Raw genomic sequence first — 144,179 nt, forward strand, 5'->3', positions numbered from 1 at the left:
TCCTGAACGATAGAAAGTTGAAAATTTAAAAGGACTGAGCCATATCTCTGCCTTTGGAGAACTCTTTTTTTTTTTCCACTAAGCAAGTCAACCGGCCACTCACACCATTGATTTCTAGGTGGTGTTAAAACCCTGGCTATTAATTCAGATCTAGAGGAGCCAAGAAGGAGCGATCCCGACAAGGCAATGGCATGTGAGTAAAAGCAGCACTGTGATTTCCCTACGTAGACTGTGTGGCAGTTTCATGGGAACCCCTGGGCTGTGAAATCTCTACTCCCACCTTCCAAGGTCCCGAGCCGCCAGCGGTGGCCAATGACGGCTAAGTGCCAGCCTTCTTGGCCTTGGAAGTTGTGACGATCACTAAAGAGGCTCTTTATTCTTTTAAAAGAGACATGAGCTTTTGTGCTTCATAACCCCTAACAAACATGCCAAGCAGCTTAAGAAATTCTGCTGAATCAGAAGCAATAGAGGCTGCCAATTCACACATGCCAAAGGTTTCTTAGCACCACTCAAAGTTTGCTTTGACTACCAAAGCCTATGATGGTAGGTCTGACTTTCCAGCAAGTCTGGAATGAAGGATCTGGCAGAACGTTTTATGTTATTTTTTCCTTGACAAATTTCTCTCTCCATTTTCCTGACTCTCCTGATACCCAGTATGTCATGCCCCATCATGTTAGGCCAAGCAACATCCCACAGTGCGGTGGAAAACAATTTGGAGAAAACGAGGGGGTTAGGTGTCTTTGTAGAGTGTGCTTTAGAGCCTCAAATAAATAGCTCCTGGGTACACAGTTTATATGGTCAAGGGTGCTAATGCCCGAGACTTTTGGAGTGATCACTCCATAGGGCTATTAATGTAGCAGTGAAGCAGGGCATTAAGTCAAATTGATGTGATATTGATGACATACAGGCCGGAAGCTAGAACTATGGAAAAAACAAGCGGAGGTTAGAAAGAATCACGGGTCTGTCTATCTCTCTAGCTATGGAAGAGTGGCAGAACCAGTGGGAAGTCCTTAATATAAATATGTTTGCAAAGGGCTATGTTCCCATGGATTTTAATATGTAATCTTTTGCTAATTATAAATACAATTTCATGAAGTAGAGTTCTTGAAATAAATGTAGTAATAATCCCAGTGTTTGGAAATTGTTCCTTGTTCAGCGTTTTGTCTCATCACCCCTCCCCCCCCAACCTGCCCAGCTGCATTATCCACCTGCCCTGCCCTGCTCTGTGCCTGCATTTCTCTGCTAGGCCTCTGACCGATAGGGTACTTAGTACCAAGAGTGGCCTCAAGAAACAGACCTTGTGGAGAGAATTCTGAAACAGGGTGTGTTCACATATTTTATAAACCCATGACTGACCTTCTTGCTAGATAGAAACTGAACCGTGGTAATGGGTGGCATCTAGTGGTCTAACGATTCCTCAAATTATCACTGATAATGGTGTGAACTGGTGAGCTGGTGGAAAGCAAAATTTTGAGTGATCAAATAGAGGTTACATCTGATAGCTATGCAACAAGGATGATTACAAAGATTAGAGCGTGTGTTAACTGCATCTGATTGTTAGAGAGCTTTTAAAAAAGGAAGATAATAAGCTTAGAGCCTTGAACTCCCAACTCAAAGCAGAAGTGAAGAACCGGAAAACTTTTATAATGGTAGCAATATGGCTATGCGTGGGCTCAGCAACATGGAATTCCCATCACAAGGCTGTCCTGACTATGGTCATTACGTAGCACAGAGGCCAACGGTGAGAACCTGATATCATTATTTCTAGGGAAAATAACTAGCCACCTGGAGAAGCCAGAGGTATGTCCTTATGGAATAGATATGTGTTCTAGATTCAAATTTGCTTTCCATGTTTGCAATGCTTTGTCAAGACCGCCATTCTTATTTGGAGCAAGGCTTTTCTTTTTGTGTTGTTGTTGGAATTTTTTTTCAATTCTAGCGTAATTAACGTACAGTGTTAAATTCATTTCAGGTGTACAATATAGTGACTGAATAATTCTATACATTACTCAGTGCCCATCACGACAGGTGCATTCCTTAATCCCCTTCACCTGTTTCACCTATCCCCCCTCACCGCCTGCCCTCTGGTAACCATCAGTTTGTTCTCCATAGTTAAGAGTCTGTTTCTTGGTTTGCCTCTTTTTTTTTCTTTGTTCATTTGTTTGGTTTCTTAAATTCCACCTATGAGTGAAATCATATGGTATTTGTCTTTTCCTGACTTATTTCGCTTAGCATGATATCTCTAGATCCATCCATGTGTTTGCAAATGGCAAGATTTTATTTTTTTGTGGCTGAGTAACATTCCATTGTATAGATATACCGCATCTTCTTTATCCATTATCGATGGACACTTGGGCTGCTTCCATATTTTGGCTATTGTAAATAATGTTGCAATAAACGTAGGGGGGCGTGTATCTTTTCGAATTAGTGTTTTTGTATCCTTGGGGAAAGACTCAGCAGTGGAATTACTGAATCATATGGTAATTCTATTTTTAATTTTTTGGGGAATCTCCATACTGTTTTCCACGGTGACCGCACCAATTTGCATTCCCATCAATGGTGCATGAGGGATTCCTTTTTGGAGCAGGGGTTTTCAAAAGTATTTTTGGTAGAGTCTCTCTCCATCAAGGAATAGTCTCTTACATTCTTTTATAGCCTGAAGTAGAAAGCTTTAATCTGTATCTGAGCATTGAATTTATAAGAATTAATTAGAGTGCAAGCATCATACTATAAAAAGGATCTTGGTACCTCTTCAATTGGATTCAGATCATTAAATAAGAGAGGGGGTGCCTGGGTGGCTCAGTTGGTTAAGTGTCTGATTCTTAGTTTCAGCTCAGGTCATGATCTCAGGGTCCTGGCATCGAGTCCCACTTTGAGCTCCGCGCTTGGTGCGAAGTCTACTTGAGACTTTCTCTCCCTCTCCCTCTGTCCTTCCCCTGCTATCTCTCTCTCTCAAATAAATAAAGAAATCTGTATGAAAAATAAAAAATAAAAAAAAAAATAAGAGAGAGAACAACTCAAGGCTAAAATATTAGAAACCACTGTTGAGTAAAAACCAATCAGAAAGTAAGACAAGTAAATACGAAATTATACAAATGAAGATAGAAAAATCATTAAAAAAATTGTTTCTTTCATTTTACCAGACAGGATGCTAAAACATACATCTGCTTTGTTTAATTCTGGAAATTCTTTAAGTATACCAGACACCACAAACAATTCTCTGAAGGTCTTGGGCTAAATGAGGAGAGGAGAAGATAAAGATGGGATTAAGTTGGGCAAAAGAAGGGGGAGACCTCTTGGCAGGCCTGTGATGTGCCCGAAACCATCTGGATTTCAAGGCTTTTTTCATCTTTTAGGTGCTCCAGGCATGGTGCTTGGGATCTTTCAACGCCAGCTGTACCAGACACTATTTGTCCGGCCCAGATGCTCCCCTCCCCAATCCCTCTCATTGGCCCTGTGCTCCTGTCCCCCGGTCTCTGTATTTTGTGCTGCTAAAGGCTCCATTGTCTGTCAGAGGACTGACCTTGGGCACATGAGCTGCTCTATCAGTAAGGCAAGTGCCTCGGAATATTCCCATCCTCTGACTGCCAGCCAATGACTGACTGATGTGAGGGGACACAAGCCTGGCTCCCTTGCCTCCAAAGTCAGAACAAACCCTGCTGTGTGATTTATGTTCCAGAGCTCCCCACAGGATCACGCTGAGGCTGGGACTTCATCTGAAATCACACCCCTGCTTGGCTTCTTCCTCTTCCGAGTCTTGTCCCCGCCCACTTCTCCCAACTCGCTGAAGCACTTCCGTAATTAATCGCCTGCACACGAATCCTCATCTCAGGTTCAGTTTCTCGGGGTTGTGAACTAAGACAACTCATAGAGATATTTGAGAGCTAAAAACAAATTGACACCAAAACAAGAAAACTACCAAATTGAAGTAAATATATATTTATGTGTAATATATACACAAACACATACATAAAACTACCGAATGAGATAAATTCCCATAAAATTTGACAATGTATCAATGAGTTCATTGCAATTGAATTTAGTAGACATGATTACACATAATGTATTTAATCTATAATGTGAATATATCTTAATATATTAACTGTGATCTTCTAATTGGTCGTCTTCGAGGCAAGAGAGCCATGGCCATGCCTGATTTCAGAAGCTGGTGAGGAAGGGCACTGCCATTAACCACATCACTTACAGCATGAGTTCTGCTCAGGAAGCAGGGGCCCATCTGGGTGGGGAAGCCCACAGATTTTACTTGAAGAAAAGTCCCTCTCCTCTCAAATGAGATAAACCTAGTATGACTTGCAATTGTCTGAAGTCTACTGAATAGGGAAAACAACAACAACAACCTTCATTCTTACAATTCTAGAACAAAGGCAGAGAGTAGAGATGCAAATACGTCTCAAGTAGTATATAGACTGACAGTCACACTCAAGTATAAACTAAAGTTTAACCCATCAGTTTAGGTAGATAACCCATGTCAGATCCTTCCCATTTTGACTGGAGTTGAGACCAAGTTTGGCAGGTGCAATCGAAGGCAATTGAGGCGTTGAGGAAGGGGTGGTGGTCAAGAGTGTAACACAAAGGTACTCACAGGGAGGCCCTGGGACATAAGACAAACTCAGAACAACTATGTTTGAGCACAATTTAGCTTTTCTTCAATTGAGCAGTGACAGAGGAACCATATTTTGGAAACCAACTCCAAGGAGATTCAACATTATCTCCAAAGTAGTTCAGTATGATGAAAAATCATTGCATTTGTCTTTTGTTTCCTAATTTAGGTCTCATTTTGTTAGGGTAATGGTGTTAGGTTAGTTTTTAGGGATCTTTTCAGCAAGACGTCTGCTCAGCCAGAAACTTAATTAAATATTAACAGTAATAATATTCATCCACTTAATGCCAGAACCACTTCAGGCACCCCAGCTTGTGTGAGCTTTCTCTAGGGAACAGTACTCAATTTGTGGTTGTTCAAATGTGGTCTACACATTCTTTTCATTGGTCTTTGGACTGGAAAAGACTGAGCAAGACCCAATATGCGCGGCAGGTATTACGAAGTGTACATGAGTGCTGACGGTTTGCTAGAGATTTTCTTCTCTTGCAAAGAACAGAAACACATGGGACATGTTGTACTGATTGCTGATGTGGGCTTTTTTAATATTATGAAAAACATTCTTTCCAGTTTTTCTTGAAATAGAGCCATTCTCCAACCAATCCTCTTTACATCAGCCACTCGGGATAATATTTCCTTTGATATGTCTCCTCCTTTTCCTGCAGATGCTGTAGGGCTTCTCCCTCCAAGAAACAATGGGTTTCAGTGCTTTGGGGGAAAGGTGTCAGAACATAGTCCGCAACAGAACACAGGGAATCTTCGCAGCTTTGTCAAACTAAATTTTAGTTTGCCTCTACAACTTGAAAATAAGCTCAAAAGGTAGGTTTTGTCAAGAAAAACGATGTCATAAATTTCTTTAGCATATCCAAGCTCAAGTCTGGTAGACTCACCTCATTTTTCTCCCGTAGCGCAGAGAGGATGCCCCTTCCATCTGGGATCCCAGCGTGAAGCTTGCTGAATAAGAAGTAGACATGTTGAGGAGCGGGGCCTACCTGTGAGGAAGGACCATTTTTAAAAGTTTCCAGGATACTTTGCACCTCTAATTTTGTGAAGTATAATAAAAATGAATTCTGAGAAAAATAAAAAAACAAAGATCGATAAAATAAAAGCCCTACATTTTTGTTAGATTCAACCTAAATAACATTACTCTGCCAAATTGCTATAAGTGTATCCAAAGCTTGGAAAGCCAGAAATTTACTTTGTGACTGTACCCTCCAGCCCTAGAGATTTTAGAGAAGAGGAGAGAGAAGAAGAGTGAGAAGACAGAATACAAGGCCCTTGCATTCTTCCTATTCCTCTACGCCCCCACATCAGCTTTGCAGAATTCTGTCCCACTGGCATCTACTTCCATCATGGCCGAGGCCATGGCATATCTCACTGGCAGAATGTAGCAAGGGAGGCAGAGGAGGGACGCAAGAGGTGGCTGCGTGACCCTTGGCCAACGCTGAAGGAAGCTGAATTGTGGCTAAAGACTCTACTCTAGGTCCCCAAGGCAAGGCATCAAGTGGCTGTGTGATAGAGGCTTTGGGTTGGGTGGCCTCTGCCAAGATGTAAATGGAGAACATGCCAGGGTCTCTCACGGGTCTACAGCACCAGCGGGACCCGCAGCAAGGCCAAGTCCCTCAGGGATAGTAGGATGTGCAAAGTGCGACAGCCAGCTGCAGACTTCATCAGCAAATGCCTGCAAGCTCAGGGCTGGGACCAGTCATTCCTGGTGGTTCCTAAGAGCCACGGGACTGCAGCTCAAAGCAGCCACTCCCCAGCAAAGAAAGGAGAGCACAGCACAGAGTATGAATCCATACATCTAGGACTTTCTTGGAGAGGGGCTGGGTAGGGACAGAACCACCAGGCCTGAGCCTTTGACCCAGAAGACATAAGCATTTAACCCAATAGACTATTGATTGTATCAGACTACACTTACGAGGTTGAACCAAAGCCTCCCTGGAAGGGAAAATCTGATAGATTACAGAGAAAATAAAGAAACTGTATTTTCTCCACACAGCTGGGCTGTAAGTTTGAAAACCGCAGCCGCTACTCCTGAGAAATGTGCGTATCTGTGGACAGGAAGAATGAACCCTTGGTAAGTGAACGCCTGTGCCTACCCTGACATCTGTCTTCAAAGAAACGCAGAGACAATAACTTTACCCACAGTCGTATCGTTTCTGGGATAGACATGATCAGCCGAAAGAGCTCCAATGATCTAACCTTGCTATAATTCATTTTCTTTAGGAATGTCTGAAAATGACTGTAAAATGGATCATCTGCCTCCAGTCAGGTCATCTGGCCTTTCTTCATGCCATTCGTCCAGAGCTTTCCTACAGAGGGTGACTACACTTAACTGCAGTGAGCATTGTGTAATATGTAGAACTGCTGACGTCACTCTGTTGTACACCTGAGTCTAATAGAACATCGTATGTCAACCCTACTTCAGTAATAAAAAGTTTTTTAAAAGAGAGTACATGGGCAAAAAGAAGAAAAGGAGGATTCAAATCCCCAAGGCTAGTAGGCTCTTAGATGCACAGTGAAAACTTCATCTGGAGATAGAGAACAAAAGTATTAGTAAAGGGACCAATTTCTAGATTTAGTAAATGCCATTCCTAATGAATGGTATACCTCTCCTAACCTCCAGGGGAAGAGAAGGGAACTCTTTCATTTGTCAATTATCTCAAGATTATTTTTCTAACATAATCATGGAACAAAATAGTGTGGAAAAGAGGGGTGCCTGGGTGGCACAGTGGTTAAGCGTCTGCCTTCGGCTCAGGGCGTGATCCCGGCGTTCTGGGATCAAGCCCCACATCAGGCTCCTCTGCTATGAGCCTGCTTCTTCCTCTCCCACTCCCCCTGCTTGTGTTCCCTCTCTCGCTGGCTGTCTCTCTCTGTCAAACAAATAAATAAAATCTTTAAAAAAAATAGTGTGGAAAAGAAAAATTGTATGAAAGACTTTCTAAAAACTTACTTGATACCTAGAATTTAGAGAAGTTATTATCACTGAATAAATTATTAATGAGAAGATTGACAAACCAAAGGGAAAAGACATTTTTTGCTGTCTGGACTGACTTGAATATAGTTAAAAAACTACTCACACATCGAGACAGACAATATTTGAAAATTCCTTCTAGCGCAGTGTCTCTCAAACTTTAATGTACAAAAGCACTTGAATCAATAGTCCACAGCAGAGCCCAAGGTCCTGCTTTAGTACAAGCTCCCCGCTGGTGCTTGCGCTGCTGGGCCGGGAGCTAGACTTGAAGCAGAGAAATCTTGAGCTTCCTCTAATGCAGAGCTACTTCTGCTTCTGAAGTAAAAAACGGATCAGTGGGCTCAGGGGCCTCAGCACAAAAAGTTCTTGAATCGAGGAGGGGAGACACTTCATTTTCTTATCCGTCAATGTTGGCATGTTCTGTGGAGACCTTCCTGAAGGAGGAAGGGTTGAACTTTCACTCCCCCACTGTATTTCCTCCGCTCCTGCATTCCCCATTGGCCTACGATTGATTGTACTGATTTTCTCCATTGGCGGGATTAACTCCCTCTCCATTTCCGACCCAAGTCATCACAGGAAAGCAGTAAATTTGACTAGGTCCAATTCTACAGTCTTACTGCCTCTTCATGCAGGAAGTTGGCTCTTCTAAGGAAGAGCCTCACTGACAGATCTTGGATAGAACAGTGACTCCTTTTGATTTTTCCAAATGTGTATTCTATGACTCATGATGCCCACTAGTCTATCTTAAATCAGGGTAATATTGATCGCCATAGTGCTTGGTATTGTTTTGCACACTTCTTTTTTCTAGGCATTGCAAATACATGTTGCCATGAATTGTTGCCATGAATGATTGCTTAGTCTAATTTCTTAGTTCATTCATTCATTTCTATTTTATTGAGAAAACAGTATGCATTACGTAGTTGAGGGCGGAAATTGATAAGAGATGGTTCATGCTCTTGAGGATTAAATTTCAGCCAAATGTTACCAAAAACCTTAAATTTTTTGATATAAAAAACACGTGTTTATTTTTCACACAGACATTTGGAGGTGTGCAATTGCTAGGATTGGGTTCCACACCTTGAGGGATCAGAACGGAGGTCTCCACAACTCTCTTGGCCTTTTCTTCAGGTTACCTGATATCTATTGCAGCTATAGCTGTAGTCACCGTGTTCATAGTCCATGGAGGAGGACAGAAAAAGAGTGTAATGTGTGTTCCAGAGAAACAAAAGAGTGAGAAATTAGCACTTGGGGGCGCCTGGGTGGCACAGCGGTTAATCGTCTGCCTCTGGCTCAGGGCGTGATCCCGGCGTTCTGGGATCGAGCCCCACATCAGGCTCCTCCGCTATGAGCCTGCTTCTTCCTCTCCCACTCCCCCTGCTTGTGTTCCCTCTCTCACTGGCTGTCTCTATCTCTGTCAAATAAATAAATAAAATCTTAAAAAAAAAAAAAGAAATTAGCACTTGACTTCTGCTTCCATATCATTGACCGGACCTATGTCACACGACCTATCTTTTTTGTCTGTTTAGTTTGTTTCATTTTAAGCTGAGCACATTGAAATCTCCCACAGAATCACCAGTGTTAGGAAGAAGTGGAGAATGGATGTTAGGTAGTCATTTAGTCGTGTCTCCTCAGAGAACTTCAAGTCCACAGGATATATTACCAATTCTGCCCCATATTGCTTTTAAGGGCTATGAAAACTCATTCCCCACATTTTTGCTAAAACACAGGCTTTATAAAAAAATGCCTTCAACCAGCAAAGCAAGAGTCACTGATGATGAATTCTGACCTTCCTAGATCACGTGCTTGAATACGTGCCAGAAAAATATTAAGAACACTGCATGTGTTCGGTTGAGAAGGTTTGTTTCATCGTGCACACGAAAGCCCAGACAGTGTTTCTCTTCTAAATTCCTGGTGTTGGTGGCAGTTTTTATTTATTCATGACCACACATAGATTATTTTTACAAATGTAATCTAGCTATACGGAGGCCAGGACACTACACAAAACAACAATGCAATATTCTGTTTTCATTTTACTGTGAATGTTATTTACGTTCCTTGTCCTGATCCAGACATAAAACAGCACGGAGAAACACTGATTTCAAGGGCATGTGCTTACTGATGTTTTACTCTGAAAATTATAATTAAATATATAATTATAAAAGTATAATTAAATATATCAAAAAACATTCTGTATTTTATATTTCATCTTCACCAAATCACAATAACAACTCATCACTTTCCCTTTTTTTAGTATCCCACTGACTGACTTCAAGTCAAAAAATAGTTACTGGGAGATTTTACTAGCTTAGACGTGTTCCTGCTGTAGCATTTGATGACCCAGAAAACATGTGATTAAAACCAGAAGAAAACAGAGATGGAGAAAAATGGTATCATGGATCTTGACTGATAGTTAAGTGTCAAATCAGAGCAAAATCTATATTCATCTGGAGAATGGTCATGAAGTCTTCTCATCCGTCCATCTATCCATCCATCCATCCATCCATCCATCCATCCATCCATCCATCTATCCACCCATAAATCCATTTATCCTTCTATTCAACAGATTTATTGGAGGGTAAACAACAATGAATAAGATCATATGTTCTTAAAGAACCTAAATCCTAGCAGAAAAGATTCTATAAACACACATTCGTTTTATAAAAGAAACACAGAGATTATTACAGTTTGGATTGGAGTGTCGGGGATGGTTGGTGGTGTGTGACCAGGAAAGTCTTAAAAGGGATAGAGGTTCTGACATTCAAACCTGAAAGACTTGAACATATGGAGTCTGGGAAGTGAGGTGGAGAGGATGTTTGCATTCTAGTCCGAGAATAGCACAAGCAAACACCCTAAGCAAAGAAATGGTAGGATATGTATAAGAGACTGTGGTCTATCTAATTTATTGGGAGTAAAGAATTTATTAAGTGGAGGGACGCCCGGGTGGCTCACTCGGTTAAGTGTCTGCCTTCGGCTCAGGTCATGAACTGGGGTCCTGGGATGGAGCCCCCCACATTGGGCTCCTTGCTCAGAGGGGAGCCTGCTTCTCCCTCTGCCTGCCGTTCCCCCTGCTTGTGCTCTTTCTCTCTCTCTGACAATAAAATCTTTAAAAAAAAAAACAATTTATTAAGTGGAGTAATCAGACATAATTTATACCTGTTACTATCTCAGGAGATCTTTTCTGTGTCCCCAGACTGTCGGGATGCCCTTGCTCTGTTGTCTCGCAGTGTCTTGTCCTTATCTCTGTCATAGCCAAACAACTAAAATAACGGCTCAAAAGTCTTATGGGGCAGGGTTTTTCATTTTGAAAAGGTATTTCACTTTGAAATCATTGTATTTATTTTATCTATCTTTTATAGTTAATAATCATTTAGATTTACTCGTCTATTTATTCTTGCTTGTGCTTTTCATTTCTTCTTGTAGGATTAACCTTCCATCTGGGATCACTTTGCTTTTGCCTGAAGAATTCCACTAAGCCTTGCGAGAGTAGCAACAGAATTCTCTCAGTTTTTGCTTGTCTAAAGACATTTTCACTTTGTCTTTATTTTAGAAGGCTATTGTCCCTTGATACAGAATTATAAGTTGGAGGTTATTCTGTTCAGCACTTTAAAGATATCATTTCCAAAATAAATAAATAAATAAAGACATCAGATCATTTCTTCCACTTTCCAACATTCCTGTTGATATTTTTGAAAAGTCAGCTGTTGATCTTTTGTTACTTTTTGGAGGGCAATGTATCTTTTTCCTCTGAGTGCTTCTAAGATTTTCTCTTTCAGTAGTTTTATTGTGATGTATATAAGCATAGTTTTGTATAGTTTCATAATTTGTACCCCTGCTCAGGGTACAAGGTGTTTCTTAAGTTTCTGGTGTCTTTCATTAGTTTGGTAAAGTTTTTGGCCTGTTATTTCTTCTCCTCTACTTTAGGAAGTTCAGTTACACACACGTTAGATCTTTTCTAGATGTCTCTTACTTCTTTTCTGTATTTTTTAATCTTTTTGTCTTGGTGGGTACCAGTTTGGATGTTTTCTATTGAACACAATTCCAGGTCATGAGTCTTGTATTCTGTTGTCTATGATATTAAGCCCATTTATTGAATTAGACTTTTAAATTACGGTTGTGTATTTTTAAGTTTCATAATTTCAATTGGATGTTTTTTTGTAGTAGATTCTAGTTCTCTGATGAAATTCTCTTTTTTGAAACCTCTTTTCTTGAAAATATTAATCATGGTTGTTTTCAAGTCTTTGATAGCTATAATATCTCGATCATTTATTGATTTATTTCCATTTGTTATTTTTGCTCTTGGCTTTAAGTCATTTGGTTCTTTGCTATGTATGCCTGTTAATTTTGGATTGGATGTTGGATATTTTCTATGAAAAATTTTAGGAGATGTTAATTTATTCCGAAGAAAGTTTAATTTTCTTTTGGTAGAAAGATATAGTACCAGCAAGATACTCTAATTAGGGACTGAAATGTTTTGAATTTATAATTCAGGATTCCCGAAGACTGGTAGGTCCCAAGATTTTAAGGATATTAAATGAAATCTTGGAGTATTTACCAAGCTTTATCTTCTTAACAGGCTGTGAACTCCAATTTCTGTCTCTCTATCACCAATGCACAGCTTGGGATTGGCAAATGTTTTAGGACTAAAATGCATGCAGACTGTTGGGCTCATTTTTCTTCAGAATATTGTCTTTCAAGCAATAACTGTCTTTGCTGTCCTGAACTCTAATTTTTTTTTTTTTTATCTCTCGGCCCAATGAGACAGCCAGCCACCACTTTAGAATATAACTTTCCCTGGCATTGGTGCCCTGAGCTGTGAATTAGCAAATATCCAAGAGAAAAAAGAGCAGTAAATAGAGGATCATTGCAATGCATTTTTCTTCTCTCTGTCTCTGCATCTTTTATTTCTGGCTGCTTTGGATGTTCTTTAATATTTTCAAGCCCATAATGAAGGTTTGATTGCCAGCTAATTGTAAATGTGAGTGAATGAGCTATGCATACTTCTTAGGGTAGAGAAACAGGGAATCTACTATGTCTGCTGATGTAAGACCCCATGGCATTTGGTGTCCTGTGTTTGTACACTTCTGACATGGTCTGACCAGGAAAATACTTCCTCTACCATTTGACAACATTTCTAATGCATCTGGAGGTACTTCCCACACAACCAGAAAGAAGTGAAAAGAATTCCTTTCTTTGATTGTTTGCTACCACTTTTTCATTTTTAAAAAGTAATAAGTATTGTGAAATTCGATTAAAATAAAAATGAGGATAAAAAAAGCAAAATGCAATTATGACAAATAAAGCAGTTCTTCAATTTGGGGGTATTTTTTTCTTTTTCCTTTTTAAACGGATTCCTATTGTTTTTGGTGTCCTCACTTGAGAAAGGGTGAGAGTCTTTACTGATTTTCAAAGCTCAGAATTTACCTGAGTTACTTTATGAAAATTCCAGAGACTTTCATCACTTCAGCTAGCACATTAAATTTGTAATTTATTTTCACAGTAGGTTTTGCTATGAGCTGTTTAAACTTTTGCCCAGGTTGGGCGGGGGGATCAGTTTTCTATGTTAGTAGTGTTTTGTTTTGATCCCAAGATTAGTACGATAGCTCCAAACATACAGGAAGACAAATTTAGCTGGGGCCCATTTAAAAGTCAGTGCTTTCTTAAAAGGGTTTGATTGTTTTTGTAAACCTTCCCCAAATGAAGACGACAATTGTTTCATTCAGCCTTGTCATTGCTATAAAGGCCTGCTGCTATAATCGTAGGTATTCCCACATGGGGGACTTTTACCAGCTGTTAGAAAAATATTTTAAGAGGGGCACATGAAAATCTAGAAGTATGAAACGAATGCATACAGTGCCTATAAAATACAGAAATTTTAGCCCATCTATAGCTCACAATTTCTATTTATATTTTTTATATTCTGTCTGATAATTCTGGACTTCTAGTTTCTCTTTTCTTATATCGAAAATATATTTAAAACCAGGAGAGCCAGGATAATACACGGAGCAGCTGAGGATTAGAAAGAATACATTTTTAGAAAAGGAATAAAGAATGTTTTCAAATTTTACTAATTTATATCAAAGGAATTCTCTACTATTATATTCCCCACTGATATGTCACAATAATGTGACAGCATAAGATAGACATAAACACAATTTCAATATACATTTCACATCTGCCTTATACAGAGTGCTAACTTAAGAAATACATCATAGGAGTCTCCTCTTAGCATACCTGCTAAATATTCTTATTTCCTCTCCTTTAAATCTTTTCCCCGCTGAGTCCCTTATTCCATGAGTAATCCTACTCAGCTTATCCTTGACTTGCTTTGTCTCACCTCTCCCAACATACCAACCACCAAATCCTGTTACTTCACCTCAGAAATGCTCTCTGCTTCTCCCCGTCCACCCTTAGCATGGCCGTCAATACTCTTCCAAGGATAATTGCCTTCCACCTTGTCTTGAACCTCCAGGCTTGACTCCCTCTTATCAGTTCGCCATCTGCACCCCAGCCAGGCATTTCAAAACACTTCTTTAAGCACTTCAGTGGTTCTTACTTCCGTCTGTGTAATACCCAGGATGAGAACAGTGTCCTTACAAGAGTTACTAGAGAGTTTACTTCCTCTCTCTCTCCTACCCACCATGTGAGGCTACAACAAGAAGTCAGCAACCCGGAAGAGGGCTCTCACCACAACCCAGCCATGCTGACATCATGATCTTGGACTTCCAGCCCCCAGAACTGTGAGAAATTAATTCCTGTTGTTGACAAGCTACCCGGTTTGTGGTATTTCGTTCCAGCAGCCTGAACTAAGACAGAAATTGGTACCAAGAAGTGGGGTGCTGCTGTAACAAGTGCCTAGGAATGTGGGAGTGGTTTTTGAGCCGGGTAGATGAGTAAAGGCTAGGAGGGCTTTAATGCTGGAAAAAACATGCATTGCTGCAAGTGGACCTTTAAGGCCATTTCTGGTGAGATCCCAGGAAAAAAAAAAAGAGTGTTGTCTGCAAAGCCTCAATCCTCTTAGAGAAAGCCTATGTAATCATGAACAGAATGTTGGTAGAAGTAGGGATGGTAAAGATCATTCTGTTGAGGTCTCAGATGGAAATGAGGAACTTTTTATTGGAAAATGGAAGAAAAGAGATCCTCATCATGAATTGGCAAAAAGCTTGGCTAAATTGTGTTCGTGTTTTAGAGTGTTGTGGAAGTTAGAACTTGTGAGGGGTGGAATTGGATATTTAGCTAAAGAGATTTCCAAGCAAAGTGTTGAAGATGTGGCTTGGCTCTTTCTGACTACTTATTGTCAAACTTGAGAAGAGAGAAATTACTTGAAGATGACATGATTAAGCAAAAAGGAACTAGAGCTTTAAGATTTGGAAAATTCTCACCCCATCCATCTTGCAAAAAATGAGAAAGTGTGGTTTGGAAGGGGGCACTAAGGGAGGGACCAAGCATCGCTTCGATAAGAGATAAGGGAGTGAAGCCCAGACTTAATCAGCCACCGCAGCAGGAAAACTGGCAGTTTAAACTGAAGAGGAAAGAGGTGGGAAATCATGGAGGACGGACATCAGATTTCTTGGATTTTATAGGACAGGACAATAGAGCTATTTGGCTGCAAACGTGTGTGCTATTTTTCAAGACAAGGGAAGAATGAATTCAGAGATCACGAGGGTGGCCTCCTTGGTTTCAAAACAGGGCATCATTGCCCTGCTTTCAACAAGTCGACAACCTCTGCCCAAAGAGGGACCTCCCAGAGCTCTGGGGCCAAACCCTGTCCAGCAGAGCTTTCGGGGCAAGACCACCACCTCAGAGGGTCTGGACGGTGGCACCCCTGCCCCAGTGGGTCCAGAAGGTGGGGTACCCCTCCCAGTGGGGCCTGGAGAACAGAGTTCATGAAGTTTGCCTGGTTGGGTTTTGAAGCTACGTGGACCCGTCCCCCTTCCTTCTTTCCTCTTTCTCCCTTTTGGAATGGGAATGGGAATATTTTGGAAGCACTTACCTTGTCTTGTCTTACAGGTTCACAGTTGGAAAGGAATTTTGCCTCAGAATGAGTCTTTTTTTTTTTTTAACAGTATTTGATCTTGTTTTTAAAACATTTTATTTATTTACTTGAGAGAAAGCAAGAGAGAGAGAGAGAAAGCACAGAGGGAGAGGGAGAAGCAGATTCCCCACTGAGCAGAGAGCCTAAGAGATCATGACACTTCAGAACGAATCTCACCTTTACTCTCACCCATGTCTGATTTACTGGTTATATATGGTCTATTGACTATTAGACCCAAGCAAGGGGTGTGGCTAGACCCACACAAAGATATTGAAAACTTGAGTGTGAGAGAAAGAACTCAAGTGTTCTAGTCAACCATATATGCCCTATATATCTGTATCTTACCATATATACCTGAGGGATTCTGGGCAAGCCACTGCTGCTTTCTAGAGCCTGTTTACCCGTTCCATAATAGGAGGGTGGTATTACTTACCAAAGCATATTCCATGGAATACAGATCCCAAAGAGTGTTTAGGAAAAAAATTTCCATGAGCACATATATTTGGAAAATGCTGTGTTCTTTTTACCTTCTATGAAATAAGAACTCTGTTAGCATGTTTAGGGCACTCAGGATTCCTACAGTAAAGCAATCTTCTCTTCTGCCAAATGCCTAAAAATAACCCGTATAACATGCTTTTGAGAACACCAGACTGGGAGTCTTTAACATGAATTTAAATTTTCTATAGACATAAGAGTCTGGGTACAAGGCTATGGAACATGATGAGAGAATGCAAACATTTCCCTCATGCTCTGTTAGCATAAAAATGGGAGGTGGGGGAAATGTTGAGAGAAGCATTGTTACACATTTCGCAAAGGGATCACGAGTAGAGAAGGTGCATGAGAGAGCACTAAAAACAGGAATGTGCTAGTATTGACAGGTGTGTGGCAAGATGGAGGAAGACGGGTGAGCAATTTCCCAGAGTTAAACTCGTCATCAGTAGAGCTACGAGCTAGAGTAAAGGTCCTAGGCTGGAACTTTGGGAGGTCCCCTGTAGTGTCTGAAAGCTGAGCATAGATATGACTCCGTGAGATATCTGGGTGAAGGAGAAGTGTAAAAAGGAGTTTTATTGGAGGGTACCCAATAGAGGGTTTCCCCTCTACGGTAAGATGGAGAGAATGTCGGTTCTTTCAGCCAGTGTAGAAAAGATTTGAAGCTTGGTAAACATGCAGACTTCTATACAATGTATCATCATTAAATTTCAACTTCAAAATGGGCTGATAGCTCTCTGTCCAAAGACCAAAGTTAAGGTGGCCAAACACTGCTAAAAACAATTTTAACGTATCCTCTCGGTGAAATAATATTTTGTTCTATTTCTTTCAATCTCTTTTATAAAGAAAGCCTTTAGACATTACCAAAAAAGAGAAAAGAGTGTAATAACTTCCTGAGGTCCATTAATCTTCCTGAAGATAAAATAAAAACAAGTAATGAAAGTATAATGTGAATCTGGCCAGTATTTGCAACTGATCAAACAATCTCTGAGGTCCCCTTCAGAACACACATTCTAAGGTTACAATTTTATTTTTTAATCTATAAGCTTCCTTTATGGGTCCATATTATTGAATTTAAACTATGACTTCATTAACTGGAAGACAATATTAGAAGAATTGACATGGCCTTAAACTCAGCATATAAAAGAAATTTGAAAAAAGAAAAAAGAAAAAAATGACTTAATCTGAAAGGGAATTATATTGGTCAGGGTTCCCCAGAGAAACAGTATATATACATATATACTGTTATTATTATTATATATATAATATTATATATACATGATATACATTATGAGGAATTTGCTCATGTTATTATTGTTCATGTAATACCATGGAGACTGAGAAGTCCCATGATCTGTCATCAGCAAGCTGGGGACCCAGGAATTGGTATAATCTGGTGCAAGCCTGAAGGGCTGAGACCAGAGGAACAGAGAGTATAAATCCCAGTTCAAGATGAAAAGATGTCCCGGCTCAAGCAAGCACGAAGGAAGGGAACAGATCCTTCTTTCCTCTGCTCTTTGCTTTATTCAGGCCCTCAACAGAGAAAATGATGCCTACTCACGTTGGGGTGGGGGGGCAAGCTGCTTTACTGGGTCTACTGACTCAAATGTTAATCTCTTTCAGGAACACCCTCGCAGACCCCCAGAAATAACCACTTCTGGGCATCCCTTGGCCCAATCAAGTTGACACATAAATTTAACCATTGCAGAGGTTAACCTGGGAGAAAAATAGCATGTCTTTGGAGCCCCCAAAATAAACTACTTAAGAACAGCTTTACCCCTTTTCAGAATATCGTTGCTCTTGGCCTTTCAAAGAGCAACAACAACATGATTGAATATTTGCGGCATAAAATAACTTTTGGGGAGGACTACACTACTGTTCCTTATAACTGTTACTAATGATATTCCCGTCTACCTACAGCATTTCTGACCTTCACCTAACTGGCCCCTTCTAAGCTGCCACTCCTACGTACCGCTGGTTCTGACATGAATGTTGGGTGATAGTCTCATTCACGTTAATGAACAAGATAAAAGTCAGAAACTTACTCCTTCATCATTAATGATGTTGGTGACCTCTTTGCTGAAATAGTTAATAGAGTTTGAATACTGAAGGAATATTTTCGTAATTTTTTGTGCTATCGACAGTGTATTCACTACAGACCTGACATGCTTTGGAGTATAATCTGTTACTAATACTTTCTCCATTGCATCCTTAAGTACAATCTACAAAACAATAAATCAAGCCCTCGTTCATAGCATTTGTCCATTTCCATGGCATAAATACTCTTCTTATGGCTCATTTCAAGCTACCAACATGAGGTCACTGAAGAGTTGGAAAGTGATGTGTTGTACCACACCATTAAAATAGTATTGCTACCATACAGATAACAATAGGAGCATAGATACTAAAAATACAGGAACTATTTAGAAAGTAATTACTTTTGAATACTTATGGTCATTTAAATATTACAGATTTAATTGTAAATTTATATAATTTATTTTTTAGAAATGGCTCCGTTTAGAGTAGAGGAGTGGTTGCCAGGGGCTGGGGGATGGAGAAATAGGAAGAGTTTGGTAAAAGGGTATAAACTCTCAGTTATATAACATGGTTAACTATAGCTGACAACACTGTATTTTAAAATTGAAATTTGCTAATAGCACTTAATGTTCTCACAAAAAAATAATAAAAGATAAACATGTGAGGTGATGTATGTATTAATAACTTGATGGGGGGATCCTGCAAAGGGTCCATACATCTAATCATGTTGCATACTTTGAATACCTTGCGATTTTATTTATACCCCAATTAAGCTGAAAATAATTTTTTTATTAGGTATTGTTGTTTTTAAAAGAGCTGTTTAGGGGCGCCTGGGTGGCTCAGTCCTTAAGCAGCTGCCTTCAGCTCAGGTCATGATCCCAGCGTTCTGGGATCGAGCCCTGCGTCGGGCTTCCCTGCTTATCGGGAAGCCTGCTTCTTCCTCTCCCACTCCCACTCCCCCTGCTTGGGTTCCCTCTCTCTCGCTGCCTCTCTCTCTGTCAAATAAATACATGAAATCTTAAAAAAAAAAAAAAAAAAAAGAGCTGTTTAAAAACTGGCTCTTAAAATTCCTGAAAATTTATCCCTCGACTCTCTAGTATGAGCTGGCTCCAGCACACTGCTGGGCCCTTCCCTTTACCTATTCCCTTCTTTCCAGTTTCCAGTCACTTTCCCCGTTCAAGCCCCGCCCTCCCGCTTTTTTTTTTTTTAACAATTTATGCACACTTCATGTGCCTTTCAAGATCACCCCCCACCCCTGTAATCATTGTTTCTGAAACTTCGTTTCCTTTGACACTTAATCTTCAAGATGTTGGTAAAATAATTTGGGGAAATCATGCGTTTCCCTTGGGGAAATGATCTTGCATACTAGCACATTCAATGCTCTGAGAAGTCCTGCAGTAACTGGACTATGGAATATAATTTGGCAAATACAGCAGAGGATAACCAAACACAGGTACGTTCGCAGGACTTTGAATTATTTCCTCTCTACTAGCCAGGGAAGTTCATTTTCTATATCGTGTTTCTCTCCGTAGGCCAGTGATAAGTGCTTTGTGGCATCGATAACAATCCTGACATTGTTTCCCGCTTGTTTTGTGTTCACCTTGTGCCAGGCACTGTTGTAAGGGCCTTACAAAGATTAACTCATTTAATCTTCACAGAACTCTTTAGGGTAGGAACTGTTGTTATTGTTATATTACATATGAGAAAATTGAAACAGAGATAGATTAAGTAATTTACCCAACGTCATTAAGCTAGCAAGGGGCAGAGTCTGGAATCAAACCTAATAAAACGGCTCCAGAGTTCGTGTTCTGAAGTATCGCCCTATACTGCTGTTCCAGGCAATTTCAACACAACTTGAATTTTAAAGCTCATTTGGAATTCTTCCTTCTGATGGAATTTCAAGGACTGCTTGTCTGCATGTTAGGGTTTTTAGCCCCTTTACATAGGGACTGACTTTGGAAAGGTTGCCCGTGGAAGCTGTTAATGATGGGCAAAGTACTTAGTGCAAAGTATTTATTGCTGTGCATTTAAAGTGTTTAATAGGAGGGCCGCGTGGGTGGTGCACTTGGTTGAGTTTCTGACTCTTGGTTTCGGCTCAGGTCATGGTCTTAGGGTCTTAAGATGGAGCCCCCTGTGGGACTCCATGCTCAGTTAAAAGACTCTCTCTCCCTCTCCTTCTGCCCCTCCCCCCCAATAAAAATAAATAAATCTTTAAGAAAATGTTTAATTGCATTTGGGGTTTAATATTTAATTTTGGATTAAATTAATATGTATTTAATACATATTAATACATATTTAATACATCATCATCATCATCATCATAGATAGTTGAGTGATTACTAGGAGACGGGAGTTGGTGACAGGCCACTAGATGTCATCTCAATGAAGGTAGTGGCCTGTCTGGCTAGTTCCCTGCTAAATACTGAGCACTTACGTCATGCCTGGCATATACAGGACGTGTAATCCATAATATACATGTGTAATTTCCTTTAATGCTCAATATTCTCCTAAGGAAGGTATTATTAACATCAGTGCAGATGAGAAAACTTATATTTGCCCAATGTTACCTAACTGGTAAGTCAGCCGGGATTTAAAACTGGGTCGGTCTGATTTCAATATTTCTGCTTTAAATGAATACATCATGCAGCCATGTATCTAGAAAGCAAGACTCAAATGGAACAGGAAAGAGCTTAACGAAGTCTTTTAGAAGCAGAGTACCCGGACAGCGGCTTAAGTGCAGCATTCAGGGCATGTTTAACAAGAATTCTCTAAGTGTGGGGGCGTCTGGGTGGCTCAGTCATTAAGTATCTGCTTCGGCTCAGGGCGTGATCCCAGCGTTCTGGGATCGAGCCCCACATCAGGCTCCTCTGCTGGGAGCCTGCTTCTTTCTCTCCCACTCCCCTTGCTTGTGTTCCCTCTCTCGCTGGCTGTCTCTCTCTCTCTCTCTCAAATGAATAAATAAAATCTTAAAAAAAAAAAGAATTCTCTAAGTGTAAGTGATCACTTAGGTAAGTCTCCTTGCAGTTCAACAAGCATCTTGTCCTTCTACTCAACTTTGGAAAATGTTAGAGACTATGAAAACGAGATTTTTTTAATCCTCAGCAAATGCAGACGAGATCAGCTCATTTTTTGATGGGCAGGAATATAAAGGAATTATCGGTCTAGGTTTCGTGTTCCGGTGGCTCATTGAAATGTAGGTATTTGGTATGCACTAATGGTATTTGCTGAGTCTTTCCTACTACAGGTGAAATCTTCGAGGTTCTACCTTACTGTTTTGTTCTTGTGCATTTTGGATGAGCTAAGAGTGTAGTTGAATTAAGTGGCTACTATTTAAATTTCTCAAGCATGGCTTTTTATCCACACCGCTCATTTCACCCGTACCCACTTAAATAGATAATGAATATACATGGTGTTCTCACTGTGACACGCTAATTATCTTAAAGACAAGCATATTTTAAACTTACGGTGAAAGTAAATTTCTCTGATAAGAATGTTCTAAATCCATTTTTACTAGAAATAGTTACAAGAGAGAGGTGTACATGGGTAATTTCAAAGAGATGATGGATTAGAGGGGAAAAGAGATGAAAAAGCCAAGGCTGTAGAAACACAAGATGGTGATTACTATGATATATGTTGACTTGACAGAATAATGGAATCAAGGATTTCAGAGTTGGAAAGGATCTCAAAGGACAACTGGAGCAGTGCCCAGCCTTCAGGCAGGTAGATTATCCTCATTTCACAGATGAAGCAAGGAGGCTCAGAAGGGTTACATAATCTGCCTAAGGCCAATAGCTAAGAAGTGGCAGAGAAAGCACTAGAAGTAAGTATTGTAATTTCTCTTGCACTGCCTTCTCTCTTACACGAGGCTGAAAGCCTTTGGTCCTACATTATGAATTTAAAATATATTTCGAAAGTAAAAAAATGTCTTTCCCATGAAAGACCCCTAGGAATCAGCTAGAGAGAGGCTCCCAGATGGTTCTTTGGGGAAGGACTTTTCACACTTGAGATGTAGACCCCCCCCCCCCCCCCCCGGTAATTGAATAGAGATATGGGAAGACAGGAAAAGCCAGTAAGATTAGCCCAGAAAGAGTTTTCCAAGTGTAAGGAGCCCATGCTTGGATGTGTCAGGAAAGATAGGGTACTAATAGGTACCAGGGAAACCCACTAAGTACAACAAACCCAATAATCACACGGCTATAGGTTTGGCGCTGAATATAAACAAAGCGGCAGATGGGTCAGAATATTGATACACAGAAGTGCAAAGCACTTTGGACCTCCAGGTTTCATTTGCATCACTTTTACATAGAATATTATGAAGAGTTGGTATTCAAGGGCCCCACTCGGTCTCAGGTAAGATCCTGGCAGTGTATTTGACAAACAGCCTGGGTGATTCTAATACAGCTAATACAGATTCTAATACAGTCACTGATTTCCCTGGAAGAACTTCTAGGAACTACAACAGTGCTTCTCAGACTCCAGCATGATTACAAATCACCCGGGCCTCAAGTTAAATGCAGATTTGGATTCAGTGGGTCCCGGAGTGAAGTCCCACATTCGCCTGTCTAATGAGCTCCCAGGAGACGCCTGTGCTGCTGCTCCAAGCAACACATTTTGAATAGCAAAGCCCAAGAATAGTGATATGTAATCAAGTAATGTTGTACCTGTTTAATATAAGAAAGACTAGATGGCAAGGTGTCTGGCTGGCTCAGTCGCTAGAGCATGCGACTCCTGAGCTTGGGTCATGGGTTTAAGTCCCGAGTTGGGGCTTATTTATTTATTTATTTATTTATTTTTAAAGATTTTATTTATTTACTTGAGAGAGAGAGAGCACGCGGGCGCGGGAGCACGGGGTGGGGGAGTGGCAGAGGGAGAGGGAAAAGCAGACTCCCCGCTGAGCAGGGAGCCCGAGGTGGGGCTCCATCCCAGGACCCTGAGATCATGACCTGAGCCGAAGGCAGAGGCTTACCCAACTGAGCCGCCCAGGTGCTCCTGGGTGTAGAACTTATTAAAAAAAAAAAATTGATGGCAATTTAATCAATAAAAAATATTTGTCTACTAAGAAAATTATTTTCCTTTAACATATCTGTGTATCTGGTGAAAAAAGAAGATCATGAAAGAACTGTTGATGGTACTAAGTTTTTGTTGACTCTTTTTTTTTTTTAAAGATTTTATTTATTTATTCGACAGAGATAGAGACAGCCAGCGAGAGAGGGAACACAAGCAGGGGGAGTGGGAGAGGAAGAAGCAGGCTCATAGCGGAAGAGCCTGATGTGGGGCTCGATCCCATAACACCAGGATCACGCCCTGAGCTGAAGGCAGACTCTTAACCGCTGTGCCACCCAGGCGCCCCATTAATTCTTTTTTTTAACTGGCCGTAGCATGGTGCATTCTACTGAAACTACAAAAAAAAAAATCTGAGTTCTAATCTGACTCTGATACCAGCTGTGTGAGAAACCTCCATCAGTAATGTAGAAAACAACATGCAGGTAACTTTTAAAAAAGATGACAATTTATAAGCTCCAGGATATTTAAACTTGCACTGTAGCGAGACATCAATAGCAGCTGTTTATTATGGGTTGTATCATTTCTGGCAAGAGAGCCTTAACTTTATCTCAACCGTACGAGTGCAACTGAGTAAAAGTCATGTTTCTTCAGTTTATTAAAAATATGCAAATTATTTTTGTTAGTAATGTAACCTAAATAAAGCCGAGCCTCCCGGTGGCTCTTGCTCTGCATGGAATCATTTGAAAGAAACATCAGTCTGGCATTCAAAATAATTGAGTAGCAATTTAATTCTTCACTTCTCTTGAAAATGCCAAAAAAGCTACATTTATGAGGCACAGGAAATATCCTTAAAATAAATCCTTTTTCCTCATCTCTATTACCATCAATTTTTCCAAAACATCCACAGATGCTCCTACCTCCCCTCTCTTGTTGTCCTCAAAAGCTCTCATAAACCCAGTCTGATTAAGTTCTTATCTCTCTCCTCCCTGCTGCCTGGCTCAGTTCTTTATCATGTAGATTAACTTTGTTTCTTTTGCTTCTATTAATTTTTAAATTCCCTCTTTAGCTTCCTTGTATACAACAATGGGGCAAGGGTTCCAAAAGCTTGATAGCTTCCCAGTCTATCAATTTGCTCCTCACTCCCTCTCCCCTCCACCAAAAAATCTAATGACAACTTTCAAAACATGCCTTATTTTAATTCACTTTGAACAAAGACATGCCATATCAAACTTCTATTTTGTGAAAAAGTGCTCAACATTTCCAGTGTATTTTTAGTTACTCAGGAGAAAGAGTGCTCTTCTCAGTTTCCAGCAGGCACTCCATGTCACTCTGGCAAGAGCAGATGTTGGGACTTACGTCGGGAGAGTATTATGAATTTTGAAGCCATTAATTATCTTTTTAACAAGTGGGATTATTACTAATGTGTTATTAATAATTTAGCTCAATTATAAAGATGATGCAGAGTTTAACATAGGAATACATAAACCAGAAATCATTGTTCGAAGATTCACGTAAAATTTCAAAGGGCTCGTCAATCTATAAACCAACCAACCAATCTAACCAATGATACAGACCCTTTATATGAAAGGTGTAAAAATTGTTGACAGTCATGGGGGATTAACCAGAAACTTGACTGTTTTCAAATCCAGTTCATTTTTTTTTTAAGATTTTATTTATTTATTTGTTAGAGAGAGAGAGTGCGAGAGCGAGTAAGAAAGCACACATGCAGGGGGAGAGGCAGGCAGAGGGAGGAGTAGGATCCCTACTGAGCAAGTGGCCCAATGTGTGGCTGGATCCCAGAACCCTGGGATCATGACCTGAGCTGAAGGCAGACTAGTAACCCATGGAGCCACTCAGGCGTCCCCAATCCAGTTCATTTTCAAGACTGTATTCCAGTTTGGGGTTTTGGTATGAAAGTCATCTTGGCTACAAAACTCGTTTGGCAGACTGATACAAAGACTATTTTTAAATGCTTGGGACTGTCAAGTGAATTGAGCACATTTCCAATCATTCTGGAGAACTGGATCCTCTGACCTTCTGACACTCAATCTAGATCAACTAAACGTCAGTGCAGAACAATTGTTCTTTTCTGAAATAATTTCAATTTTGGCACCATAGGTAAGGTTTTAAAGGACATTTTGTTCTGAAGTATATTTGTATTTATCCAAGCTAGTAAACACCCTGTACACCAGGGCGTAAGCGCTCTGATTAGGTCCAAAGCTTGGAGTCGTAATTTTTGGAAAGTGTGATTGTGTGCCAATGCATTATTGTGTCTACATTACGAGGAGAATCTGTTGGTTACACTGGCAGTTTTGATCCGGGCTTAATCTAGATTTCCTGGATATAATTCCCGTAAGAACAGATGAATGTGTACATTCATTTGACAGACAGAGTAGCTCAGTTTTCCAAGAGACGTTCACAGGGAGACGAATGGGAACCGAGAGTGCTGGCAGACAAAGGCAGTTGCTGCAGAATCGTCCCTGGGCTCCCGAGAGAGCTGTGCTTTCGAGTCAGATTTTAACCTTCCCACTTCAGGTTTGCTTCTCCTGCTTCCTCCCGAACAGCAGTCATAATCCCCACAGTAGGAAACGAGATTATTATAAACTCCCTGTTGGAGCGTGTAAGAAGCCACTGGACAACACTAAAATAGCAGAGGAAAGGGCCTAGGTGCCTGTGATGGTTATTTTGTCTCGACTTGGCTAGGCCATGGTACTCAGCCATTTAGTCAGACATTCTAGATGTTTCTGTGAAGGTGTTTTTCATTTTGCTTATTTATGGTGAAGGTATTTTTGACATGAGGTTAACATTGAAATCAGTAGACTTAGAGTAAACAGATTAATCTCAATAATGTGGGTAGGCCTCATCCAATCAGTTGAAGGCCTTAATAGAAGAAGACTGACCCTTCTGGGAAGAAGAGGGGCTTCTGCCCACAAACCACCTTTGAACTCGAACTACAGCTCTTCCCTGGGTCTTCAGCCTAATGCCTGCCCTGCAGATTTTTGGATTTCCCAGCCTCTATAATCTACATGTGCTAATTCCCTAAAGTAAATTGCCCATGCCTGTGTATACACACACACACACACACACACACACACACACACATCCTGTTGGTCTGTTTCTCTGGAGAACCCTAATACTGTGCCTAATAAAAAAATCTAAGTGACAGGGGCGCCTGGGTGGCACAGCGGTTAAGCGTCTGCCTTCGGCTCAGGGCGTGATCCCGGCGTTATGGGATCGAGCCCCACATCAGGCTCCTCCGCTGTGAGCCTGCTTCGTCCTCTCCCACTCCCCCTGCTTGTGTTCCCTCTCTCGCTGGCTGTCTCTATCTCTGTCGAATAAATAAATACAATCTTTAAAAAAAAAAAATCGAAGTGACAAAAATGAAAGACACATATAGTTAATACAATACTGCAATATAACCAGATAGGCCAGAATAGAAGTTCTCCGTCCTGGCTGCTACCCTGGGAGGTATTAAAAAGATGCTGATGCCTGGGCCCCTGGCCCAAGATTGTAATTCAATAGATCTGGGTGGGATCCAGGCATCAGTATATTTAAAGAGCTCCCCAGCTCCCCCAAGTAATTTTAGTCTACAGCCACATGCTAGAACCCTGGAATAGAAGAATGGTCATATCTTAGGCTGTTCATAAAAAAAGATATATAGGAAAACACACTCCATTTGTACTTTTGTAAGGCAAACTAAACGTTCTACATAGTGCCATTCATTCATTTACCCATTTAAAAATAGTTATTAAGCAGAGATTATGTACTAGACTCTGGGCAAGGGTCTGAATGATGAAAAGTTCAATAAAACTAAGTGTCTGGCTTTTAGGTGCTTGAAGTCTAGTGGTGCAGACAGATGTACTCAAATAACTACAATGATGAGCTAAGTTTACTTTTTAAGCAAATAGTTACTGAGCGCTTACTCGGCGTTGCAGCTAAATATATGTGATTTTAAAAATCCTTATGATAACCCTCTAAGGTAAATATTATGCCACAGTTAGTAAATGATGGAATGGAGATCCGAACCTAGGCAATCCGACTTTGGCATCTGTGCTCTTAATCGATACAGTATAGTCTCAGAAACCAAGAAATCCTTAAGAAAGTTCAGGAGAAAAAACCATTCTTTTTTTAGTATGTTCCACAAACTAAACCGAAGTAACTTTTAGAATGGTATCTTCATGCACTCCTGCAATATTAGGACACCGAGCAGTGTATCTGAGAACCCCCAAAAGTCCAATAATATGTGCAACATCTCTATGCTAAGCCACAAAAGAAGATGCAGGGAAACCTTCATTTCAGTCTACAAGAGTTGAGCTTTATGAAGACACAGTATGAAGCTTTGTGGGTTGTACAAAATTAAGGTTGCAGAAGCCTTTGGAGGTGACTGACTCTAAATGTCTCAGTTTGATAGGCAGAGACCCCTGACCCAAGTGGTTAAGTGAGTTGATTAAGACACCCAACGAGGTAGCAGCAGAGGTGGAAGAAGAATTCCCATCTCAGTCTTGGTTCTATTCTTGTGCCAAGCTCCTGTACCCATGGCTGATCCTCCAGGGGCCGTTTTGTACTTGGTAACTCACCTCCCTCGTCAGAATTGATTGCCTCCAGAATAGGAATGGACTCATTGGTTCAATCAATCGGATTGCTGAAAATTGGAAATTAAGACAGACAGAGAGAAGTTTTGTTACCTCTGTGGGGGCCGGGAGGGGTGGCGGCGAGCTATCATTCTAATAGCTTCGTGGAATAGGGTAGAACTTTCTCAGTCACATCAAGTCCATGGTGGTTGGGGGGGAGGGGTGAATGGAGGGAGATGCCTGCAGGAGCCCAGCTCCTTTTTCCCTGTGGCTCCCACCTTCCTCCAGGGTCTCCATCTTCATTCTGCCCGTAGATGGAGAGAGAACATTGCAGGCCAGCCTTGGAGGTGGAAGCCAGACTGGAGCTACACGGCCATTCCTCCAGGGAGACAGAGTCTTGATGTGTATCCAGAAGTAAAGGAAATGGATTTGCTGAACAACTAGCCAGTGTCTGTCACACAGAGGAAACCAGTCAGTAGAGAACAAGAAGAATGAACGGATGGGCTGAGGAAGGGAGATGAAGGAGAGAGAAAATTCTTATGGCTTTCCAGTTTGGGTATCCGCGCCTGTCTGAGGCCCCCCTGCACCCCTGCAGCCGGATTGGTGAGAGGCCCTGCATCCTCCTCGTTCTCCGACTCTGTGGAGGCTGGCTCATTTTGGCTTCTGCAGTGTACAACCCAGGCAACCCTACCAAATACCCGCGCTCGCACTCGGGAGGATTGTAAGAGCTTGGAGAAAACGTATGTCTTCAAAATCTCCCACCCCATCTCCAGGAAGGCGCTGGTGAGTTTCGTTTCCTTCTATCCGTTTCCATAATGGCATTAGCAGCCTGGAGATGAGTATTTGCAACTGTACTAAACCCCTTCCTACAGACGCTGCAGCTGAAGTCAGCAGGAAAAAAAAAAGCAAACCGGGACAGAGTGAGCAGGCTGCGCCGGAAAGACTTGATTATTATATCACACACATTGATTTATAGGCTCAGTTCGCCTTTACCTAAATGTCTAGTTATTTAACAGCTGTTATGAATCAGCCGGATAGAGGATTAAGAAGAGGTGGGGGTGGGGAAAGTAGGTGAAAAAATGCTTTAATCTTATGCTACAATAGAGAAACAAGTTGAGTCAGGTCCCATCCAGTAATTTGGGTTCTCTGATGCTTCTTAAAGCGCAGTATTGTTCGCTGGAAAGTGAACAGCTTAGCATGAGACCACGTGAACATCAACCCCCCTCGGAGAGTGGGACAGCATTGCCGGTAGAGGTGAGAAGACAGGGGATCGATCAATGTTGGGAGTAGCTGGCTCAGTCCAAACAGTGGCGACCGGGCTTTGGCTTGAAATAGATAACTTTCCCCAGACGCTTGAATGAGAACATGAGGATTTAATAAGATGTAGTGTAAGGGGACGCATAGCTTACCCAACAGAAATCAAGGCAGCATTCGGTCGCGGTGGCTCCTTAGCTGACTGTGTACCATCTCGCCATCAGATTCGGACGAGAGTCAGGACGGATTTGCCAAGTGGAAGTACCTCTTTGCAAGGATTTCTTTTTCTCAGGACTTTATGAAGGCAGAAAGGGACTTGCTGGGGATGTCTGAAACCCTCCTCTGAGACGAGATAGAGGTACAATTTACTCTTTGTGTGTCTATAAGCTGCAAGACTGCTCTGTCCTCCAGGGCACTAAGAACGACGCCTCCAGGGCCGCCCAGGGAAAGAGGTGCTGTGCGAGGTTCCTTTTCTGTGTCCCGACTTGCTCTCACCTTACTCAATTTGGTCTGGGCTCGGATGTGTGTCTTGCACGAACCTTGGCCAAAGCATCAAATGTGCTCAAAGGACAACATCTTGACTGTTTCTTACTTGTTTTCCAATAGGTTTTGCTTCTCTTTAAAATACTTTGCAAATTCCTAGTTCTGGGTCTTTTACCTGCACTTAGAGACAACCTTCCCCTCCTCTTCCCTCCTAACCCATGTGGTGGCAGTAGTTTTGTTCCCTGTGGAAGCCAAAAAAATGGATGCTTTCTATACAGACTCATGTATCTTGCCTTGAGGTCAAAAGCCTCCTCCCCACCCCTAGGCCCGCAGCATAGCAGAAGCTCTGTGCTGGCCATTTTGTCACTTTATGGTAAACAGAGAGCAGGATAGGGTTCTAGAAAAGACCACTAGCACCACCGCTACTGAAATGATCACCACTGCCTACATCCATGAAGCTTTATAAGTCTCTTTACAGCCACCTGATGAAGATACTTGCTAAAATGCTCCTATATGAATTATCCCAATGAAAACACCAAACACCAAGAGCTGAGAAGGGAGTGATCGATTGATTTTCCCAGAAGCACCCAGCGGGTAGCAGGCATCTCTTCTCATGCTCTGATTCACCATCCACACTGCCTCCACATCTAGACACGGAAGGAGAGGAAAACTTTCGGTCCTAGGGGCACCCTAGGACCAGAGTCTTTGACAAAGTGTGTTGTTGCAAGAGCCATATGAACTATACCTGCACCTCCAATTAGTTTGTTCTCTAGCCCCAGGGCCTTTGTACGGGCTGTTTGAGCAAGATACAAACATTGGAGCGTAGACCAAATTGGTACAAGTTGGGACACAGAAAAGGACACAGGCCTTTGTGCAGGAATGCTTCTCTCTTCCTCCTCACTTCACCTGGTTAACTCCCATTCTTTAAATCTCAGCACATCTGATCCCTTTCCTGACCTCCTGACTTGGCCACTATCGCAATTATGTCCTTTCATACCTCCATGTACCCGTCCCGCGTAGCACTAGGACTCTAGTAATTAATCGTGCTCTTCTCTGGAGTATGGTTTATCTCTTTCACGAGACCGTCAGCCCTATCAGGGCAGGGCCTGTGAGTTCACTATGGGACCCCCGTGATAGCGCCGTGCGAAGCATACGGGGGGAGCTCAAGAAGTACTTGTTAAATGAATGCAGAAATAGTTGCGTTTGGATCCAAGATACAAGGTTATGACTAAGTCATAGAATCCAGAAAGCAAATCAGCACGGAGAGATGCAGTCCAGCAAACCACATCTGCTAAGATGTTTCACGACGTGAATAAACAGGAAGAGGGCACCACCAAAAGGTATTTCTCACCTGGTTGCTGTTTAGTCAAAATGTTACCCCAGGTAAGGGAAGGGTGGAGTGTGGAGGCTGGAGGAAGTTGAGAATGATTTTCCAAGGCAAGCGCCAGGGGCAGGCCGTCCTGCTGAAACCAGAGGCACATGAAGACTGCCCTCCAGCCTCTGGAGTGTAGGAAACCCATTCAAAGGCCTTTATTAGGCACCAAGGTGTCCCTTCTCTTCCAAAAGTATCTGTTTCTATAGAGCCAGCCGGTCAGGTTGTTGTGTGTTGTTCGTGCCCCTAAAAAGTGACGTGGCAGTTGAATTTCTGACAGACTACCTTCTAAATCCAGCAGGAGAGTCTTCTTAACTTGGGATTCATGAAAAAAAGTCAGAGTCCATTTCATAAGATCATATCCCAAATGTGGTTTATGTGTAAGTATGTCGTTTGGGGTTTGTTTTTCTTTTTGAAAGAGAAATTTGGAGCTTTTAATCAGATCTCAAGGTGGTTTATAAGTTCCCAGACTTTAAAAATCATACCCAAGGGAACATATAGAAAATCCTAGCAAGTTCTTTTGCAAAGCAAAGAGTAATTTACCTATTAAATCTATATTTACCATAGCTATTGTTGGTATATTATTTCAATATAAATTTATTTTTATAGTAATTACCTATCAGTATATTGTTTATTAGTATTTTGTTTTGTACAAAGTCATTAGGATCATTTCTATATGGCATAATGTACCAGCATATTCACGGCTCTGTGAAACCTACATGTATAGGAAAGTAAAGTGTCTACCGGGAAATAAAGGAAGTCAGCGTTTTTCACAGGGAAATTCTCAAAAATTTACATTTATGTTTATTAACAACTATTCATTATTATTATTATTATTACTATCATCACTTAGACGACAGCTGGCTCACAATTGAAAACTAGACTAACCACCAAGGTTTTTTTCAATGATTAGTGAAGAGCTATTTGGATTGATTAAAAAATGAAATGGAACAGTCATCCTGTGTGATAACCTCAGAATATGTAACTTTGAACTTAAGAAAATGAGAAAAAGTGACAATTTTAGTAAACTTCTTTGTTGTTTTTTGGTCCGACCAAAGAAACACTGACTTATACCAAAGCAAAGATTTTTAGCGGTGTGCCGGGGATAAGTGAGGAACATGGCATATCGTCCTAGACGAGCAACTTAACTTCATGTTAAATAAAAGTATTCTCATATTACAACATATACCAATACATCAACGAGCAAATTCTGCATTAATTTTTAATATAAATGATAACTTCAAAGCAATTCTGATCCTCTTCAGTGAGTCATTTCTGTTTTATCCTCCTTACTTCAGAACACTGAAGATCCTTTGGACACAATATTGGATGTTAAGGACACTCTATACAGAATATTTTAAAAAGAAATACTTTGTCTTATGGCTTGTAATGCACAACTAATTTTCTTTAAACAAATCATTTTGTTTGTACACGGGATTTTAGGTGAAAGCCATTTTAATGCACTTTTATAGCAATGGATATTTCTCGGTTCTTCAGAGTTCTTATAGATACTGATTTCTTGTTTTACACAAATAAGTGTTGATGAGGAAGATGGGGTAGGGATTTTAATTTGTAATCCACATTCACATGCGTTGATGCCCATTCTCTCCTATTTCTCTCCTGCCTAATTAGAAGAGGGACTCCTCTTTCTCTCCAACACCTAACCGTCAGATACCTTTCTCCTTTTCTGCATAAAAGAACATAATCCATCAATAATAATAAAAATGACGTTGGCTACCATCTATTGAGAATTTACTATGTTTTATGCGCTGAGCTCTTCTAAATACATATTTCATTAAATCCTCTCAACCACCTTTTATGGTGGATATAATTTTACTTGATGAATGAGGAAAATGAGACAACGAACTTAAGGGACTTTCCCCAAATGACACGGTGATGGCCAAGAAATTGGGTCTCAAATTTAGCTCTGACTCCAAACTCTTTTAACCACTACCTTCTCATTTGATCAACTGTGTATCTTCCATGTGTCACAGGGAAATTTGTTATAGAAACCAGCCTGCACAGTGTTTTTACACATTATCTTCTTGTTGTGGCACCTGGAAGGCAAGGAGTGGGGAATTCTTTGACAAGGAGACAATATTTGTGTTGCATCCGGGATGAGGTAAGCTTGCCAGGAAGTGTTGTAGAGGAAGTGGATGCTGGGAGGCAGTACCAGTATGTGTGAAAGTACAAAAAGGAAAGTAGGAGTGTGGTGTGTCTGGAGTACAGGGTACCTGGTACCAAGTGCAGGAGATGAGGCTCGAGAAATCTAGAGGGCTGTTTCATAACAGGGCTTGGATGCCACGCTAAGGAGTTTGGGGTCTTATCTGAGGGATGGGAGGGGTCCTGAGGAACAATGACCAGAAGGCAACTTGATCGGGTTTGTTTGAGGAAGATCACTTTGGTAGTGGTTCAGAGAATGAGTATAAGAGGATTAGCCTAGTGTGAAGTCAGACAACTTTTGCAAAAGCTGAGGTGATGATTGGGGATAATGAAAGAAGTGACTGAGGGAGTAGAAGAACATTGGGAATAAAATTAGAGGGACATCCTGAAAGGAGCATGGGCATAGCTTGGTGGCAGATGTACTGAGGGATTTGAGAGAAAAGGAAGTACTGAGGATGACCTGAATATTTCACTGAAAGTCATAATATTTCCACAATCATTCTCTCATGAGCATGGATACAACGCTTAGCTTCCAGGGGCGCCTGGGTGGCTCAGTTGTTGAGCGTCTGCCTTCAGCTCAGGGCGTGATCCCAGAGTCCTGGGATCGAGCCCCACATCAGGCTCCTCCGCTGGGAGCCTGCTTCTTCCTCTCCCACTCCCCCTGCCTGTGTTCCCTCTCTCGCTGGCTATCTCTCTCTCTGCCAAATAAATAAAAACTTTAAATAAATAAATAAATAAATAAATAAATAAATAAATAGAAACAATGCTTAGCTTCCATTAAATTTAATTGGACTCCATTATTTGAAACTGATGACATCATTGAATTTAACATGCTATCATCCTACATGTTAAAATATAAGGAAGCTAATGAAAAATGTATGTACTCTGAAATTTCCAATCATCATAAAATCAGAAAAAGATTGTGAAAATAGTAAATGAAGTATGTTAAATAAGTTTATCTACTCTCTGCAATAATATACCTAGAAGACAATTGGAATCCAATTTGTATTTGTTGTGGTTAAATATGAGACCAGCTGAGGGAAAGGTTGACTCTGGATTTTGCAGAATTTTGTATCATAAATAATTCATTAAAATAAGAAGTGATCAGGGCACCTAGGTGGCTCAGTCAGTTAAACATTGAACACTTTTTTTTTTTTTGAAGATTTTATTTATTTTTTTGACAGAGAGAGAGCCAGCGAGAGAGGGAACACAAACAGGGGGAGTGGAAGAAGAAGCAGTCTCCCAGCAGAGCAGCGAGTCTGACGCAGGGCTCAATCTCAGGACCCTGGGATCACGCCCTGAGCCGAAGGCAGATGCTTAACGACTGAGCCACCCAGGTGCCCCAGCAACCAACTCTTGATTTTGGCTCAGGTCATGATCTCAGGGTTGTGAGATCGAGCCCCGTGTTGGGCTCTAAGGTGGGCGTGAGCCTGCTTGAGATTCTCTCTCTCCCTCTTCCTCTGCTCCTCCCCATCTAAAAAAATAAATGAGTAAAATTTAAAAATAAGAAGTGATCATATTTGGATTAATTTAACATCAACTGGGATTCCAATCTTGTATACACCATCCAGAATATGCCATATTTTATTCAAGTTTACAGTCTAGCTGGTACCAAAAATGAGGCAATATAGTCAATTAAAAATAATGCCCCCAATTCAACATGATGGTGAACTTATTGAATAAACAAACAAGTAGGAAACAAACTTGTCAAAAAATGGTAACTTGTATCTAGAGACACTGTAGAAAGGGAGAGGAACCCCAACTGCAAATATGGCAAGAGATAGTAGTTCTCAGTCTTCAGTCTGCATCTGGAAAGTTTTTCTACAAGCATTAAGAAAATGAAAAGTAAAGGCAAGCCTGGAAGAAAATGTTTGCAACACAAAGGACTTTTACCCAGAATGCTAAAAAACCCTGCAATAAACAAATAACAAAGAGATAAAAACCCAGTCTTAAAAGAATGTGCAAAAAATGAGATATTGCAAGAGTAGATCCATGAATAGTTAATAAGCACATGAAAAGATAAATTCAAATGAAAATCACAATGTTACCATTTTATCCCAACTAAATGGCAGAAACTAAAGAGCAATGATGACAGTCAATAAAGGAATTTAGAGCAACTGGATCCCTCATGCATTGCTGGTAAGACTATAACATGACACAACTATTTGGAAAAGTGTCTGGCAGTTCCTTATGATGCTAAACCTTCATATGGTCTACAACCTAGCAATTCCGCTCCTGGATATACACCCAAGAGAACATGTGCTCACAAAAAGACGTGCACAAGAAAGTTTACAGCACTTTATGCATTATAGCCCGAAACTGGAAACGAAAGTTCCCATGATTGGAGAGTGAATATACAAATAGTGATGTGTTCATACAATGGAATGCTACTTAATGGAAAAGAATGAGCGAGAATGCAACAATTCAGATGAATTTAAATTACCAAAATGAAAGAAGCAGACACAAGAGAGGATATACTGCATGATGCCATTTATATAAAGTTCAAGGATAGGCAAAACTCATCCATGGAGAAAAAAAAAGATCAGAACCATGATTGCTTACAGAGGAAGAAGGTTTGCTGGAAGGGAAGTCCTAAAGCTTTCTGTGTTGATAAAAATATTTTTTATCTTGGTTGGCACGGTACTTACGAGGATATATGTGTATATCCCAAACTCATTGATTTATATGGATCTGTATATTTCATTCTGTGTAAATTTATTCAATTAAAAAAGTCTAGTGGGTGTCTTGATACATTTTAGATACGGATGACTGAAGAGAGTGCATAAAGTCACTTTCTTTCCCAGTGGGCAGCTCATCATCATCCCCAACAAAAGCAGCAACAACAAAAATACTGATGCTCAGTTTTTATCTCAAATCAATTAAATCAGAATTCCTGGAAGTGGGACCCAGGCATTGAAGGCTCTCCTGATGATTCTAACATGCAGCCAGGATTGAGAACCACTGGTATAAATGTAGTGCATTTGAAAACAACTCAAATAGGCCAAAAGCTAGACAAAATAGTAGAAAATGTATGTAATTTAATAAGTTAATACAATAGCTGTTATGGACTGACTGTGTGTGTCCTCTCTAAAATTCATATGTTGAAGCCTTAACCTCCAGCAGGGCTGTATTTGGAGATAGGGCCTATGAGGAGGGACTAAGGACTAAATGAGGTCATAAGGGTGGAGCCCTAATCTGATAGGGCTGGTGTCCTAAGTGGAAGAGACACCAGAATGCTCTCTTGCTACCAAGTGAGGACACACGGAGAACGTGGCCTTCTACAAGCCAGGAGCGAACTCTCACCAGAAACTGAATTACCGGAAACTGGCGTCTAGATGTTGGACTTCTCAGCCTCCAGAATCGTGAAACCCTAAATTTCTGTTGTTTAAACCACCCAGTCTGCGGTATTTTCTTATGGCAGCCCGAGCAGACTAATGCAATTGCCGTGCTTGGAAATGGAGATTTAAATTGCCAAATCAGCAAACAAAATCATTGCTAACTATATTGGATTTCATATATCACGTTAGAACACTCACATTTCTACTCACTGAATAAGTGAATTTGATTTTGCTTCATAATGTAGGTTCTGATTCAACAACTTACTCTAATGTCTAAGTAGCTGATGACTCAGAGGAGTTAAACTGAATAATAAAGCACATTTTAAATGTGCTCATATGCAGCCAGCATTTAAAATTCAGCTGCATTCACAGGTGTTCTACTGAACTCAAATGGCCTTTCCTGAATTCAACAGAAACATATCCACGATTACAGGACAACAGCGATTCAATAGTTAAATATAATTTCAATGGTAACCACACAAACCAAAGAGGTTTCCTCCTTGAAAGAAAATTAATTTTTATGGAAGTGGAAAGCTTGGCTTCACTTTCCTTTTTAACGTGGAATAAACTACAATCTGTCAAAACCTCATCCTTATTTTCCCTCAACAAATAAGATATTAATTGAAATTGGGCTTTGTAATATAGCTAGTTTCTTTGCTTTCATAGTTTTTCAAGGTCAGTAGAATCTTCCAATTCTTTTTTTTTTTTTTTAAAGATTTTATTTATTTATTCGACAGAGATAGAGACAGCCAGCGAGAGAGGGAACACAAGCAGGGGGAGTGGGAGAGGAAGAAGCAGGCTCCCAGCGGAGGAGCCTGATGTGGGGCTCGATCCCATAACTCCAGGATCACGCCCTGAGCCGAAGGCAGGCGCTTAACCGCTGTGCCACCCAGGCGCTCCTAGAATCTTCCAATTCTTAGGACTGTGAGTCAATATAAATTAATAATACAGCCATAATTACTGATAGGTACAGCTCAATGGAAAAATCATGGTTTTGTATTATTGGCTCAGATGAAAAAAGTTTGCAGTCCTATCAACTTCCAGCTAGGGGACTCTCTCTAACATGCCATCAGTGTCAAAACTGAGTTGAGGAGGGCGCCTGGGTGGCTCAGTTGGTTAAGCGTCTGCCTTTGGCTCAGGTCATGATCCCAGGGTCCTGGGATCGAGCCCTACATCAGGCTACCTGCTCAGCAGGGGAGTCTGCTTCTCCCTCTCCCTCTGCTCCTCCCCTCCACTTGTGCTCTCTCTCTCTCTCTCAAATAAATTAGTAAAATCTTTTTAAAAAATTGAGTTGAGGAAAACAACAGTATTATTTAAAAATTAGTATAATTTCATATTCTTTTCAGAAGGGCTTCACATTTTCAAGGAACATAAAGAGCATTTAAAATACTGCATTTTGATGGAATAGAAACCTTGAAGTCACTTTTCATCTGAACATTTAAAAAATGTTTGGAGTTTTATTTTTATTACATTAATTTTTAAATGTAGTCTCTATTATTTATTTATGTATTTACTTACTTACTTATTTACAAATGATTTTGTTTTTAAGTAATCTCTACACCCACTGTGGAGCTCGAACTCACAGCCCCAAGATCAAGAGTTGCAGGCTCCACTGACGGAGGCAGCCAGGTGCCCCTCATCTCTGTTATTTATTTATTTATTTATTTATTTATTTATTTATTTATTTATTTATTAAAAAAGATTTTATTTATTTATTAGAGAGAGAGACAGCCAGCGAGAGAGGGAACACAAGCAGGGGGAGTGGGAGAGGAAGAAGCAGGCTCATAGCAGAGGAGCCTGATGTGGGGCTTGATCCCAGAACGCCGGGATCACGCCCTGAGCCGAAGGCAGACACTTAATGACTGAGCCACCCAGGTGCCCCTCGTCTCTGTCTTTTAAATTGAGCATGTGGTATAAGCAAGATACAATCTTCAGTGTTTTAGAAAAACTTAAGGATGAAGTAGACAGTCTAGTGGGTTATGTAATACGAGGAAACAAAACCTAGACACAAATACTCAGAATATTATTTTATGATTTAGGCACAGACAGAATTATGGGAGTTCAAAGAAAGAAGGAATTCCTTCCAGATGCGAGACTCAGGGAAGACTTCTTAAGTGGAAAAGAGAGAATTCAAGCATAGCATTTTGACCTGAATATAATTTAGACATGTCATTTCATTGAGAGCAATTGAAGTTGCTCGTCGCCAATGAGATTTCCCTACAAGCACCTTCACGCACTAGCTCTTCTGGGCCTGGCCTTCCCCTGCACGGACAGCCTACCTCTGAAATACCTTAAAATCTAATATTCTGTCTTCCCATCACAATCTCCAGTTCATCCAGTGAACTTCTGGCTTCATTGTCATTACTGCTTTGCTGTCATTAATATCTCCAGGTGCTAAATGGAACAACTTTGGAGCAGAAAGACCTGAAGTCAAGTCTGAGTTCTACCACCTATAGCCGGAAGCCTCTGCTAAGTTACTAATTTATTCTGGCTCTTGGCCTCTTCGATTTAAAAGTGGTGTTATCACAAGACAGTTGAGAATATTCAAGTAGGTAACATACAAGAAGGTCATGCCACAGTAGTCGGGTTAAATAAGAGCATTAGCTCTCATGGGTTAACATTTTTATTACTATTTATCCCAGTAGCAATGTGAAGGATTACCACATTTATTTTTTCAGCCCATTCCTCTTTTCTTGGCCAGACCATCTTTTCCACTGCCGATCCAACGTGTTCACCTTGCATTCCAACAATGGCTAGTATTCATTCAATCAACAGTATGTATTGAGTATGGCTATGCACCGTAAATCAAGGAGTAGACAGTCTAAGGGAGGTGTAGACATACAAACACGCAGTACAATATCATATGATACATGCTATAATGGGGTGAAGTCATGGGAGGGGGATAATTAACCAGTCTTGCGAATGGGGATCAGGGTCTCTAACCTATTCTGGCCCCTAGCACCACAGCTGGCACGTATGAGGTGCTTACTAAACATGGGTTGCGTTAAGAGGCATCAAAGCTGGAATTTAAGGATGAACGTCTATTACTGAGTGAAGAGACTCAGAGATGCAGGAATTGTGTTCTAAGACTAAGAAATATACACAGCGTTTGAAGTCCTGAGGGACAACGGAGTACATATGTGAGCAAATGGAATGCATGTCATTCCTGCAGCCTCTGAGCATAAAACTCTGGTGTGGTATGGGTGGAAGTTCGAAGCAAGTACAAGATAAGTGTGTTACATTTATGACTGAGGAAGCTTTCTTTTCAAACCAGAACTTTCTTCGAGGGAAAAAAAAAGGCAATGGTGTTCAAAGAAACATAAAAAGCCAAGGAACTCTATCACATACTTCCACTCTCACGTTAGCTCCCTGGATTACCGACCTGTAGCATGCTAACAGAAGGGAACGATAGGGAAAACCACAGTTTTCTTTAAAGTCCTTCATTACTCATCCGTCAGTTGAAGAGAGAGAGTGTTGGTAGAATGTGAGTGTTTCAAGAAGGAAAATAAAACAGCTGAGTTAGGGGCGCCTGGGTGGCTCAGTCCTTAAGCGTCTGCCTTCGGCTCAGGGCCTGATCCCAGAGTCCTGGGATCGAGCCCCGCGTCGGGCTCCATGTTCTGCTGGGAGCCTGCTTCTTCCTCTCCCACTCCCCCTGCTTGTGTTCCCTCTCTTGCTGGCTGTCTCTCTCTCTGTCAAATAAATAAATAAAATCTTTAAAAAAAAACCAGCTGAGTTAGTTTTGGACAGCATTTTCACTGTCCTGATAAGAACAAAATACATAGGTGTGGATAAGTTAAACTCTATTGTTATTTCACTCCAAGTAGGTATCGCTCGATAGGAAGATGAATGGCAAAATTCATGTTAATAATTTAAATAAAATTTTTCTCTGCTCAGAACAACAGTAAATAGCAAATAAAAGCAGCATAACAAGTTGAGAGAGAGACTGCCAAGGGGAAAAAAGCTTTATATTTTAGTGCCTTTAAAGGCACTTTTCCCTTCCTTTTGAACAAGGGACTCTGTGCTTCCCTTTTGCACCTGGTCCTGCAAATTATGTAGCTTACCCTGCCCTCAGCTAATAGCTGTGCCATGATCGGATCCTAGGTTTTCTGCATCTTAATGACGCACGGTACCACACTTCCTCCTGTGCTACTCACTGCAGAGTGTTAAGTCAAGGAAGTCTGTGTGTCATTCACCATTTCCAATGCCATGGCTTCTTCTGGCTTTGAGGGAAGAAACCACCAACATTCCCTGTTCATGACCGTGGCATTTATTGCCAGCTCATTGCTTCATTGTTCCAGAGCTCCCCACGGGACCTTTATTGCTATTAAATCACAGGTCAACTTCTGCCCAAATCCTGCTTGCTTCACTCTCTTAACGATGTTACTTCCAAGGAAACCTTCAATAAAAGGCCAACACAAAAAGTTCTGCCTCTGAGTCTCTTCCTCGTGAAGGCCAACCTAGACATCAACATACTAGACGCTGAATTTGAACAAATGTGTCTTGCATTTTTCAAGTCAGCATTTTACGGCGTGTGAATTCACTGTACATTCAGTTCTCTGCCTTACTTTTACTGTAGTCATAGCTGCATTACCTTTACTTCTCTCCATACCAACGAGATTCTGTTATCTGAATGTTTTACGCTGTGGAGACCCTTTCTACATGCTTGCTGTCAGAGCCCTCGCTAAACAAGAGACCGCAATCCCTAAGCAAGCCCTAAACTCCCGTTAGACCTCCTCCAGAGTGAAGTCCATTTTCCTCACTCCCGGGGAGAAGTTTCAAGTGCTTAAGAGTTCGATCAGTCATTTTCCTGCATGATTTTAAAGAATTTACCGAATGGTCATGTCCCTTTTTCACCTGTTTTGAGGTTAGATTTACTTTGAAGTGTTTCACTTGACCTTTCTAAACTGTCGTTTAAATGGCTATCCTTTAACACAGACTTATTAAGCACAGGTTAGCTATAAAAATCATTCTTACTCATGTTCTTTTAATTAAAAAAAAATGCTAAATACCTAAATGTCCCAGGCACAAGTTGGTACTGCCTCAGAACACGTTTGCTGTATACAATGGCATTTCTCGTGAGTAAGTACATTCTGTAACTCGTTTTGGAAGCATTTGGCTGACTCAACCCTAACTTTTGGCTGGCAGAATTAGGAAGAAAAAATATAATAGCTTCTGAGTCCAGCCCATTGGTAGATATATTTTATAATGAAGAGATAACTGTCCATACAGAGGCCATTTGATTTTTAAGCCTTACAGCTTTCCCAGAGTCCAGATCAATTCCTAGGTATTGGTAATCAGCAGAGGACCAGTAGAACACACATACAAAGAGCCAGCAGCCTGTTAGCTACACTGGAATTTAAAAAGAAAAAAGGACAAGACTTGAAAGTTTAAAAAATTATTAGTTAAAAAATAAAAATTAAAGAGCTGGCATCCTTTATTTTGATCTGATAATGGATGCCACCCTTTCTCCTTCTCCCCCTCCTTGCTCAACACCGCACACCCGGACGCACAGCTAAACTCTGTTCCTCAATGTTATCTGTCAAAAAAGCTGAACTCTGGGTACAAAAGCAAACAAAAGCAAACAAGCTCACCTCCTATCAAAAGGTGGCTCTGAACGGCCAAAGTGAAACCAGAACGATCGTTTAGAACACGGTGAGCCATGCATGGCCCCCTGTCTTCCTGGCAGCACAGTTGGCGGACACCTGGATGTTAGTTGTTGTGCTGAGATCCTCATTCTGGTCACACATGAATACAGGTGGCTTGTGACCATTGATAGAGTAACATGGCGCTCAGCCAGAGCAGGACTTCCCGGTGCTGGAGTCATTCTATCCAGACTTGGCTAGGAAGAGACCAAGGAAGCTCCAAGAGGATTCCGTCTGCTTTAATAAGTCAACTACCAAGTTCCCCTTCAATTATAGGGGTTAAACAAAAACCCCTTCAGGTCCTAATGGAGCAGGCCAAGGGTGAGAAAAGTGGGGGAGGGTGATATGGGCACCACAGAGCTCTGGGATTGCACTGGGGACAGCTACTGCTCAGTGCTCATGTCAGAATGTACTCATTACTGAACATCTAGTGTTGTCACATCTTCTGTTTTTTTCTAACGTTACTAGAAATCAAAATGTTTATATAAAATATCCTACCTTTTCAATGTTAGAAGCTACTTTTTTTTTTTAACCCATTGGGCAGACTAACAGAACCCATCCGCCAGGTTTTCACCATAGCCACGAGCTCTCTAACCTCCTTCCCACGCTGGCCTCCTTCCCGTAGCTTCCACTCTCTCCCTCCCTTCCTCCCACCAGCTCTCGCTCACTCCCTTTGCTGTTCCTTGAATGCACAATGCACTCTCCAGTCTCAAGGACTTTGCGTTAGCACTTCCCTCACCTTAGGAAGGCCCTCTTCCTAAACAGCCCCAAAGCTCACACACTCACCTCCTTCAGATCTTATCTTCTTTAGTATTATTATTTTTTAAAGATATATTTATCTCAGAGAGAGAGAGAAAGCATGAGCGGGAAGGGCAGAGGGAGAAGGAGAATCTCAAGCAGGCTCCACGTTCAGCACAGAGACAGACGTGGGGCTCAGTCCCCCCACCCCGAGATCGTGACCTGAGAGGAAACTGAGAGTGCGATGCTCAACCGACGGTGTCACCCAGGTGCCCCCAGATCTTGTTTTAAATGCTGCCTTCTCAGTGAGACCTTCCCGTTTGGATGCAGACTCTCTCCCCTGACGCTCCCTATTTCTCTTTACTGTTTGATTTTACCAAAAAAGCACTATCACCATGTAACAGATCTATTTTTTATTTGACTTTTTTTCTACTTCTTTCTATAGTGGAATGAAAACATCTTGAAGGCAGAGATTTGGGGTTATTTTGCTCATGGCTATATCCCCACTGCCTAGAACAGAGTCTGGGGCATAGTAGAAACTTGATAAATGTCTTTTGAATGAATTAACGAGTAGATGGATGACTCTGCAGGCCAACTTTGGTCTGTGGTCCGGGCTTCTAATTTGTGACGTCTGATTTATATCGAAAAGCTCATGGCACACCCCAAAGGAAGGCGACATGATGAAGTTTGGGCAGTGAACATCTAAACTCTTACTTTCTAAGGAAGCCAAGTAATCAAATGGCTTCATGCGCAATCTCACAGAGCATTTCTGCCAGTTACAGCACCCTTCACTTGCAAAAGTAAAGCATATCTGACAATGCCAAATGTATTAATCCCATGATATTTTATTCACTTCACTTGATTAGATGCTTATCCAACAATGGCAGAGTTTAGAGTTTAACCTATTCAAAATAGCTCCCCTTCCCCACAGTGCCGAGCTTTAAGTGAGTCTTGTCTAAAATTAAGCGTAGTTCCTTTGCTGTTGGGAAAATTAAAATGAAAAGAACATATAAAAGAGACAGGAGGGAACAAAGACGAAGCCTGATCTTTGTGAAGGAAGGAAGTTAGCTCACAGAAATGATAGTGTCTTATCTTGCTTCTTCACTCCAGCCTATATGATTCAAAATTTGGATGCTGTTGTTAAGAACTCAGCTCATTTCTATCTTTCTCTCCTTTTACCTTCTGCTCAGAAAGAGTTCAGACAAAGCCGGCTAAATTTAAAAGTAAAATTCAGGTTGTGCGTTTTGTTTATTTCTCTGAGCTAAGAATAGAATGCTTCAATCGAAACACGATCAATATCCACGATGGGATGAAAGCCATAGGGATATGAATCCGCTTTTAATTAACCTTATACCAAGATGCCCTGGACCTTGAAATACTTTTTTTTAAGTAGGCTCCATGCCCACCATGGAGCCAAACATGGGGCTTGAACTCACAACCCTGAGATCAAGACCTGAGCTGAGCTCAAGTGTTGGGCGCTTGACCAACCAAGCCACCCAGGTGCCCCAGGACCTTGAAATATTTTTAATAAGAGCAAATAAATAAAATATACTTCACAACTGGGTAGTAAATTTTGTAGTTCCTTGCCTCAAGAAGTAGTACACAATGAAAATACAAAGAACTTGAAAAGGTTGAGCTCCTAGATGGAAGTGCAAGAAACCTTCACTGGTTATCTCAGCTGCCTGCAGGCCCACATGGGTGATTTGCAGGAGGGCCCTTAGAAGTTACTGGCAAAACCTCAGCTCTGCTATCTGCCAAAGACTCTGGGCCTCTTGCTAACAGTAGAGCAGTAATGGCGCCTTTTCTTCCACCTTCCAAATCTCATGCAAACATCTTCCAATGGAGGACCTTAAACCGAAGCGTGGGTTTAGGAAACGTGGTCTTCAGGCTTGTAGGCCCTGCTTACAGGGTGACATAGATCCATTCAGACTGGGCCAGATGGATCCAACATGACCCAGGATTTGAGTCTTCTGTTCTTATGCAAGAACCAGGCATTCCTGGAACCACCAATGGGTTTAACAATCTTTTCTTTATGGCATTTTCATTCTCAAAGTAAGACAATTACACGAATGCATAAGAGTTCTCTTTTTACTAAGATTAATTGATTCCTTGAAAAAGTTAATTCTTGCAAAGGGCCTTGCCATATGTGGACACCTCTCAACTGGCATTCTCCCACTAAGAATGGGGAAAGTGGGGAAAGGTTTTGGAAATTAGGAAAGAACTAGTTTATTTACATAAGGCAAACTGAAATTTTACCAGGCTCAGGCCACCTTCATCTTAGTAAAACTGATATTACAATATAGACCAACAATTTCCTCTCCCACAGCTCTGAAGCCTTCCTGTCCTGTGACTCAGTTTCCTACACTAAGGGGCTGTTGCCACAATAGCCAGGGGAAGGAAATGCTTGCTCACCTTTACTGTGTGGGGAATAACCATTCCACATCAAAGAGGTGACTCATCCTGTCCACTTGCCAACCCTGAACTTCTTCCTACCTCCCACCACCCTTGCTAGCTGTGCTGTTCTTGGCTGGAGAGACCTTCCACCAGCAAGTCCAGGATTGTGGAGTCTGGCACACTCACCTCTCTGAATGACGAGGCTTCCTGAGGTGGGTTGTTCGGCAGGTTGGGACATGAAGGTGACCACCAATTTGCCTGACCTATGGTTCGAGGTGTATGATTCAAAGCCAAGAAGCTGGGCTTTCACCTCTGCCTTCTCAAACAGCACAAAGGGAAATGGAATCATGTTATTTCCCTACTCCCGTTAACAGCAAGTCAGTAACCTGAAAACTTATAGGTACCTATTTTCATTGGTTTTAGAGAAACATGTTGTTGCTGGAAATTCTAGAAGCCATCGGGTTCATTTTGGTGAGTTCAACAGTGTTTATTATAGTGTGGGGCAGATGGGGAGCACTCAGGAAATATCGACTCCTGGTGGATATGCCTCTATCTGGATAGAAGCCATCTTGGGGTAAATAACCTTGCCTTGGAGATTGTTAGAGAGGAAGAAACTACACTTCCTTTAATAAAATCCACCACCAGATTCAATATTGAGGACAGTGTGGATATGGAAAAATAAAGGGTTTTATAATTAATAGAGATGGATTTGAGATTAGGAATTCTGGACAAATCTCTGAAGTTCTTTTCTTTTTCTTTCGAGAGAGAAAGAGAGTGCACGTGTGCATGCGTGGGGAGGAAGGGGGAGAGAAAATCTTAAGCACGCTGGGTGTGGAGCCCAACAGAGCGCTCAATCTCACGACTCCGAAATCATGACCTGAGCTGAAATCAAGAGTTGGACGTTTAACCGACTGAGCCACCCAGGCGCCCCAATTCCTCTAAGTTCTTATCAAATACATGTCACATGGTGCTAAAGGAGTATGGAATCAGATTGGCCTGTGGTACAATCGCAGCAGACCTCTTACTATTGGTGATGTACTTCTCTAATCTTCAATTTCCTCATGTAATAACTAGAGTAACAATAACATTTTCCTCAAGGTTTTTGCAAGGGTTAAATAAGACAATGTGAGCAATGTTCTAACAGAGCCTGGGACACATGAGCATTCAATATATTCTTCTTATTCTCTGAACTGCCTCCTCACTTGGAAAAGGGAAAGAACGAAACATGCCGTTCTCTGTCGCAAAGGGATGTTACAGATCAGATGAAGTAATACGGAGAAAGTGCTTCCCAAGTGTGATTTATTAGTGTTATCGAACTCCCTCTTGACAATGAGCCCATTCCTTTTTTCCCAGCGTCTGAATATAGGCTTGCTGCTGTTATCCTTGGGCATAGTCCTTGGCAATTTGCGCACAGGTTTGCCAGACCAGCACTCAGAATGCTTACAACACACGATCGTTTCCATTAATGAGTAGGGCGATCTGCACGTGTTCAAGGACACTTAGCCTCACATATTTTGCTATTGAATGTTCACATTGCCAGCTTTCTCTCATGCTAAGATATTTAGAGGAACTGAGATTTATGTGGTGGGGCTCAATCATTGTTGGGATGGTCCTGGGACTGACACTTATTAAAACCAGACCCTCCTAGGGGCGCCTGGGTAGCGCAGTAGTTAAGCGTCATCCTTCGGCTCAGGGCGTGATCCCGGCATTCTGGGATCAAGCCCCACATCAGGCTCTTCCGCTGGGAGCCTGCTTCTTCCTCTCCCACTCCCCCTGCTGTGTTCCCTGTCTCGCTGGCTGTCTCTCTCTGTCAAATAAATAAAATAAAATCTTTAAAAACAAAACAAAACAAAACAAAAACCAGACCCTTCTAGGACTGGACTGGCGGTAGAATGACCTGCCTGCGTTAGAGCAGACCTCTTCTTGCCCCACCTCTTCTTTCAGGCAGCCAGTTAGCCTTTTCTGGCCTGCCCTGCTAAATAAAATGCTCTGGGGGATTTGGAGAGGAGCTGGTGTGAATGGGTTTATGTATTACCCAGATCGCCTCCTCATTACTCATAGTCAATTGGAAAATATCCAACCTTTTCTACTGATCCTAGCTACCTAAGGGATGTGAGCTGACATCTACTATCAAAACCCATCTGGAAAGAGAATATATGAGTATTAGATTTCATTCAACAAACATTAAGGGAACCATTAGTAACAAGGGTGTGGTGTGAAGTAAAAGAAAGTCCTGGCTTCAGAAAAAGACTGATTTAAGTTCAAATCCCAGCTCAGCCACTACTGTCTGTATGCCCCTGACAATGTTACCTTCAAAGCATCACTTAGTGGTCTATAAAGTAGAATGTAATATCTTTTTAAATTTTTTATTTAAATTCAATTTAATTAACAGAGATAGAATTTAGTGATTCGTCAGTTGCATGTAACACCCAGTGCTCATTACATCATGTGCCCTCCTTATTGTCCATCACCCAGTTACCCCAGCCCCCCACCCACCTTCCCTCTAGCAACCCTCAGTTTGTTTCCTATGAGTAAGAGTCTCTTATGGTTTGTCTCCCTCTCTGTTTTTCTCTTATTTTATTTTTCCTTCCCTTCCCCTATGTTCATCTGTTTTGTTTCTTAAATTCCACATATGAGTGAAATCATATGGTCTTTGTCTTTTTTGACTGGCTTATTTCATTTAGCCTAATACCCTCTAGTTCCATCCATGTTGTTGCAAATGGCAAGATTTCATTCTTTCTGATGGCTGAGTAATATTCCAGTGTATATATGAACCACATCTTCTTTATCCATTCATCTCCTGATGGACATCTGGGCTCTTTCCATAGTTTGGCTATTGTGGACATTGCTGCTATAGACATTGGGGTGCAGGTGCCCCTTCGAATCACTATGTTTGTATCCTTTGGGTAAATACCTAGTAGTGCAATTGCTGGGTCACAGGGTAGTTCTATTTTTAACTTTTTGAGGAACCGTCATATTCCAGAGTGCACCAGTTCGCATTCCAACAGTGTAAGACCAATAGCATAAGTGGTCAAACAGATCCCATATCGCAGTCAATATTGTGAGGCTTTTGCACATAAGACTCCCTAGTAGTAGTAAGTGTTCAGTAAACAGCAGTTATTTTTAGTATTGTTTTCTTAATAGTATGACTTTTCCAGTGAAAGGAAATGTTCCGAGACATTGAGCAGTTCCCCTTTAGGTGTCCCTATCACGTAAAGTTGTTGTGTTAAATAGGGAAAATGCGTGGGAACGTGCCTTGTAAAGCCACATAGATAAAGTTACTATGATTATTTAGAGAAAAGTCCCTTGAGATCCAAGAAACACTACAGAGTATATGAAACAAAGTAACCTCTCTTTCTTTGTTAAAATATAGGACAAGAAGACAAGAAAAGAATTGAGATTCATGACTGAGAATCATCTTTTACATACTTCTTAGATTGGTCTATTTCTAATGTGTGTAACTGTAACATTTCTGTAAGAAATTTTGTTTGAGGGCGTTTACGTGTATCTATGCGTGAGTGTGTGCACATTTCAGACTTTCATCTGGCTGAACAATTTTGTTTTTATTGATCCTTTAAAAAGGATTAGGACCCAGGAGGGGAGAAGAACAAAAGTAGATTTTACTCTTAATATCTTACTAAAAATTTTTGAGGGAAATTGACCATAACAACAGGGGGAAAATGAAACTAAAAATATCTTAACGTCATTAGCTGGATGTATTTACACATTACACCTAAAATCTACAAGGCTTAGAAAATTGCTCACATTATTACTAGGTAATTCAGTCTATTCTTTATCTCGGAGTAACGATTAACCTTGGGAAAAATTGGATTTCTTTACTAATCTGGAAAAACCCACACTTATTTGGAGGGCGTTTTTTCTCGGTAAACTCTCTTAATTAAAATTCCAGCGCTGGAATTGGCTACGGCAACACAGGTGATGTGACAAGAAGGTGAATGGATTACCTGGCTAATTTGGTCAGTAAAGATAGTTGATGTCGGTATGTAACTCAGTACTCCAACTTTTGTGGTAAGTTTTATTTTCCTGCCTTGTCTGGGTAATTACATCAACTTTCCACATTACTTGGCTGTGTAGACATGAAGATTTTTAGCAAATATGTGGAGGGTTGAGAAAGCCTACTTGCATAATTGGTATTCTGCATTTAAAACATCTCTCTATGAATGCTTAACTGAAGAATCTGCCTGAACTTGCCTTTTGGAATTTCTTGATGTGGGTCAATATTTGCCATCCATGACTATGGCGCTTGACGAGCCTACCTAGAAATATATCCTCTTATTAAAGTTCTTCCTCTCTCCTTCCTTCTCTTCCTTTCTTGTTTATTCCCTTTCTGTTTTCCTTTTTTCTTCTTCCAATTCTTTCTCATAAAATCACATAATGCTGGAATTTGGTGGAACGACAGCAACCGTAATTACTCTATATTTCTCAAAACTCATTAATTCCCATACCACATTCATGGATTTTTTTTATATATCTAGTTATTTAATATTTTAAAAAATAGATTTAAAAAACCCTTAAATACTTCTTCAGATACACTTTACAAATTTTTTTTAATCTTTAAATTTTTTAATTAAAAAAATTTTAAGATTTTATTTATTTATTTGAGAGAGAGAGAATGAGTCGTGGGGAGAGGCAGAGGGAGAGAGAGAAAGAGAGAGAGAGAGAGAGAGAGAGAGAGAGAGAGAGACAGACTCCCTGCTGAGCAGGAAGCCCGACTCGAGCCTCGATCCCAGGACCTGGAGATCATGACTCAAGCCGAAGGCAGATGCTTAACCGACTAAGCCAGCCAGGTGTCCCCAGATACACTTTTAATGCCTATATTCAAGAATAATAGATTCAATATGCTAATTATTTTTTCCTGATAAAAAGCAAAAGAAATGTATAACAAATAGAGTTTTGTTATATTTTGTACATGTGCCACCTAAAATCATACCATTTGGCTTTGGGAAACACTGTTCTAGCCTGGCCTTCAAATAAGAGAATTAAAGTGATTTTTTTAAAAGATTTTATTTATTTATTTGATAGAGAGAGTGAGAAGGGAGAAGCAGGGGGAGTGGCAGGCAGAGGGAGAAGCAGACTCCCGCTGAGCAAAGAGTCCGAGTCGGGGCTCGAACCTGGAACACTGGGACACTGGAACACTGGAACACTGGGATCACGCCCGGAGCCAAAGGCAGACGCTTAACTGACTGAGCCACCCAGGCACCCCTTAAAGTGATGTTTTCTAGAGGCACAGAGCCAATTAGGACTGGAGCTGCGATTTGAAACCATGCTTTAAGACTCTTCCATACAGACCTTTCCTGCTACATTGCACTGACTTACAGTGTTAGTTACTTTAAAGCAGGCCTACAAGAATCACTAGCATAGTATAGAAAAGCCATCAGCAGCAAAACCATGAAAACAGCCCATCTTCTTATTTATTTATCTTGTAATAAGTCTTAGATCACCAACAGACCACAGATGCTTCAAGACAGTTTTCCTCAGGACACTTGGGTGGCTCAGCTGGTGAAGTGTATGCCTTCGACTCACATCATGATCCCAGGGTCCTGGGATGGAGCCCTGCATCGGGCTCCTTGCTCACTGGGGAGCCTGCTTCTCCCTCTGCCTGCCACTCCCCCTGCTTGCGCTCTCTCTCTCTGACAAATAAATAAATAAAATCTTAAAAAAAAAAAAAAAGACAGTAGTCCTCAAACAAGAGTCCTCATGTAAAGGTTTACCAGGATTTCAAGGATGTGGGTAGCTAAAGGTCTTTTCAGAGCCACGCTTTCTGTGAATTCTTCCCTAAAAAAGGGCCAGTGGTTAAGGCATCCCTATTCATAATTGCCCTTTTGACACCTTGCAGAAGAAAGTCACACTTTTCATTCACTACATTACCCTGGAGTAAAAGCACATCAGACTGACATCAACACGGACCTCTGAAAAACACACGGACCCCTGAAAAGCATGTAGTGTGCTGGTGTGGGGTGGAAGAGCAAAAGAATTACATTTCTGGGTGACGAATCACAGGTAGTCTCGAATTCTTTGCTTTCCTTAAAAAGGAAGGAGGGTTAAACAAATTTTCAGGGGCGCATGGGTGGCACAGTGGTTAAGCATCTGCCTTCACGTTCAGGGCGTGATCCCAGTGTTATGGGATCGAGCCCCACATCAGGCTCCTCTGCTATGAGCTTGATTCTTCCTCTCCCACTCCCCCTGCTTGTGTTCCCTCTCTCGCTGGCTGTCTCTATCTCTGTCGAATAAATAAATAAAATCTTTAAAAACAAAAGAAAACAAAACAAATTTTCAGCTGGTACAAGTTGTTTAAAGATCCAGGAAAGAAATGTTATAGCTACAATATGTCCATCCACTCTCATCTACAAATAACAGTTTTTTTAGCATTACCTTCAATTAAATTGACAAATAAGAATAGAATTAATACTAAACTCCTAACTACTTCTAGTAGTAATATCCATATACAGATCTATGGGGGGAGAAAACTCGCTCCATCTTATTAAAAGATACACGTCCAAAATGAGGTAATTTTTTAACATTGCTTTTTATTACTTTCAATTTAATGTCTATTTCAATATTTTAATATAATTATATTAAATATAATTCAATATTAGAATCTATTTTCCTTGCCTGTTTACTAGTAGGAATTATAATGTCACTCAGAAGAAATTTTTTAACACTTAAAACCTATTAGGAAATTAAAAACATAAATTTAGCTTATATTTTTGCTGCAGTGTGATAAGTTCTTTAACAGCAGGCTTTAACGAATAAAGTTTTGTGATTAGAATAAAACTCAGTGAGGAAGGGAAATGAAAAGAGAAGTTCAGTAAATAAAAGGAAGATTCAACATTTCTAATTGGTAAATAAGAACTATTTACGATTGCTGTATTTTTAAATGGGTGATGATAGGGGACTGAGTCACTTTGGTATTTCTCTTCCATGGGATGCATTTTAAAAATATGTAACAATTTTATTTTAAAAGATTACTATTTTAAATAAGTTGGAGATTACATAATTTGTATTTATTAACATTTTGGAGAAACTTTAGATGTCACTTGAAAGTTTTGCAAAGGGTTGTAGAGATTTTCCAATTCCTTTATGATACACAAACAGGAAGTTTGAAGACCATTGCTTTCAGAGTTCGAATTGGTTTCCCAGCTGCAGAGCGCTTCCTCGAGAATCCCGCCTCAAACTGGAGTCCCAGGAACGAAAACAGTACCAGAAGTTTCCCCAAGGAACACACCTGCTCCTGCTTATTGCCAGGACTCCTGCAACCAACATCCAGGACCCCGGTGAGCACAGATGCTCCCGACCTTTGTGCCTGTCAGACCAACAGCTGCAGGAAACTCCAAAACTTGCCGGGAAAAGTCCCACTGGTTACAAAGAAATCTTCTCCAGCCCCCCAAACCACTACAGAATGTCACTCTATATGTACCTGATAAAGGAAAGGGCTCTTTTTCACATTCTTACAAAAGTTTGAAAAATCCAAGATAGACAACAAGATTAGAAAGCATTTCAACAAAAAGGCAGCAGCGTGCATGAAAATGTGTGCATATATGTAAAGCAAATGTGCACTTTTTAAAACGTTATGTAACTGTGCTATTGTTGAGTGATTACAATTTTGATTTTGAATCCAGGATTGGACAACTGAAGTTGTCTTTAAAAAGGGTTATTGCAGATTATAACTCCTCACTCTAGTAACGTATGTATACAGTTCTTCTACCCCGGGAAAATACAAATTATTTATGCTCTATTCCAGCAACCCTGTGTTTCATGTTACCAACAGCTTATACTTAGAGGATATACAAGAAGTTTCCTTTAATTTTCTTTTCTAATTTTTATGCCCTTTTGTAAGAAATAAAAGAAAAAGACAAGGAAGGAAAATTTTCCCCATATATTTAAAACGAACTTTTAAATGATTACAAAAGTATAGAAATCACTAAAAGTGATCTTGATCAAATCAATAACTTTCAATAGAGACTTCACAAAAACTTTTCGACACAATTTTAGTGTAGAGGCAACTTTTGGCTTTAACTTCAGAGCATTATGATATGCGGATTTTATTCTGTTCTATTAACTCTTGATTATATTCAAAAGTGATTGACCTTTCTTTCCCCAATAGTGTTTGTCTTCATTTTGGTAGAAACAAACAAACAAACAAACAAAATGACATCTACCACATTTACACAGAGTCTTTCTACAGAGCTGGGGATCTGGAAATAAACCCACTATCAATGCTAAAAAATACACTGCTCTGTAATGTCCTCTTATCCTCAATAATCACAATTTTGAGGGCACCTGGGTGGCTCAGTCTGTTAAGCGTCTGCCTTCAGCTCAGGTCATGATCCTGGGGTCCTGGGATAGAACCCTGCGCTGGGCTCCCAGCTCAGTGGGGAGCCTGCTTCTCCCTCTGCCTCTGCAGCTCCCCCTGCTTATGCTGTCTCTCACTCCCTCTCTCTGTCAAATAAATAAATAAAACCTTAGAAACAATAATCACAATTTTGCCGTATGCCACTCATATTCTACTCCAGAATACTGCAAAGGAGCCATGGAAACCATTATCATTAGAGAAAAATACTTCCACTTAAGAAAATCTGCTTCTGTGCTAGACTTAGAAGGGATTTATTATAAACACCACATTGCTTGGAAAATCAGAAACCTGAAAATCTTCCAAGCAATTAGGAGATGATATTATTCTTAAGTATGAATTGCTTTTTCAAACTGAAAGAGTCTTCAAATAATGTTGATACGGAAAATTGCCAGACAGTTTCCAGTTGTCTCACTTATTTTACCTACCCAGATGATTTTTTTAAAAAATTGAATCCAACATTTAAAATGGCATCCCAAAGATAAAATACCGCAAGATTTGTTCTGACCCATTTTGGGGGCGGGGGGAAAGCCCAGGGTTCATCCAAAGAATATAATAGGATGACTAGACAGAGAAGATGGATAAGTAGGATGACATTTTGGTCTTAATCTTAGGGTGGGTACAGCATGGCATTCAGGTCACATTTCCTTAAGAGAAAGGAAATGATGAGTTACACCTTGTCTTGTTGATAAAAATCACGCAGCACTTCATGCTTCATTCAGTGTTTAGTAAATTTAGCTATGATATTTACAATAATTGTGTTCCAAGTTGATTAAGGTTTAATTCCAACTGGCTAAGCAAATGCGCAGGAAACAGAGTAAGTCAGAACTATTACTCTCATGCATATCCTTACAACATTCAAGGATTTAGAGACTCAAATTTATATCCTCTATAGCTAATTTGACCCTACCTTTTCTGGAAGGTTAACTTGAGGCATATAGAGAAACTGAAAATGCAGAAAATATTTCTTTAACAGCATTTCTGGTGTTATCTAGCGCTCTGGTTAGGTGTTTCACGCTGGAGGAGAAAGCCGTGTTCCTCACTATGTCAGGGAGAGCAGCTTTCCCCCTCTCACACCCATGTCCAGGACCTCAGTCCACTCAGAGTTTTGCTCTGAAGTTTTCGTCTGGGGTAAAAGCCCTCCCTCGTCCCAGGTGAATGGGGAAGAAAAGGAAGAAAGCTGCGTCTGACCTGTCCCTCTCTCTCCACATCTGGCTGGAACAGAAGTGCCTGGCCCCCTTGTACGGCCAGGCAGAATCTTCTAACTTTCTGCACGTTTAGGCAAGCCTGGTCTTCAGCTCATGGTTTGGCAGGCTTCGGGACAGGAGAATGTAACACATTAAGCTCTTATCCTTTGCAACGAATACTGTCTTTGAACACAAATAAAAATTAGTTGATAGTCCGGGCGCCTGGGTGGCTCAGTCGGTTAAGCATCTGCCTTCAGCTCAGGTCATGATCCCAGGGTCCCCACCCCACCACCCACATTGGGCTCCCTGCTCAGTGGGGAGTCTGCTTCTCCCTCTCCCTCTGCCCCTTCCCCCTGCTCCTGCGCTCTCTCTCTCTCTGATGCTCTCTCTCTCAAATAAATAAATAAAATCTTTAAAACAAAAAAGAATTGGTTGATAATCATTCAAATGTTTTCAAGATGTAAACCAAATATCTATTTCAATATTGTTTAAATTTCATCGATAATGATTTGCAGTTTCTAGCCCACTGCGTGCAAGGAAAAGAAGAACACAGTATTTCCTCTTTATGTTTTGATATTTCATGTTAGATTTCCAGCATCTTTGAGAAAAATGTTTTGTTGTTTCAAATACAATAAAATAAATGTTGCTTAGTACCACAAGGTAGGAGTAAATGAAAAGTCACCCCGAGATACATCATGGGTGCACAATGAAATGTACGAGCACATTTACAGGTAAAGCGTGCAGCCCAGAGCATACAGATTCGAGAGTTTTCTGTCAGGTCACTTGGTTAGTCCAAACTCCCGATAGAAATGGATTCACAAATAATGGCAAAAGAGGAAAGGAAAAAATATCACCTTTTATAAAACAATAGCAATCACAACAACTCGTAAGACTTTTATTGGTTCGGCCACAAGCTGTTTAACTCACAAAGCCAAGATTCAATTAGTAATAAAGGAGAAAACCCACTCCTTTAGAAACTGAAGTCAGAGGTTGAGCAAAAGGTTGGGTTTTTTTTAAATTTACAAATATAAAGCCCACATCCCTCTTTTCCTCTGTCACATTTTTGGAGAGTACTATAATTGTCACATTAGTTTCTCATATATTGAAAATTTAAACGATAATAAGTATCCCATGATATTTAGCAAATGTCCATGTAAGGATTTTCCAAAAGGGTCATTGCCTCCCAAGTTCAGTTAATTTTATGTTCAACGTTCTGTTTTGTAACACTTTTTAGCATAGAAAGAATTGTCCATTTGCTTGGCATGTTGTTCATGGTCACCCTCCTTGGAAATGGTTCATTCTTTTTGCCTTTCATTCCGTCTTCCTGCTCGGTGATGGTGTGAGAAATATTTGGACAATCTGATACTTTCAATCAAAATACAAAGAACTGTACTAAAAGCAGCGTAGCAAAATAAAAAGAAATAATTTCTAAAAGGTTTGTTATTTGTCAGTTAGAGGAAGTGTGTTGGATTTGAAACCTCATGATGAGTAAACTTTTTACCTAGTAATTTTAATAACTGGTGTGTTTATTGTTATATTGTGTAATTTTTATTTTATTGGTAAGGTCTTTTTTTTTTTTTTTTCAAAATATAGAAGGAGGGAAGACCCAGTGTTCCTATTGTCTTTTTGGTTTGAATCTGAACTCGTATCTTCCTATAACTTTGAATTTGCGCATTCATTCCTCTTATAATTAAGTTAGAAGGGAAATGGTGTCACAAGGTAAACCTCATCATGTAGTTCCATGACTCTTGTCCCCTCCAGCCATCAAGACCCTGTGCGTATGAAATACAAGTGCCGGAGACAAGAGGCACCAGGAGTCATCTGCTGGCACTCCTTTCTTTCGCAGACAGCAGACTGAAACTCAAGGAGCCAGCATGGCTTTGGACAAGGGCATGAGTTTTGGTCTCAAACGGAGCCAGGCTTGAATTCTGTTTCAGCAACTGTGTAAACTTGGAGAAGTTACTTAAACATTCTGAGCCTTGGTGTTCTCTTCGTGGAATGGGGATAATAATACTCAACTTCTAGGAATAGTATGGAGGAATAAATTAAAATTATGTATTTGAATGCCTGATTAACAGTAGACACTTAGTATTTCTTAGTTCTCTTCCGTCTTAAGGTAGTCAAGTAAAGTAGTGACATAAACCTGCTTCTAGATTTCAAACAAAACAGACTTCAATTTCATGCTATTTCTATCACAACTTGCTAATAGGTCCCCAAGGAAGCTTCAGTTCTGGAATTGAAATCCCTCACCCCCCCCCCCCATTTGCTACTTTTGCCAGTTGATAAGACACCTTTATCCAAGGCTCTATCCACCATGGTTTGTCCCACCAAACAGAAGATGCAGAAATCATTTCCCAATTGCCCAATTACCAATGGCCTAAACCAAGGGTGAGCACGAGTAGATCATCGGTGATAGTTTATCAATCACCAAGTGATATATTCTGGAGTTAATAGTCAAACCTTCATTATGGACCCTGTTATCCCAGAAGTCTTTAAGTCATGCCCCCTTAAGGACATGTCTGCAGAAGATTCCCCTCACCCCACTTTTCTGATTCCAGCTAACCCTCACTTCCCTTCTCCACCAACTAAATTGGAGGCTACTTTTACTTTCTTTTTTAAAATCATAATTCATTTATAGATAATCTATTCTCATCCACTATTCCAATCGTTCTTTTAATAGGCCTTTTGGAACTCAGTTTTTTTGGAACAAAAATCTCTCGATCCTTGAATATTTTCTTGGTTCCCTTCCAGTGTCTCTGTGCATCACAATATCTTTTATCTCATTACTCTAGCTCAGAAGTCAGAAAAGCATTGGCCTGCAGGCTGAATCCAGCCCTTTGCTTCTGTGTAGATGGCTGATGAGAATGGTCTTAATATTCTTAAATAGTTGAAATTCTTTATCAGGCAGGAAGAACTGCATTTGGAGCCCCCAGATTGCAGGAGACATTAATCTGAATCTCCCGAAACCCACTACTTCTCATTTGATGGAGCAGATATTTTCCAAAGTTCCCCTCTAATGCCTTTGCCTGGTGTTCCACCCATTCGTATCCCACAACAAAATAAAATTCACAGTAGCTAACTTCAAGTCTAATTATCTATTGGATAAAAAAGAAAATCCTACTTACTATTCGTTATTGAATTTAATAAAGACTCCCCTCTTAAATAAAAGTTCCACACAGTAGGAAGAAAAAACAGAAGTAGAAAATAAGCAGTAAAGGGGCACCTGAGTGGCTCAGTTGGTTAAGCAACCGACTCTTGAATTTGGCTGGGGTCGTGATCTCAAGGCCATCAGATTGAGCCCCGTGTCAGACTCCATGCTGGGCATGGATTCTCTCTCCCTTTGTCCCTCCCGCCCCCTACCCCCGACCCCTGCTCTCACTTTTTCTAAAAAAAGAGAAAGAGAGAGAGAAAAATGAAAAGAAACAGTAAGGAGAAGGAGAATGCAAATATGATAACCATAAAAGTTAACATAATAGCCATGATTACCTTTAAAATTAGACCCTGATAGCCTGGCAGCTAAGACAAAAAGAGAATCATTTAGAAGTTGCGTACTTGCACTACATACCAAAAAATTCACTTGGGAGATACCAAATAAGTTAACATTATAAAGTTTACAGGAAGAGAAAACATAGGAGAATATCTTTGTGACTCAAAAATTTCTTACAAAGGACACAGAAAATATTAGCTATAAAAAATTAAATAGATTTCATCAAAATCATAAGTTGCTCAACATACCACTAAGAAAATGAAAAAACACACACCTGCAGAAATACTCACATTACATATATTAAATAAAAGATGTATAATCATAATATATAAAGAACTCTACTACTCAATAATAAAAAGCCAAACAGTCTAAAATGTTTGAAGTGGGTAAAAAAGTTGAACAGAACGAAGGTGTATGAATGGCTGTGACAGACATGAGAAAGTGCTCATCAGTCTTAGTCATGGAATGTGAATTAAAATCACAGTGAGATACCACTACATACCCACTAGAATGGCTGAAATTTTAAAACTGATAACATGAAATGCTGCAGAGGTTTAGAAGCTCTCGTATGTGTGTGTAAAATGATATAAGCACTTTGGAAAACACTGAAGATACCTTCCTTTTGATCTTCCAAAAGACTTGGAGAAGAACGTTCATATTAATTTTACTCCAAAAAAAAAAAAAAAAAAAACCCAAAACTGGAATGGACCAAAATATTCATCAGGAGGAGAACTGATAGACAAATAATAGTAGATTCATTCACTGGAAAATTCCTCATAATAAAAAGAAGTGACAGTTAAACAGGCAATAGCATGATAAATCTCAAAAATATCACTCCTAGCAAAGCGGAAGACGCAAAAGAGTATATACTCTGTTTTTCTATTTACATGAAGTTCTAGAACAAGAAAACTAATTTTCGGTTAACTAAATCAAAATAATATTTTTTCCCCGGAGGGGAGGGAGGAGTGTGAGATTAACTGGGAAGGAACATGTGGGAACTTTCTGAGGTGATAGGGGTATGGATTACACGGGTGTGCACATTTGTCAAAATTCATCAAGCTGTACACTTAAGAGTCATGCATTTCACGCTGTGTAATTAGAAAAGAGACAAAGTTTTTCCTTAGTTACTTAATTGTTGAAATAAACAATGCTCACAACTACAGTTTGAAAGCAAATTTTGGAGCAGACTTTAGACTAAAGCGCCACGGGGCCCCTACGCATCCCGACTCCTCCCCCTTTGACCACCGGTAGCCTTTTCTGGCTGTGGACCAGCAGCACCTTCATCGCCTGGGAACTTGTTAGAAATGGACATTCTCGGCCCCCAGGAATCCTCGGGCTGGGGTCCAGGAATCTGGGCTTCGCCAGCCCTCCAAGTGATTGCGATGCGCGTTCCAGTAGGAGAAACTCCTCTGGCCAGTCATCTGAGGTGGTGAATGAGGAAAGAGATCTTTGGGGCGGCAGCAGACCACCAGGAAGGGGCCGCAGCCTGGCGTGCGGAGTGATATACAAGCCCTTGATCGGGAAGAGCCATTTCGGAGCCAGCTGCAGCCCCCGCCCAGCTGCAGCCCCCGCCCAGCTGCAGCCCCCGCCCAGCTGCAGCCCCCGCCCAGCTGCAGCCCCCGCCCAGCTGCAGCCCCCGCCCAGCTGCAGCCCCCGCCCAGCTGCAGCCCCCGCCCAGCTGCAGCCCCCGCCCAGCAGGCACGAGTGTTCCGGGCACAGCGACTCCACTGTGAGGCTGCCAGAGCCTCGGTCTCAGCGAAGCACCAGGGCGAGCCAAGAAACAAACGCCAGGCCTTCCACTTCCTCTTTCTCCTCTCTGCTGACCCGGCGGCCCGGCTGACCTGCCCGGCAGATTTAATTACAGCCTGGGAGAGAGAGTCTAGGGTTTGGATTTGGTTCCCTAAGGAAAAAATGACTGCTTTCAGCTGAGGGGAGATCCGCGCTCAGAAGGGCGGAGGGACTGCACGGCAGGGCAGCCCAAGGGGTCAGCCCTCTGGGAGAGCCTCCAACTGGCCTCCAGGATAAGCCGAGAACGGAACGAGGAGGGACCAAAACACGTGGCTCACTTTGCTGGGATCTAGGGCATAGCCACGCGGAATGGCGCTCATGGCCGGCGCCAGCCCACACGTGCCCTTGAAGAGCTGCTGCTTCCCTATCCCACGGTGGTTAGCGACGTATAACATGTGCGCCTTATACAGACCCGGAAGGTGTCGCCGGGCAAGGTGCTTAGGGTAAAAGAGAATCTTATTTGGTTTCCAAAAGTTGTGTTTCGGGTAACCAGAACAAATTACTGTCAAATAGTTCATAAAGTCAATAGAGGGGCGCCTGGGTGGCTCAATCAGTTGTCTGCCTTTGGCTCAGGTCATGATCCCGGGGTCCTGGGGAGGAGTCCTGCATGGTCCTCCCTGCTCCCCTCTCCCTCTCTGTCTGCCTGCCGTTCTCCCTGCTTGTTCTCTGACAGGTGAGTAAATAAAATATTTTAAAAAAAAAGTCAATAGAGAGACAAATAAGCATATTTACCTAAAATAACTGACTCCTTAATCAGCTTAAAAGGAAAATGATCAAGTTTCTGTTTTAAAGAGGTTTAAATTGAATATAAATTTATTTGTAAAAACCTTTATTATTTGAATACTTTTCAATATGCAATTCTGTGTGTTTATACGCTGTTTCACATAGTAAAAATATTGGAGAGACACATGAAAAGATACTTGACTACTCCTGTTTATTGTAGCATTATTCACAATAGCCAACAGGTGGGAGTAACCCAAATGTCCTTTGACGGAAGAATGGATAAAGAAAAAAATGGCATATACATATTATAGAATATTATCCAGCCTTAAGAAGGAAATTTTGCCATCTGCTACAACGTACAGGAAACTTGAAGACATTGTACTAAGTGAAATAAGCCAGTCACAAAAAGACAAATATTGTTTGATTTCACTAACCTGAGGTACTTAAAGTAGCCAAACTCGTAGACACAGAAGGAAGAATGGTGGTTGTCAGGTTCTGAATGTTAGGGGAAATGGAGCGTTGTTCAATGGGTACAGAGTTTGGGGTGCCTGGGTGGCTCAGTCGGTTAAGTGTCTGACTCTTGACTCTCTCAGGTCATGATCTCAGGGTCGTGAGATCGAGCCCCATGTCCAGCTCCATGCTGAGTATGAAGCTTGCTTGAGATTCTCTCTCTCCCTCTCTCTCTGCCTCTCCCCCCAACCCTTTCTCACTTACACTCTCTCTCTCTCAAAAAAAAAATGGGTACAGAGTTTGAGCCTTGAGGTAGAAAATTCTAGAGATCTGTGATACAACAATGTGAATATAGTTAACACTATTGAACTGTACACTTTAAAACAGTTAAGACGGTAAACTTTATGTTATGTGCTTTTAACCACAATTGAAAAAATGTGCCCATAAGAAATTCCATCTTTCTCTTCACTTTAGAGAAGGTTTCCGTCACAATGAGAACTAAAGCGAAGCATGAAAAGTTAGTATGGGTCTTTCCCAACATTTTAACATACTCTTCTCCATGTTTACAATGACAGAACTTAACTAAATGAAGTTAAGTTTTAAATGGAAAATTAATTAGAACCCAGAAAAACAAGTAGTAAAAACTCCTTGATGTTCAGTTTGGCCTTCACAATTGCTAAGAAAGAAAATGTTCATTTCCCACAGTCCTGTCCAGGTTGGAAACCAACTTGGATGAGTGACCTATTATGATAAGAAGAAGTTTCTGGTTACACCTCTTACAAAACATCAATTTTCTTTCAACACAACAAGCATCACTTTTGACAGTCCTGCTCCACAGGAGACAGAAGCCCTTACAAATTTGCTATCACACAATCAACCCCATTCTCTGCATTAGAGGTTAGAGGTCCAGAGGTTTTAAAGTTAGCATGAACCTTTGGATGATGTCCAGAAGGCAAACCCAGTCTTACCTGCGGAGAAAAGCGATGCGAGAATTTATTGCTTTGGAATATTCTGGGTAATTGGCGGTTGTTCCCTATAGAAGCACCCTGAAATAACTGGTATTGTGGGAAATGCCTTGAATTTGACATTAGAAGTCATTAGTTCCAGATCTTCTCACTCATTTTTTTTTTAAAGATTTTATTGATTCATTTGAGAGAGAGAGAGCACAAGCAAGGAGAACGGCAGAGGAAGAGGGAGAAGCAGACTCCCCACTGAGCTGGAAGCCTGACCTCGGGCTCAATTCCCCTGGGATCATAACCTGAGCCGAAGGCAGATGCTTAACTGGCTGAGCCACCCAGGCGCCCCCTCACTCATTTTTTGTGCCTGAATGAGGTGCATGAAATGTTTGAGTTTTCATTTCCTCGTTCTATAAAGTAGGTCATAGCAAGACCCAGCAGCACGTTAGATTCCACACGTTGAAGCCCTCACCTGAAGTTGTGTCCCTCCCCACACAGCTAAGAGTCAGAGGGAGCAAGGGAGTCTGGGCCCATTCACACCTTATGCATCCATCTTCTAGACTTTTAGACCATGGTCTCCTACACTGCTCTCCAGATTCCTGTCTCCCAAATGGGCCCGGGTCTACTCTAGGGCTATAGAAACGTGCTCCCTGGCTTTCCTGAAGAGACACTGTGATGTTATTGGACACTGTAGGCCACAGAAGTGACCAAGTGGGGTATTTGCATGGGGTGTGGACAGATCTTAGGCATATGGGCTGGAGTGTCCACATCCAAGTTTCAAGCCCTTATGGCATAGGACTGAGCAGACAATAAGAAAAGAAAGGGGACAGAACTGGAGCTGGGAGTTTCCATCTGCATTTTCCCCTGGGGCTTCACAGATGCAATGGGGACTTTTGGCATATCTGCCTCTGGTTGTATGGTTCATTACGAAAGCAGATACTGAACAGCCCTGCTTTGTCATACATCTCGACAGATGCCATTAACAGAGAGATAAAGAAGATCTTGCTTTAGAAACGGTCACAGGGCAAAGGAGAGGTCTATAATTATCAACACAATAGATAAAATCCCCACCCTCTCCTTACCTCTGCAGCAACTCAAATGACCAAATGACGAGAGACCCTAAATCTGCCACATCATTGGAACAAAAGTCAATTAAGATCTTGTTGGAACACGACATCAAAAACTAATATACTGTATGGTGACTAACATAACATGATAAAAAATTTAAAAAAAAAGGCTTGTTGGGGGGCAAAAGAGTTCCATGCGAAGGTTCTGCATACAAATGAACCTCACTTTGTGTACAGGACAAAGAGCATGCCTGTGTTCCCCGTTCAGAATGGGGTTGACAACAGAGAGGTCAAAAGCCACCAACTCTGGGGTCATAAAGGCATGGTTTGACCCTCTCTCTATCCACTGTTTTTGTGACTTACGACTAATAACTTGTCTATATTCAATTTCTTAATTTGTAAAATGGAGATAAAGCGCTTTCCCTCCATACAAAATGGAATTTCTGTGAGGATTAGATGAAGTAAAATTTGTACAGTACTTAGCATGGGATCGGATCTATTGTAAATACTCAATAAATGATAGCTATTTATCATTCTTAAAAAACCAAGGAGTTCAGTTGAGCTTGCCTCCTTTCTTCATATGCAGAGCATATCTGCTTTATAACTCTATCTTGCATTTTCCGTGAGTCAGTTCAAAACAAACCCTTTAGCTAAAGAAACAGCTTCACGTTTTTAAGGCTCCTGCTTGATTAGAAATAACTTCTTTAGATAGAGATTGAGTCTTATCTGTGCTTTTTCTTTTCTTTTCTTTTCTTTTTTTTAAGATGTTATTTATTTATTTGACAGAGAGAGAGACAGCCAGCGAGAGAGGGAACACAAGCAGGGGGAGTGGGAGAGGAAGAAGCAGGCTCCCAGCGGAGGAGCCCGATGTGGGGCTCGATCCCAGAACGCTGGGATCACGCCCTGAGCTGAAGGCAGACGCTTAACGACTGTGCCACCCAGGCGCCTCTGTGTTTTTTCTTTTCATACCTGATACGGTCCCTGGCATTATATGTTTCCGTGGAATGAATAAATGAATTCAAGAGAGAGAGAGAGAAAAAAAAAAACTATTTCAAAGGTATAGTCAATGTCTGCGACCACCTACATTCAACTGAAAACAAGGCAGTAATTGGAGGTTTTCTGACAGCAGATGCAACAGGAGCTTTACCCTCACCTCCTGTTAATAAACCACAGGAATCTAAATTCTTAGCGGACGTTTCTTAGCTGACTCTCCCACACTGTGAATTCCATGAGGAAATTGGCAATAAAATCATTTGTGTGTATTGACTGGCTTTATATAGTCGGCATCCATGGAGTCAATGAAAATCCTCTAAGAAGTAGCATTTAACTGCATTATCAGTTGCATTTTATTCAAAACATGACTAGATGACATACTTATCACATTTTCTGGAACATAATTTGGAAATAAAAGACACCAAGATTAACAAAAAGCAAAAACTTCTTTTTGAGTCGTTGTTGTTTTTCCCTTCCCACTTCCTATGGGAACATAACCCTGAAAATATATTTAGGGGGCCCCTGGGTGGCTCAGTCATTAAGCACCTGCCTTTGGCTCAGGTCATGATCCCAGGGTCCTGGGATCGAGCCCCGTGTTGGGCTCCCTGGTCACTGGGGAGCCTGCTCCTTCCTCTCCCACTCCCCCTGCTTGTGGTCCCTCTCCCACTCTCTCTCTGTGTCAAATAAATAAACAAAATCTTTATATATGTGTGTGTGTGTGTGTGTGTGTGTGTGTAACAATGAAAAAATGTAATCCAATGTTCAAAATTTCTTTTTATGCATAACCTTTTAATAAAAAACCATTTGAATGATATATTTCAGAAATGGTAAGAATCAGATAATATGTTATTACTTTTATACCCAGCTCGTTTTGGTATAAAACTTCTGAGTCTTTTATTTTCCTTGAGGGAAATGTAATTGTCACTCTGTGATCTTTCAGAGTTGATGTTTACACAGAACAAATCTGAAAATAATCTGATTTTAGCTCCGTTTTTTGTTTTGTTTTATTTTTTTTTTTTTAGAGAGAGAGATCGGGGCATCATGAGGGAGCAAGGTGGGGGCGGCGGGAGGGGCAGAGGCAGAGAGACTCTCAAGCAGGCTCCGCACTAAGCACGGAGCCCAACATGGGGCTCAGTCTCACGAGCCTGAGATCACGACCTGAGCCAAAACCAAGAGTCGGACACTTAACTGACTGCATCACCCACGTGCGCCCTGATTTGAACTCTTTTGACAGTAAGTTGTAATAGGTGGTGTCTTTCTTGCTTAGATGCTTGCAGATTTTACACAGTTTAAAATTTTGTCACATTCTGTGCCGGCATTGGTTTTTGGGGGTGTTAATTTTCTTTGGATCAGTCCCTGGTATAAACAAATGTGAAAGGAGCCTGAATCAATGCTGGAGGCAAGACCATGTAGGAGTAGGGGGCAATGGCAGGGGGGGTATTCACTGTCTATCATTTTGTACGGAGGCTTGTAGAGAGTGGCGGTGTAAGTTCCAAGCAATGACACACTCTGGATGAAAAGAGGAGCACCCCTGACCAGCAGAAAAGTGACTGGGAACGGAGACCCGCAGGAGAATCCCTCCACAGACCGGAGTCACAATGGAAGGGTGGTGGAGCAGTGAATGTGAGTCTTAGGCCAGTGGGCGTTGAGGTGTAAGGAATCAGGAGGCCTCAGTGGGGGCTTCTAGGCCTCGGTAATAGTTGGAGTGCGAAGAGTGCTTGATCACATGCCTGGGAGGTCTGCGTGGATAGAAGAAATATGTGGAAGGCAGGGCAGATTTGGTTAACACAAAAGTTTAAATTCGCTAAAACTAATGCCCAAAAAATTTTAGGCTTGGAGCCCCAGAATAATACCAAACCCTATTGATTAGTAAGGAGGGGCTCAGACCTCAGTGGTGCAGAGTCAGCAAATGGCCAGCAAATGGGGTGGGCGGAAGCTGATGAAAGTCCCAGTGGGAGGAGTGCACCGTGCGGCGATGGTAGTGCTGCTTGTGTGCGGCGTGCCCCGCGGGGTTCTTCACGCGCCGGGATGTTTAATCCTCACCACCCTTGGACGACGCGAGGGTCATCATCCCATTTGAGAGGTAGACAATGGGGTTTTTTTGAGGTTAAACGCTTGTAAAAATTTCATAGCCTGGTAGCCATTTATTTCTTGTCATTTATTGCTCTTGCTAAGGGTATTTTCAGTGTTCGCTAGTTTCGTTCTATTTCAGTGGAATTTCTCTGGAGGAGACCCAGCAGTCTCCTTATTTTGCCATCTTCACAGATGTCTCCAGTGGACTCTTTTTCGCTGTGTGTGTACTGACATCAGCCTAGGCATCTACAACAGTGGGTCTTGAACTGTAGGGGAGCGTGTTAAAATTGCAGACGCCACAGCGTTTCCCTGAGTTCCAGTATGTCTGGGATGGGATCCAGGGGTCCACATTCTATATTTCGTTTGTTGGTTGGTTTGTTGGTTTGTTTGTTTGTTTTTAGAGATAGAGAATGTGCATGAATGCTGCTTTTGGGGGGAGTGGGGGTTAGAGGGAGAAGAAGAGAAATTCTTTTTTAAAAAATAGTTATTTATTTATTTTAAAGAAAGAGCAGGGAGCATGGGGGGAGGGGCAGAGAGAGTCCCCAAGCTGACTCCCCGCTGAGTATGAAACCAGAGGCCGCTCCATCTCACCAGCTTGAGATCATAACCTGAACCAAAATCAAGAGTCAGAGGCTGAACCGACTGAGCCCCCCAGGCATCCCCAAGGGTCTACATTTTAAACAAGCACCAGATGTGAATTCAGATGCAAATTGCCTACAGATTATGCATGGAGATGGAGTGTAACAAAGCAGTATAAATCAGGAGTAGAATTCATCCCCACATTTAGCCCGAGGTCCCTGTTCCTCCAGCATCATTTTATTACAAAATCAAAGAAGTAGTAAGTAGAAGAAGCTGCAAGTAGGGGAGGAAGTGAAGGAAGGGCAGACAAGCTGGTGAGATGTGGGTCAAGGAAGAGCCATGGGGTTGCTCTTACACCATGCAGCTTTGACTGGCAAATACTGGATTACAAGGTCAAAGCCAGAATAGTCTGGAATTTCTCCAAGCAGAACAGATAAACCCAAGGGCCAACTTTAACAGGAAGTATCTGTAAACAAATTTAATATTTCATATTTTTAAAAAATAATTCTGGCGCAAAGGCTAACCATTTATTAGCTTAAGTAAAAACCTGGAGGTTTATTAGGGATTTCCTTATGTTAAAATAATGAGTAATATTGGGTTCATGCCAGAAAAGACTATAGATTTACCATTAAATATTTATTTACTCTCAAAGTGTTTTATTTGATAAGAGGAGTGAGTGGTTCAGGTTCGTACATTTTCCAGTAGCAATTTCTTGTTTTCAGATACAAACCCCCAGTTTTTTTAGGTAGGACACTCTTTACTTAATGCCGCCACCCATACTTTGCTTAATGTAGGAGACTGATTCCTGAAAACTTGCTAGGACATGGGCTTCTAGAAATGTGATCATATCAAAAGCTTGCCATTTACAGGAATTCTATAATCAATTTTTCTGTGGAAAAGAAAAAATGTAACCACCCACTAATTGGTCCATCTTGGCAAATCTGGACTTAATTTTATGTCTTTATATTTTAATGCAAATTTTGGCAGCCTTTGGAATAGTGCAAAATGAATAAGGGCAAGTAAAAAATGCTTTTGAAGAAAGAATTTGAAAGCAAAGGAAAAGATCATATAGAAAATTTTATTTGAATAGACCACCCTGAAAATAAGCAATCTTGACTTATTAAGCAAACTTAACTTACAAATCGAGACTTACAGTAAGAAGAAAACTAATGTAAGTTATAACAGCAAAGTATAAAAGTCAGTGCAGTAACCAACTTTATAATGTGTTTCTTGTGACAGAGTATGCTGTTATCTAAAGACCGGGACAGTGCCCCCAAAAAGAACACAGCTGAGAGTGCCAGGTGTCAAATTAATGAAGGACTTTATCAAAGAAGGTGGGTTCGGTGCCTCTGGCTTCTCTTGCATGGAAATTGGCAAAACATCACTAGTCCTAATCCTACAAATGTAGATGTTTAAAACAGGTTGAGGCAGCAACATTTTACAGGCCAGCATGAAAAGAAAAACAATCACAGGAATGATATAATTACAGGGTAATAAAAACATAAACACCATTATTGCATTAATTTTATATTTGGGTTTTCTTCCATGGTTGGCTGACCAGCTTATAAGTGCAAGGTTTTGATTACAGAATCAGTTAGATATTTGCCATTTATCCATCTTAATACACACACACACTGGATTTGATCATTTTGATAGGAGTTTGGTGTAATTGGCTTTGAAAAGAATAGAGGATTTAGAAGGATTTTTACCAAATCTAGAGAGAAAGAAAGAAGTAGCAGTCCCTTTTGACTTCTTAGATACTTACAAATTAGTACATTATCAGGAGGCACTGTTCCTTTATATTGACCTCTCGAGGCCATCAATATGCTCTTTCTTCAACTTCTATTAAAGCAGAGGCTTATTGAGAGACAACTGTGTTCTCCTGGCAAGCTACTTAAACCCTCCAAGATTCAGTTTCTTCGCTTGTAAAAGGAAGATATAATGGCTACTTCAGAAGGTTGTTTTACAGAGAAGAGGTGATGCCAAGGGGCTTTACACAGTGCAAAGCTCAATAAATGATGGCTATCATTTTAATGTTGGAAGAGAGAGCCAGAGTCAGAAAGGGGTGCCTCATTTTGATTCTCTTATGCAGCCCCTCGTTAATGTGGTTGAGAGCCAGCTCTTCATAGGAAAGTTGGCTCACAAATTCATGACATCAACAATAGTAACAAAATGAGCTCAATCGTTGGATACCAGTTGGAAGTATGACTCCTACTGTGGTGGTATTGTGTGTGTGCGTGTGTGTGTGTGTGTGTGTGTAGTGTTACGTGTTTAAATAGAAGTAGGCATTTTAATAAAAAAAAAATCAAATTCTTAGAAGAATTCATAGATCACACTTTTTGGAACTAGGGGCACCGGTAAAGCTTGGGGGGCTGCTCAGTAGCAGCCATGATCTTCTGGGGTACAAGTGTGTCCAGGTTGTGGGATGGGCCAGCCATTCAAAGCCCCTTATCTGCAGGTCACAGGACAGTCCCAGGACAGTCCCAGGACAGTCCTAGCCTTCAGCCTCTCACAAATCCACTGCACTTCATCTCAGATGGGTGAGCAGACTTGTTCTTATGGCGGTCGCTGAGATACCACCGATGAATACAGATCAACTTTACTCCTGAAAAAATGATACATTAAAAAAATAATCACACGTTTAAATATGTGTGCAAAAGGTGGCAGAGGAGCACATCACTTCTGGTTGTTCACATCTATAGTAACGTATGAAAGGCTTTGCGATGTCCCGTTTCACTGTTTTCCCATACTAATTGCTCACTTAAATTTTTCTTGTGACTTTGTTTGATATCCGGCATAATTACTGTCTTGCAGAATATACTTTGGGAAACACTAATTTAGACTTAACTGTCTTGCTATCACAGAGGTTACCTTGTTTTTAGTGCAAAGATATTATTATACCAATACAGCATGTTAACAAATATCTTGGATTTTTACTCATTTGAGTATTTTCTATACATTCTTACTTTACCCAATCATTTCCCTTTACATAAAGGCTCCAAGGTGCCTAAAGGAATGGACCAGGATGAGTTGCCTTTTCTGGCTTCTGTCTATTTTCCCCACATTTTGTGGCCCATGCATTGAATTTTAGTATCTCAAATCTCCTTGAGATTAGATCTGAGGGGGGGAAAAAGACAACATCTTAGAAACAAGAGAATAGACACAGTACTGACATTTTGAAATGTATATATTTACAAACCTGAGTTTATCCATCAGACCTAAAGAAGCATGAATCCTCCAAGTACACAGCCCCCAACCGCTATGCATTGTACTCAAGGTAACCTTGAGTGTGAAGAGTTTGGGACCCCCACATACTCACCCTTCAGATTCTGAACTGGTAAAGAATCCATAAATAGCAAGGCTCTCTGAAGATCACAGTTCCACCCTGATAAAATCAAATTTTATAGCGAATGTGGAGAAGGTGTATATTATTGCTTCTCAGAAACAACATGCTGAACTTTGCCACTTACGTTATAGTAGCCGCTTACCGTAGCCAATGGATATGGATTTAACTGATGAAGACATTCTGTTTCCAGCTCCCTTCAAAATGGAATACTGTATTTATTATTACAGTATAATAATAATTATATTATTATGGGGCTAGGTAGAGGCAAATTATCCTCATTGGTGGTACAATGTAAAAGACATTCTGCAGAAGTTGGTATGTGGGATAAGAACCCCCAGCCTACATACCAATTTTCATATGGTGTCAATTATCTAAAATGGTCTCAGTAGAAAGCTAAAGAATACTAATGCAGGGAGAAAATATCCAAAGGCAAATCTAAAGGGTAATAAACACAAGGAGATCAAACAGACCTGACAGGAGATATTGTTTGAACTATTGGCAATTTTCCCCCTAGACCTCTGGTTTCCAACCACAGTCTACCTCATCAGAGCAAAGGGCAAAGAAATTCCAGTGGAATTAACTCATAATATTTCTGAGCACAAGAAGTGCATGAGGCAAATTTCCAGTGTAGGCAGATCATTTAGGATGTTTCAATTGCTAATAACAGAAAAATTGTCAATTTGGTTTAGACACTAAAGGAAATTTACCATCTCAGATAACTGGAAGCTTAGAAGTTGGGCAGGCTCCGGGTTCGTTCCACTTTCTTTCTGCCTCTGAGATATTTTCAGTCCCAGACTCTCAGCAAGTCTCTTTGTCTCCTTTTTTTTTTTGGGGGGGGGGAGCTGTTTTCCCAAGCCTTCCCTGTAGCCTTGCTTTGCATTTTATTGGTCAGAATTGGATCACATGCTCATTCATAAACTGATTATTAGCAAAGATTGTGGCATTTCTAAAATCAATGGTTCTCAATCTTGACTGAATATTGGAATCACGAGAAAAGTTTAAAAATTAGAGTATCTAGATCCAACCCCCAGAGTTTGTGACTTCATTGGTCTGGGGTGTGGCCAGGGCACTGAAAGTTCAAAATGTTTCCCAGGTAATTCTAATGTACAGCCGAATTTGAAAACCACTGTCTTAGATTAATCATCTGGAGATGGAATGCTGCTGGGGAGTCAACTACCATGACCACTAAAATCCTTTAAAATCCCTTAGACAAAAAGAGTTTCTACTTTATACCAGTGTTACAATCACTGGAAGCCTTACAGACTTACCCAAGGTAAAACCAACTAGAAAGTGCCAGAAACATGTGTATTTTTGACTCTTAGTCTAATGTGCTTTCTACCATGAGACACCGACTTCTGTGTGTAGAGTCAGTGTGGAAAGGCAGAGACTCCTGCAGAAAGCTTTCCAGCTCATCTTTGGTGACTCCAGCAACATCTACATGTAAATGATTTCAACTAGAACTTGCTCTAGTTGCTAAGCGGAGACCAGTAAGCAAAGTAAGCAGATACAACAAAAAGGAGTCACATCAGAGGTTGGCCAAAGGTAGATTAAAAATGATAGAAAATGTTTATTTTTGCCACAATATACCATGGTATCAACACAAAAAAAGCATGTTCTTTGATATGCACAGAGACAAATTTTCCTTCTTTTAGAAAATCTCTTCTACAGGGGCACCTGGTGGCTCAGGCAGTTAAGCATCTGACTCTTGATCTCAGGTCAGGTCTTGATCTCAGGGTCTTGCTCTCAGGGTTGTGAGTTCAAACCCCGTGTTGGGCTCCAGGCTGGGCATGGAGCCTACTTCAAACAAACAAACAAACAAACAAACAAACAAACAAAAAAACCCTCTTCTGTAAAAAATCCCTTGGTGGTGAAACTTGACAGGCTCTGTAAGAGAGCACAGATCTCAGTAAGGAGGGAAGAAAAACAGTGGATTTTCTACATGGTCTTTAAAATATATACTTTCCCAACAGTAGTCATAGAATTTAGGAAACTGGCTTTTAACCAAGAGAAAACCATTCTGAGTTATTTACAGACCCGAGATTACAAGTGGATTTTCCTACCTATACATTCATTTTACGTTTACAACTTCGAATTCTTTCAGCTTGCATTTTATAACCATTCACATTTCATAAATGCACATCAGATGCATTTCTGGGCCTATTAGATGGTGCAGCCTTTGTTTTGGTCTCATTTTAGATGGTTGTAATCAAAATGTTGAAAATTCTCCCTCTCAGGTTTCAAAGACAGAAGAAACAAGATAAAGAGTTGTAATTCCTTAGGCTAGAATGATTTCAGCAAAGGAGCTATGATTACAGTTTAACAAATCGGGAAGAAAAGAAGAAGGGTAGCTATAAACTAATCTACTTTTTAATAAAACCCTTCCATTAACTCTAGGAGGTGTCCCCTTAAAACTTGAATAGAGATGATTTGGGGCCTTCAAATTAAATCCTGTTATGTAGCTAATCTAAATGTTTGGCCTCTGGCTAGCTTAAAGAGTAGATATGGGTTGGTGTGGTTTTGAGAAGATATTAGATAGATTCCTTAATGGCTCTCATTCATTAGCAGTCATTACAGATGATTAAAGACTTATCATTGTGAGAGACTTTATTCTTTCCAGAATGTATACTGCTACTGCTAGAACCAAAAGTCTTGACTGGCATGGTATGATTTTTCTTATCCTTATGTTCTAAGGTACTCGCTCTGGCTGCCTCCCTGACGGCATTGTTCCCTGCAGAGGAAACCAACCACCTTGTGCTCCTTCAACAAGTTACAAATATAAATGGACCACCAACCATGAGCGAAGGGCTGTATTAGACTTTGGCAGTATTTAGACTAGAAACACAGACCCCAACATTAAGGAATTTTTATCCAGTGGGAGAAATAGTTAAGAAAACCATGTATGGGGGCGCTTGGGTGGCACAGCGGTTAAAGCGTCTGCCTTCGGCTCAGGACATGATCCCGGCATTATGGGATCGAGCCCCACATCAGGCTCCTCCGCTATGAGCCTGCTTCTTCCTCTCCCACTCCCCCTGCTTGTGTTCTCTCTCTCGCTGGCTGTCTCTATCTCTGTCGAATAAATAAAGAAAATCTTAAAAAAAAAAAAAAGAAAACCACGTATGGCAATTCAGGGTGTTAGACCTCGTAACAAAGGTAAGCGTGGAATGCTGTGGAGACATAGGCAGGGAACTACCCACCTTGAGCTGGGCAGTGGGGTGAGGGTGGGGAAGGCAGGACTTTTTGGAGGATATAGTGCCTAGGTAGGAATTACCCAGGCATAGAAAGAAGAAAAAGACGTATCAGTATCATGGGGGAATATATGTAGGAGAGATACAAGTAGCTACGTTTAGCAGCCATGGAAGGTTGCAGATAGAGAACAGGTAAGAGGGCTGAAAAGAAGCTTAGACACGGGTCGCATCCCAGAAGCCTGGGAAGTCCCAACATTTTAACCTGAAGATAGTATCTTGAGATTTTTTCCTCAGATTTTATGTTTCCCAACTTACTGTGATAAAGGAACCAAATAGTTTGAGAGATGTTATAGTAAAGGGACAGAGGCCCAATTTGTGCAAAATCATAGCAATCCGCTTAACGTAGAAAGTGATTGAATAGACAGCTTTAATTGAGCACCTACTGTATGACAGGCAGTATACTTGTTGCCTTGCATTCATTATTCCTAATGCTCATAATAACTCTGCAAGTTCAGTATTAGCCCTACTTTACAGATGAGACAATGGCAGCTCAGAGACGTTGAAGGGTTTATTTGACATGGATCTGGCTGCTTCCGGTGAGATGAAAAACAGAGCGTATCAAATTGTGTCATAAAGAAATATGGCAGGATTTTTTGTTCATGGTATATTTCTGATTAAAAAAAAAAAAAAACTGTGTGGAAGACTACATTTCCTCCAGAATCGGTGACCAAAGCACAGCTTGAATACCTGTCATTCAGCAAATTAGTAAATGAGTCATCTTTACTACTTTTCCCAGGCTAGAATCCAAAAAAACTTCTCATCATTTTAAAATGAGGAGGGTGTCAACTTGAGATTAAACTCTGCCCACATCGGTTAACTGCATGTACGTTCAGCGTCTGCTGACTCTTTAGTTGATCATAATCAGAATCTTCTAGTCACTACATAAGGGGCAAATACCTTTGTGATACAGTCATAAAGCTTTGTTCTTTTAACATCTTTATAGCAGATGCATGGACAAGTGACCTAATGTGCCCCCAGGATTTTTCTTACAAGATTATTGTTGATCAAATGAGAAAATATGTATAAAGCACTTAGCATTGTGTTTGAAACATGATAAATCTGTGATATATCGCAGCTATTCTTGCTGAGAACCAATCGAGACATCTCTCACTTCTACTCCCCCCTCCAGCCCCACCAACACACACACACAGTTTAAGACTCAGAGTTTCATTTTAGGACAGAACCACTCAGTATGTTCAGTGGGGTAAAAGTTGAAAGAACCAAGGGATCACCCCCACAGTTCGGGTCCATCAAGATAGAAAAATCTTTCAATAACCAGATAATAAATTATCAATGCTTCTATTATAGACACAGCATTCCCTAGACTCCCCAATTGTCAGTAACTCATCCCTTTGCTTAAGAAGAGTAGTTGAACCTTAGCTTTATTTGCGGATGAGGAATCTAAAACACACAGAGGTTATATAAATTTACTCAAGGACTCACAGCCAGAAAAGGTTGGAATTGAATTCACACCTCCTGATTGTAGGCCACTGGCTAATCTTCCTACTACACGGATCGGAGGTGATCATTCACTTGCTCCCATTTTTCTTGATTCGCTGTGACTTGTTGAATGCAATTCAACAATTGTATTACAATGCAGTCCCCAGCTCTCCTTCCAGGCTGTCTACCACCACGCCGTCAAGCAACCAGAGCTCAGCCAAACTCCACTGTTGCCCTTCTCTAGATAAGCCCCACACTGCGACACTTTGATGCCTTTGCTCATTCAGTTCTCTCCACTTGAGGTACGCTCGAATCTTCCTTACCCATCCAACTCATACTTGCTTTCCAGTGTCTGCTCAAAGGTCACCTTCTATCCGAAATCTTTCTGGGTGTACTGACCTGGAAGTAATCTACATCAAGTGGTCTGAATTCCCACACCTGACTTCTCTATACTGCTCTTTCTGTGCGAAGTCTAGTTTTATATACCTAAGTTGCCATGTACTTCTCTTTATTCATTTGATTGTAAGCTCCTTATGGTTAGAGACTGTGTTTACATCATGTCTGCATTCCCATAACCTGAAATAGTTCTATCCATTATGGATGATTGTAAAAAATGTGTTTTGAGTGAATGAAAGACGGAATGAATGCAGACTCAGATTTCCATTTGCTTATTTAAGTTACTGGTAAAAGTGTAAGTCACGAAGGATGATTTGCTTATGTAAAGAGACATGTTTCTATTTCATATTACGTACTCAAATATCTCAGCACCACTGAACAGTGGAAGGACATTGTGCTATTTGTGTTCTGTCAAGAAAGATTTGAGCACAGGAAGTTTATCAGGAGTGTTCTTGGGAAAAACAGCTGTGAGAAATGAAGGCGACGGGATTGGTTAGAAGGCGGAGTTGAAAGTACAGAGACTCGCCATATACCTTCTCACCCAGCTTCTCTATTATTAACATCTTATGGTACATTTGTTACAATTAATGAACTAACAGTGATATATTATTATTACCTAAAGTCCATAGCTGATTCACACTTCCTTAGTTTTTTTTGTTTTTGTTTTAAAGATTTTATTTATTTAGTTGACAGAGGGAGAGACAGCCAGCAAGAGAGGGAACATAAGCAGGGGGAGGGGAGAGGAAGAAGCAGGCTCACAGAGGAGCAGAGAGCCCGATGAGGGGCTCGATCCCAGGACTCTGGGATCATGACCTGAGCCGAAGGCAGACACTTAATGACTGAGCCACCCAGGCGCCCCCACATTTCCTTAGTTTTTACCAAATGTCTTTTCTGTCTTTTCTGCTTTTCTGCAAGTAATAGCCACATCACACGTCATCATGCCTTCGTAAAATTAGTGAGGAAGTATTCCTTTTTCCCTTTTCCCTGAAAGAATTTCCATGAAATTGGTATATTACTTATACTTTAAATATTTGGAAGAGTCAAAATGTGATTTGGGCCTGGAGTTCTCTCCGTGAGATTTTAAATTGTATATTCAGTTTCTTTAGTAGAAACTAGACTCTTCAGACTTCTGGTTCTTCTTGTGAGAGTCTTTTATTTTTATTTTTTTTAAATAAAGGTTTTATTTATTTGAGAGAGACAGAGAGAGGAAGAGAGAGCATGAGCATGGGGGAGGGGCAGAGAGGCAAAGGGAGACGCAGACACCCCGCTGAGCAGGGAGCCCAGTGCAGAATCAGGGGCTCAATCCCAGGACCCTGAGATCATGACCTGAGCTGACGCTTACCTTACTGAGCCGCCCAAGTGCCCCAAGAGAGGCTTCTTTTAAAACTGAGGTGTAGTCGACATACAATGTTATGTTAATTTCGAGTGTACCACATAGTGATTCAACAGTTCTGTATGTTACACAGTGCTCCCCAGTGTAGTCACCAGTCACACCATACAAAGTTATTACACTATATAATTGACTATAATCCCGATCCTGCTCTTTTCATGCTTGTGACTTATTTCATAACCGGAAGTTTGTGCCTCTTAATCCCTTTCACCTTTCTTGCCCATGCCTGTTAGAGTTTTGATAAGTTGTACTTTTTCAGGACTTTGCTCATTGCATCTAAATTGTCAAATAGTTTGGTATCCTGTGTATAAAATCCATTTGAGCTTTTCGTGTTTTGTTTTTATTTCCGTAGGAGCTAGAGTGACATCACTGATTTATTTTTTTCATTTACTAATTTGTATTTTCTTTCTCCCTCTCTCTTTTTTTCTTGATCGGTCCGGCTATGTCTTATCAATTTCGAAGAACTTGCTTTAAAACTATGTTCTCTACAATACACTTTTTTCTATTCTTTGATTTTTTTTCTCTTATCTTTACTACTTATTTCCTTCTACATTTTGGGTTTCATTTGTTATTCTTTTCTAGCTTCCTGAGATGGAAATTTTCAGCCTTTCTCTTCTATTCTGATATGCATTTATATCTATTAATTTACCTTTAGGCTGCTTAGGAAACCTGCAAGTTTTAATAAGCTGCATATTCATTATAATTAGTTCAAAATATTTCCCAATATAGTTCACCCTTGAACAACGCTGGTTTGAACTACGTGGGTCCACTTAAACACAGATTTTTTTCTCAATACAGTACAATACTGTAAATGCATTTTCTCTTCCTTATCATTTTCTTAATAACATTTTTTCCATCTAGCTGACTTTATTGTAAAAATACAGCATATGATACATAAAACATACTAAATATGTGTTAATCAACAGTTTATGTTGTCAGTAAGGCTTCCAGTCAAAGTAGGATAATAGTAGTTAATTTTTTGGGAAGTCAAAGGTGATGTTAAAATTTTCATCTGCATGAAGGGTTGGCTCCCCTAAGTCATGTGTGTTCAAGGGTCCACTGTATTTTGAAACACAATAGTGTTTTAAAAAAATCCATGAATTATTAAGAGAGATGTTTCTCAAATTCCAAGTTACTGTCCAACATCCATTTACTGACACCACTTGGGGTCGGTCCTTCAATTCAGTTCAATTCTGACATTAACTACACAGAGTCAGCACAGTCTTTACCAGTTAGTTCCGTAAGGCCGCCCCACTTCAAGCCTTACGTCTCGAGTGTCCTCAATTCACCTGCACTTCTGCTTGGCTAGCTACAAATTTCAGGGCTTCCCATAATAGCCTCAGCTTTGATAGTTTGCTAGAATGACTCACAGAATTCTTGAAAGCACTATACTTACACTTACTATTTTATTATAAAGGATACAGATGAACAGCCACTCATAGAGCCACATGAGACAAGACTGGAAGGGTCCCAAATGGAGGAACTTCTGTCCTCATGGAGTCAAGAGGCAGCCACCCCTTAGGTACATCTATATATTCTCCACCCAGGAAGCTCCCTTGAACCTTGTGTTCAGTCCAATCAAGGTTTCATTACGCAGTCATGATGGACGAAATCAGTGGCCATGAGACTGACCTCTATCCACAGCCCTTTTCCTGTCCCTGGAGGTCAGGGCCCGGGGCTGACACATCTTCGTAAGCAGGCACGTGTTTTTTCTGATATAGCCAGCTCCTCCCTTGATACTATCTAAGGGCTCACTGTGAGTCACCTCACTAGCATAAACTTGGGAATAGTCAAAAATGAGTCATTATGAAACACAAAAGACACGCCTACCGGGAGATTCCAAGGGTACTTGACTTTCTGTGCCACACACCAGGAACCAAAAAGAGATCAGATACAACCTTTTGTATATTATAGGAGTAGTTGAGGATTTTCTAGTTATCTTTTCTTAACATTTTTCCTAGCTCATTTCCAGTGTTTAGAGAACATGCTGTGAATGATTTCAATTACCTAAAATTTGTTGAGAAATACTCTTTGACTCAGAATATGATTGATTTTGATTAATACTCCACATGCACATGAAGAGAATGTGTTCTTTACAGTAGTTGGGTTTGCTCCATAAATGTCAATAAGGTCAAGTTTGTTAACAATTGTCAGTTAATTTACTAATTTTTGTGCGGAAATTTGTAGTAGCTGCTGGAAGAGTCACTGATTCTCACTGATTGTGGAATTATCTATTTCTCCTTCTAGTTCTCGGAACTTTTGCTTTATACATATAATGAAGCTACATTATTGGGACACACAACTTTAGAATTCTAGCATTTCCCTGGCAGATTGACTCTTTCATCATAATGAAATGTTCTTCCTTCTTTCAAGTAGTGCTTCTTGCCTGAAAGTTTACTTTCTTGATGTCAATATAGTGACAAGATTTTTTTTTTTGTATTTTTAAAAATTTAAATTCAGTTAATTAACATATAATGTATTATTGGTTTCTGAGGTTGAGGTCAGTGATTCATCAGTCTTATGTAATACCCAGAGCTCATTACATCACGTGCCCTCCTTAATGTCCGTCACCCAGTTACCCCATCCCCCCGCCTACCTCCCCTCCAACAACCCTCAGTTTGTTTCCTATGATTAAGAGTCTCTTATGGTTTGTGTCCCTCTCTGATTTCATCTTGTTTTATTTTTTCCTCTCTTCCCCTATGATCCTTTGTTTTGTTCCTTAAATTCCTCATATAAGTGAGATCATGTGATAATTGTATTTCTTTAATTGACTTATTCCCTTACCATAATACCCTCTAGTTCCATCCACGTCATTGCAAATGGCAAGATTTCATTTTCTTGATGGCTGAGTAGTATTCCATTGTGTGTGTGTGTGTGTGTGTGTGTGTGTGTGTGTGTGTGTATCTATCTTCCTTTTCCATTCATCTGTCGGTGGACATCTGGAGTCTTTCCACAGTTTGGCTATTGTGGACATGGCTGCTATAAACATTGGGGTGCAGGTGCCCCTTCAGATCACTACATTTGTATCTTTGGGGCAAATACTCAGTAGTGCAATTGCTGGATTGTAGGGTAGCTCTATTTTAAACATTTTGAGGAACCTCCATACAGTTTTCCAGAGTGGCTGCACCAGCCTGCATTCCCACCAACAGTGTAAGAGGGTTCCCTTTCTCCACATCTTTGCCAACATCTGTCATTTCCTGACCTGTTAATTTTAGCCATTCTGGCCTGTGTGAGGTGGTATCTCCTTGCGGTTTTGATTTGTATTGCCCTGATGTGGAGTGATGTGGAACATTTTTTCATATGTCTGTTGGCCATTTGGACGTCTTCTTTGGAGAAATGTCTGTTCATGTCTTTTGCCCATTTCCTGACTGGAATTTTTTGTTGTTGTTGTTTTTTGGGTGTTGAGTTGATAAGTTCTTTGTAGATTTTGGTTATGCTTTATCTGACATGTCATTTGCCAAATAAGATTTTTTGTTTCTTCTAGTCAGCTTTATTGAGGAGGCTGCCACCACCAACATAATGCAGAACAATTCAATTACCCAAAAAAGGTTCCTGGTGCCATTTTCACTTCTCCCTCATCCCCTCAATACTGACCCTTCGCAGCAACTGATGTGTTTCTGTCACTATAGTTTTCCTCTTTCTGTTTTATCTAAATGAAATAGTATGGTATTGGGGCGCCTGGGTGGCACAGCGGTTAAGCATCTGCCTTCGGCTCAGGGCGTGATCCCGGCGTTCTGGGATTGGGCCCCACATCGGGCTCCTCTGCTATGAGCCTGCTTCTTCCTCTCCCACTCCCCCTGCTTGTGTTCCCTCTCTCGCTGGCTGTCTCTATCTCTGTCAAATAAATAAAAAAAAAAAATCTTAAAAAAAAAAAAAGAAATAGTATGGTATTCAGTCTTAGTGTCTCCTTTTGTCTCCTTAAGCATGGTGCGTTTGAGATTCACCCATATTGTTGTGGGTTTCAGGAGCTCCTCCCTTTCTATTGTGAAATAGTATCCCACTGCATTAATACGACCCACATTGCCCCAGATTGGACCAGAAGCTCTTTCAAACTGGTTCTGTGTCATTTTGACATATCCTCATCATTCTTTGATCACTTCTTCACTTTCTGGCGCAAGATGTTCTAGGGCTCATCTTATACCCAGCTCGAGATGTTAACCTACAACTTAACCTTAATTTTTAACAATATTTTTGCCTTAGAGAGTTTTTTTAAACCATGCAAATTTTATGCATGCCGGACTAAATATGTTGAGAGTCAAAGATGACCTTGAAATCTCAAAGGAGGTTTTATTTTTTTTCACCTCTACCCAAAGCTTAGAACACAACATTTTCCTTTGCTGTTTGCCTCTCCTTGGAGATTTTCATTTAGTTTAACACTGTTCAGCAAATGACTATCTGGAAGAAAGAGAGAGATCCTAATTTATAGCCTAAGTGGGTTTCTGGGCTGTAAAAACTCTCGCCATAGCTGACTTCAAGCCACCGATGTGAAATAAACCAGCTTGGAAAACTCCTGAAAATTTAACAATGGACTTTTGCAAGCAAGTGCAAGCCTTGCTGTGCTTGCTCTTATGTGGGTGAGACTAAGGTGATCTACTCTGCGCAACCCCATGGTCCTGTTGTTCACACTAACTTCTTTGTGTGGAAGCCCTTGGACACAGAGCTCTGTACATGCCCTTGAGGCCTGTGGCAGTTTCAGTGTTCATACCCCTTCACAAACTGGTGTGTTCTGCTTTGTTCTTAGCCTCAGATAATTCTTCTTCCATTCTCTTCCATTAAAAGTGTGCATTTAAAAGTGTGTATATGTGTGTATATTGTGTGTGTGTGTGTGTGTTGTTTCCATGCCCCACAGCACTGGATGTTTTGTGCCTGGAGGATTTCAGGGTCTTTTTTCTATCATATTATCAGAAACGGATACCTCTTATGTCTTTCTCATAAGGTGTTACTCCATCAAAATCCTAATCACATGTCTTGGGTAATAATTTTAACGTATTTTATTTACTAACCGAACTCATCATAGTATCTGTCAAGCATGCTTTGTTTCTTGTACTTTAACCACTGCTTATTTAAATAATGGAAAATACTTGCATTTAATATCATACTCAGAATAAAAGTGCTTTAAAATATCAACCGTTATTATCCCTGAATGAATTTATTATGTATGTAACAAGATCCACATAGAGTCTGAAAGAATGTTTTTAAGACTTCCTCTTTGGAGCCCTGATAGTTGCATCAGTTGGTTTAAGGGTCCCTGCAAGAGACCAAGAGGATTGAAGGAGGGGTCTATTCCAGCTTCCAACTTGTATTTATACTATTGGACTTCAGTATAAGGTTTTGTTTGGAGACGAGTTCCATGGCTACCGAAAGTTTGCAAAGCCTTTTTCATCTCATTTGCCAATTCTAGAGGCTGAGAGATAGAGCTCCTCACAGAAATTACGGCATAGTATAAAGAAATGGAGTTCCTTAAGCGGGTCTGTGTTTACCCAGGCTGCGTGTGCTCACCTGCACAAACCCCATCCTTCCAGAAAGTACTACGACAGGAAGCGCTGGTGGATATTGTAGCTCAGGTAGGAGAAATATTCCTGGGTCCTCAGAACACTTGAAACTTTTCTGTGGTTCTTGCAGACAATTTGCTGCCCTACAGATCTTTTTAAAGTCAGCTGAGAAGCATTTTAAACATCTCATTTTCCATGTTGATCTTCTTTGGAGTCTCCGTCAAACAGAGCAATCATCAAAGGGATGATAACATGAAAGGAATCCCTTAGCAGGAGAGAAAGGGAGAAAGGAGAAATCCGCAAATAACCTCGCCTGCTCCTGGAAAGCGAAGCCCTGACTAAGCTCCTTTCAAAGGCATAGGTAGCTATTTCTCTCTGAAGTACTTACAGAAGGTTTTTTTTTTTTTTTTTGCTTGTTTTCCAAAATTTCAGCATTTGATGTTTTAAATGCAGTCAAGTGCACAATTTAAAAATGGGACTTGGAGCTAGTGGGTCAAATAAGAGCCTGGCCATCTTGTCTCCCTCAGGACATCTGGGGGCCCACTGCAGTCTTGGCATACTTGGGATGTGATTTAAAGCTTCATAAGGTTATGGGGTGCCTGGGTGGCTCAGTTGGTTAAGCGACCGACTCTTGGTTTCAGCTCAGGGCATGATCTCACGGTTGTAAGATTGAGCCCCTTCACCCCCCATTGGGCTCCAAGCTCTGTGAAGAGTCTGCTTGAGATTTTTTCCCCTTTGCCCTCCCTCCCCCTCTGCTCCTCCTCCCCACTGATGTACCTGTGCTTTCTCTCTCTCTCTCCCATGCTCTCTCAAATAAATAAACAAAACTTTAAAACCTCATAAGGTTCTGTCACCGCTCAACCTGTCTACACTCACTCTTACTGATATCAACCGATCCAGGATTTTACAGGGCTATTTTTCTTTCAAATGTTTGGTACAGTTAACATGCTGCTTATATCAGAACTCAAGTTCCCTCAGTTATTCAGTCTTCTTAGCTCAACAGAGTGAGGAAAATTACACAGCAGAGGTCAAACCCACTTGGAGAAAGAGAACTAAATATACATGTATATGAGTTTGTAATAACTAGCTTTGATGAATTTATGCTTGCTAAAAAGGGGGGGGCATGGAAAACTACTGTCATCATCTGAAAAGTGGAAGGTGGTTTTCTTCCCCTTGCAGTGCTGGTATTGGTCAATGCCTAACTTCCCCAACACGTCTAAGTGCCCAGACCAGAGACCTGGGCAGCATTATGGCCTTTGCTCTCTCCTCTTCCTCCAGCGCGTGTGTTAGTGTGTTGGTCAGGACTCTCCAGAGAAACAAAGCCAACAGGAGATACAGATATACACGATAAAGAAGCCCTTGATCCAGTAAGACTCTGCAGGCATAAACCTTCTTTGTTTAAAAGAAACAACTGGAGAGGGGCGCCTGGGTGGCACAGCGGTTAAGCGTCTGCCTTCGGCTCAGGGCGTGATCCCGGCGTTACGGGATCGAGCCCCACGTCAGGCTCCTCCGCTATGAGCCTGCTTCTTCCTCTCCCACTCCCCCTGCTTGTGTTCCCTCTCTCGCTGGCTGTCTCTATCTCTGTCAAATAAATAAATAAAATCTTTAAAAAAAAAAAAACAAAAAACAAAACAAAAAAAAGAAACAACTGGAGAGAGAGACAATTTTATTTATAAAATGAGTCACTATTCATTAAAAAAGTAAAGGCATTGAAAAATAGCATCCCTTGCAAGTATGTTTCTAAATAACTCCCCAGGCTCACTTTTAGAGGTTATTCTGTGCTATTTTAAAGTGCACAGCAGAACTGGAATAGAATCCACTTGACCTTAGACACCCAAGTCTCACCTTGGTTTTGTCTCTCATACCTTTGCATTTCCCAGATTTCCTTTGTGGATCTCTTAAGTTGAAGGAAGGTTCAATGAATTAATTAGACGTAAAACCATTAGAAGCCCTCGGGGCATGTCTGACATTTAGTGGGTACACAATATTAAGTGCTTCTCCTACCTTCCCTTTTTCAATTACTGCAATAATCCTGTAAGGTAAGTATTAGTAAGATCCCCACGTCATAGACAAGCAGACCAAGGGTCAGGAAGAGTAGGTGAGTTCCCAAGAGCACACAGACAGTAAATGAAAGAGGCAGTGATCCAACGCAGATAGCCTGACGGCAAAGTCCACACTCATTGGCACCAGGCTCTACCTCCCTGGGTTCAGTAACCTTCAATGGAAGAGGCAGAGCGTGCTTAGCCTACTCAGAGGCTCTGAGTCGCCATTCTATGCACTTTGGTTAATACAAATAGATGAAATTGTTACTCGATCAATGCAACTTGTTGGCTGGGTATGCTTGTCTAAAGCACAGCTTTATATACACCGCACTTGTATGGTATCTTTGTGTCTGTGTCCTTGTCTCTCTTGCTGATGTAAACGTCAGGAAACTCAACCTGACTTCTCCTGCTAGTAATAACAATAAGGTCCTTCGGATTAACCCTTTCAGACCACGGAATAACAAACAGCAAGAAAATGAACAAACTCAAGTATTCACAGCAGTATGGATGAATCGCTCCAACATAGATTGAGTAACAGAAGCCAGGCACAAAATAATTCACATTGTCTGGTTCTATTTATTTATAAACAAAACTAAACTACTGTGTTTAGGGATGCGTGTTTCAATGGCAAATGGGGGAGAAAAGCAAGAACTTGAGTACCAGAAAATCATGGCTGTGAGTCTCTTCAGGGATGAGAGACAATGTCACAGTTGGGAAGGGGCACACGGGGGCTTCTAGAGAGTGGCAATTTTCTATTTCTTGATCTGGGTGGTCGTTACCCAGTTGTTTGCTTTATAATAGTTTATGAAGCTGACGTTTAAGTTTTCTCTACGTGTGTGATACTTAACAATAAAAATGTTTGGAAAGCAAAGTCAGGAACCGTTAAAGATAGTAAGCAGTGAAGTATGTACAATAGTGATGACATCACTACTCTACAGTGATGAATAATTTGAAAGTCTAAATTAGGGTTTCTCAGTTGTGGTTGGGTAGGAGGACCTCCTACAGCATAAGCACCAGGGGAACTTTCAAAGCTACGAGTTCTCAGGATTCCTCCGTCCTTCGATTCTCCTTCATTCCTGCGGCATCATTTGCTGAACACCTGTTATGTGTCAGGCTCTGTAGGTCTTGAGGCTACTGCAGGGAACAAAATTAACAAATCCCTGCCTTGATGAAGACTATGATCCAGGGCTTCAGAAGGACCCAGAAATCTGTATTCTCACAAGATTCCTACGTGATTCTTAATATGAAAACAACTGGTCTATGTACTAGGCTTTCTTTAAATCCTTCCAAGCCCATACTTACAGAAAGACTCATTTGAATGAAGTTAGAATTTAAAGAAAATATTCTCCTATCACATCACAGAAAATCCGAAGCATTTTTACATGAATTGAAATTCTTCAGCCAATATGGGTCAAAAGAACATCCTGGCAATTATAACTTATTTTCTAATTGTCCTTCAAGCCTTTAGTTACCATCTCCTTCTGTCGTTAATCTTTTGAGCTCTAAAATGATTCCACCCCCACCTATTCTCGTCTTGTGTGTGTGCGTGTTTTTTTCCCCCTTAGCATAAATGTGACATGTTAAGCCAGTGATTCTTTAAAGACATAGTAAAGAAATTTCCTTGGCTTTATTTTAATTCCTTCTCTATGAGAGCTTGGGCAGCTGAAATTTCATTCGGGGGATCCAAGAGCTTCCTGAGTACCAAGCAGTACTCCTAATCTCTAACGTAGGAATCTAAATGACATTAAAACAAATAAAACAACAATAATATCAACAAAAGCTCACAAGGATATAAGGCACTTCATTTAAAAATCTCTCATTTCCTTTAAAGAACCAAAACGATAAAAATGGGAGAGCCGAGTGTATTATGCTAAGCAAAATAAGTCAGGGAAAGACAAATACCATATGATTTCACTCATATGTGGAGTTTAAGAGACAAAACAGATGAACATAAGGGAAGGGAAGAAAAAAGAAAAGAAAAGAAAAACAGAGAGGGAGGCAAACCGTAAGAGACTCTGAACTCTAGGAAACAAACTGAGGGCTGCTGGAGGGGGATGGGGTAACTGGGTGATGGGCATTAAGGAAGGCAGGTGGTGTAATGAGCACTGGGTGTTATACGCAACTGAGGAATCACTAAACTCTACCTGAGACTAATAATACACTGTATATTACCTAAATTGAATTTAAATTAAAATTTTTTTTTAAAAATGGGAGAGCTGAATGTAACCAAGCCCCAACTCCCCTTAAAGAGAGAAAGGAACTAACAGAGAAAGGACGTGTGATCTCGCATGGGGTCATCCTGCTAAGATTAAAAAAACTTCATTCATTCACTCATTTCATTCATTCTTCATTCATCCAGTGTATCAGTCCTCTTCTAGGCTCTCAGATTACTGCTGTAAATGAAAACCTCTGACCTGATGCAGCTGAACATTCTAGTGTGTATGCGTAGAGGGGTAAGAGGTAGGCAGATAATACATAAATTTAGAAGTAGGTTATTTAGGTGATCTTAGCAACAAAAAAAGCATGAGTGGTTGCCTGGGGGCAAGGATCGTGATGTGGGGGTGGGGAAGTTCCAAATGAGCAAGAGGGAACTTTTTGGAGTGATGGAAATATTCTATATCTTGATTATGGTGGTGATTACATGGGTGTGTACATTTGTCAAAACTCGAAACTCACTCAGAGTGCATAAAAATCTGATATCAGGACACCTGGGTGGCTCAGTCAGTAAAGCATCTGCCTTCGGCTCAGGTCATGATCCCAGAGTCCTGGGACGAAGTCCTGCATTGCGGGGGGGGGGGGGGCGGGGGGGGGGTCCTTGCTCAGCGGGGAGTCTGCTTCTCCCTCTGCCTGCTGCTCCCCCTGCTTGTGCTCACTCTCTCTCTCTCTCTGTCTCTCCCTCTCGGACAAATAAATAAATAAATAAAATCTTAAAAAAAAATCTGATATCATGCTGGTGCTCAGTGAATATTGGATTAATAAATTATAAGTAACATTTTAAATTATAAGTAACATTTTTTATTTATTTATTTTTCTTTTCAAAGATTTTATTTATTTATTTGACAGAGAGAGACACAGCCAGCGAGAGAGGGAACACAAGCAGGGGGAGCGGGAGAGGAAGAAGCAGGCTCCTAGCAGAAGAGCCTGATGTGGGGCTCGATCCCACAACACCGGGATCATGCCCTGAGCCGAAGGCAGATGCTTAACAACTGCACCACCCAGGCGCCCCTATAAGTAACATTTAAATAAGTAGGTTATTTAGGGAATTAGGGTATAATAACCTCTATAGAGAAAAATAAAACAAGTTGTGGGGAAGAAGCTGACAGGTAGAGAGGAGATTTGAGATTTTACAGAGGATGGTTAGAGAAGCCCTCAAGGAGAAAGTGGCATTTGAGTAAAAACTTGTAAGAAGTGAGAGCGTGAACTATGGTAACATGGAGAGAAGAACATTCCAGACCAGGGGTTTTCAGATGTGCACACGCCAAGCAAGGCTTTGCGGGCACAGCGTGTACTTGGTCACTTTCAGAATGAAAGTTATAAAATGGACATACTCATTCCCTCTTACCAGAACAATTTCAAAGGTTAGATCATGGGTTTAGTCACGGAGGTGAAATTTGACACGTAGAAATTTCAATCTCAAAATGACCAGACATTTGTTTAGCGTCTAATATATACCAAATTCTGAGTGTGTCACTACAAACAAGCACTGTTTAATGATAGGAAGGAATTTATAATAGTCTTCTAGAGACAATGGGAAGGGGATAATTTTAATATGTGGCATTTTCTATAATAAATGTAGGATGCTAAAGGAAGTAGGTAGAGTAAATAATATGATCCACATTTTAAGGGTGAAGAAATTGAAATATAGAGAAATTAATGGATTAAATTAATTAATTAACCATAGCAAGGGTGGTTGGTGTAAGTTTCGCACACTGGCTCTCTGACAACAGATGCTGTGTTTGCATTCAGACACTCCAAAATAAGGAGTAAGTCACAAGGATGAAAGGTCCAGCATAGGGAACAGTCGATGGTACTGGAATAGCTGTATGGTGACAGATGGGAGCGGCACTGGTGGTGAGCACAGCATAACGTATAGGCTTGTCCAATCACTATGCTGTACAGCTGAAACTAATGTAACGTTATGTATCCACCATATTCCATTTAAAAGAAACCGGAAGCACTTCAATATAGTGACCTCCCAGGTTAACCATGTGGGTGAGTGAGACCTAGGGCCGCGCTCGTTGCTCTTCATTGCTGGTACTGCGATTTTGCCCATTGTTCCTACACAGTGAGGCTGAGCAGGGAAGAAACAGAGCCAGTCCTCTAGCACATGGGCCTGAGGGGGATGGATGGGGAGGAAATAATCTCAGTTTTCACTTGTCCTTTCACACCTCTTTTCCCATCTGATCCTTAAAACAGTCTTGCCAACCCAGCAGAAATTGTTAGTTCCATTTTACATGTAAGGGAAAAAAAGCTGAAAGAATGTAAGCACTTTGCCCAAGGTCATATGGCTAGGAAATGGGAGAGACTAACACGAAGCCCAGATTTCTATCTCTAACTCCATTTTTCTTTCAGCGATCTTATTTAGGTAGGATCTTGAGGCTGCTGGGGCTTGGTTCTCCTAAAAATAAAATGGAAGGGGAGGAGGCGAGTGGGCTATGATGTCTATGCCTTTGCACGTGTGCACCTTCCCCACTCGTCTGGGCGTTTCTGCGCGCAGACCCCAACATGCTTTAAAAAAGCATAATAAGAAAATAATGTTATATTTTTGTATAGCAGTTTTAGATTTACAGAATTATTGCATAGATAGTACAAGAGTTCTCAATTTCCCCTAGTATTATTCCCCTCTTTGTCACAATTAATGAGCTAGTATTTTTTAATTCTTTTTTAAAAAGATATTATTTATTTATTATTTATTATTTATTTTAAAGATTTTATTTATTTATTTGACAGAGAGAGAGACAGCCAGCGAGAGAGGGAACACAAGCAGGGGGAGTGGGAGAGGAAGAAGCAGGCTCCCAGGGAAGCTGGGGGGCCGATGTGGGGCTCGATCCCAGGACCCTGGGATCAGGCCCTGAGTTGAAGGCGGACGCTTAACGACTGAGCCACCCAGGCCCCCCTAAAGATTTTATTTATTTGAGAGAGAGAAAGTGCACAAGCAGGGGGAGCGGCAGGCAGAAGCAGAGGGAGAAGCAGGCTCCAGCTGAGCAGGGAGCCTGATGAGGGACTGTATTCCAGGGCCCTGGGATCATGACCTGAGCTGAAGGCAGACGCCTAAGCGACTGAGCCACCCAGGTGCCCCAGTGAGCTAGTACTGACACATTTTATTAGCTAAAGTCTACATTTTATCTAAATGTCCTTTTTTACCTTAATGAATTTTTCTGTTCCCAATTCCCATGCAGGAAACCACATTGCATTTAATAATCACATCTCCTTAGGCTACTCTTGGTTTTGACAGTTTCTCAGATTGTCCTTATTTTTGATGACCTTGATAGTTTTGAAGAGTTCTGATCAAGCATTTCGTAGAATCCTCTTCAATTGTGATTTGACTGATGTTTTTCTCATGATTAGACTAGAGTTAAAGGTTTTGGAAATGAAGACCACAGAAGTAAAGTACCATCCTAACCATATCATGTCAAGGGTACATGCTATCAGTATGACTTATCACTGTCAATGTTGACCTTGGTCACAAACAAAAACAGAAAAAGCTATATATACATATATTTTTTTTTTCCCTCTATCTCTCTTTGTCTTTTTCTTCTCTTTTCTCTGATGTCATTGGGAAGAGTAGGAAAAATGAAAATAAGATGAGAAATTGTGAAAAAGAAGTATTTCAGAAAGATTAAAAAAAACTACATGAGAAAATTGCAGATATGTATACAATTTCTGTGGAGTTATGGCTAGGGAGAATAATTTCTGTATTTTACCTTGAGTGTACTTCACATTTATTTCTTTTTTCCCCCCAGACAACATTATGTCAAACAACCAAGGGTAAATTTAAAAATTTAAGAAGTAGGAAGAAAAGGACATTTTTCATGTTGAAAGCTGGAGACTATTTAGATAACTACACGTCACTCAGTACGATCAGCATGGAATTGATCTTCTCCTCAGAGTTAGCTGAGGGCTTTCCCACTCAACCTTGTAAATTTTGTTTGGTCAGTTTGATGCACCTATTCCCTTTTTTCCATTAAAAATTTACTTCTCTGGGGGCACCTGGGTGGCTGAGTCGGCTGAGCATCCAACTCTTGATTTTGGCTCAGGTCATGATCTCAGGGTCGTGAGATCAAGCCCCGTGTTGGGCTCTGCACTCAGCAGGGAGTCTGCTTGAGATTCTCTGCTGCTGCCCCTTCACCACTCTAAAATAAATAAATAAATCTTAAAAAAGGTCCTTCTATGGGAATTCCAATTTAATCTTGATTTTTTTATTTGTAATGAAACTTGACGGAGGCTTTCTAAATAAGGAAGTAACGAGGCTGACATTAAGCCTCTTTTGTACTATTTATGTGTCATTTATAATGGATTTGGGAATCAGAATGCTCCCCACATATTACAAACATCTATTTACATTGTGTTGTGACTTTTCAATGGTCATCACCCTAAAATAGTCACTTTGGCAGGAGTCAAGACAAATAGATGGACATTAATGTAAGAGCACAGCTGTACCTGATTGAATTTAAGATTGTAACAAGCATTTATGCCATCCACACTCTTCTTCACAATGTTACAAGCCCAAGAGTGTTTTACTTCTTTCAACACTCATGAACCTAATAGAGTTTGATCAGTCATAGCCTCCTAGAATGGAAAGGACCGGGGCTTAACGCAAAGGTGCAGAAAAGCCGACCCGCCTCCACCCCTAATGAGTGGATAATCTGGAGTCACTCATCAGGGAGCTATGGAATCTGTCTATAAAATGAAGCATTGTACGAGGTGGTCTTCAAGGTGTATTCCTTCTTCATTGTTCTTTGATTTCAAAGCATCATTGCTAACCATCCGCCCGCAAATCATAAACCAACCACAAAACATCCTTCTACAAAGATTTCTATAAAGAAAACAGAAAGTGCCTATTAATCACTGAATCACCTGCTTTCTGTGGGGAAATTAATATTTCTAGGATACTTTGATTATGTTGTTATGAAGGCAATTCTGAATCAAATTCAGCTTTTGCCTGTGAAGGCATTTATCCAGTCAGAGTGATACTTTTGGAAGAAATGCTTTAATTAGCATATGGTTATTCCCATTCAAAACAAACATCAAATAAAAAAAAAACCAATCTCCCTATCTCTTTTTGTGAACGAGTTCAGTTGTTTGCATTATTTGAGAATTTGAGCAGTCATGCAAAATTACCTGTGAGTGTACAATTTCCCTTGTAACTAATAGAAATTCATAGACTGTTCCAAGAGGAGCATACTCATAGTTAGTCATTTGAGAGAATAGAGTTGTGCATACCCATGCATCATAGAAAAACACCCACACATACAAAGGCTGCATTTTTTACCCAGACCTGAAATAAGAAAATAAAAGAACTAGAATGCCTTCTTACCACCTCCACCCTAACCACACCTTCCTGCCCTAAGCTTATTGCCCAAACCTGGCTATGCCCCAATGTTTGCCTCTTTGAAATTTAAAAAAGATGTTAAGGGAAAGGGTGAGAGAAAGAATAAGGTCAGGAAGAGAAATTGGTGAAAAATAGATGAAGAGCAGGAAATTCTGGTGGACGTGGCTTTGTGAAGTGAATTGTTGTCATTTGGAAATGTAAGAAAGCAATTAAGGCTATAAAAATAACTAGGATGGAGCTCATTCTCTTATTTCCTCTGTTATGCTCAGAAACTGGATGAACATCTGACGTTTCAGTTGAATTAGCCAAATAGGGATTGTCTTAATGACTTCGAATAAATTTTTCTCTCTTCAGCAACCGATGGTAGTTTGAGAAATTCAAATTCTTGCTTTGATCATTTGGCTTGGACGCCTTAAAAGACATAACTGATTCAGTTTAATTCGCTTGTCTTTTCACCTCCCAGATGGTGCTGATCACTTCCACAGTGATTCTCTTGGAACTATCTTAATCCTTCCTTCCTTCCCTCGGACTCTTGGACTGTGCTTTTAGCATGTAAGTTAGCTGATGGGGCTCCTGGGTGGCTCAGTCCGTTGAGTGTCTGACTCTTGATTTCGGCTCAGGTCATGATCTCAGGGTCATGGGATCCAGTCCTGCATTGGGTTCTGTGCTCGATGGGGAGTCTGCTTCTCTCCCTCTCCCACTCCCTGCCCCCTTCTCTCTCTTTCTCTCTCAAATAAATAGATAATCTTAAAAAAATTTTTTTTCGAGCGTGAGTTAGCTGAGCCTTTCAGCCCTTGCATCTACTTTGAGGCCAAGCAGCCTGGTGAGTCCTTTAAAGGAGCAGGTAAGTTCAAAGGCAGACCCCAGAAAAACTGCTAGAAAGGAAGGGAAGATGGTTTCCAGAGATAAGCACTTCGGAAGAGATGTAGCCAATCAGGACGCCAAGCATCTGATAAGCCTGTGTAGACAGGGCAGAGGGAGGTGCTCCAGGGGCAGCTGGGAGGTGGGGAAATGTGCTGAGATTCTAGTGCCTAAGGTGAATACGCTGGGTAAGAACTCCGCACGCCTACAGCCAAGCCCATTGCTGCTGCGATATTAAGACCAAGAGTTGCTGGTCTGAATGAGCCAACCTATTTTGCATCTATAATATATATGTGAAGCAGGCATTTGAGCCAATTGCTTGGCTTTAGTCCCTTTTAAGCAGATTGACCATAGTAATTAAATTCTCCAAACTATTGCTGGTTCGTTATGGTATCTCTCTTTTTTTTTTTTTAGAATTTATTTATTTATTTGACAGAGATAGAGACAGCCAGCGAGAGAGGGAACACAAGCAGGGGGAGTGGGAGAGGAAGAAGCAGCTCATAGCGGAGGAGCCTGATGTGGGGCTCGATCCCATAACGCCGGGATCACGCCCTGAGCCGAAGGCAGAAGCTTAACCGCTGTGCCACCCAGGCGCCCCCGTTATGGTATCTCTTGATACAAATTTGGTTCATTTCTTCATTTGTCATTCTGAAAAGAAAAGCAAAGCTTAGACAAGGAAGAACTTGTAGCCTGCAGAAGGCACACAGTCCTTGGGCGTTTATAATTAATAATCAAGCCGCAATTTGTGCAAGAAGAAAGGGGGCCCTCTATTACATTCGCATGTACAAACAGTTTGGTTTATTAAATCTGAGCTGAGCCAAAATGTTTGTCATACAACGGCGGCATTGTCAGCATTGCAGAAGTAAAAAAGTGAAAATTTTACCAGCGTCAGCATTGATTCACTCGCTTCTCATGCGGTGACTAATTAACGAGGAGTGTATCCCTCACGAAGAACCGGAGTTAAAGAGAGATGGTTATATTTGAAAAATATCTTAGTTGAAAGTGGCTGGAAAGGAATTTGATTAATTTAGTTACAACAAACATTTATTGAGCATTTACATATGTAACAGTTTGTAATGGCAACAGGCATCCAAGATAAATAATACTTCCTGCAAGTCGTTTATGGAAGATAGAGTCACATACGTTGCTACAATGTGAGGTATTGAAATAAAGGTTAGATGGCGGCCCATCAGGTAAGTCAGAAGATCACCAGCCCCGACCCACAAATACAGCTGGGTTTGAATCGTTTCTCCACCAGTTATTGTTAATGTGATACCGGGCAAGTTACTTAATCTCTCTGAACCTCAACTTACTCATCTGTAAAATGGGGACCATAGAATTGCTATGTATGGTTATAAAGATTTTGGATAGTGGACACGCAGCATTAAACCAGGATGCCTTATATGCCTTCCATTCTTCCCAGACTTAGTAAAGACTGAAACTAATTCCAGTAAGAAGAATCAGAGAAAGTATCACAGAGGAAGGTGTAGAACTTTAATAGAAGGCGTGATGAGATGATTTCACGTGCAGAATAGAATGAGTGGAGGCACAGAGTTGTAAAAGTACGTATGCGTCTGGGCAGCATTAAAGGGTCCAAGGTGACCCATCCAGAGAGCACAGGGAGAAGGTGTGAAACCCAGAGCACAGATGAGTCATTAGTGATAAAACTTAAAAACTAGGAAAAATCGCTTTTACAAGGCAATGTTGAAAAGATAAAGGAACCTGATTTGACATAAGTTTCAGAAAGATGTTTTGAGCAGCTCTATGAAGGATGACCATCTGTGAACACGTAGGAGACTACTTAATAGCTTTGTAAATGGTGCTGACGACATAAACTCAGGCCATAATGCGAAGAATAGATACGCAGAAATGGGTATAAGAAAGGATTCTATGGTAGAGTTTGCAAAACAAAGTAAAAGCTCCTTTCTTTGGGGACCAAAACTTGGAAGATATAGATCCACCCATGAAAATTGTTTCCTTTTTTCAGGATTTGACATTGATAATAATATTGCCCATTATAACTGTTGACTGTCATTTTTGAATAAATTACGTCTAAGGTCATAATATCCTTTCCATTAAATATTTGCGTATGTACCCTGAAAGAGGTTTAATAATATATTTAAGTTCAATGCTTGAAGTTCTTTGGTTTTGGAAGTCAGTCATCTCAGTCTAGCATGTGTCCGATTCACCTGAAGGGCTTGTTAAAACACATTGCTGTGTGTGTGCCCAGAGTTTCTGTCTGATTCAATAGGCTTGGGGTAGCACCCAAGATTTCGCTGATCTAGAGACTACACTTTGAGTACATAAAGACTTGTCCCTTTGATTAAGGTCCAGCGGGTTTCACCCAGGTAAGGGCTAGTTGCATTAGACCACCGGGAATGCTGGGAAAAGTATTTCCATCTCTGTTCTGAGAAAAATAATCAAGGAATTTGCCCACCCTTTTCTTCTTGTTGGATCAGTAGCCTGGAAATTCCCTTTAGAGTTTCAATTTGTAGGTTTGGGTTACTGAGTTCTGTCATCCGCCCCAATCATGAACAAACCATATTAAGTTTAGGCTTAGGACCACTCGGACAGTTAGAAGTTTCCACCACCAAAGCAGAGAGCTAAAAGCCATGTAGATAATATCCAATTCTTTGTGGGTATTGCATTTAACAGGAGATAAAAGTTCACGTTAGGTTCTTTAATGGGACTCGCTGAAATTTCCATCTCATTGCAAAGAGTGTCAGAGAATGGTTTAGCCACACACGTGTACGCACAAGTGGAGTTGTCCCTCATTTACCAGTATTTAAAGCAACTGAATATGGTGTGTGAGGTAGAAATATGTGGAGAGATGACCACCGGGTTTTAACTCGGATGACCAGTGGGTAGAGCCAATAACAAGATAGGAACCCCAGGAGGAACAGTAGGTTTTGGCAAAAGATGAGGTCAAATTTATATTGTCACAGAGGCTCCTAAGTGGAGACTTCCCACATACAACATGGGTTTGGTGCTCAGGTGTTTATCTGTATAAAAATAAGAGTTACAACTATGGGCTTGATGGGCTTGCCTAGGAGAAGATCATGGAGTAGAGAGAAGGCATAGGAGTCTTATTCTTAATTTTCTAAGAAAAGCATATACTATTAATTTTCTTCTGAAAATAACCGTAGAAAGGGTTTGGGTAACTCAAAGTATGAAAAACTTGATTGTTAAGCAATATTATGGGATTTGAAGGACCATCTAGATGCTTGCGAGTTCTTCAGTGTACGTGGATCTTTCACCATAAAATACCCCTGGAGTGAATATCAGAGAAAAAAAATTGGACTAGCAAACGGATCCATATTGGATCATTTCTTATCACATATGTTTTTATGTTCTCTGTAAACTAATAGAACATGAAACTTAAATCATTCACTTTCTGGTCAATTGAATATTTTTCGGACATTTAAAATTATTTGTAAGACCTCAAACTGTTGGATCAACTCTGTAGTGAAATCCAATCATGTTATTAGGAACAATGACTTGCCTCTTTCTATATCTAGGTCTTTTCTGCATTTGCAACCTACATATCATAAAAAGAATCCTAGAATACAAAAGCTGCAGAATATTGTAAGGATGATTCAATCTAGCATTTTACAGGTTAGAAAATGTAGATCCCCCCAAGTGGTTAATTAACTTGGTAAAGATGATCTCTGGAAAGAAAGAAAGAAAGAAAGAAAGAAAGAAAGAAAGAAAGAAAGAAAGAAAGAAAGAAAGAAAGATCTAAGTAAATAGAGGCAGAGTCAGGGTAAGCATCTAAGTCTCCTGTCTCCAACTCTGGGGCTCCTTTGCCCGATAGCCTGCTGCCTACCTTCCCAGAGTACCCACTGCCCCACCCCAAAAGCATCTCACTACACGTAGGGATTAGTCTTTAAGCAGGCACACTTTCTTCCCTATTTCTCTTTAAAGCTAAAAAGAAACCCCCCAAAATCCCTAATCCAGAAACAATATGAAGGAAGTATCCTCGGGAGCCATCTACATAAATAAGTGGGATGGGGGGGGCTTACCCCAATATTCTAAGTTGAAAATGGACAGAACACATTAAAGCTGTGACAGAAGAAAAATTTCTTTCTAGTCAGTACCTCCATTTCCACCTTAAAAACACTTAGGCTGTTCCTGTACCTTAATGCTAGTTTATAAGCCAACAAAGCATTATTTTGCCAAACATGATGCCAGACTGATCTGACTCTATCATTTGGGCTTCATGGAGATGCAACTTTAGACTACACACACACACACACACACACACACACACACACACACACACACACACTTATATATAGGTATATATATGCATACACACACACACACACACACACACATTTTTTCCCTCTGTTCCCTCTAGAATGAGTTTCTTAAGAAGGCCAGGCAAGACGATAGAACCAAACCATTGTGTTTCTAACACATCCTGAAATACCTCACAAGAGGAAAGAGAAATCAGTAGGAGGTTAAAAAAAAAAAAAGCTTAATTAAATGCCCCATTCAGCTGAAGAGCGCCAAGTGAGTCACCTTCGGATGGAGGCTCTCTGGCATCACGGATGGGGGTTGGCTTCCTGTACGAGGCTTGGACTCTGCTGATAAAAATCGCGTCTGTGAGCCATTCAACAGCCCTGCTGGTTTTTCCCCAGCGCGTCTCTACCTCTCTGGAGAGCCGTGATGGCACAGGGCCTCCAGGAGCAGGGTGGGCGCAATGGAGTTCACCTTAGTCTATGGGAGGTCGGACAGCCCTTGCCCCCGTTTGCTGTCCATCACATCAGTTTTCTCCTCAGTATCTTCCAGTTTAATTTAATTATAATTTGTCATAAGGGGTTCGGAAAGCATCTCCTCCCACAACTGTGTCCCAGCCTCTCTCTCGTTTTTAAGGAATAAACTGGTACTTGAACGATATAGTTGCTACCAGCAAATTCTTGTGCAACGAATAGGTCCAGAGAGTCCCATTCCAGGGGTTTCAAGATGTAAACAAAACGAGGTCATCTTTTTTTAAAGAATAATTTTTACAAATTCTTATGTCTATTCTTTGAATCTAAGGATGACATATTCAAGGACATTTTCGCTGTGGTTCCACTCATAGAAGGCAAAACCAGCTTCGCTGTCCGCATAAAACATGTTCCCATAAGTTGCCAAGGCAAATTCTTCAGGAACAGCCTTTCCCCGAGAGCCAGTCCATCACACACCTGTGGATCTTGCTCTTTTGAGCTCCTCGGATCAGCCTGTTTCTTTAGGTGTAATGTCTTCTAGAATCACAAACACGGAAGGGAGAGAATTCTAAGGACTGGTTTTATCCTACATTTCAAGAGCAGGTGAAAAATATAAACATGAGTCATCTCGACATCACTGCTTGTTCGAGGAAGCATCAACATCCACGTCAATTTGAGTGAAACAGAGAAAAGGCAGGATCATCGCACAGCCTGAATCTACTTTTCAAAGTGCTGACTCATTACCAGTTGCGCCCTCTTAAGTCCTGTGCGGTTGGCTGCTGGCTGGGGCCCGTCGTGCTTGCTCAGCCCTGGACCATTGCAACGGAAACCCGAGCCCTGGGTTTCAAGGGAGGCTCTCCAAGAGAGTCATTCTCTATAGGTGAATGCAGCATTTTATTTTTCCGCACAGAGACGGGAGAAAACCCACTCAGGGCTGTGAGCACACCGTCAGCCGACTCACTCCATCTGCGTGTGAAAACTTGTGTGTCACTGTTGGCCGCAGAGCTTATGTGCAGACGCTGCCTTTGAACCATGAGCGAAGGCAGGAGGAAAGAGCTTCCTGTCTGTGGTCCTCCCGGTCTCCTCACTACATCTGGTCGAAAGCCTGCCGGTTCATCTAAGTCAAGGACCAGGGGTTAACTCCTCTGTGCAAAACAGTGTTCCCCGTGACTCATTGTTCTTGATGAGGTCTTACACATGCCAGCTGTAACGTTAGAACAAGTCCCGAATTAGCGCGAGTCTGCTAAGTGTCCTAGGAGGCGGAGGCAAACACCTATGGAACTTGAAATAATGCACTAACTTCTGCTCTCGATGGGGCCTCTCTGCTTTTAGGATAATTGTAGAGGTGCTGCAAATGCTAAGAAACTTTTAAAATGATTTCCAGAGAAATCAGGAGTGTACATTTAACTGTACAAGCAATATGAAGTGTATTTTTAGATCGAACAGATTTATTACTTGGGCCATCTATGTGGCTTATGTGCCTTTTAATTTCTCCCAGCTTCACTGCGCTTAAGTTTCCTATTGTGATAATCTGTGATAAACTCTTGTAGCTTACCTCCTACTAGCTCTCATCTTATGCTTTTGATATTTTGCATTTGCAAAACACTTCCGAGTTTACGAAGGGACTTTGGTCACGCATTCCTTTTCATTTTCAATCCTATAACCTGTGAGGTCTGCAGCTCTCCATCCCCGTTGTCCGGTTGAAACAAGAGCTCCAATGATTTGTTACAGGTCACACTGCCAGCAAATGGCAGGACTGTGACAGGAACCTTGGATATAAGTTCCCTTATAACCGCAGCTCCTCACTATTGCCCACCACACCACAAGCTTTTCGGTCTCAAAGCCTTTGCATACACCAATTTTGCCCTTGCTTTCTCAGCCTCTACCTCCTATCCAGCCCACAGATGTTCCAAGGTTCCGCATTGTTTGGGGGAGGGTTGTGCGGTGTCATGAAGCTCATTGGAGCTCTTTAATTCTTCATAAATTAAGGTTGAGGTGGGGGCCATGTGGATCTAGGAGAGATGTGGAGGTGTGACCCAAGCAGATTGACCTTGGTCTATGCAAACTGTCTCAGCATGGTGCGGTCTGAGCCGGAAGCCTTCTTTAAATCCTCTCTGCAATGTATCCAGGCTGTCTAATATGCCTAACAGCAAAGGGCACTCCTTAAAAGCATGACTTTTGTGAAAATCTTTTTGTTTTCTTTTTTTCTTTGTGTCTTTGTTTTTTTATTGCCTTTTTTTCTTTCTTTTTTTCCTCCCTTCCTTCCTTCTTTCCTTCCTTCCTTCTTTTCTTTCACTTTCTTTCTTTTCCTTCCTTCCTTCCTTCCTTCCTTCCTTCCTTCCTTCCTTCCCTCCTTCCCTTCCTTTCTTTCTTTTTTCTTTCTTTCTTTTTTTCTTTTCCCAATATAGGGATGCCTAGTGTGGTAGTTAATCTTTAGAGAAGGTCCCAAATAATGTTTATGTTTCCTACCCGCGAATGTAGGCAGGGCTATGAAGAAAGTCATGCTGGGACTTCTAAGCCCAGGCTTTAAGAAGACCTGAAGCTTTAGCTTCCTTCTTTTGGAGCCTGAATCTACTATGTATAAAGCCAGGTTACCCTGATGGAAAGAGAGGCTATACGGAGAGGTCCTGGAAGATGAGAGGCTTTTGAAGAAGCAACAAGGAGGCAACCACCGGCTCCTATCTACAGCCCAATGGCTTCATAAAAAAACCTCAAGAGAGGGATGCCTGGGTGGCTCTGTCTGTTAAGCATCTGACTCTTGATTTCAGCTCAGGTCATGATCTCTGATTTGTGAGATCGAGCCTGGCATTGGCCTCTGCCCTGGGTGTGGAGCCTGTTTGAGATTCTCTCTCTCTCTCTCCCTCTGCCCCTCCCCCTGCTCTCTCTCTCTAAATAAACAAACAAGCAAAACAAAACAAAAAACCAAAAAACCTCAGGTGAGACCAGTAGAAAAGCACCCCTCACGCAGGACCTAGCCACCCTGGAGAATCATGAAATATAATGTTGTCTTAAACCATTAAGGTTTTAAATAGTTTGTTACACAGCATAATTGTCACCTAGCCCCTCGTCTGAATCTCAGTAACCTTCAGCAAGTACTTGAAACATCTGGGCTCAAACAGACCAGTTTGGACAGATGTGGGTGATCTGAGGCAGAGAGTAGATAACACACGGGGGTCAGTGGAGAGAGAAAGAGAATTTATGCCAAAGATGGAATAAAAACCCAGAAAAGGGAAATACAGAGGAAGGGAAAGCAATGTTTCTTTTTTTTTCTTTCTTTTTTTTTTTTTTTAAAGATTTTATTTATTTATTTGACAGAGAGAGACAGCCAATGAGAGAGGAAACACAAGCAGGGGGAGTGGGAGAGGAAGAAGCAGGCTCCCAGCGGAGAAGCCTGATGTGGGGCTCGATCCCAGGACTCTGGGATCACGCCCTGAGCCGAAGGCAGACGCTTAACGACTGAGCCACCCAGGCGCCCCGGGAAAGCAGTGTTTCTTAGGATCTTGAATTTAGTTCTACGTAACTCTGATTCCTCTCTCTTGTATCCCAGGCTTCGTTTAAAATTGACACAGCTGTTGCACGTGGCACAGGTTGGCCTAGGCCCGACACTTCAAGAAGTGCATCCATTTCCTTTTCTTGTGGTCACCCCTGGGTGCGAGAATGAAAAACAAGACTCAATGAAGAACGCTCACCGACTCATGCTTTTGGGGGTTGGACCACGCAAATTATCACCTTAAGCCAGGGGATCTTTGTATTTCTAGAAAGGAATACGTTGTTTGGAACACTGGAGGCATTTGAGACCTTTTTTTTTTTTTCAATTGAACTGACGAGGGGCTCTGCTGACCCTTGAGTGTAAGGTGCAGGCAAAGAGATTTCGTTCGGGGCCCTGTCTTCCATCCACAGGAGAAAAACTGCATCATTACTTGTTCATCTAGTATTTATCCTTGGGGTGTCTGTCTATCTAAAATGCCCACAAAACCTTGGGTAAAACTAAGAAATTTGGAAGAAACATGTAAGTTAAAACTAGCTCAAAGTCACTTGCTGCTTCTATTTATTTATTTGGGCTGAGATGATTCCCACATTCACTTACCATATGGCATTAAATCATTCGGGTCCTGGAGTTATTATTACATGATTCAAAGAGTATAATTTACAGAATTGCCAGCCCAGGCTGCACTCTGTCCCACACCAAAAAAAGACCACAAGGAGGGGAGAAGAAAAATGACTGTTTCCTGGTAGCCCGTATTTACGCAATTTTCTCCCACCACAGATTGTTTTGGCAGTCTAGACAGAGTCTTGTAAAAATCCTTCCCTGATGTCATCCACATCCTTCCTTGATAAGTTCAAAATGAGTCCGGAGCAAGCATGGCTCCCCCAGCATTGCCATACACATAATGAGCGTAGCGCCACCCCGGAGAGGCCTTGGGACTCCAGCGAGTTCCACATGAAGGGACGGACTGATGAGCCGGCCACCAAATTATGTAAATATGTGGCCGAGAATGCAGCTGCTGAAGGAGAGAAGGAAACACACATATGGACATGTCGTGTTTTAAAAGAACTTTGTGGGAAACACAGAGTCAAGAGAGAAGTCGGCTCGATCCAGGGAAAGAGAGATGGAGAAAATGATTTTCTTTAGTTAAAGCCAGGGAACACTCTAGAATGAACAATTCCTTAAACACAATTAAAAATGTGTTTTAGGGGTGCCTGGGTGGCTCTGTTGGTTAAGCATCTGCCTTTGGCTCCGGTCATGATCCCAGGGTCTTGGGATCGAGCCCCATATCAGGCTCCCTGCTCTTCGGGGAGCCTGCTTCTCCCTCTCCCTCTGCCTGCTGCTCCCCCTGCTTGTGTGTGCACGCGCTCTCTCTCTGTCAAATAAATAAATAAAATCTTTTTTAAAAATTGTGTTTCAAAGAGAATACACTGGGTCTTTTTTCTGTCATTTTTCTTGAGAGGAAAGATGGTTCCGGGTTAGGATTTGAAATTTAGGTTATAAGAGGGGTTTATTTTTCTTATCATTTTCTTTCTTAGTTAACAGAGTAATAAATTATACACACCAACACATGTGTAAATAGGATAGAAGACACAAATGCTATTCTTCTCTAATAGAAGATAAAATATACAGGACACATTCAAACAATTATCAGCCTCAATGAAAGTCGATTTCAGTTTGTTAGGAAAGAATTTCCATATCAGAAGATTTAAGGACTGGAGTGCCTGTGTGGCTCAGGCGTTAAGCGTCTGCCTTCGGCCCAGGGCATGATCCCAGGGTCCTGGGATCGAGCCCCACATCCAGCCCCACATCGAGCCCCACATCCAGCCCCACATCGAGCCCCACATTGGGCTCCTCCACTGGGAGCCTGCTTCTTCCTCTCCCACTCCCCCTGCTTGTGTTCCCTCTCTCGCTGGCTGTCTCTCTCTCTGTCGAATAAATAAATAAAATCTTTAAAAAAAAAAAAAAGAAGACGACTTAGGATTGACACATCCCCCTATTTATTGTTAGAAATTTTTCGGTGTGCTAAATCTTTATTTTTATGTGACTATATTCTTCTGGGCTTCAGGGGGAATTGGAAGAAAAATGCTTCTCATACTGCACTTTTAATATTCTCTTCAATCTGGTTAAATTCTCCAAAACAAATGAAGCAGTATAAAAAGGAGAAACGTTCGATTCCGGTCTTACATTTCTCTGCAGAGTTTATTTCAAAAGAGCAGGAAATATGGGACATATGTTTTTCCCTGCATCCTGACACGTGTATCACTCCTCAGCCATTCCTCTCTCCATCCAGGTCTCGAAGGCCTTCCTTCAGGTCCTCTGTTTCTCTTCTCGCTGGGCTGTTTTAATATCTTTCGAAGTGTGGTTCTGTGCAGCCTACCCCGGTCACTGAAACACAGACCTAATCATATTCTCTCCTAACTCTCAACTTCCTACATGCCTTCCCAGCAGCCTCTGCCTGTCGCACATCCTTACCCACTCTCTGCCGGAGCCCTGTCTTCCGCCATCGCCTAGACCTCTGGGCCCTTCAAAGTGCCCAGTGCTTGGCCAGGTCCTGCCCCTCCATCAGGAATATACCAAGCTTCATCTGCTTGGCAGATTACTACTCATTCTTTAAGCAGCAAACCTTGTGTCAATCTTTCTATCCACCTGGTGTGGGTCCTACTGGGACAGCTTTCATTGACCAGTTCTAGTTACACATTCGACCACAGACACCCCATGAAAATAGGCCTTTATCACTCTTACACTGGCCACTGCTTCTGACCGAATGCACTACTGGTATGTATTTCAAGCCCATCTCCCCCAGCTCTGTGCCTTCCCAGTCTCTCCACTCCAACCCCCAGAGACACTTGCCTCTCTGACTCTGACCTTTTTTAAAAAATTTATTTTTACTCAAATATAATTGACATATAACATTGTGTAAGTTTCAGGTGTACCGTGTGTTGCTTTGACACATGTATATATGGCGATATGACTACCACTGTAGCATTAGCCAACACCTCTACCCCATCACAGTCACGTAAGTACCGTTTCATTTTTGTGCGGGGAACATTTCAGATCTTCCCACATTTACTGCAGCAATAGTCACAATAACCAATCTATGGAAACAACAGAAGCATCTATCAATGGATGAATGGGTAAACCTATATATAAATGTATACATACACACAATGGAATATTATTCAGCCGTGAGAAAGAAGGAAATCCTGCCTTTGGTTGCGGCATGGCTGGACCTTGAGGGGATTATGCTAAGTGAAATAAGTCAGAACCAGAAAGACAAATATAGTGTATTATATGAGATCACCTCTACGTGGAATCTAAAAAAGCCTAACTGGTAAAAAACAGAACAGGATGGAGTTTACCAGGAGCGGGAGGGTGGGGTGAGGGGGATTGGGGAGATGTGTGTAAGGGTACAAATTTGCACCTAGTAGATACATAAGTCCTGGAGATCTGAAGGACAGAGTAGTGATTTTAGACAACACTGTATTATAAACTTCAAAGTCGCTAAGAGACAAGATCTGACCCTGACCTTTGATGTTAGTCTCCAGCTACCATCTGTGCCATCTGCTTTGATTACCCCACTCTCAGTTGGGGGGCTTAATGTTTTATCAGACTTCTTAGGCTGGCGCACTGGCTTACGGTTACCTTGGCCCCAGCCAACAAGGAATTCCCCAGTCTTCTTAGGAATACCATAAAATTGTGTGCTCTGTTCTTCTCCAGGAGATCATCTTGTATTACCTTTACGTTTTTACCCAGCAGTAAGCTCTTAAAAAACAATCATGGTGTCTTTACTCATTTCGGCATCCTTGGGGCATGATCTAATGCCTGATATAGGCAGTGTTTGTTGAATGAGCGAGTGTGATTCTCCAATTTCTTACCTATACATTTCACTATATCCATTTGCTTTATCAAATTGCTTGGAATATACTGGACCCCCCCAACAAATATTTTTGGACTAAATGAATAAGGTTGTTAATTTCCATCTATACCTCTTGACTTGTTACAATGAAGTGAAAAAAAAGAGAAAAATGAAGACATTTTCCAAAACAAAGAAATATTGTGGTTATGTCCTTCTAAATTCAGCATTGTGAACTCAGATTAGAGACTAAATTGAGAATTTCCTTAATGAAAAATTTGTGACTACGTGGGAGAGAGCGCTGAAGTCATTTTCATGACAAAAATAAAAGAGCCTTTCCAAACAGGTGCAGCAGATAAGCAATATTGAAAAGCAATTATTTTCAAACTCTTTAGGATATTCCATATATTTAAATGTATTTTTAAGTGATTTAATAATAGTTGAAGAAAAGTAATAATAACTTATTTTTATTTATTTATTTTTTTCTTGGGGGAAATTTCTTTAAGCGTGTTGTTGAACAGCTTCGGGAATAAACGGACTTGAGCTGTGCAAGTCATGGGGAGGTGTCTTCTATACGCTCCCGTCTGAGCCAGGGAAGCAATGGATGGCTGTCAGCAGGAACCCTGCCTGATGCCGCCTCCCACAGATGTGACCGCAGGCTGGCGGGAAGCAAATGGATAGAAGGGAGCTTGGTCTTCTGGCTCTGTCCTTACACGCCGTGTGACCCTAGGCAATTCATTCCACCTTAATTCTTCCTGTGTAAATAAAGGGGGCTGACCATCAAATACCTTGCTGAATTCTTATTAGAAATAATTTAGATACCTATAAAATGCCACACACATGCTTGGCCTATGGCGAGTGCCATACACAACTATTATTTTAAATTCTATTTGGCCATAAACTCTCCAACTCTGAAAAACGATTTGATGAACATACAGAAAAAATTGAAAATGTGTTTATCCTATGACCCAGCAGTTCCACTTGGGTATATTTCTTTAAAATCAAAACGAAAAAACTCTCAATCTCTATATACAAAGAGACATTCATGAAAACATTTTTTTTTAAAGATTTTATTGATTTATTCGACAGAGATAGAGACAGCCAGTGAGAGAGGGAACACAAGCAGGGGGAGTGGGAGAGGAAGAAGCAGGCTCATAGCAGAGGAGCCTGATGTGGGGCTCGATCCCATAACGCCGGGATCACGCCCTGAGCCGAAGGCAGACGCTCAACCGCTGTGCCACCCAGGCGCCCCTCATGAAAACATTTTTGTATCAGCAAAAAAATTTGGTATTCTGTTAATGCCTACAGGTAGGTAAGAAAATAAATTGTGGTATGGTTATAAGATGGTCTAGACCAATTAAAATTATCGCGGATGTATTTAAAAATAATGATGAGGGAAGATTAATTACAAAATTATATATTGACGTGTGTAAATTTAAAAGCACTATTAAAATAACAGCATATGGATATTACTATATACATGTAAAAGGATTGAAACTGATTTGGAAGTGTGCATTCAAAACTTATTTCGTTAGGCTTTGGGACACGGGGAAGAGAGATGAGCCTCGAGTTATCATACTTCAGAGGTCTTCAGGGGCCCCTGGCTGGCTCAGTCAGTGGAGCATGTGACTCTTAATCTGGATGTTGTGAGTTCAATCCCCACATTCAGGGTAGAGCCTACTTTTAAAAAAAGAGAGAGATTTAGATTTATCTGTCAGTTTTTATTTCTTAAAAAACACTGGAAACAACACTTACCTCATCCATGGAAACTTCCATGACTCCCCGAGCAGAAATGATGGCTCCATTCACCTTATAAAAGCCCTATTGTAAAGAATTGTTTGCAGGCCTGTTTTCATGCTAGACTGACTTCTCGAAAGTCAGGGATCCCATATTATTAATTTTTTTTAAGATTTTATTTTTATTTATTCGACAGAGATAGAGACAGCCAGCAAGAGAGGGAACACAAGCAGGGGGAGTGGGAGAGGAAGAAGCAGGCTCATAGGGGAAGAGCCTGATGTGGGGCTCGATCCCAGATCGCTGGGATCACACCCTGAGCCGAAGGCAGACGCTTAACCGCTGTGCCACCCACACGCCCCCCATATTATTAATTTCTGTACCCCTTGTGTAGTATAGTAGAAGACCCCAAATGGGCATTCACTAAGTATTTGATGATAATAAAGGTTCATCTGCAAGAGGAAAGTCCGAGAAAGCACTTGTTTAAAGCCAAATAGGAATGATCTTCAGCGCTGTTGTTTTGGATTGTCTATGGTCTTTACCGTTCATTACTGTGGCTAATCAGGAGTCATCGTTAAGCATAAGACTTTCAATCAAAGAATACAATCAAAGAATATTTCCCAGAGGAAATATTGAAAACATGAACATTATAGTAGCGGGAAGACCTCGGTGGTTGCAAACTACTATACGAAATTCTTCTAAAATCCCCCACATAAGAGACATAGTGTATGAAGGTGCCCTCTAAAGACATAGAGAGTCTTACAAAATTACCTGACACATACCATGTGCCAAATATTCTCCTGAGGACTTGGCTTCAGTTATCTCTCTCAATGCGCATTATAAGCATAGGAGGTAAGTATTACTATGGCACCCATTTCACAGATGAAAAAACTGAGGCACAGAGGCTGAGCAACTCGTCAGTGTCATATGACCAGGAAGCAATCATTTGAATCCAGTCAGTTCCAGAGACTAAACCTCTAGTTTCTGTGTTATACTACTTCTCATTACTTCCTGTAATTAGTTTCTGTTGCCAAGATTTCATTGTTCTTTTTGTTTTTCATGAAATGTATTGCTGGATCTTAATTTGTTTTATACAAGTATCACTTCTTAAAATGTTAAAATAGTTCCCTCGTGGTTGGTAAGCAGGCACTGCCCTTAGACTCCTGAGTACCATTTCAGTATTCTAGTTCTCTTGGCCCACCTCTGCGATATTGACATCCCCTTTGTGAAACACACACACACACACACACACACACACACACACGCACGCACACAGAGGAGTAAAGCCTGGAGTCACCCTGACCCCTGCTCCAGGTCTATGGCCCCCGTGGTGCTGATGGGTGGGTATCCATGTATCAGGTGGTTAAATATTGTGACTACCATCCCTGAACATAAAGTCAGTTTATAAGCCTCAGGCTACCGATAGTAGTAAGGTAGGCATGGAGAGGTTCAGTGAGTTCCTTAAGAATTAGAAAAGAATCACAAATCCCTGTCCGTCTTCCAGGGGTTGCAGCCTGTGGACAGGACATGGACTCTGGATTTGATAGAAGTGAGTTTGCCTCCAGCTCCACCACCCACTAATGACACGGTTTGGGGCAAATGACTTACCCTTGCACAAACTCGGTTTTTCACTGAGGGATGATGCCCATCGTTCACGGGCTATATGAGAATTAAGTAATAAAAAGTACACGAAGTGCTTCATTTAGTGTTTGGCACACAGCTGTTGCTCAGAAGATATTAATGTGCTAAAAACATTATTGTTATTATGTAAAACAGCCATGGTAGTAGTGTCCACTTCACCGTTATAATCAGTTGATAAAAGCAAAGCTATCAGAAACATGCCTGATACATAATAGGCTCAAAATATACACGCTAGTTATTACTATTTTGCTATAAGCCAATGCTATTTAAAGTTTTAAGTCATGGCTATATATATTTCTTTCCTTTCCTTTTCTTTTTTTCTTTTCTTTTTTTTTTTTTTGAGATAGGCCTTCTATTTTAAACTTTTTTCTCTTAAAAGAATTCTTTTCAGGCTAAAACTCTTGTGAAAAAATTCTGTAGAAATAGGAGTATTTTTGCCACCTTTGTATAAGAATTCAAATCTTAATATAGCTGATATAGCAACATAATGATGTTTATGCCTTCAGTTTATAAGGCTGATAAAACCATTTTCAGCTTAGGAAAAGCCACCTAAACATCTCATTTATGAGATTTGCCACAAACATGTTTTAATATTTTGTTTTAATCTTTTGAGGCAGTGGGGAGTGGATTCTAATTTTGAGAGAAAATTACCCAGAAAGAAGAAGAAGAAGAAAAAAAAAACCACATTAGTCTAAATTTTGTTTTCAACTGATTTTGACCAAAAGGAAATGAATGTCCAAATGGAAAGTCAGGATGGGATCCTCGGGAAGAATTTTTATTTCCTCTGGAACATCGAAGCAGAGAGTTTTAAGGAGTGGGCTGGAGAGATCAGGGAGGGAGCCCTGTGCACTCTCACAAGCGAGATGAAATCCTATTGAAACCTTAGTTGCCATGAGCAACCAGCAGAAACACTAACACTGGGAGAAAGGGGTTTCTGGTTTGAAAATGATGTTTTTATTACATACCATCTGAAAATACTGAATGAAGGGTCAGATGGCTGATGCCAGTCCTGCCTTCGCCATTGGTCAGAGCTGTGGCCTTAGGTAATGTGTTTAACCTCACTGCCTCCCAGAACTATTATGTGTAATGTTTGTGGGTTGGACGTGGTGTTTTTTAATCTCCATTTTAAGCTCCTCTAAATTTAAGCTTTGAGTAAGCAAATGTAGAAGGTAACAAATGTCTAAAACATTTCTAACCCGGCACACGCTGGGCTTCAAGAGGGGCACACGGCTTCATTCAATTACCTCACAATTATGAAACACCTATGTACTATATAGGTATAAAACTATAGATGTAAAAGGCGAAGACATGGATATCAAAGGCAATAGAGATATAAAAATACAAAGAGAAATGATGTCCTCTCCAGGAGCTCCCCTTCTAGTAGAAGAGAGAGCGGTGTCCGTCGATGAAATACACCACTGTGCGATTAAACACGGCAAAAGATACTGCTAGAAATGAGGGTCCAGAGACCGGTCTGAGACGGCCCTGAGAGGAATTTTAAGGACAAATGTTGAGCATTTCAGCCGTGTTACAATCCATACACTTCACACGTAAATGAACTAGCTGTCTCTCTCAGTTGACGGTCTCGTGTGTGTCTGTGTGAAGTGGACCCTTCGGGAATAAGGCAACGCTTTGGGTGGGTAGTGGACGTTTAAGTATTGTTGCTGCTTGGCCAGTAGTTTAGAGCTCCCTCCAGGCAATTCTTGCAGGGCCATATTTATAATTTTTTGTAAACAGCAGGACGAACCTCCCACAGCCACCATAGCCTTGCCTGCCTAGCGCTGAGTTCCTGTCCGCTCCCACCAAGCAGGAACAGCACGGACCCACTGCTATTTTCAGCCAGCACCTCTTAGATGAGTTACCAAGCCAGCCAGAACAAAATTTCAAAGGAACACACTCAGGACAGCAAACGATCCCTATGTGGTATTCTGTAAAGAACCAAAATTGCTTCAAGGACGATACCAACGTCGTTTAAAATTTCTAGGGGCCATGGTTTCTTGTACCCCAGCAAGTGAACCCCCTCTTACAGCAGCTACCTTTTTCCACCCAAACTCTGGCCGTTCACAGTGGTCTCATGTAATTAAAAACAAGATTGCTTAAAAGATGGATTTTCCTCTCAACCAGTTGTCTTATTCTCGCAGAATATCGGACCCCCAGAGGGATACGTTATAACCTGTCTCCTCCCAAGTAGGAGACAGTTAATAATAACAGTAACTACCACTTCAGGAGTCCTTTTCGGAGCCGGGCTCTTTCACGGACATTAGTTAGCTAAGTCCTCTTGGCTATCTACAATGGCAGGTACTGTTTTCCTGGGAGCCTGAGGCCCAGAGACATGAAATGTCCTCATGGCAAGAATATGGTAGTAAGACATTAAAATATTTGCCTAGCCAGGATGCGTCCTAAATCCTGGCGGAGAGTTTTGGTTTCTTCAAGTAAGATCTGTGGGAATGGGGGCTGGGAATGCAAGTTCGTCCCAGAGACCCTCTCTTTCCTTTACAGAGGAGTCATCTGTGATCTAGTAACCTTGGAGCTGCAGTCGAGGAGAAATACAGGTCAGATGAGATCGGTATTTTGACAAGGCAGGAAAATCTTTGGGCATTTGTCATGTATCTGTTTGTTACTATTCATATTTACCTATGAATCATGTCCCTAAGAATACCCTTAAGCCATCAAGTACGTTTTTTCCATTGCTTTTAATGTTAAAATGGAAATACATTCTGATAGAAGGGAAAGAAGTTTGGATTCTGGACATAACCCAATGATACTTCAGATTATAGCACACTTTTGAAGAGCCTTCTTAAAAATATTTTCTTGTTTAAAATGAAACGCAATCTCAATACATTGAGTAAGAACCCAGAGGGATGTACAAAGATATTCACAAAGTAAAATCAATGGTATTTAAACTGTGAATATTGTATCAGAAGCTCTAATTTCCTATTACATTTTCTGCAGTGCCAGCAATAAAGACATACACATCCACCAGTCTCAAACATCCCATGTTCTAAAATTTATATGTGTTCTTAATTAATTTTCTTAGTCTATTCCTTGCAATTGCATCACTTAATCTCATTGGATATCTTTTCCCAAGAACACCTGTAAACTTCTTGTATTTGTTTTCTTATATATATTTAATTTTATTCTGCCTGTTCCCTAATACATAGTGGGAGGTTTATAGTGCGTGTATAAAATACGATAAAGCGTCATAAGTCAAAAGTGGAATGAAGGAAATAAAATCTGAAACAAAGACTCAACAGAAATAGAATAAAAAATGCTTATGCTTGTGACCGGCACTTACACTGGAGTAGAGAATAAAGTAAGCTTGCCAGCAGCTAAGTGAAGAAAATGTGGTCAGTTGTATAGTTCTGCGTGCATAAGGTAAAACCAGACTGATTGCTCAGAAGACTTACATCTGTTCTTGGTGGTGAGATCCGGCAGGACCTTCTCCCAGGAGTGTCATAAAGAGGATGATGAATGATGTGGAAAATACATTTTGACAACAAAGAGTCAGAGGCTCTTTTTTATAAAGACCCCAATATAAACTGATGAAGTTCAGCTTACTAAAATGATAATTTCAGAGATATTTAAATTAGTTACAGGTTTGTGGTTTTTTTTTTTTTTTTTGAGCAGAAGGCGGGGGGGAGGCCCAGGAAATTAGGGTGGAAAGTTTTGATCCTTCCTTGGCAATGAAGACTCAAGCCAATGTTTTCTAGGGAAGCTCAAATCTAAAAGCTTTCAGGCACCATTGTTCGCAATTACCTATTGGTTGATGTGGTCAGTAGAAAGATGGTTCTTAATACAGGTCAAGTGATCCATCATCGGATGTCCGTAGCACACTCTTAGCTATAATGTCAGTTAAATAGGGCATATCTGAGATAGGCACTCGTAGCTCGTTAGAGACAGGGCAGCTGGACGTCAGCGTTTCTCCACACGTCTATCTTCTGTGCACAGTGCTGGCACTGGGCCCCTGCAAACCTCCATTCTCCTTCCCCAGCTCTGACAACAGGGAGCCCCACAGGGAGACCGAAAGGCTGGAGCAGGAGGAAGGGACAGACTCCTTTGTGCGTGTTGGCTGCTCCTGTCAGAACTGATTCTCCACATCAAAGCAGCCTCTCGTTCCGTAGAAGCACTTGGCTCCAATCTGCGATTTTCCCACCTGGCTAGACCCAGCCTTCACCCGCTCAGAGGTTCCAGCTTGTGCGTGCTCCTGCTGCCTCCTCCGACACCCGAGCCTCAGAGCTGCGACGGTCCTCCTTGGACCCTTGAGACACCAGCACCAGGGGTTTGGGTCTTAGAGGGCCCCCCTCTAAGCTGCTAACTTCTTTTTTTTTAAAGTTTTTTATTTAAATTCAATTTAGTTAACATATAGAGTATTATTAGTTTCAGAGGTAGAGGTCAGTGATTCATCGGTTGCATATGACACCCAGTGCTCATTACATCACATCACGTGCCCTCCTTAATGCCCCTCACCCAGTTCCCCCATCCCCCCACCCACCTCCCCTCCAGTAATCCTCGGTTTGTTTCCTATGATTAAGAGTCTCTTACGGTTTTTCTCCCTCTCTGTTTTCATCTTATTTTACTTTTCCTTCCCTTCCCCCATGTTCGTCTTGTTTTGTGTCTTAAGTTCCTCCTATGAGTGAAATCGTATGATAATTGTCTTTCTCTGACTGACTTATTTCGCTGAACATAATACGCTCTAGTTCCGTCCACGTAAGCTGCTAACTTCTGATAATCCCCACCTGCTCTCTCCTTCCCCAGCCTCAGTGCTGGGGGCTTCATCCTGCAGTCAGCACTTTTGAAACACCCTTACTGCCTTTTCAGTTCTCAAAACTAGAGTAATAATATTTTATTGGTCTGTTCTCTCTTTCCAGGACCCTGACTGACACAGTGGTAAATACGAGAGGGCTCCGGGGATCCCCCAAATTCCATAAATTGAGGAGTTGATGTTCCCTTAAGAGTAAATGTATAGTATAGTCCATTAATACCTTAAGTTCCTGATATCTTACGGGCACTGGCAGAGGCACTATCTAGAAAATAACCTGTCTTTGGCCATCTTTGAAGTAGTAGCAATTTCTATGATCAAGGTTCTAATATCCACCAGGTATGCATCAGATTGGTGGGTGCCCATTTTGTACCCATTATTTAATGCTAGATTTTTTTTAGATAGGCTAGGTGTCTATGGTTACATTTTATTTTATTTTCCGATTATGTACTTTTGTAGGAAATTGGGAAAAAATGGAAAAGCATAATACAGAACGTTTCCATGATTTGCAGTCCCACACTACTTGCTTATATTCTGTTATCATTATATGTATATATGTTACGTATATTTATATGTATTCCATAGGCTTCTTACTACACACATTTTTATAACCTTTTTCATTCAATCCACACATTTATTAGGATTTTTTGAAATATTCTTAATTGACTGCATCTTTTTAGATGACAGGTTGATGTAAAATTAAGTCCACAGAAGAAAAAACTCAAGCCTCATCTTGAAGACGTAGTATTAGTAACTTGCATTTATTTTCAATCCAGAGGTCTTTTAAAGAACGAGAAGAAGAAAGGGTGAAGGTCTGAGACAGGGGTAGGAAATAGGTTCCATCACGTGTACCCACAGCATTGGCTGCGTAGACCCCTGCAATGACAGGAGATCATGGGTGCTTTCCGTGGGACAAACTTCGGGGATCGATTAGCAAAGTCTTCAGTGGGTGTGGTGGCACATGAGCCACGTAACTGCTAGCCACGCTGAGGCATGTTAGTGGATCTTGCAAAGTGGAGCCTTTTCCATTCACCATTAACTCATAAGAGAACTCCGCTCGAGTGAAGACTTTATTCATAATAAAAAACACGCAGTGTATTTTGGTGATCTATTGCTACATAACGAATCACATCAAGTCTTAATAGCATAAAACAATACCTACTTTATTATGCTAATAATTCTGCGGGTCAAATACTCAGGCAGGGCACAGAGAGAACAGCTCATCTCTGCTCTGGGATTTTGGGGTCTCAGCTGGAGAGGCTGGACTGGCTCCACTCGGGGTGTATGCTGTCATCTGTGTTTCTCAGTTCTCCACATGTTGTCTGCTGGGGTTGAATGTACAAGGTGTCTCCTTTACCCACACGTGGGACTCCTGGACTGAGATGGCAGGGACAAATAAGAATTGGCTAAATCTCTTTCTCTCTCCTGGCAGCTTCTCCAGGTGGCTAGCTTGGGTTTCTTACAGCGTGGCAATCCCGGAGTAGGCAGACTTCTTTCATGGTGACTGGCTTCCCCTTATGAAGCATTCTAACAGCACACAGTGGAAGCCTCGAGTCTTCTCATGACCTAGCCTCAAAAGTCACATGTCCCCTCTGTCATGTTCTATTGGTTACACAGGGCCAGTCCCCATTCAATGGGGGGGGGGGGGAATACTACATTGAGAGTCGAAGTTCTTCCAGAACGCACCGTTAAGGGATGGTTATCACATACTGTCTCACAGATCAGTAGGCTCTTCCACTCGAATTATCTTCGCTGACATGATGCTCCGTATGGGGGAAGTTTGGGATTCTCACAATTGGAAGCAGAAGATGAAAAAGGGGATCCCATGGTTTTCTGAACTAAGAGGTCATCTACTGCAGGTAAGTCCATGCTTGCGAGTATTTTTCTCAGAGACTATGAATAATACTTGGGAGTCCACGTCATAGGACAAGAAGCAGAGGCAAACATTTGGGTATTGAAGATGGAAGGTACTGGAGGGGAAAGCTCAGGGAAGAGAGAGTGCAGTACCTACGAAATATTGTATAAAACAATAACAGTTGTCCGAGGCAGAAGTTGGGCATTTTGGAACAAAATCTTTGAACACCACTCATAATAGGGTCCTTTTGCATAGAATTCTTACATGAGTCAGGGAGAAGGGACATGAAACAAAACCTACCAGAGGGGACATTTAGAAAAGGCTTTATTATTTCTATGCTATAAATGAAGAAGGAAGCATATTAAGTGACTTGCCCAAAAATACATAGCTAGTACGTGGCAGAGCCCGCGTGAAAGCTCAGATTCGATAACTGGAAATTAGTGCTCTTTTTTTGCTGTGTCATGAGATCTCCTACATCAGACATCATACACCAACCAATTGAAGTTCTTGGTTATAAACACAAAAACTTACTTTGGCTAGCGGGCACAGAAAAGAAATTTATTGGAAGGCTATCAAGTAGCTTACTGTATAGACGGGAACGCTAAAGGATTAATTTCAGAAAATACTGAGACAGTCATGGTCAAGCCAGAGGAAGAGACTGGCGAGGGCAGTGGCGTTGGCACTCACAGCCTGGCCCCCTGCGGGGAGCAGCTGCTGCCGCTGCGGTTCTAGTAACGTCACTGATCACAACCCTGGTGGGTATCTTGGAGTCTTCGTGTCATTCCTCAAGATCTAAAGTCCCAGGTGGGAGCATCTGATCAGTCAAGCCTCAATCACATGCTCTAGCTGTCCGGGGGTTGTTTAAAAAAAGAAACATCTAGGGGCACCTGGGGGGGCACAGTCAGTTAGAGCCTGACTCTTGATTTTGGCTCAGGTCCTGATCTCAGGGTCGTGAGATCGAGCTCTGCAAGGGACTCCGTGCGCCGTGCAGAGTCTGCCTAAGACTCTCTCTGCTCTCCCTCTGCCCCTCCCCGCCCCCCCCCTCAAATGAATAAATAAATCTAAATAGATAAATAAGAAACATCTAGGCCTGTGTGCCTACCTTCTATGAAGGTACATACAGTAGGGGAGGGGGTTCCCCAAAATGAAATGGGGTTTTGATTGCTGGCTAGCCAGAAAGAACAGCAAGCATCTGCTCCGTGCACTTTTCTGTGCAGTGACCACAGTTTACCACTGTATTTGAAGTTCCAAATGGAACACACTGTTTTCATTAGAAACATGGTTTGAGGCAAGGACGACACTAGGAGATGAGGGACGCCTGGGTGGCTCAGTGGGTTAAGCAGCTGCCTTTTGCTCAGGTCATGATCTCAGGGTCTTGGGATTGAGTCTGCCCATCGGGTTCCCTGTTCATTGGGGAGCCTGCTTGTCCTTCTCCCTCTGGCTGCCGCTCCCCCTTGTTCGTGCTCTCTCTCTCTCTCTCAAATAAAAAAAATTCTTAAAAACAATAAAGGGGGGATGCTAGGAGATGAGAGTGAGGAACACCGGGCCAAGCCCAGGATATTTGTTAGTGCAGTCCCCATTCTGAGACTTATTCTCTGCCCTCTGCAGCTAGTAGATGAAAGAAAGAAAAAAAAGAGGAGGGAAAAGCTGGATGTAGGCTGGGACTTGTTCCTGTGCCCACGACAGCAATGCCTGTGTTTACTTGTCTATCGATATAAAGCAATCAGAAAAGATGATGGTGTGAAAGTTGATACTACATCGACTATTTTTGAGGGCAAGTTTACGACAGGATGATCTGGGTAAGAATTGTGTTTCTTAGAATGACATGCAAGAAGGACTTTCAGTGAATTCCCTGCATGACATCCTTAGCAGAGCATAAGTGTGTGCAGTCTAGCAAGGAATTCTTTGTAGGCTCCAAGAGAAGGGTTGGAATGGAACGAGGGCAGAGAACAGAGCAATAGTTTTAGGGGCTTTGGAATTAAATCAGAGGAAGGGAATAAGTATATATTGATTTGCTTTATAAATCCAACAGGGAAATTTAAGAAGGGAGTTTATAAGAAAGGGAATTCCTGGGTCCAGATTAAGTTAAGAGGAGAATTACTCAGAGGAGATCACGAGTGAATTTGGCTGGAATAGAGATAAAAACAAACTTAGATGATGAAGGTTGTCTTAGCAGAGAGAAGTTAGATTGGGCATTGGGCTAGAGAGATCTGATGAAAAGAATAGAATGAATGACCAGATCACTTATCAGGGGGAAGAGAAAGACTACAAAAAGGAGTCAGTTACGGAATACACGCGAGAGGGTAAAGTAGGAAAATAAACTCTTCAACATTGTAGAAGATTGCCTAGCACATCCAGTCTGGGTGGGATTGAGTCCTTAAAAAGGCAAACCAGGGGCGCCTGGGTGGCTCAGTCGTTAAGCGTCTGCCTTCGGCTCAGGGCGTGATCCCGGCGTTCTGGGATCGAGCCCCACGTCAGGCTCCTCCGCTATGAGCCTGCTTCTTCCTCTCCCAGTCCCCCTGCTTGTGTTCCCTCTCTCACTGGCTGTCTCTATCTCTGTCAAATAAATAAATAAAATCTTTAAAAAAAAAAAAAAAAGGCAAACCAGTCTGGGGCACCTGGATGGCTCAGCTGGTTAAGCATTCAACTCTTGATTTTGGCTCAGGTCATGGTCTCAGGGTCATGAGATCAAGCCCCACGTCAGGCTCCATGCTCAGCGGGGAGTCTGATTGAAATTCTCTCTCCCTTCCCCTCCCCATCACCCCCCCACTCGCTTGCACAATCTCTTTCTCTAAAATAAATGAATCTTTAAAAAAAAAAAAAAAAGAGGCAAACCAGTCTGAAACCAAGCATTTTAAATTTATTGTCTCATGCCAACCAAATGCTCATCCTTATTTTACAAACGGGCAAATTGAGACTGAGAGATGTTGAATTATTTTTACCAAAAACACCTATTTAGTAGTCAGCTAGCTGAGATTTAAGCCCAAATTCACTTGATTCAAAAGCCCAGGCTCTCTTCACTTTACAACGATGACTCTTTTTTTTTTTTTTTTAAGATTTTATTTATTTATTTGACAGAGAGACAGCCAGTGAGAGAGGGAACACAGCAGGGGGAGTGGGAGAGGAAGAAGCAGGCTCATAGCGGAGGAACCTGATGTGGGGCTCGATCCCAGAACACCAGGATCACGCCCTGAGCCGAAGGCAGCCGCTTAACGACTGCGCCACCCAGGCGCCCCTACAACGATGACTCTTGAATTCAGACAATTTAAATTCAGAGGTTATCTGCTCTTGCATTTATTTTCAATCGAAGCATTAAGTAGAAGAAAGAGGCTATTGTTGAGATTGTTGGTAAATTTTAGAGGCAAAAAAGAAAATATGAGCACTTTTTTGGTGGGAGAGAAGTAGAATGGAGGAGACCAGTAAGTACACCCCATCCAATCCCTCATCCTTCCACATATATGTGATCTATTCCAATTTCAAGACATTTTTTTGATCACTCGTCTAATGCTGATATGGGAAAGACAGATGGCTACCCTCCAAAGATTTATTCTGTGCTCCTTTCCTTGGTGTAAGGTTGCTGCTGGGACAAAGCTGTCCATCTAGGGACTACTCATTCTAGCCCCTCTTTCATCTAAACAGAGCCATGTAATTAGTTAATTCCGGGCTAAGGCTGTTAGGAAGCATTTCACCATTCCTCTTTTCCCTCTCTTCTAGCTGGATAGTATCACCCAGAATGACCTTGAAAGACACTTGTCGAAGACAACAGAGCCTCTCTCAACCTGGCTTCTGAATAACCACCCCACCTCCACCTTCTTCCTCTCTCCAAACATGAAGATCAGTATTAAACTATTACTTGAGTAAGAAAGGCTTATTTTGTGTTAAGCCATTGATATTTTGGGGTTTATTTCTTATAGCAGCTGGTGTGGCCTGAACTAACACAGTTGAATTGAGTTATTCAGTCTCTTTAGTGGTCTTACTTCCCTTTCTTTCTTGTTTGACTTTTGATGCTCTCTGTTAGAACTTGCTTAATTATTTGAACTTAATTCATAAATCTGATGTTCTTCAGCTCCTAACTCACTTTTCCATGGCTGAGTTGGTTCATTTATAACTTACTGAGCAAATATTTAGTAAACCTGTATCTTTTTTTTTTAAGATTTTATTTATTTATTTAACAGAGGGAGACAGCCAGCGAGAGAGGGAACACAAGCAGGGGGAGTGGGAGAGGAAGAAGCAGGCTCCCAGCAGAAGAGCCTGACGTGGGGCTCGATCCCAGAACTCCGGGATCACGCCCTGAGCCGAAGGCAGATGCTTAACGACTGAGCCACTCAGGCACCCCAGTAAACCTGTATCTTGTGCTATATGTTAAGTGCCATATGGGACTATGAGTAAAATTTTTTAAATGTCCTTTTAGATGTGACTAACACGGTGTTGCTAACTATAAGGGTACTAAGGCAACATTGCTCATAATATCAAAAGAAAGGAAAATATGCAAATGTTTAAACGTAGAACAATGGATAGTTACGTCTATGGTGTATTTGTCTAATAAAGCACTAAGAATTATTTTTAAGAGGAACCGAGTTTGAACTTTATTCGTAGGTGTGGAGATTATTGAAACTTTTTGAGAAGACAAGTGAAATGAGCAAATTGTACTCAATGAGAATAATCAATATGAAGGGTCAATTGAATTAGTAAGAGAATCGTGGATGAGAGGACCAATTGCTCTCAGTATTTGCTCTCTCCTCCCTTTCTTAGCAAGAGAACTCTAGGGTATTAGCTGAGCCAATAGCAGCCCAGCTAACGTCAATATTTCCTAGTCTCCCTTGAGATAGATGGCACCAGGCAACTAAGTTCTGGCCAGAAGAGAAGACTGGAATGTCACACTTATGTTTCTTAAGTACCTCCCACTGGACATCTTGGCCAGATGGTGGGAGCCAACCTATTGGCAAGGTGAGCCGCCTTCATAGCTAAGCCTGTTGTTTCAGTGAGCATCGGATATTAAGTTGAGAAAGACAGAACAGAAAAAGCAGAACACAGAGGCCCGTAATTGCTAGTTTTCAAGCACAAAATTTGTGCCTGAGCTGCAGTTAAGCTGCGGGGTCTTGACACGGTACTGCCTTTTTCTCTGTCTGGACGCTCTTGATCTTCCCTCGGTCTCTTACAATGCCCTGCAGGCATTCTCTCATGGACAGGCCCCCCTTTCAAATGAACGCATAGCCAGGTCCCACCGAGGCTTGTTAGAAATTAAGAGCCCCCAATGTTAGAAGGTTGGAATGCCTCTCACAAATTCTCTCTTGCTCTCTACTCTTTCAGCTTTTTTATAGCCTAATGTGAGTGCGGGCTTTCAAAAGTTGTGTCAAAAGTTTGCAGACATGAGAGGTTCCTCTCTCAACTAACAGTGAAATATAGCATCTATTATCTTGCCTTGGCTGAAACAGAGACAGGACAAAATCCATTTTAACACACAACCCCACAAATAACAGAAAGCCAGGAGCTAGAGAAAGCACACAAAGAAATCAAGAGATTTTTCTTAAAAGGTTATACAAACATAAAAGCATACCCCACAGGACAGGCATCCGGCCAGACTTCAGGAATCGAAAGGAACTTGGTGCTAGGAAGTCAGGAACCAGGGATCCTTTGCTCTGGATTCTGAGTTACTGGCTCCTATTTCTCTCTAAATGACTCATCCCTTTCTCTAAGCCTATCTTTTCCTGCTAGCCGCTCCACCTAGTTGAAATGGAATATCTCAGAACTCGACAGTTTTTACATATTCTATGTTCAAGATATTAATCTAAAGTGAATTCAGATTTCTCAGTCCTGATTCCAAATTCCTAAAAGACAGAATGTGACTGGCACAGCTTTGATCAGTACCAAAGCAACTTTGGACATAGGGGCAGGCAATGAGCGTAGCTTCCTGAAACCTCTCCTGTGAGTGAAGGATTGAAGATCATGGGTCACTTTGAGCTGGGTAGATACCCCCAAAATACCTTCTTTATATAGTGACAATAGATTGCAGGAAATTGAAAGGTATTGTGGAGATAGAATCAATAGGCCTTGGAAGCCAATTAAATATAAAGGGAGAGGAAGAGTCAAAGATGTTGAAGGCAGAGTCAGAATAACTCAGAGGAGAGCAGGAGCCATTGATTTAAATAGGGGACAAGGGGCGCCTGGGTGGTGCAGTCAGTTAAGCGTCTGACTCTTGGTTTCGGCTCAGGCCATGATCTCAGGGTCGTGAGATCGAGTCGCATGTCAGCTCTGTACTCAGCGTGGAGTCTGCTTGAGGTTCTCTGCCTCTCGCTCTCCCTCTGCCCCTCCTCCCACTTGTGTGCACCATTTCTCTCTCTCTCTCTGAAATAAGTAAGTAAATAAATAAATAAAATCTAATAAATAGGGGACAAAAGTGAAGGGTAACGGTTCTATCTGGGTATATTGAGTTTAAAATTCTGATTTGAGGGGCGCCTGGGTGGCACAGTGGTTAAGTGTCTGCCTTCGGCTCAGGGAGTGATCCCGACGTTATGGGATCGAGCCCCACATCAGGCTCCTCCGCTATGAGCCTGCTTCTTCCTTTCCCACTCCCCCTGCTCGTGTTCCCTCTCTCGCTGGCTGTCTCTATCTCTGTCAAATAAATAAATAAAATCTTTAAAAAAAAAATTCTGATTTGACATCTGAATGGTAGTTGGTAAAATGGGCTAGAATTCAGGAGAGAGCTAAGAGCTGGATATATTAATTTTTTCATTTATTTAATTGATGAATTGATTCTGAGTACCTTCTTTGTGGCAGGTGCTCTCTTAGGCCTTGGAAATGTAGCAATGAACAGACAAGTAGTCCTAACCCAAGTAATTGTATCCTCCATGATTTTATTAAAAGGCTTAAGAAACGATGAACCTCTTCAAATAATGAAAAAATTCATATGTGCAATGGAATGAATGTTTGTGTCTCCCCCAAATTCATATGTTGAAATCTTAACCCCCAGTGTAATTTTATTAGGAAGCGGGATCTTTAGTTGGTGATTGGGTCATGAGGGTGGAGCCCTCATAAGTGGAATTCATGCCCTTATAAAAGAGAACCTAGAGAGCTCTCTTGTTCCTCCTACCAAGTGATGACTCAGTGATAAGACAGTGGTCTATGAACTAGGAAGCAGGTCCCCATTAGACGTAGAATCTACCAACACCCTGCTCTTGAACTGGCTAGCTTCCAGAACTGTGAGAAATAAATGCTTGCTATTTAAGCCACCACCTAGTCTGTTTTTTCCATTATAGCAGCCCAAATGGACCGAGACAATATGCATATGCTTAAGTGTATTTTTCTGGGGACAGAAGTCCCTGGCTTTCAACAAAATCTCAAAAGGGTACATGACCCCAAAGAAGTGAAGAATTATAGGTACAGAATTGTATGTAGGCATTAAAAGAAAATATACGGAAAGAATAGATCAATGTCTTGATGTTAATCAACCATGTTAATCAGTGCTGACAGTGTGAGATAATGCAGAGAAGCCAGCAAAGAAGCAAAGACAATCTAACAGAATAAGATTTTGAAACATTACCTAATATCTTGTGTTTTTCCTTCTTGCCAATTCCTTTTATTCACAGTTGACTATAAACCCTGAGGATGAGGCTTAATGTGTTAAGGAAACAAAGAATAAAGGAGGAGGGAGGGGGGAACCTCAGCAAAAAAAGAGATTTATTCTTTCTGAGTTCCAAAAGAAGTTCTTCTTGACAGCCAGTGATAGAGAAACTAATTCTGAAAGAGAAAGTTTCTTTTTTTAGCTCCCCACCCCCAACACACAGCTGAGTCTGGTGGACTCAGAGTCCTTTCTTCTTTAAACTATGGAATCTATAAGAATTTATGGTCACCGAAGAGCAGATTTGCACTATCGAAAGAGAAGCAGGAATCCTTTCTGGGATAAAGAAAGAGGAGGCCTGGAGTGGACTAGGGAAGAAGAGCAAGGGAGTTTGGATACTAGTGTGAGCTCGTCTCTCAGGGTCAAAATCTGGGTGAGAGATAGAGACACCCAGATGGCCTTGGGGACTGAAAAACAAGGGGCCCTAAGCTCCTCTTTCAAACTCTGGAAGGAGATAGATTTCCCAAGTGTCTCTGATATGAGATATGAATCAGCCAGAAAAAAGTGGAAATGCTTTCTGGACAAGGCTAAGCAGAGTGTGGATTTAGAGAGGCTCCCCCCAACCCTCCCCACCCAATCCCAGGTTCCTTGGATTTCTTTGAGACATACAAGAAATCCCAGAACAATTTTGTGTGTCTCGTGAAGCATCAGAATAGCTAACGGCTGAGAAGTAGACTTCCTGAAAGGGATTACCACAGAAGATAACAGGTCAAAGGTCAGCAGCGCTGTTGGCGGAAGCTGAAGGGGGGCTAGCCAAAGCCCTGAATGAAAAGAAGACATGAGTAACTCTGAAAGGATCACATTGCCAAGTATTGTGAGGTAGGGGTGAGTCAGCAGAGGCAGACCACTGAGTGTCCAGGAACAGTCACCCTGCACTTGCAGAGCAAGAGAGCAGGAGGGTCATCAAAGGCAAATTTCAGCAAAAAACTATCTCTCCCCAATGAGAAGCAAAGATAAGCCCCTGAGAGTTTAGATCAGTCTGGGGAGAAGGAAAAGAGAATGCAGAAGGCAGGAATCAATGAGATTTGTGCTTTAAAACAGAAAACTGTAAAACAACAACAAAAACAAACCAAAAATCCAGAAAACCCTCAATGATCCCAATTTGATAAATTCAAGTTTTTCACCATTAATGGACATGAAAGTGACTAGGTGTATTTGGAAGAAATTAAATTTCAGCTTTGTTTAAGCTACATGGTATATAAAATTTTTATACCATGCCATAAAAATTAAATCAGGAAAATCAGGTATCAGAAGAGCCTGGCAGAAGAGGGTTTCAAGAGAGAGTACATGTTCAGCTCCATCAAATCCTGAGAAGGTTGAGCAAAGTTTGGTACCTTGGGGAGAGCAGAAGGGAGATTGCAAGTAAGGACCGAGGGCATGGGGGACAGAGAAAGTGAGTATTTCAAAAAAAGATTAGCAATTAAATAAATATTAATAGTAGCAAAGTTCTTGTAGCCTCTGCTTTCTTATCTGGGAATTAAATGGAAACAATACTTAAAAATGTAGAGCTGGTATTAGAATTAATGAAGTAATGTAAGAGAACATGCTTAAAATAGTGTCTGACCATAACAGATGGTCATTGTAAATATTAGTTTTCTACCTTACATTCCAACCTCTTTTCTTTCCCTTCTGGGAATGAAAGAAATCAGCATCCTTACAGTATTCCTACATCGGTTTGAGCGTTATTATTGTCACCCTCAGCTTTATTTACATGAAGAAGTAATGCATACCCACACACGATATGGTAGGGCTAAGAGGAGTCTTAGATCACATCATTAGAACTTAAGAAATTAGAGGTTTAGGTAAATGAAGTGAGGTCTCCATAATAACATGAATAGGGAGTAGAGCCAGGACAAGAACCAGGGTAACTGTTTTCCAGTGCCATGTCCTTCCATGTAGTGTTTGATCATTTTCTGAAGAGTCATGCTTGTTGTATCAGTCCAATCTCCAACTTGTACAAACACCAGCCTGACCGAGATCCTGGGTCTGACTTCCACATTGTTTAAAGCATTGGATTTAATCAAAGCTCAAAAGATGCCAAACTATGGCCCTCTATTAAGTCATCCTTCCCGCATGGCGTCGCAGTCTGTGTGACTTGGTTTGAGCAGCTCTTCATTAAACATTGATCACTACCCTGTGATCAGTTCAATCTGGCATCAGGAAATTCCTTCAAGTGCAAAAGAGGGAACACCAGAGACCATCTTTAGTGCACATAAGGTGTTTGGCAGCACTAAAAATTAAAGCAAACTGGGAAATAAGAAAACTACGTCTTTGTGAGATAGCCACCTCCATGAGCCTCTTCCATTTTTTTCCACAGAAGACATTTGTAAGTGGAGCAATAGATGGGAGTGTCCAGTTTCTGCTGAGATGCCCGGTATTCATGATTAGTCCTGGGCTTAAGCTAAATTCCAGTCATTATGATCCCTGGGCACTGGGCTATGGAGAAGCCCGAATGCCTTATCTCTTCCTGGGACAGCGAACTAGAGAGATTAGGCATGAGTATCTCTAAAAATAAATTAAGATAAAGAAGATCAAGCTAAGAAAGACCAGACTTCATTTCTTTTTCATTCTAATGCATGTTATGATTGTTATTATTTAAGATGACTGCATCTTCTTAAACGGTTGGAATTTCCCCTCCTTTAACTATGCTGACCTAACCGATTCAGTAGTTAATAGCAATAAAAACAATTGCGTTTGGCTAATGGGAGGTGCTGGCAGCAGACTGGAAGGGGGAGAGAGAGAGATCAGGGTACTTCATCCCCAGTTTCCTACTGTTTGGTGCTGCTGTTTTGGTGTGACTGCCATGGGTGTATTTTGCTGGCTATTCTTCGCTTTACATAATTTGGTATCTTTTGAGTTTGGCTTATATCTCTTTTGGAAATATTTCTACTCCTCTGCCTTGCTATGGGCCCTAGAAGACTGACCTTTGTGGACTGTATCACTTGAATGCTGTTGCCTTTTGACTTCCGGTTGGGTTCAGTTAGTACTGGAGTATCAGGAAGGAGACCAAGGTAAGGGTGTTTCTTCCTTGTTCTCTCTCTTTGTTGCTATGGTTACAGCTTCCTTCCTCCATTGATTACAGTTCTAGTCAGATAGCCCCTCTTCTATGGCTCCAGTTCTCTTAGGCTCCACATCCTATAACAAAGCTCACTCTCTTGTAGCCTCCATTGCTATCTCCTGCTCAACCTCAGGCCTGGGCTTTGATTATCACCTACTAAGTGCTACCTTGTTAGGTAACCCCTCCTCATCATTCTAGATATCAGGTCACTGCTTGTGTCCTTTATAAGGTTTATATATACATTTACATAATTCATAACAGCTTGTAATTATTTTATGCATTTGTTTGTTTATACTTTTTGTCTCTTATTCCCATTAGAATATAAGTTTCATGAAGATAGGAACTCTGTCTGACTTGTTCAACTTTATATCCCTATAGTCTAGAATAGAGCCTACAAGATAAAATATAACCAGCAAATATTCATTGAATGAGTGAATGAACGAATGAATGAGAGAGATTGATAATATGCATACTATGTTTTTATCTTTATCCCAGCTAATCGTAGCAGGCTATTTAAGCCATTACTTTATGAAACTATCACCATGTTCCAAAAAACTCATTCTGCAAATACAGGGAATGATAGCTGGAAATGCCTGAGCTAAGAAGAATGTTAGAAGAATGTCTGAAGGAGGCGCCTGGGTGGCTCAGTTGGTTAAGCGTCCAACTCATGATTTTGACTCAGGTCATGATCTTATGGGTCATGAGATTGAGCCCCGAGTCGAGCCCCAAGTCCGGCTCCTAGGTCACCGGGAAGTCTGATTGAAGGTTCTGTCCCTTTATATCGGAAACCGGGAATGTACTGTATGGTGACTAACATAATATAATAAAAATCATTTAAAAAATAAAAAAAAGATTCTGTCCCTTTGCCCATCGCCCCTCCCCACCTCATAAAATAAATAAATAATTAAATCTTAAAAAAAGAAAGAAAGAAAGAAGAAAGAAAGAAAGAAAGAAAGAAAGAAAGAAAGAAAGAAAGAAAGAAAGAAAGAAAGAAAGAAAGAAAAAGAAAAAGAATGTCCGGAGAGCAGTGAAACGAACATAGACTTTGGAACCAATAGCCCTGGTGTAAATTGCAGGTTCCTCAATCAGTAGCTGTTTGGCCTTGGCCAAGTCAATTATTATTTCTGAACATTTGCTTCTTCATCCATACATGGAGATAATAATTCTAACTTGTATGATTGATAGGCAATGCACTTGGCAACGATGTGCACTCAGTAGATGCTACCCTTAATGGCGACACCATTACACTTTGGTAAAATAAGGTTGTTTACATTTCCATTGGTTAACAGTCTTGTCTGTCTTCTCACAGTTGTATTTATCTGCCTGTAATAGTGCCTGACACTTTCAGGTGTTCGCTAGGTGCCTGCTGAATGCATGTCGTATTTGTGCTTTAAGAACAGTAATTTAAATAGACAGGATTTATTCAGATATTCTGATAAGCACTTTATAGGCATCATCTTATTTCACATCTGCACAAAGTGCGTACTATTTTTTTCCCCATTTTATAAATAAAAAAAGATGAATGTTAGAGTGAAAAAAAAAGTTACGAAGTAAAGAATCTAAATGCCTCCCAGCCCATCCCATCAGCTCCCACCCCTTCTGAAAAGGACAGGTATCAGTAGCTCAACACACCCTTTTCCGAAGGTTGCCACATCATGACCTTAGTGTTTTGAAATTGGATTATAACTTCTTTGGGGATTTTCAGAGGTCCTAAATCTAATCTGCTTTATATTGCATTTCCAAGGCCATTTAGTGCAATTATGCATCTTCATTTCAAACCTGTGTAATATGTAAGAGCTTCGAACAATAATGTAGCCACTAAAAGAGTACATCTGCAGAATGAATAAATTATTAACCTTACTTATAATGCATTAAAAATGTATTAAAATGAGATATTCCTGATACCTCTTTTTGGTAGCTCAGCTACATCTTGATACATAAGCAGCATAATTAAAGAGGGTGGAACATGGAGTTAGATAAAACCGGGTCTGTAGCCTGGCTCCTCTGCTTATTTAACAAGTGATCTTGTCCACAGATCTTGAGCTCCCCGAGCCCCAGTGTCTGATCTGTAATAGAGTTCATAGTGCCAATGTCACCCAATGGCTATAGGTATTAAACAGAAAATCTACGTGAAAGCAATTTGCACATTGTCCAGAGAATGGTGAAGTTCATGGAAACGTTCAACTGTCTTCACTCTCATGGTTTTACCTGCAGTCTAAACAATTAAGGAAATATTCTGTATTTGGTATTTTTCACTGGTATTTTTATTTAGTCTCAGGGTCAGGGTAAAGTATTTTAATGTAGCAGTTTTGGGGAACGTTCCCCTGCCAGTTTTTATTGTGTCTGTTTCTCAACGAATTACAAAACATAGCCTTCAGATGTACACATCAGATTTTTGTGAAGAGAACAGTTACTAAAATACAAACATGGAATGATCAAAATCTTTGGCATTTGCTTTTCAGCATATGATGTGTAAATAAAAACTCCTCAAATCTGCTAAAATCTTTCCAGAATTTAGAGGATTTGGGTTGGTGTTTTTTTTATATTAAGGTGAGAGATGGAGGATTACATTATCTAAAACACAGGAAATGATTCAGATCAGAGCAGGCTCTGATCCCTCAGGTTCAGGACCTTTTATCAGAAGGTGTTTCCTTTATTGATATGTTGGCGCTCTGTGCAAGGAGCTGAGATGAGCAGTTCATCTTCTCAGGGAAGCTCTCATCTGGAAGGGAGAGAAAACATGTATTTATGTAGCCACAATGCAAGGTTAACCTTGGTAACACCACAGGGATGTTGAGGTAGAGTATTATGGGATATAACGGAAGGAGAAGTTGTTTTCCATTGAGGAGAAATGGGGGAATCTTTTAATGTTTGGTAAACTGTAAAGGAGCTGCTCAGGAGATGATGCTATTAGGTCGGACTCTGGAAATGCATGAGTGATCTAGAATCCCAGTCACGAAGACAGAAAACTTAAAGAAAGTCTCAAAGGCTCTAAGCACCCTGTCAATCACCCTTGGTGTGGGAGAGCTTTTCTGTGCACCTGGGTCCGTCCCCAGCTATGGCGCAAGTAAGTCTAGTCATCGACTTTTCTGACTTCCGGGCTTGCCATTGCACTGGAGAACAGAGACCATGTCTTCCTCTTCCGGAGAAGCCCGGAATGCAGAATGGATTTTGGTGTTGCCTGTGCAGTTTAAATTCATCACAGTCAGACGTTTGGGGGTTTGGCAGGGATTGTGCACTCAGGTAGGAGCCTGGGGCTGGACTGCTTCCAGAATAGGCCAGGGTTGGCTGGGCTACAGTGGCACACAGCCCTGGGGAAGATGGGACTGTGGCAGAAATCAGCCTTGCTCAGTGAAGAAGAAAACTCCATTCTTCTCTCCTAGCCTCTGGCTTGACGTTAGAGGTAGTGACATGAGGCTGGACTTCAGACATGGAGGTGTGAAAATGCTTGAATGGGTGATGGGTATCAAGGAGGGCACGCGTGGTGTTGAGCACTGGGTGTTACACGCAACTAATGAATCACTGAACACTGTATCAAAAATTAATGATGTACTATATGTTGGCTAACTGAACATAATAATAACAAAATTTTTTTAAACGAAAAAATAAAAATGAAAACCCGTGGAATAAAGAACACACTCAAGAGTAATCGCTTAGAGAATAGTTCCATTTTTCTCCCAAACCTTCTGACTGTATAGTCTTCTAAAAGGGTAAGGGCTAATTCTGAAACCATCTGAAATTTTAAAGAGTAGATAGAAGAGTAATTTGGGGAAAGTCTGGGCTCATTCCTGTCTTCTGACAGGTGAGATGTTGACAGAAACATCAGTGGCCACCTAACGGGGTTAGAATTCAGTCCTGAAAATTTTCTAACCCTGACGGAACACTATCCCTATACACTCTTCCTTTTCGCTGTATATTTATTTTTAAGCACAATGAGTTGATCCAATGCACAGTGCTTTCCAGAGTACAAGAAAGTTGTTCACAGAAGAGGTCAATACAACATGCTATATATTAAATGACAGAGATTTAGTCAAGTTAAATGTCTCCCAAATGAAGGTTCTTGGACTGCCGTCATCGAAATCACTTAGCAAGTGGGTTAAAATGCAGATTCATCATGCCCATCTCGACTTAGTTAATCAGAATCTTTGGGGAAAAGGCTTGGGGATCTGCATTTTAAACACACCCACGTTTGATTCTGGTGTCCACTAAAGTGTATGAATCCCTGCTACATTCTCTAGCCCTTATGAACCAAGGAGGGCCTCTGCTTGTGTGTGAAGATAAAGCTACTCAACTAATGTTTTCTAAGGCCTCCTTCTGCTTTCAGCTTGAGGCAAGGAGCTCAAGGAAGTGGGTGCGAGGCTGAAAGAGACAAGAGGCATCAAAGTTTGTGCACACAGAGGTGTTGGAGTCACTTAAGGGGCTACATACGAGGGTCAGAACAAGCTGGAAATCATCATTTTGGCAGAAAATAGTCAAAAAGAGGAGGATGCAGTTGCCAAATGGCTAATCAATGTATGTGGTTAAAACTCCAAGTCAAAAACGAGGCATCAGCCTGCAAAACTTAAAGAGGGCCAGGCAGGTGGCGGAAGCTGAAGACCAGATCTGGGACAGCAACACCATGCAGGATCCAAGTACACGAGGCTAACGTTTGCCTCGGCCAACGGCCTTTAAATGTTCTCTGTAACAATAGAAACCACGACCCAGATTGGGCCAGACGGAGACTCATAAACAATGAAGACATAGGTGAAGGAGAAAATGAGAATGTATACGTAGACATTATTTCCCTGCCAAGAAACAACATCCACGTGTGTCAACTATACTCAGGAAAAAAGTTATAAAAAAAAGAAACAACCTCCAGTTTGAGTTCCCAAACGCTGCCGAGTGGCTTAACCAATAATGATAGCTAACTTTTATTGGGTACATCTATGTACCAGGCACAGTTTGAAACATCTTGCAAGTATTAACTCATTTAAAACCTCACAACCAGGCTCTGAAATTGTTACCAATGACAATGGCTGTTCTACAGACACCGTGGTAAAGAGATGTAAGCCACTTGCTCAAGGCCATGTGGCCTCCAAGGGCCAAGTCAGGATTTAAACCCAAGCAGTGTAGATTTAGAACCTGAATTCTTAACCTTTCTATTTCATGCCGTCAGCTGCCGAGTAGATACTTCTCTGGATTTTACACAAAATCAGACTCTCAGTTGCAAGGAAATATTCACTCAGTCATTACGGTCACTGTTCTAGTGTCTGTAAAATCGGGAAGGGTATTTAGAAGTTCTCTGTACAACGTGACATACCATTAATGCTTAAAATGCGTGCAGCGTCCTATGTACGAATGCTCACATCTGACATCACAGATAGCGGATCTGCGGTATGAGGTGGTTTTCACAAAAAGCAATGCCAACAGAATTTTCATGATAAATAGGTAACCAAAAAACCTCCGGAGACCCAGCTCTGTGTGTGTGTGTGTGTGTGTGTGTGTGTGTGTGTGTGTGTGTGTAATTGATCTCTAACTCTTTTGTTCTGCACGCATTTTTCTTCATTCATTTTTGGCTCAGGTTATGTGGACTTGTCCAAACATTTTTTTTTCAAATGTACTTGTGCACGCATACAGAAGAAGTTATTTCTTTTATCTAACATCTCTAGAGTTTGTCTTTCTGCTTGAGGCTCCGAGGCACACCACGGCCACGGGGAAAGGGAGAAACAAAGAAAGCAAGCCCAGGTTGCTTGGGTGGCACAGTGGTTAAGCGTCTGCCTTCGGCTCAGGGCGTGATCCCGGCGTTGTGGGATCGAGCCCCACATCAGGCTCCTCCGCTGGGAGCCTGCTTCTTCCTCTCCCACTCCCCCTGCTTCTGTTCCCTCTCTCGCTAGCTGTCTCTCTCTCTGTCAAATAAATAAATAAATAAAAAGAGAGTCTGGTGGTTACAGAACAAAATGGAGCTACCTTCAAACTGAATGAAAAGTAATCGAAATGGAAGAACATTTCCCAAAGGTTTTATCATGCTTTTATGACATCCCCAGAGTTTTATTTACATTTATAGATCACTTTTTCTTCTTACTGTCCAGCATTCAAGGATGTCCCTGGGAAAGTCTAATCTTTCAAAATGCACTGACAGTTGTTAATTATTGGTCTATAGTTACCTGTAAGTAAAAGCTATTCACGTATCCCCCGTGCAGAGTTAAGCCCCTTTTAAAATAGCAACTGAAACCACACACACACACAGTCCAAATTCATTAATAAAATATACTTCTGGCTTATTTGGTAAATTATAGGAAGTATACTAATGTGGTAAGAAGGAACCAATATGTAATTCATTAGGTCAAAGATATTCTTAGGTATCCCTTCCTGTAACCTTCTGCAAAACAAAAGAAAACAAAACACAGTGCTCTGAACACGATGGGAAGTGTTCTCATAAGGATAGCAGATAAATAATGTGGACTGGCTTAGCTTTTTAAAATTTAGTTCCTCCGACGTTTTTCAATGTTTCCTGGCCTTCACTTTATTTTTACTTTTTACTGTTAAAAACACCTGTCGATACTATGAATAACAAGTTGCCAGGGAAAGATGAGACTTAAAGCGAAGAATAGTCCGCACTACTTTTTATATTCTTCAGAATAAGCTGAAACTAAGAGAACACAGAAAGGTCAAAATAAATATTTAATAAAACTATAGAAAGCAAAAATGTATATGTGAATCACATTATGGCTACTCTTTAAAATATGTTAGAATCTGTTTGGAATTACATAACACTCTTTCTAGATCTTTCGGAGTCATTTTTCCCTCAGACGTAGCCACTAAGCTGAATTCTGATTGTATCATGCAATTCTGCTTACACACGTATGACACATTACATGTGCGTGTGTTGCAAGTCGTATGAGGGTGCAAAACGGGTGGGGGTAGGAAATGTTAGTGGCTCCTGCCTCGATGCACGAAGAGGTTATTACTTTAAAGATGTGACCAGTGCTATTGGTGATATCATTTGTGCAGGTGTTTACTTTGGCTTTTATTTATAAAAGGAAAAGGATCCAGCAAATGCCTCGCAAAGGACATGAATGGCCTATACTCGCAAAATGCCAGGGCAAAAGATTTCTATCACTTTACGGGCTTCTTTTTCAAACGTCCGACAACCTGGCCTTGAGAGAAAATGCATTTGCTGGGGGCAGTGATGGAGTGCTTTCTGGAAGGTTTGGAAACAGGCAAATTAATGAAAACACTTCTATATCATCTTAAGATTCTTTTTCCTTTTTCTTCTCTTCGTTTTTCCTTTCTTTTCGTCTCCTCCTTTCTTTTTCCTTTTCCTCTCCGTTCCTTACTTTTTTTTCTTTTTAATATTCCTATTCTGCCTGACCTCTTAAATATCCGGGACTTGTAAACCAGACTTTTAATAATGATGTGTCTGTCCATCAGGCTGCACAAACAGCTCCCAGATGGTCATGTGCACAGCTGAGTGAGGAGAACCAGAGGGTTTAAAGCATAATGGTAACAAAAGTACATTCTACAGTTCACTTAAGCTGTAGCTTTTAATTAAATATTGGTAATATCATTTGGAAGCACCAAACACTCACCTGATGTTTAAGTGGTTACTTTTTTCAGGAAGAAAGAGCCTCCATTGAAATTATTTACTGTGTCTGAGTCAGGTCCATTTTTGGAAATAATGAACAAAAATGTTCTGAAATCTAGTTATCTGAGGTTCTGAAAAAAATAGGAAAGCACAAATTAAGAGACATGAAAAGCAGATCTCTATTTCTCTTATAAATAGCCTTCAAATTAAACTTTTATCCTAGTTTAAGAAAATGATTCCCTCCTTCTTTTTTAAAAAAATTCAGAGTTCTGTGCCGGCAATTAGCATTTTGTAGTCATAAAACATATGTTCCTGATCTATTAAGTAAAACAAATCAGGTAGGTGAGAGATAATCTCCTCTCCTGCCATTCTTCTCTAAAATTTAATTTCTCAGTTTTAAGAAGCCTTAAGAATATACGTCTTGAAAATAAAAAGTAATTATGCAAGAAAAATGTGAATCATAAGACCACTAAAACAAATTCATAAAAGTTTATTTTACTTACTATTAAAAGCAGTGTTGTTCCAAGAAACTTGAATTTACGAATATTCCACAGAGAGTTTGTGGTCAATAATCTGCCCTGTGCATGAAAGACGAATCAGCAGTTCTTTCAGGACCAAATGGTTTACTCTTGTTATTTGACTTTTCTTTTTGGAATATCTTGTCAACATCACACACATATAAACCATTTCTTCTGGTAATAAAGAGTACTACGGTATGCTATGAGAACCCGTCTCTATACTTTGTTGACTTAATAAATACATATTTTTCCTGATTCTTCTGGATTATCACATGGCACATTGCAGAGTTGATCTCACCCATACCACAGTGTCAAGTGGTCACTGTGATTATTTCTTGTTTCCAGGGAAATTTAGGTTTAGAGCAGCAAAATAGCTGTAGACCGAGTGGTAAAATTAAGTTGATGAGTATTTCTCCGTGTTTATTCATGATGTTATCAATGCAGAAGAGTTTTATTATTCTCTGTATGACCAGTACCTTATACAAGACTAGGCACACATTTGATTCTTGAGAATGTTTGGGGCACCTGGGGGGTTAGGTCGGTTAAGTGTCTGCCTTCGGCTCCAGTGGGCTCAGGTCATGATCTCAGGGTCCTGGGATCGAGCCCTGCATCCGGCTCCCTGCTCAGCAAGGAGTCTGCTTCTCCCTCTCTCAGCTCATGCTCTCTTTTTCTGTTCCTCTCAAATAAATAAATAAAATCTTAAGGAAAAGAAGAAAAAAGAGAATGTTGAATAAATGAGTAATATGCAAAATTCAACCACCACTTATTTTTCCGTTCAGATATCAGCTTGGCATGCTAGGAGGTTTAATGCCAATGCAGGATGCCTGGCTAAGAGGCACATAGGTTTTTTTCTCAGGAACTACGTTGTCTTTCCTAGCTTGAGACAGGAGTGAGAGGCGGGCTAGAGAACAGCGGCATTAATCCAGCATCTCCTAGGTGCTGGCTCTGGCTCGGGATTTTACATACACTACAGTGTGGAGTCCAACAGAAGCACGTCAAGGAGAGCATTAGTATCCCCATTTTACAGATGAGAAAATAGGGTTCGAATGATGTGATTCCGAAATCCTTCCTAAGGAAAACTGGGCTACAATCAGAATTTAAACAAAAGTTATAACATAAGTTAACATTATCTAATGGTGGCTGAGAGGTTACCACGTAACAGAAGAAAGAATTATATATGAATCTTATTAATTTCTTCTGTTTGATGAAACACACTCATGCATACACACACACACACACACACACACACACACTAAAATATGAAGGCAAGCCTTGGAATTCAGGCTTTGCAGGTCCCAACTCATACCCTCAATTACATTTTTAAGTCCTTCGTTTTATTAGAGAAATAAGACTCTTCCTGACTTACTTCTAACTGCATTTGAAAGGGTTTATGTAAGATTTATTTAGAGTGAAGCCCATGAAAACTTCATTTTCACTTGACTTTTTAAGTCGTGTCAAACTGAAAGAGAAAGCAAATCAGGTAAGAAAACTTCTGTATTTTTCACTACAGTAGCACTTAGACGGCATGTGCATAGACGGGGCTAGGTTTTTTCATCTGTGTTTGTTTAGTCACAAAAATAACTTAAAGTTGCGAGTAGATTGGGATGAATACTTAAAAAAGCTGCAACAAATGGAGGATTTAAATTCTTCTATAGAAAAGGATTACACAAATTTGTAAGAAAATCTGTAAGACCACCATGCATATATAAGAAAAGGATAACTACATTTTACACAAAAGGAAATGTAAGAGGGTCAAACATTTTTAAAATCTTCGACACTGCTGGTAATTAAAAATGAAAATTAAGAGACTAGCTTAATTCTATTTTCTCTGATCAATCAGCATGGTTTGTTTCTTTAGAATTCACAATGCAAGTAGAAGTATAAATTTTATTTAGCCAAAAATTTTGTTCGTAAATACGTGTCAAAGAAGCTTTAAATATGCTTCTAGGGTTCTACTCTGAGGATATATTCTGAAATATATATTTAAAAATAAAGATATTCTTTATATAGTAAAAAAAAACCCAGAAGCCTTAAATATCCTCAAAAAGAAGCACATATGAAGACCATGTAATGACACTGGAAACTAAATTCTTATGACCTAATAAAAATGAAGAAAAACTAGGCTATAATATTATATTACCGTTAAGCCCAAGCATAGACAGTATAGAAAATTATATTTAGATATATAAATATCAGTGATAATGGAGGTTATGTCTGTTTGAATTATTATTTCTATTGGTTTTGCTATAGTTTTCTGTATTTACAAGTTTATTTTTATAATCTGAAAAAAATAATAGAACAAAGGAGGAGAAAACAGAATGAAAACAAAACCCTTTAAACATATAGGCTGGGAGCACCTGGGTGGCTCAGTCGGTCAAGCGTCTGCCTTTAGCTTGGGTCTTGATCTCAGGGTCCTGGGATCCAGCCCACCAATCACGCTCCCTGCTCAGCGGGGGAGCCTGCTTCTCCCTCTGCCTCTGCCTGCTGCTCCCTCTGCTTGCACTCTCTCTGTGTCAGAGAAATAAATAAAATCCTTAAAAAAAAAACCACGCACACACACAAAATATATAGGTTGAATAAGAGGCAGAAAGAGCGGAGGAAATTAATCCTGGACATCCTGGACCTGAGGTTCCTTTGCAGGCCATCTAGGGTCAAAAATCCAACCCGAACCATGTATTGGCTTAATTGACCACAGGGCCTACGTAATACAACACCGTGACATAGTGATCATCTGAATGCACTATTAGGATGCATTAGTCCAACGTCCAGAACAAAGGAGGCGGTTGGCTCAGCCCCTCTGAACTCAGCAGACCCTGTCTGGAGCACGTGGTTAGTGCTGTGCACCACATCTGAAGCAGGATGGTAAATAACTGGAGTCTGTCCAGAAGACGGGGACCACAATGGTGAAATGTCTGGAAACCCTAGGACTTCTCAGCCTAAAATCATCCTCTGGTTTCTTATTACTCTCAGAATAAAGCCCTAAACCCTCAAAGACCCCGCCTCATCTTGTAAGAGCTCCCCCTTTGCTCACAAAGTTCTAGTCCCACGTGTTTCCATCCCTTGGGTGCATCAAGCTCCTCCCCACTTCAGAACTACGGCAGGTACTGCCTCCCCAGCTAGACCTTCCCTCATGCGACCTCCACCCTCTCTAGGCCTCACCCTGTCTCCTCCACAAACACTCTTTCTTGCCTGGCCAATTCTTGCCTTTTTTCAAGTCTCACATCAGATATTTCTTTCCTCAAGAATACGTTCTGATCACCCACCTAGGAGAAGGGCCCATTACACACTCTTATTTTACCCTGCAGTTGCCTTTGGTTAATTATTTTTCTTACGTCTGTATGTCTCGCAAGGCAGCAAACTCTATGAGCACAGTATCGGGTGTCATATTATGTGTCTTCGCCCATCTGGCCGCTGTAACAAAATACCACAGACTGGGGGGCTTATAAACAACAGAAATGTATTTCTTACAGCTATGGAGGCTGGGAAGTCCAAGATCAAGGTGCTTGCAGTCTCAGAGTCTGGTGAGAACCCTCTTCCTGGTTAGTAGATGGCCAGCCTCCTTGCTGGTCTTCACATGGCTGAAGGGCTGAGGGAGCTCTCTGGGGTCTCTTTTATATGGGCACTAATATCCACTAATAGCCTCCCCAAGGCCCCCATCTAATACTATCAACACAGGGGGTTAGGATTTCAACATACGGATTTTGGGGGAACACATTCAGTATATGGCATAATATAGATCCAGAATTTAGTGCAGTGCCTGGCCCATACTGGGGGCTATTTGTTAAATGAATGAATGAATGAATGAATGAATGAATGATGGAAAGTCCATGTTGCTGTATGTTTTTATGGCTACCCTCTATTTTTACACCTTAGTGTCTCCTTCATGCTTAGAAAATGGGATTCTTTTTTTGAGAGAGAGAGATGCACACACGGCAGGGCGGTGGGGAGCACAGAGGGAGAGATAATCCTCAGCAGGGTCCACACTTAGCATGGAACCCAACGCGGGCCTCAGTCTCACGACCCTGAGATCATGACCTGAGCCGAAATCAAGAGCCAGACGCTTAACCAACTGAGTCACCCAGGCGCCCCTAGAAAATGGGATTCTTCATCTGAAAAAGGAGAAGACAAGTAGGAGAGGAGGGAAAATGATAGCTTCCTATCACACAGACACTCTGTGCAATGCCATAGTGAGGACTGAGCTAGTTGCAGTTCCAAATTCATAAGGAAGAACTTCTCAAAAATTAAACTAGCACCCTGGGCAGTAATGAATTCTCTTTTATGAAGTGTATACAAGTCATAGAAGCATGGAGTTGTAAAAGAGATTCCTATATTAGATAGTCAGATCTGCTGACGTTTAGGATCGCTTCAAAGTGTATGATTCTGTGACCTAGCAATGTCTTCGGCTGCAGAGGCATTACATGAGGAAGAGAAGATTTAAGACAAAACAGGGCATGGAGCTAAACAAAGAAAAGCTCGGAGAAGAAAAGGAAATGTAACACTGTCTCAAAACATTTGATCTCAATCATTTTGAACCTTCTCTGAGGATGGGGTTGGCAGGCCTCCCAGAGAAACCAAAACAAAGCAACCTAACAGGGCATCACAAACGAAAGGGGACCTAAGCTGGGAGATGAGAAGATGAAAGCTCTCCCTTTAGACTCACTGAGGAGGGTGAGGGGGTGTGAATGGCAGGCTTTCTCTTCAGGGTCCTTTTCAACTCTCTTAAAGGCACACCTCTGCAAGGAGTGTTTTCAGTAGAGAGAGAGCAGTTCCCTGAATCCAGAAGTCTGGGCATTAATGACCGCGGCTAAAGGAATGGGATGAAATGTCAGCACAACTACTCTCGTGTCTTCATTGTCCTTAACCCAAACGTGGGTCGCCATTCTGGAATGAGCAAGGCCTGCTCGACAAACCCAGCTTTTATCATCTCCTTTGTATTTGCTTATTCACAGGTCAGAAATTGTCCAATGGCCTTCTTACTCTCGAATCAAAACAATGAACATTGCTGTGGAAAGAAAAACCAACTTCCATTTGGTTTGCGAGAAAGACCCACAAGATGTCTCCGCTTGAGGCGTGAAAGGAAAATGAAGCTGTAGTGTGTAGCTTTGCCTTCAGGAGCTGCCTCCCTCCAGCTACAGTGTGGGGAGTCCCCATGAAATTGAGCACAAGCTTTTTTATTTGGACTGCTGCTAAAAATATTTAATACTCATTGTGTGCTGTGTTTCAGGCAATGTGCTGAGTGATTTGAACACATTGTCTCCTGAGTCTTAAAAAACAATCTGGAAGTATGGGGCGCCTGGGTACCTCAGTCGGGTAAGCGCCTGCTGTAGACTCAGGTTATGATCCTGGAGTCCTGGGGCCGTGCCCCGAGTCGGACTCCCAGTTCAGCGAGAAGTCTGCTTGTCCCTCTCCTTCTGCCCCCCGACCCCGGCCCAGGCTCATGCTCTCTCTCAAATAAATAAATAGATAAAATCTTAAAAAAAAAACCAGAAACCAGTCTGGAAGTAAATGCAATTATAGTTCCTATATCTGGAAACTGTGCTCTCTATTACTCTAAGAATTGAAAAACTGTGATAGTATCTAAATCAGGAAACATAGTATTACATTTATTTTAACTTTATTATTAAAAATTTTAACATACGACAAAGGAGAGAGTACATGAAAGTCCTACCTATCAGTCACCTCACATATTACCGTATTTCCTTCATCTATTTTCTCTTTGCCCCAGACACCAAGACCTTTAGGTTCTAAATGTTTCAGAATGCATCTCTAAAAATTAAACATATTTTCTTACATATTACTATCACTCTTAAAATACCAAACAATTTTTTATCATCTTATACCTAGTCTATATTCAGATTTCCCATATTGTCCCCAACTTTATCATTAGTTTTTCATAATTTTTAAATTAAGTTCCTCACGACAATAACGAGGGGTTGTAAGAAAACTTGCTTCTACAAACAAAGCCAATATGGGAAGGATTTGGAAGCCGAGTGAAGTGGAATCGATACCTACTTGCCCTGGGTTTACCCCAGGCACTCTGGGAGCTCACCCTAAGTCACCAACACTGCTGTCAGACCCCACCTGGATCTGAGCTCAAGTAAAAATCATGGCACAAGGGTTAAGAGCATGGACTCTGGACCAGAGTCCAAATTCATTACTTATTAGCTGGGCAACCTTGGACCTCTCTGTGCTTTAGTTTCATTATGTGTAAAAGAGGAATATGAATAGTATCTTCCTTAGAGAGTTATGAGAAGAACTAAATAAAATAATATGAGAATTAAATGATACTGAACAGTGTCAGGTAATTAAGTGCTCAATAATGTTAGCCATGGTCATTGCTATCATCATCGTCATCATAGCTACCCTGATAGGCACTGGCTTTAGGTTAAAAACTGATCCCACGGTTGTTCAGGATGCAGGAATGGTCCAATTCTTTTTCCAAATACCCTTGTTATATTGTCATGTGATCCTTTCCACGAGAAGTTATTTTAAATCCTCTGCTTAGAGCTGGTGAAAACAAACACCCAAGCAACCTACTGTCTTGAGCTAGTGTCCAGCCCCTTGTGTGGCCCTCTCTAACCCCGCCTCCACCTCTGGCCTCTGCAGAGGAGGAAACTTTTGGCCCTTCTAAGCCAGGGCCCTCGTGCACCTCATAACTCCCACTTTGCTCCGTCAGCTCTCCTCACTTATCTAGACCACCGACCTCAAGTCTCACTTCCTTTCGTTTTCTGGCCTTGTCTTTTCACCCTTCTGTCAGTTCAGGTTCTCTTATTTAAACTTGGACCACCCTCTTCTTACTGTCTTATTTCCTTACTGTGTTTCAACAAAGGCAAGCCATTCAACAAGCCATAGAAAACAACCTCCTCTATGGTAGGCACTATGGTCAGCACTGAGAACACAGAAATGAATAACACAACATCTCTACGCCAAGGAGCTTGGGATCAAAGGATCTCAGAGAAGCCTTCCATGATCCGCCAGCTTCCCATGTATTTCTTACATGCTACCGGGGCTAGAGAGCTACTTGCCTGGTCTGTTCTTGCTTCATAGGTGTGTCACAGGTAAAGAGACAGAACAGTCTGTATTATCGATCACCACTGGGTGAGTTACATTGCACCGAACTGTATGTTTGGTCAGCTACTTAAAAATGTTTTCCATTTAGGCTGCTAATATTTAGGATTAGGATTATCATAAAATAATATTTGACAGTTCACGTTATGAGAAAAAAACAAACTCGGTGCTGTAGACTATGAAGAACAACTAGAAGAGTAACAAAGAATTTTAAATTAGAACTGTTCCAGACCTACCAGTCATAAAGCAAAGGAAGCTTTCCAATTACAGATATGGACTCCAATTCGGCAGAATTCCTGTAAAAATGAATTATTTCTCTTTCCTCCCAACACCCATTTCTGAGCCCTTATTGGCTGTGCCGTTGCAAAAGTACTTAGTGAAATTGGACGACTGTTCCCATTTTCAGCAAATGGCAAATTGAAGGCAATTCAAGATGAAGCCCCATAAAGAGAAGAACGGGTCCGAAACCTGTGAGCGAGACTCAGGGAAGATTCCCAGTAAACAGACGGCCAGGTCTTTGCTTGTAACTGCTCTCCTCCATCCCCAGGCGCCTTCACTGAAGGTTTAGAGCTGTCACAATCCAACTTCTCCTTCTTCCAGCTCAGGAACATGGTTCCATTTCCTCTACTACGCACTTTTTTTATTTGAGAGTAAACTACAAAACACTTTGATTGAGTTTGTACCTAAGAAGCCTTCGTCAATTCCTGATATTTTGAGGCACAAACCTCAACATTAGAAAGGATGATTCAGAGTCATTACACAGGGATCAGACAGCAGTACTAAGAATGAAGAGAGAACCCAAGTATGGAGCCTGAAGAGTCCTGTCGTGGGCCAGGCAGGAAGTGCAGGAACAGGAGGCTGGCCGGGAGCCCAAAGATTCTGACTTATAAACCTACCTTGTGACAGACACAGGGCTACGCTTTAAGTAGATACTTTATCATACAGTTCTCGAACAAGTCCAATATAGGCGGGGGGAGTGTAACTCAGAACAGTGCTCTATTGTTAACCTACTGGAAAGGCAGCATAGTCATGGTTGGAGGACACCCCGAGGACTGGGGAACTGGACTAAAACTCTGGACAACCTTGAGCTACTCACTTAACCTCTATGGGACTTCATTTCCTCCTCTGTAAAGAGGAGATATTAATAGGCCCAACTTCATAGCATAATGTGAGCATTTAATGACCATTCCACGTCAAGCGCTCAGCGCATACTGAGAACGCTGTAAAATATTAGCCATTTTTATCAGAGAGGCCTTTCCTAATACCCTTTATAAAACTTTCTGTCATTCTCTGACCCCTTAGTCAGCTTTATTTTCCCTCTTTGATTTAGCCCAGTAGATATCATAAATGTTTATCTGTTTCTAGTTATTTTCCCTTAAACAGAACGTAAGCTTTTGTTTGCTACATATCCCTAGTATGTAAAAAAAAGTACCTGAGATGTAGAGTAAGTGCCCAGTAGCCATCTGGCAAGTGAACAGATGAACTTGTCAAGGTCCTATAGCTAATGAGAGTGGAGCTGAACAGGATTCCAGCTCAGGCCCGTTTGGCTCCAAGTTAAGCACTTCCTACCATAACAGAAACTGAAAGTTCCAAATCTGTAGATTATTACTCTGAGTGAAGTGTATCATTTTAAGCATGAAAATACTGCAACCAGAAACAGTACAGTGTACCCCGAGCCTGGAGACTTGGGGTCTTATCAGTTTTTAGCTATGTGACCGCGGGTAACTCAATGCACTTCATCGGTCTTTATTTCCTCATTTGTGAAATGAGAAAATTAAATAAAATTATTTCTCTGATTTCCCCAGCTCGATTTTTCTCTGATTCTATTCCAAAGAATTAAGTCAACCAAATTCATTAGCAAATAGTTTCATACCATGGTGTATTTTTGTATTCAAAGCATCTCTCTCTGTACTTTTTCCTTCTACAGTGAATAAGGAAGAAAGTTCGAAAAGAAATTACAAAGGGAATTTTGTAGCAGCTAGCAATCTAATTGTGCCGTAACCTACATTGATTTTTCTCCTTGAAATCACCCTTTAAAATCTCAGCTATGCCAGAGAATTCACTCTTTGCATATTTGGCGGCAATGAGGAGGGCCCAAATAGCAAGTAAGTATTATCACTGGTGACAGAAAGAAGTGTCTGGGAACAAACCCAAGTGGAAATCTAACCTGCTCCCAAAGGCCACCAGTGCTCTTTGATTGCTCCCTTCACTAAACTCCTCTGACTCTTGAGATCTTTAACATAAAAGAAAACTGTAAACCATTGTTTACCTAGATTAAGTGTGTCCACCACCTAGAAGTGAAGTTACTGAGGGGTCCTAGCTTATATTTCTGTATTCTTAAGCCAGCGCTTAGCACAGGGCAGCCATGTCAGATGCCCAGGGAGTAATTAATTACTCATGGAGTGTTCTCATCTGTGGGATTCCGTTTGGTCTACTAACTGAGCACCCACTCTACTTGCCTCCAATCTTTGGTTCTGTTTCCTTCTCCTTTGCCTTTTACCTGATGTCTGGCTCTAAGTAAAGTTGGTTCCTCTTGTCCCGACTACCCTCTTTTATGTTCCTCAGGAATACCCCACCTCTGTGGATGGCAGCGCCGTGCCAGTTCCTGATTTTCTAATTCCGATTTTCGGAAGGAAAAAAAGTCATGTTCCAGATTTTGGGAGGAGAGGTGGCTTGAATGTTGTTGGTGGTCAAGAGATAAATGCTGAACAACGTAATGAGATACACAATCCTATTTAAGCAGATTTGCTTTTAAGTCCCATTTCCCTGTGCGCTCCTTGGGCTTTCTTCTGTTCTCTTCCTTCGTCATTGAGAAGCTAGGCACTCCTCGCATTCCCTCCTCTCATAGTCCAAAACAACAGCAGGAGAAGAAAAGACACATGCCATACAAATATGAAGTGATATTTTGATGACATATGATAAAATTCATACCTGAACAGCAGAAAAGAAAATGGAAAACATCCCAATAATGAGAGCTGTTGGAATCTTGGAAAACTTCTAAAAGATTTAAATACATGAAGAAATAGAGGCCAATGACACTCTTTTTTTTTTTTTAAAGATTTTATTTATTTATTTGACAGAGAGAGACAGCCAGTGAGAGAGGGAACACAAGCAGGGGGAGTGGGAGAGGAAGAAGCAGGCTCATAGCAGAAGAGCCTGATGTGGGACTCGATCCTGCAACGTCGGGATCACGCCCTGAGCCGAAGGCAGACGCTTAACCGCTGTGCCACCCAGGCGCCCCCAATGACACTCTTTATACAGCAATCCCATTTTGGCAAGGGTTTGGCGTTTGGATAGCCTCCTGGGGCCCTTTCCATCTCTAATTTTCCATGATAGAGGATTTGAGCTCTTTAACATTGAACTTCTACTGTAAGTGTGTCTTAAAAGATTTTACCTAAAATAAGCTGACAAGGCAAATTATGAGAAGAACAGATTTCTGAAGAGGCACTTAGCTTAGCAAACCAGCAGTCATATGCCAGCCCAGGAAAAGAATGATGTCATCTCTCAGTAAACTGAAATTTCCTAAATGCCAAAGATAGCAGTATCTTAACAACTAAGGAATGTATTGAGTCGGTTAACTAATATTGGCAGTGGTTTAATATAACTTGAGCAAAGCTCTGACATACTAATTCCAAGATATTGAGGAAAAGGTACAAAAAAAAATCACTAAATTCATTATGCATCAATAATTACTTTTCATTTTTTATTGCTCAGATGTACTTAAATAAAATGAGAAGGTTAGAACTAATTTGGTTAGGA

Source organism: Ursus americanus, chromosome 18 (assembly GCF_024610735.1).
Source record: "Ursus americanus isolate L20-20 chromosome 18, mUrsAme1.1.p, whole genome shotgun sequence".
In the NCBI taxonomy this organism is placed as follows: domain Eukaryota; kingdom Metazoa; phylum Chordata; class Mammalia; order Carnivora; family Ursidae; genus Ursus; species Ursus americanus.